Source organism: Bubalus kerabau, chromosome 19, assembly GCF_029407905.1.
Source record: "Bubalus kerabau isolate K-KA32 ecotype Philippines breed swamp buffalo chromosome 19, PCC_UOA_SB_1v2, whole genome shotgun sequence".
In the NCBI taxonomy this organism is placed as follows: domain Eukaryota; kingdom Metazoa; phylum Chordata; class Mammalia; order Artiodactyla; family Bovidae; genus Bubalus; species Bubalus kerabau.
Genome location: NC_073642.1, coordinates 35016985 through 35133746, shown reverse-complemented (window position 1 = coordinate 35133746; position 116762 = coordinate 35016985). Strand labels below are relative to the sequence as shown.

The window sequence follows — 116762 nt, the reverse complement described above, 5'->3', positions numbered from 1 at the left end:
CATGAAAACATTCCCTACCTAGTGAGACAGCCTCTGGGGGCAGTGGTGGAGCCCAGGAAGGGAAGGGAGAAGAGCTTACTTGGCAGAGGCTGGTGGAGGCGGTGGCCCGTTCGCTCCTGTCCTGGCAGCAGTACCCTGAGCTTCTGGACCCTGGATCCGGGCCGGAAGGAGCAGAGGAAGTCACTTCCCCTGCTCTTCTCCTCCCACAAGCCCTTGGAACACCTTTGCACCCACGTCCTGCCAGCTCCCTTCTTTCCCAGGGCAGTGACAATAGTGACAAAGGGAAAGAAACTTGGCCCAAGAACCCGGGCTGCGAGTTCCAGGGCCAGTTCTCCTGCTCACCGCTGTGTGACTTTGGGCAAGGCCTGCAACACCTCTGGGCCTCAGTTTCCCTGTCAGTAAAATGGGAATGCTCTCCTGCCTGGCCCACATGTGGCATGGAGAGCCTGTGAGCTACTCCTGCAGGTCAGCCGCAGGGTGTTAGGCCACGTCCAGGTCCTTGTGGTCTCTCCTACCTGCGGCACTCAGAGTCCTCCAAGGAGAAGGGGGTGCCCCCTTCTGGCTCTCACACTGATCATGCCTCAGGACCCCTGGAGCAGGTAGGCGCTCCGACAGGGTGGAGAGGGCCGTCTTCCTGGAGCCATGCTGTGCTTCCAGAAGGCCCTGGCCCCAGCCCACTGGAGCCCTTGAGCCATTCACCAGCTCAGCCAGAGGATGACTGGAACGCAGCTGCAGCCCCTCTCGCCTTCCCTCACTATGTCTTGCTAGGGTTCGACTCTTTCCCGACTCAGGGGGGAGGGCTGTGGCCCTGCCGCTCTCCATCTGGAGCTGGACGGCAGGACTGAGAGGGGGTGCAGGCAGAAGCCTGCCTTCCAGGGGTCCCGTTCTGCCACAGCCTGTACCCCTGTGTGCCTCCGAGACTCTGTCCTGACTCCAGCCCCACCGCTCTCCTTCCTAGGTGCCCCCAGGAGGGCAAGGAGAGTTCAGACAAGGTCACCAAATTCCAGACTGTCAGAAGGTCCCAAGAGGTAGAGTCAAGAGTCCCCAGTTGCCAGGTCAGGAAGCTGAAGCCTAGAGGAGCCTGTCTGAGGCCACAGGCTTCAGCCGATGCTCAAGGGAGGCTCCTAGGGAGGCCCAGTGCTCCTGGGGAATGGGGACTGGGGGGCTAGAGGGTGGGGATGAGCGAGACTGCGGCAGGAGGAGCAGAAGGGGAGGAGGCGCAAACCACCTTCAAGCCTGAACCAAAAAAAGGTTATTCCTTGGAAGCCACCTTCCAAGAAAACACTGTGGGCCTTGCTGGGTGGTAAGGGGCTGGGTGCCAAACAGGTTCCCTCTTGGTCCATGGCAATGCCTGTGTGCCAAGCCCCTCCTCTCTGCGTTGGGGGTCCCTCGGCATCTGCACTGGCCGCACACCTGCTGCCCGCCCCTGGGGCCAGCCTCCTGAGGAAGGTTCCTGCTTGCCCTGCTGCTTCAGACTGAGTGAGGTTAACGACGCCTGCCCTTCCAGCTCGGGGCAGGGGCATCACTCCCCAGCTCCCACCAAGCATCTCCCTTTCATGGTCAAGATAGCAAAGCCCCGTTGGCCACCCTCCAGGCCTCTGAGCCCTGCTGGTCATGCCCAGGGATGGTCCCAACACAGCTACTCCTCACTGTGGCCAAGTTGGGTACACACCCAACTACAGCCTTTGTTGGGAAGCCCCACCTCCCCATAAACTCCTTGCTGCCCCCCAGACTGAGTCCTACAGGCAATGCCCATGGGCAGGGTGGGCACCAGTCAGCTAAGGAGAATGAGAGGCACTGCCCACATCCTAGAAACTTCACTGGGGAATCACAAGGATTCAGGTCAAGAGAGCAGCCAGGACTCGGGACCCAAGGGCTCATCTGACACACATCACCCTGGAAATTGCAGCAGAACTTTCTAAGAATGACAAAGTCCTAAAAAAGCTTCAGCAGAGAAACTCAAGGCATGGAAGACAGAGGAAGCAGGTATGGACTTTGCTTCCCATTTGCCCTAGCTAAGTGAAATCATTCTTAAAAAAAAAAACAACAAATTAATGTAATCCACTTTGAGCCCCTGGTTACCAGGTGGGAAATTCAATGCCCTGAGCCATTTTACTCTCATCCTAGAAGCCTCAAAAGGCCCAGAACATCAGAGAGGAGCCTGTGGTCTTCAGTCCCCTCTAGTCATGGCATTCAGGCTTGATGAATGAACCCTTGAGGGCAGGTATCTCTGCTTCCTGCAAAGCCTGGGCACAAGGACCCCACGCAGCACGTCCCTTGAGGTTCATACATCCTCAGGGCATCACCAGGAGCAGGACATTGTCCTTGCTACTAGCAGAGCCACAGGCCCCCATCTCCCAAGCCTGGGGGAAGCTCTCGCCTTTTTCCCTCTGCCTGCTTCCACGACAACCTCCCTAACTCCTCCCTCCTTTCCTCTTCCCATTGGGGACAAATTTCCATCACCCCAGGACTTCCCTGGTAGCTCAGACAGTAAAGTGTCTGCCTACAATGCAGGAGACCCGGAGGTTCGATCCCTAGGTGGGGAAGATCCGCTGGAGAAGGAAATGGCAACCGACTCCAGTAATCTTGCCTGGAAAATCCCATGGACGGAGGATCCTGGTAGGCTATAGCCCATAGGGTTGCAAACAGTTGGACACGACTGAGCGACTTCACTTTCTGTCTTTCCATCACCCCACAGTGTGCCTTGGCTCACAGAAGCCCCCACAGATCTGGACCTTGAGGTGGGGGAAGCACAAGAACCTCCAGGGGTGGAGAGAGAAAAGGGCCCGCAGGCGGAGACCACTAATGACGACGGTGATGACGCTTAACTTCCTGAACTGTGAGCCACTGAGAGCGGTGCCAGCCGAAGTGTGAGAGTACGAGTCGCTCAGTCGTGTTGAACTCTGCGGCCTCATGGACTGGAGCCCACAAGGCTCCTCTCTCCATGGAATTCTCCAGGCCGGAATACTGGAGTGGGTAGCCATTCCCTTCTCCAGCGGATCTTCCTGACCCAGAGATCAAATCCAGGTCTCCTGCATTGCAGGCAGATTCTTTACCATCTGAGCCACCAGGGAAGCCCTAGCCATGCACCAGGCTCTCCCATCAATGCCATACAAAAGTTATGCTACTTAATCCTCACAATGACCCTATGAGGAAAGCACTGTTATTATTCCCATTTAGGAGATGGGGAAGCTGAGGCCTAGAGAATCATATGACTCACCCCAGTTCCCTCAGCTAGTAAATAGGACAGCCAAGATTCAAATGCAGGCAAATTTCTGGAGGCAGGGGTGTGGCTTCCATCAGATCCTCAAGGCATCTGAGACCAGACAGAAAACCATATGCCTGTGCTTTGAAGCAGAGCCAGGGCACTGTTCAAACCTTCATCGCCTTCCTCCACAGCTCTCTAGATTCATGACTCCTAGAAACAGCAGCTCAAAAAGTGGCTGGGCAAGGACAAGCATAATTCCTCTTAGAAGTAGTGGAATTCATGTCTAGATTGTTCTTTATGGGAAGGGGAAGGCATAGACAAAATAGACAACCCACCAACTGGTCTAGTCAAGAAAATAATACCAAATACGAGGTTAGAAAGGAAGTAATAACACAGCTATGAAGATGACTTTTTAAATTTAAGAGAATAGTACATGCATTTTTCATGCTTATTAATAAGTGTTTCACCATTAAAAACAATATTCTAGGAATATATTTGTAAATTGCCAAAATGGACTGAGTGAGTGAAAGACCTATAACTACAGAAATTTTACAAATTTCTCTAAAAAAGATACAAGATGTAGAGAGTATTCTTATGAGTTCTTCCAAACTAGAAAAACAGGTCATTTCTATTTCTCTATTAAAACTTTTCCAGAACATGTGGGGGAAATGATGGATGGGTTTTATGCATCCAAATGGATTTTATAAAGTTCATGTACTCCTGACACTCAAATCTGACAAAGACAAGTGTCCTCCCTACTGACCTTCATGATGATAACCACTGACAAGTTTTACTTCCGCAGTGTATACAAAACCCTGGATAAAAGGCCAGCAAATGAAATCCCGTTATGGTGTTGCCTAAAGAGGTTGCCTGGAAAATCCCATGGAGAGGAGCCTGGTGGACTGCAGTCCATGGGGTCGCGAAGAGTCGGACACAACTGAGCGACTTCACTTTCCCTTTTCACTTTCATGCATTGGAGAAGGAAATGGCAACCCACTCCAGTGTTCTTGCCTGGAGAATCCCAGGGACGGCGGAGCCTGGTGGGCTGCCGTCTATGGGGTCGCACAGAGTTGGACACGACTGAAGCGACTTAGCAGCAGCAGCAGCAGAGGTTAGAGGTGCCCACAAGTGTCCAACACCCAGTGTTTGGTATGCTTTCCTGGGCCCCAGACTTGTGCTGGGGCAAAACTGGACCCGATATCTGGCTCCAGGCAGTTTGGACCCAACATTCCCTTTATACAGTCCTAAGTGCTCCTCTCAGGAAGCAGAGAGAATAAAATGGAGCAGGTGTGCAAAGCTTGCAAAAAATACAAAAAGGCTACAGTTTGAATAATTGCTGCTTGCTAGAACCTTGAAGTCAGCTGAGATACCACATTAAGTTGATAATTTGTCACTTCTTTTCCTTTTTGAGAAGTTCTCAAGTGTTTGTTTGTTTTTAAATAAGTTACTGTCTTTTTTTCTCCCTGCTGGGCTTGGCCACATCTGATTAAATAGTCAAGTCCTGGTTGGAATTCCTTCTTTTCTGTATCAACATGTATTACCCCAAAAAAACCTGGGGACAGTGCCTGTGGTGACCAGGGCAACAGAATCCTGGATTCAAGGTACTTGATCCAAGTGGCAGGGTATCCATGGCAGACAAGAGAAGGGACGCCTTGGCCTCTGTCTGGGGTTCCAGGAGGCTAGGAGCTTCTCAGCCAGCAAATAGGACTGTCACTGCCCTAGGAAGCCACTAGATGGCGCAGGACTCTATTTCCAGGATGTGATGCGCTAAGTCGCTTCAGTCGTGTCTAACTCTGCGACCCCATGGACTGCAGCCCGCCAGGCTCCTCTGTTCATGGAATTCTCCAGGCAAGAATACTGGAGTGGGTAGCCATTCCCTTCTCCATGGGATCTTCCCGACCCAGGGATCAAATCTGGGTCTCCCACATTGCAGGCAGATTCTTTACCAGCTGAGCCATCAGGAAAGCCCCATTTCCAGGATATGTGACATCAAAGTCCATTTCATTTCTGACTCACAGCTATTACATCTTTCACTTTTAAAATATAGTTCAGATATATTAAAGAATAATCCACCTACAGTAAAATTCACCCATTTTAGGCATACATTTTGATGAGTTTTGACAAGTATGTGTAGTTGTAGAAACCCCCCACCCCAATCAGGATGTAAAATATTTCCATGACCCTTAAATTTTCTTATGCATCTTTGTAGTCAATTTTCTACCTCCACCCACATCTCCTGGCAACTGTTACTCTGCTTTCTGTCCCTACAGTTTTGTCTTTCCCAGAATCTCATATGAATGGAGTGATTCAGTATGTGGCCTTTGATATCTGTCTTCCTCCACTTGACATAATGCTTTTGAAACTCATCCATGTTGTATCAACAGCTTGTTCCTTTTTATTGCTGAGAAGTATTTCATTGTGTGGACCACAGTTTGTTTTTCCATTTATTTCAGAAATTATGTATTTGGGTTGTTTCTGGTTTGGGGCCATTACAAAAAACAAAACCAAAAAAACTGCTGTCAATATTCACATACAGGTCTTTGAGTGGGCATACATTTGGGGGGGGGGGGGGCGGTGAATACCTAGGAATGAGGCTCTCAGTCATATAAGTGTATGTTTAACTGTACAAGCAACTGCCAAACTGTTTTCCAAAGTGGCTATTGCTCCACCAAGTAGCTACTGCCAGCACTTCATACTGTGTGTGCGTCTGTTTTTAAACCATTCTAGGAAGTAAGTACTGTTATTTCATTGTGGTTTTAATTTTCATTTCCCAAATGACTAATAATGTTAAGCATCTGTTCACATACATATTTTCCATCGTATCTCATGTCTGATGAAGTTTCTGTTCAAATCCTTTGCCCATTTTTAATTGTCTGTCTTATTACAGAGTTGGAAGAATTATCTGTTCTGGATACAAATACTTTATCAGTTAAATGTTTTGCAAATATTTTTTCCCAATCTGTGGTTTGTATTTTTATTTTCTTACTAGTAATTTTGGAAGCACAGAAGTTTTTAATTTTGATGAAAGCAATATAATCAAGAGTTTTTTTCTTTTATGGATTATACTATTTATTTTATCTAAGAAATCTCTACCCAAACAAAGTCATATTCTCCTCTATTTTCTAATATAAATACATAGTGCTATAACTTCCAAGTGCTGCTTTAAATTTTGATAAGTTGTGTTTTCACTTTCAATTAATTAAAATATTTCTAATGATTTTCATTTTTTTCTTTGAATCATGAGTTATTTAAAAATGTATTAATTTCCAATTATTTGGGGATTTTCCAGATATCTTTTGGTTATTGATTTATAGCTTAATTTTATTATGAAGAGAGAACATACTTGATTGAGTTTAATTATTTTTAATTTGTTGAGATTTGTTTTATGGCTTAGCATATGGTCTAACTTGGTGCAGTTCCATATGCCTTTAAAAGAATATGTATCTTGCTGTTGTTGGGGGGAGTCAATCCTATAAATGTCATTCAGATTAAGCTGGTTAATAGTGTTATTCAAGTTATCCATATCCAAGTGGATTTTCTGTTTAGTCACTCATTCTATCAAATATTAAGATTTGCCTATGTCTCCCTTCGAGTCTATCAGTTGTATGTATCCTGATGATCCATTCTACAGGTCATCACTTTGAGGCCCTTTTTATTCTTGATGAACTTGACCTCTTTTTCATTATGAATTGTCCCTCTATTCCTGGAAATATTCTGTTTCCTAATCTACTTTGTCTCATGTTAATAATGTTCAAACTACCACACAATTGTACTCATCTCACACACTAGCAAAGTAATGCTCAAAATTCTCCAAGCCAGGCTTCAACAGATTGTGAACCATAAACTTCCAGCTGTTCAAGCTGGATTTAGACAAGGCAGAGGAACCAGAGATCAAATTGCCAACATCCACTGGATCATCGAAAAAGCGAGAGTTCCAGAAAAACATCTATTTCTGCTTTATTGACTATGCCAGCACCTTCAACTGTGTGGATCACAGCAAACTGTGGAAAACTCTCCAAGAGACGGGAATACCAGACCACCTTACCTGCCTCTTGAGAAACCTATATGCAGGTCAAGAAGCAACAGTTAGAACTGGACGTGGAACAACAGACTGGTTCCAAATCAGGAAAGGAGTATGTCTGGCCTGTATATTGTCACCCTGCTTATTTAACTTATATGCAGAGTACATCATGCAAAATGCCGGGCTGGATGAAGTACAAGCTGGAATCAAGATTGCGGGGAGAAATACCAGTAACCTCAGATATGCAGATGACACCACCCTTATAGCAGAAAGAGAATAAGAAGAGCGAGCCTCTTGATGAAATTGAAAGAGGAGAGTGAAAAAGTTGGCTTAAAACTCAACATTCTGAAAACTAAGATCATGGCATCTGGTCCCATCACTTCATGGCAAATAGATGGGGAAACAATGGAAACAGTGTCAGACTTTCCTTTTGGGGGCTCCGAAATTACTGCAGATGGTGAGTGCAGTCATGAAATTAAAAGATGCTTGCTCCTTGGAAGAAAAGCTATGACCAATCTAGACAGCATATTAAAAAGCAGAGACATTACTTCACCAACAAAGGTCTGTCTAGTCAAAGCTATGGTTTTTCCAGTAGTCATGTATGGATGTGAGAGTTGGACTACAAAGAAAGCTGAGCGCCAAAGAATTGATGCTTTTGTTGTGTAGGAGAAGACTCTTGAGAGTCCCTCAGATGGCAAGGAGATCCAACCAGTCAATCCTAAAGGAAATCAGTCCTGAATATTCATTGGAAGGACTGATGCTGAAGCTGAAACTCCAATACTTGGGCCACCTGATGTGAAGAACTGACTCGATGGAAAAGGCCCTAATGCTGAGAAAGATTGAAGGCGGGAGGAGAAGGGGATAACAGAGGGTGAGATGGTTGGATGGCATCACTGATGCGATGGACATGAGTTTGAGTAGGCTCGGGAGTTGGTAATGGACAGGGAAGCCTGGCGTCCATGGGGTTGCAAAGAATCAGACACGTCTGAGCGACTGAACTGAACTGAATATAGACACTTGAGCTTTGGATCAGAGCATGTCTTTTTTTTTTTTTTCTTTTACTTTTAACCTACCTAGGTCTTTATATTTAAAATGGAGTCCTTGTACTTCAGGTGTTCCACAGGATTTTCGTCCCACTGTTTGCTTTCAAAGGTCCCTGCCTGCCTCTTCCACGGAGTGGTTCCCTCTGCGTGCTCTTGCTCGCCCCCCTAGTGGTACACTGCTGTTGCTGTTTCTCGGTCCTCCGGGGCCCAGCCTCACTCACTGAGCCTGTGTACCTGGGACTCACAGGGTGCCCCTTGGCAGTGTTCCTGACCCTCGCCTTCGTCTTGGGCAGGAGAATCTTTCCTGCACGCCCCACAGGGACAAGAGGGGGCGCTGACTTTTATCCTCCCAGAAGCAGTGGATCTTAGTTTCTGCCTCTCCTCCAGCAGAGTGCTGCGTCCCGCCATCTCCCGCCCCCCCCCCGCCCCACCCCTCTCCCGCCCGAGGCTTTTAAAATTCTTTTATTGAAGGATAATTGCTTTACAGAATTTTGCTGTTTTCTGTCAAATCTCAACATGAATCAGCCATAGGTATTCATATATCTCCTCCCTTTTGAAGCTTCCTCCCATCTCCCTCCCCAACCCCAGAGGCTTTTAGAGAACTTCCTCTGGGAAGGTGAAGCCTGCCTTCCCGCAGCAGCCAATCACCACTTGCACATCTGTGCCACCAGGGGGTTCTCTTCCCTCTCCCACTACTGCTCTGCCTCCAGTCTTCCTCCCGGGAAAGAGTTGAGTGTGGGGGTGGGGCAAACTCCCCCGCCCTCCAGCATGCTCTCCCCAAGGCAAAACCGTTTGCCTGTTTGGAATTCAGTTCTCTTGGTTGCCTATGATGATCTCAGTTCTCTCATGGGTGTAAAAAATTACAGTTTTGCAGATTCCTGGCTTCTTCTTGTCAGAATGGGAGTGACATTTTCTTGCAGCTTTCTTCATCCTAAGAGGAAGTGAAACCCCTCTTTCATTTTTACATGCAAATAATCCAAGGGGTTTCCGGACACTAAATGCCCTCTGACTCATTCCTAACCTTTTGTCAGGCACTTTTTGTGACTTGTTTCTCGCAGGTTTTCTCCTTTCCCCACAGCTGTGTTTGCTGTCACTTGAACGGCTGGCATTTACTGAGCCCCTACGATGTTTCAGTACCAAGTGCCTTGACCCATTTCGAACCCTGATTCATCTCCTTTTCTCTCACACCCACATCCAGTCTATCAGGAGATTCTTTGGCTCTATCTATAAAATATCAACTTCAGTTCAGTTCAGTTCAGTTGCTCAGTCGTGTCTGATTCTTTGCGACCCCATGGATTGCAGCATGCCAGGCCTCCCTGTCCATCACCAACTCCTGGAGTTTACCCAAACTCATGTCCATTGAGTCGGTGATGCCATCCAGCCATCTCATCCTCCGTCGTCCCCTTCTCTTCCTGCCCTCAATCTTTCCCAGCATCACGGTCTCTTCCGTTGAGTCAGTTCTTCACATCAGGTGGCCCAAGTATTGGAGTTTCAGCTTCAACATCAGTCCTTCCAATGAATATTCAGGACTGATTTCCTTTAGGATTGACTGGTTGGATCTCCTTGCAGTCCAAGGACTCTCAAGAGTCTTCTCCAACACAACAAAAGCATCCATTCTTTGGTGCTCAGCTTTCTTTACAGTCCAACTCTCATATCCATACATGACTACTGGAAAAACCATAGCTTTGACTAGACAGACCTACTTACTAGACAGAAGTAATGTCTCTGCTTTTTAATATGCTGTCTAGGTTGGTCATAGCTTTTCTTCCAGGGAGCAAGCGTCTTTTAATTTCATGACTGCACTCACCATCTGCAGTGATTTGGGAGACCCCCAAAATAAGTCTGTCACTGTTTCCATTGTTTCCCCATCTATTTGCCATGAAGTGATAGGACCAGATGCCATGATCTTAGTTTTCAGAATGTTGAATATTAAGCCAAGTTTATCACTGTCCTCTTTCACTTTTATCAGAGGCTCTTTAGTTCTTCTTCGCTTTCTGCCATAAGGGTGGTGTCATCTGCATATCTGAGGTTATTAATATTTCTCCCGGCAATCTTGATTCCAGCTTGTGCTTCATCCAGTAAGTGTCCAAGAGTCTCCGGTGGAGGCGTGGGTGGGCAGTGGCCTGCTGCAGAGCTAGGGGCACTGAGTGTAGCAGTGCATGCAAGCGACCTTTTGAAGGAGGTCACCATTATCTTCATTACCTCCACCATAGTTTGGCCTCAGGTCAAATAACAGGAAAGGAACACAACCCAGCCCATCAACAGAAAATTGGCTTAGAGTTTTACTGAACACGGCCCTGCCCATCAGAGCAAGACCCAATTTCCCCCTCAGTCAGTCAGTCTCTCCCATCAGGAAGCTTCCATAAGCCACTTACCCTTCTCCATCAGAGGGCAGACAGACTGAAAAATATCAACATACCAGTTCAAAACCAAAAACAGACCTAACAAGGGCCCAGCCATTGCATTTATCCCAGAGAAACGAAAACTTACATTCACAGAAGAACTTGTACACAATAGTTCATAGCAGCTTTATTTGTCATAGCCCAAGCCTGGAAACTACTCAGATGTCCTTCAGAGGGGCAAGTGTGAAACCCACTGTGGTGCGTCCACACCACAGTACAACACTCAGCAAGAAAGAGGGTGTTATACCACACCCTGTGGTATACTGTTACACCACAGGACAACAGTCAGCAGGAAAGAGGGTCAACTGCGAACACATCAACACCTGGGGTGCACCTCTAGGGAGTTCAGCTGAGTGAAACAGCCAACCTCAAAAGGATACATACTGCAGGACTCCATTTATCTGGCAATCCTGAGGAACATAATCACGGAGATAAGAGTACAGATTAGTGGCTGTCAGAGTGAGCAACAGGAAGGAGGGGTTTGACTGTAAAGAGGTGATGCCAAGGACAGTACCACAGAGCATCTTGATTGCTGTGGTGGTTACTCATGCATAGCCTAGATGTGATTCAATTGTGTAGAGCTACACACACACACACACACACAAATAAGCACACATATAGCCAGTGAAATTTGAATAAATCTGATTGATTATTCCAATGTCAATTCCTTGGTTTTGATACAGTTTAGTGGTTATATGAGATGTTAGGGTGGCTCAGGGAGGCAGACATGGGACTTCTCTGTGCATTTCTTTGCAGCTGCCAATGAATCTATAATTTCAAAATAATAAAATACACATAACTATAATCTAATTCCTTCCAATCGCCTGCCCTGCTATCAGCATGGTCCAAGCCACTATCATCTCTTGCCTGGATTATTACAATGGCCTCTTAATGAGTCTCCATACTTTTACATACAGTTTATTCTCAATAGAGCAGCTTTTATAATGTTAGGCAGTTTTTGTCATTTGTGGAAATAAATGAAGACCAGCCAAATGGGAAAAGCAAAGGTTATTTTTTCAGAGCTTGCTATAGAGCAAGGGAGTCAGCCACCATTGCTTTGTCCTGGCAGAGACTCAAAGACAGGCAGAGGACTAGAAAGCTCTATAGTGAAAAATGGAAGGAAAGCTTCAAGTGTGCACTGATTAAGGCTACTGGCAGTCTCCAGCTTTCAAATTGTGGTGCTGGAGCTGAAGAATTGATGCTTTCAAATTGCGGGGCTATGGAAGACTCTTGAGAGTCCCTTGGACTGTAAGGAGACCAAATAATTCAATCCTAAAAGAAATCAACCCTGAATATTCATAGGGAGGACTGATGCTGACGCTTAAGCTCCAGTACTTTGGCCACCTGATGTGAAAAGCCAACTAACTGGAAAAGCCCCTGATACCGGGAAAGATTGAAGGCAAAAGGAGAAGAGCCACAGAGAATGAGATGGTTGGATGGCATCACCAACTCAATGGACATGAGTCTGAGCAAACTCCAGCAGATACTTTTTTTTTTTTTTTTCCCAGCAGATACTCAATGGACATGAATCTGAGCAAACTCCAGGAGACAGTGAAGGACAGGGGAGCCTGGTGTGCTACAGTTCACAGCATCGCAAAGAGTGGGATGCCACTTAGCAACTATTCCGGCACCTAAGACATTGCTTGGTCTAATGTAAGGTGAGTGCCCAAAACAATTTTTTAGAATGAATATGGGATTATGTGTGTATGCAGGTATACTTAATGACATCTCCTGCTTATTGGGTGCTTGGAGTTTACTGGACATTGTGCTAAATGCTTTCATATATTTTTACTCTTCATAGCTCTCCGATAGGGTATTGGGTTGGCCAAAATGTTCATTTGGGTTTTTCCATGAGATCATATAGAAATACCTGAATGAACTTTTTCACCAACTCAATACTACCAGAGCCACTTACTGTTCAGGTAAGGTAATCCCAGGGGATACAGTGACCAGAGTCCCAGAACTTCTCAAGAACCTACATTAAATGTTTAAAACCTGAAAGTCTGGCTCTAAAATGCAAAAACTACAGAACAGCCCAAATTAATAAATGTTTTAATCAAATGTCTAAAAAATGTCATCAATTGTTAACTTATATCATTAATTTGTGTCAACTTCTTTAATTATTAAATGTGTAGTATTCATAAGAATTTCATTCTATTTGGAAATAATTTGTAGAATTTTTTTTTTAAACTCCACAAGTACTTCCAGAATGTAAATGAATGCCCATGGAGTGTGGAGAACCCCAAGGAGTGCTGAGAACATGCAGATAATTACACTGTGAGTGAATTACTCTTAGTCAAATAATTTCCAAGGCAAACTTACAAAAATCACTTTGTGTTATTTTATGGTAATATGTTATATTTGACAATTCTGTACATTTCAATAATTGATTTGGGGGAGATACCTCATCCTAGAAAGGTCTTAAACTGCCCTTTGATATAATTGGCTCCATTTTGCAGATTTAGGTCCATGATCTGCAGTTTCCTTGTTCCTCTCTCTGGTCAATCTCCCCCAGTTCTCCTGGCCAAACCCCCACATTATCTGGCCTCCCACATCCCTCTTGACCCCTCATCACTGCTTCGCCAACCCTGGGCCTGGGTGTACTACAGGGGTGGGTGTGTGAGTGTGTATGGGAGCAGTTGGGTAAGGTGGGCATCTCCCAGGCCTGTGCCCCAGGCTCTGGTTCTACTCTTCACCTTCTCTCCACAGAGGCAGCTCCTTTGCCCCCAAGATCCTTCCCAGCCTTTGAAAGTACTTCCAGGAGAAAACCAGCTATCCCCCAAACTGCCACAAGAAGGTGCCACAAGCTCACGACTGGGCTTCTGCTAGCTCCTTCAAGGAGAAAAAACGCAGAACAGGACAAAGTGTCCCAAGAGACAGCTGGGTGCCCCCCCACCGCAAGCATCTTCTGTTCCCCTCAGGTGTGACTCTGGCCTCTCCAGGGTGACCCTCAGGGCCCTGTGTTCGCCCCTGTGGCAGGTACCATGGTTTGGCTCCTACCTCCTTGCTGTCCGTCTCCCTGTTGCTTTGTCTCTCCTTGTTCATCTTCCAGCATCCCTCTCCATCTGTCCATCTCTCCCTGTCTCCCTTGGTCTCTTCTTTCTTCCTAGCTTCACCTGTGCTCTGTCTGTCTTCATCTTCCTCAGCAAATCTAATGCTGCTTCATCTTACACAACAAGTCCATTTAAAAAAAAAATTAATGTGTGTTTATTTATTTGGCTGTGCTGGATCTTAGCTGAAGCACACTAACTCTTAGTTGTGGCATGCGGGATCTAGTTTCCTAACTAGGGATTGAACTCTCGCCCCCTGCATAGGGGGCTTGGAGTCTTAGCCACTGGACCACCAGGGAAGTCCTGCAACAAGTCCATTTTAAAAACCAGTTGCTGGTGCCTGTTATATGGTGGACACTGCCAATCTCTGGAAAGTCAGTGGAAGCACACTGGAGTCCCAGTCCAGGGGAAGAAGCTCCAGGCTGAGGACTGTGGTGGGCAAGTCCCTTTGATCCTCAGTCTCCTCCCTCTCCTTTTCTCCCCTCTTCACTCCTTTCCTCTCTCTCTCTCCAGCCTCTCTCCTGGCTGAGTGGCAGAGGATCTGGGGCAGCAGATGGGGAATATGCCCCCCTCTGCCCACCCCCACACAGTCCACGCCCATCCCCACACGGTGGAGCCAGGCTAAGTGGAGCAACACAAAGCCAGAATCTTAAGACCCTCTTTATTCCAAGCCAATCCCACTGCCCCACAGTCCCACTGACAGAAGAGGAAGTCATGGGCTGGAGCCATGAGACACAGGTTCAGGGGCCAGTCCTGCCACAAATCCCTCTGGGAAGTCCTTCTGGGGACCTGCTGGTGCTTGGTCATCCCATCTGTGGACCAGTCATCTCTTGCTGTCCTGGTTGGGGGAGCTGGACACCACTTGGCCTAGGATGGGAATCAAGAACCACTCACCAGGAGGAACCAGAAAATTTCTCCTCCCAGCTTCCACCCCTGCAATACACAAACCTCCCCAAGTCCCCACCACCTCATCACTCTCAATTTCATGGTTTTTGGCTTGGAGGCCCCACCAAAGGGCTAACTCAGTGAGGCCTGTGTGAGTGACACAGTGGCAATGATTTACCACTGGCACTTCTCTTCCTTGCAGACTGTTCAGTTAATAAACACCCTGGAGCTGCCGCCTACCCCAGCCCGCCCCCATGCGCACAGGAGTGCCAGAATCCTGCCCCCAGCCTTACTTCCTCCCTTCTTTCTCCAGGGTGAGGTGTCAATCTTTGTCCAGAGCTAATCCCATCAGGGCTCAGGATCCCATTCCCTTCTCTTCCTCTACAGTCTCCCTCTGCCTCTCTCTCTACTGGATCTTTCCCCATAATATCCTCTCTCTTTCACCTTAAAAATACCCACCTCCATGCTAGCCAATGCAATTATAAAAGGGAAAGCACTTTAAAGCACTGATATGAGGAGGTGAGTTATCAACATCTGACTGTATATTGAAGATGAAATACTTTGAAGTACTATGAATAAAAATACAGTTAGTAAGGTAAGAATTAAGTTAGTAAGGTACAGAGCTCCTACGGAGCAGTAAATTGCACACTGATTGGATAATATAATGAAGGGAAAAACCCCATTTATAGTAGTATCAGAAAAGATATAGTACCTGGGAATAAGCTTTAAAAAAATGTTCAAGACCGTATGAACACTGCAAAACTTCTAAAGAACACTAAGAGGAAAAAAAATACATAAAAACATGCCAGTTCATGGACAGGAAGACTCAGTACCATAAAGACGGCAATTATTTGAGTTATTTCACACATTTAATACGGTCTCCATAAAGATATAAACAATTTTTTGACCACTCCACTGGCAGGCAGGATCTTAGTTCCCCAATCATAAATGGAACCCAAGTTCCCTGTGTTGGGAGCAAAGAGTCTTAACCACTGGACCACCAACAAAAGTCCCCTAAACAATTACTGCTGCTGCTGCTAAGTCACTTCAGTCGTGTCCGACTCTGTGCGACCCCATAGACGGCAGCCCATCATGCTCCACCGTCCCTGGGATTCTCCAGGCAAGGCTAGGGTAATTCTAAAGCTTATTTTAAAACAGCAACAAGAATAGGCAGGAAGAATTTCTTTCTTTTTTTTTTTTTTAATTTGGCTACGCTGGGTGACTTCTAGGATCTTAGTTCTCAGACCAAGGAGTCAACCCACATCCTCGGCAGTGAAAGTGCTGAGTGGTTAAACACTGACTGCCAGGAAATTCCCAGGAAGACTGTCTTAAGAAGTATTAAAAAGAATTAATCTTATAGATATTCAACATTTTATGAAGCCTCAATAATTAAAACCACGTGGTCTTAGTGAACAGACAAATGGAACAGAACAGAAAACCCAGAGATAGATCCCAAGGCAAAGAGAAATACACAGCACTGAAAAAAATGTGGTTCTCTATATTTTATGCTCATTTAAATGCCAGGGGCTTTGTCAAACAATTACATGTAAAAAATAAAATAATGGAAGTACATGGAATTCCTTTATGATCTTAGAATGGAAGTTTTTCTTTTGACTTAAAACCTAAAAGCCATAAAGTAAAATATATATCATTTCAAATACATCTGTCAAATTTCATGGGAAAATATCATAAGCAAAGTCAAACTACAAACAACAAATTGGGTTAAACATTTTTACAACTTATATCAAAAAGAACTAATCTCTCTAGTATAAAGAGTTCCAGATGTCAAAACAAAAATAGAAACAACCAACACTAAAAAAAAATACATGAAATAACATTTCACAGAAAAAGAAACACAATAGCTCTTAAACATATTACAAAATTTCAACTTTACACAAAATAAGAGACATGAAAAATTTCAAGTTTTGAGGTAATTCAATGGGGAAAATATACCTTTTCAACAAGAAGTGCTGGATACCCACATGGGCGGGGCCCCATATACAAAAAGTAACTCAAAGTGGATCAGACCTAAAAGTACTAAAAAAAAAAAAAGTACTTCTAAAAGTTTATAGATTCAGCTAGTACTTTAAGGCACTGTGGCTAAAAGTACTAGAAAACACAGGGGAAATCTTCAAGACCTTCAGCAAAGATGAGCAAAGACTTCCAGGAAAGGACACAAAACCTCTCACCAAGAAAAAATTATAGGCATTTCCCTGGTGGTCCAGTGGTTAAGAATCCACCGTGTGATGCAGGTTTGATCCCACACACGCTTTATGGAGCAACTAAGACCATGAGCAGCAGTTACTGAGGCTAGCCCACTCTGGAGCCTACACCCCACAACCACTGAGCCTGAGTGCCACGACTAAGGAGTCTGTGCCCTGCGAGGACCCCTCATGACAATGAGGACCCCATCCGTGTGTCCCAACTAAGAGCTGACACAAATACATATATAAATACTTTAAAAAGTATAGACTAACTTCATCAAAATTAAAATCTATTGCTTTAAAAAATAAATCATTAAGAAGTTAGAAAGCCAAGCTACAGTCTGGGAGAAAATATTTCAAATACCTGCTGAAAGACATGTATCCAGAATTTACTAAGAACTCTTAGAACTAATATGAATATTATACCAATAAGATAAAGCCAGATTTTAAAGCGAGAAAAAAATCTGACAGATACTTCACAAAAAAAGACATATACCCAATGAGCACCCTAAAAGGGCTCAAAGTCATTAGGCAGACCCACTGGAAATGACTGACAACACCAAGTGTTGGCACAACCATCCTGGAATTGGTTTGGCGGTTTCTAGAGCCAGAAGTTTTACTCCTTAGTATTTACCCAAATGAAAACATATATCCATACAAAGACTCATACACAGATAGATGTCCAGAGAAGCTTTGATAATCAAAACTGAAAACTACTCAAATGTCCATCAACAGGTGAATATGCAAACTGTACCTCTATCCATACAACAGAGTATCACTAACAATAAAAAAAAAAACAAAACTATGGGTACACATAATAACACAGATGATTCAAAAGCTCTACAGAAAGAAGCTAGACACAAAAGGATATACACGGCATGGTTTCACTTGTATGAAATTCTAGAAATGTGAAATTTAATCAATAGTTATTAGAAAGCAGATGGATCAGTGGTGACCTGGGCCTGGGGGTGGGGGTTGGGAGCCTGAAGATTGAATGGGAAGAGATACAGGGAACCACGTGAGTTGATGGAAACGTTCTATATCTTGATTCTGATGGGTAGTGGTTACGTGGTGCTCCATTTGTCAAAGTGCATTTAAAATAGGTGCATTTTATGCACCAACCAAAAGACACAGACTGGCTAGGTGGATGAAAACATATGTATGTATACCCCCAAACTGTATGTAATTCTTTTATATTCTTAGATTAATCATGTTTCCATATGGCTTGCAATATAATTATCATTTATCTGGCTACTTAGTGTGAAAAATGGTAAACATCTTTTAGTATTAAAAAATGAATGCATTTTATCCTATTATCTGTTAAAAAGGTAAATTCTGTGCTTTTTATCTGGAACTGAAAAGAAACCCTGTGCTTTTGCTGGAATGGAAAATCCAAACCTTAAAAAGCAATAAACAATTGAACAACTTTTTAAAAAGTTGAACTTTTTTATTTACTTTTTCACTGAAATGAGCTTTTTCATTTACTGGACTGTCAAAAAATTCCAGAGTTTAATAACACATTGTGTTGGCGTGGCTGCGAGGAAAAACAGACTCTCACTTACTGATGATGGGAATGTAAATTAGAATACTCCCTAAAGAAGGCATTTGGGCAATATTAAACTATAAATGCTTTGACCTAGCAATTTCCTTTCTAGGACTTTATCCCACAGATGAACTTCAACCACAATAGCATATGCGAAAGGTTATTACTGCATGACTGTTTGAAATAGCAAAACACAAAAAAATAATCTGAATGTCTATCAATCCAAACCAGGTAAAATAAACTATGATACACCCATACAACTGAATCCTATGTAACTATTCATATAAAACTGAATAGGGGAAATCTAGGTATGCAAATATGGAAAGATTCTCAAGCACAATGTTAAGTGAACAAATTAACATTGTATTTGCTATGCTGCCGTTTCTGTAAAAAAAAAAAAAAAAAATCCCAGAGAATAAAATATGTGGATTTTCTTAAGTGTTATGTTTTTAAAACTCCAACATTTTTTTTGGCTGTGCAGCACAGCATGTGGGATCTTAGCGCCCTGGCCAGGGGCTGAACCTGCACCCTCGGCAGTGGAAGCACAGAGTCTTAACCACTGGGCCACCAGGGAAATCCCCAAAGCCCAGCTTCTGGAAGAAGAACTTGGAAACTAATACCAGAGGATATCTGTTTGAAACTACGTGGATGGAGTCAAGAGTATGAGGGACAATTTTCATAGCTTGCCTTTTTAAACTTCTCTCTTCAACATTAAATACTTATTTAAAAAATAATATCAGAATAATACATTATATATATAGAAAAGCATCACGTAACTGTTTTAGTTATCATTCTTCTTCGGGTTACCTTGGGGAAACAAATACAGGAAGTGTCTAATGCAGTAGAGGGGCATAGCTGGCAGGCAGTATCAGTTACTACTACAAAATCCCTGCACACATCCCCCCTCAGACTTTAGGTCCCAGTTCCCCAAATCGGAGGTGTCTGCTACCCTTCCTGTGGCCTCACAGGGACTCTCCCCTCTGCCAAGTGTCTCCCGCATTTCCTTTCTTCTCTCATCTCCATGTAAACTGTGAGTCTTGGGCATCAACTCCTCAGAAAGCTTTCTCTGATGGACACCCTTTCCTCCCCCGCCCCTTCACACCCTGGCCCCGTTAGGTGCCCCTCGTTGCACCCCTACCCCCAGGGACTGCCGAGTCTGCTGGGTCCTCCGAAGCCCGGAGGCCTTGAGCCTGTGGGCTCCCTGTCCTGGAGCGCTGGCCTCGCCAAGGAATGAGTTCCCCTCGATGGGATGAGGGCATTAACAGCTGGCAGCAGATTCTGCTCTCCACCCACACAGACATCTATAAGTTTCAGTTTCCCCTGGTGATGCTGCTCCTCTGACACCCACAAAGAAAATCTGAGTTTCGATTTCCCTTAAGCTCTAACGAGGAAGGCGCCTGGGGCTTCCCCTCTCACCCTGTGGGGCGCTGTGTGCAGCAGCCGCGGAAGAACAATGATGGATGGCTCAGGCACGAAGCTCAAAGTCCAGCAGGGAGGGCGGACACTCACACAAGAACAGTAACAGAAACAGTGGGGAATGGGCACGAAGACAGCCCCGAAGCAGTGGGCGAGCCCAGGCCCCCAGGGCTCATGGGAGGTGGGGATTGGAGGGAAGGCTTTTGAACAGGAGTTCCCAGCTGGGCAGCCTCCAGAGCAGTGGAGAGAGGGACAGGGAGGGGTCAGCAGCCTGGGCTCTGGTCCTTCAGGGAGGGGCCCTGGGGCTGAAACCTGAACCCAGTGGCAGTTTGGTCTACTCCAGGAGGACCTACAAGAGGAGGGCCAAGGCGGGCACTGGCAGGGACCCAAGGGTAAACTGGATGGAGCCTGGTGCCAAAGCAGCTGGACAGGGCCCTGTCAGGGAAGGCTTAGTGCCAGAGGACAAGCCAGAGGCTGTTCCTCAAAGAGGAGGCTCGAATTTCTGTGGGTTTCTTTTTCACAAGCCTCTCTGGGATGTGAGATTCATTCCTTAGAACTCAAGATGTCTAAGGCCCTCATTCTCTGGGGTCCCTGGGGTTTGGGCCGGACCAATGGGGAAACACTGACCAGGCGTACAGCAGGAGGGGCAGGTGATGGCAGCTCCGTCTCCCCTCGAGTGTGACAGGAGCCCCTGCCCTTCGCTGGATGAACGGTTTGCTCGACACCCACATCCTTCCTGCAAACCTCTCCCCAGACTATAAAGAGGAACAGAGTGCCTGCTCCTGCCTGCTTTCAGGCCCTTGTCAGGAAGGGGAACTGTGGGTGATTCCAGAGCACTGTTGGGGCTCGGGTCACCCTTCAGGGCCTGGGTCCCAGGCTGGCAGCACGGACATCACCTCAGAGCCCTCTTCCCCACCCTCATGACCCGTATTTCTCTCCAGATACATTGTAAACAGCACATTTATTTGAGGTTTTCAAACCTCTGGTAAGAAGCACAGGAACAGCAGGGCTCTCTGTCATGCTGCCCTGGCCCCAGCCCATCGGGCATGCAAGACTGAGGCTGGGAGATGAGTCAAGACACCCTCAGGAGCAGGGCCAGGGAGACGCCGCCCTGCCCCGCTTCTCCCCCCCACCACCCCCCAGTCTGAGCCTGGACTGCAATCAGCAAAGCAGACCGAGCCCAATCTCAGATCCCTCCCAATGCAGGGACCTCTGCTTGGTCCCTTCTCTCTCCCTCCCCGAGCTGCTCTGATCCCCCTCTCTGACCCCCTCTTCTGGAACTTGGAGCCTGAGTCACATGCAGAGATCCCTCACACCAGGACCAAACCAGCTGCTGTTGGGTTGTTTCCGTCAGCCCCTCCTCTCCAGCCAGGTCGCCAGAGGAGCAGGGCAGGCCTGGCTCTCCTGTCACTGCCTGTGTACCCAGTTCAGGTAGGGCACTCGGCAGGGGACCAGGATAGCAAATGCTTGCTGAGAGAACCGCTGTGGATGAGAAGGGCAGGGCTGCCTGACTCAGCCTCTCCTAGCCCCAGTGTCTCCCAGCCTCCACTCACTGTCTCCCGCTGGGTCTGACACTCCTCAGGGCTTCAACAATCCAAGGTGCAGAGCCAGGGCCTCCGCCTCCAAGAGGTCTCCCTGGCTTGGTGCCCGGCTCGGGGCCGGGCTACTGACAGGCAGCCAAACCTGCTACTTCAAGGCCTTGAGGACAGCCTCCAGCTTCATGGCCACGGCCAGGTCACCCTTCACCTTCAACCGCCCACTCATGTAGGCCCCCAGGGGCCGCAGCTCCCTGCACAACAGGGACCACAGGTCCTCCTCAGACAGCTCCACCACCACGTCGGGGATGACATCAGGCACTCCGCGTCCCACCCTCCCTTGCCCTGTGGGGAGAAAGAAAACTGAGAATCAGTGGGGGGGACAGCAATGCTACAGGGGGTAGAAGAGGTCAGCACGTCCCACTGGGAAGGGTGGGAAGAGTGGCTAGGAGCTCAGGTGCTAATACCCAGGGTTCAAGTCCTACTGACTGACCACTCAGAGCCTCAGTTTCCAAACTGGTGAGATGAGGATGATAGTAATCACTAAGTCACGGGTTTATGATGAGAAGTAGGTGACATGATGCGCAAAATGCGCTCAGACAGAGCCTGGCACGAACAGGCCTGCAACGTGTGCAGGGCTCTTGGTCCAGGCAGCTGGGCCAGCCGGGCGGTCCTGCTCATGGGGATGGGACAGGGAGCCCAAGGCCTGGGCAGTCACTGCCTGCAAATGGCATCTGACCTCCTGACAGCTATGGGTTTGCCCTAAACTGCTGGCAGGGGTAGGGCCTGGTCTGAAAAGGACCACAGGTGGTGGGGCTACGAGCAGCCCCGGCAGGGAAGGAGAGGTCAGGGAGGGCAGTGGCACCTGCAGTGAGATCCAGGAAATAAATGCTCTGGGGGCCGCTGGGCAGGACGACGTTGAACTGGTAGCAGGCCCCGACCTGGCTGACCAGGGCCTCTGACAGGATGGGCTGCAGAGCCATCAGCAGCCCCTCGGCCACAGGCTGCTTGGGGCTGGGCCCAGCACCCCCGTGAGGGGCAGATGGCTCAACTTCGCTCACCATCTCCAAGGTATCTGCTGGTGGTGGAAACGGGATGGGGGAGGGAGGCAGAGAGAAGGAAGTCAGTGCGCTGCCAAGGTCAGGATGATGGTGGCCCTCGTGCCTTCACAGCGCTCTCTCTTACATCCCCTGCAGCCTGCATTCAGTTTCCTCCTCTGCTAAGAGGCTGCCCTTGAGTTTCTAGCCATAACCCCAACCCCCATCTCTAAATCACTCCAGCCTTGAGTCTTAAACTCTCTTCCGGATGCTGTTGCTTCCTCCCATGGAGGCTCCCAAAGGCCTCCGCACACTCAGACTCTTCTCATTACCTTAGTTCTGGTTCTAGAATCGGGGTGGCTGGAACAGCCGGGCAGGGTGTGCACTGCACAAGGCGCTTGGTTAAAGGAACAAGAGGCAAAGCTCAGTCTGTGCTGGACGCGAAGCTGAACGCCCGGCGGGGGGAACCACCCTTTCCCTGAGGCTCCTCACCTGGTCCAGGGCGCGGGGTGCCTCCTGCCACTGAAGGCACACTGCCTCCCAGGAAGTGGAGGGCCAGCTGCTGCAGGGTGCTGTCCAGGCTGGGCCCTGCTGGGCTGTCCTGGGGTGGCTGGAGCACGGCCTCCACTGCCAGCTCCACGCGGTCCACCTCCAGCCCCCAGGCCCTGGTCACATCGTTGATCTCCAGCTGCAGGAAGTGTGGGGAGACATGGCACTCATTCCACAAAGGTCCCATCCAGAGCACCTTCTTTAGGCAGGTTGGTATGGCCACGGTGACCCATGAGGTACCAGGCCAGCCCTTGAGAAGTGCCCAGCCTGGACGGAGGCAGAGGGCAATTACAACGCAGCCATGGAAAGTTGTAGTGTGCACCAGGGGAGGGTGTGGGGCAGGCAGGAAGGGGTGATGCTAGGAGGAGGAGGAGGAGTTACCCAGGTGAAGGGGCATGAAGGAGGACCCTTCCAGACAACAGGAACAGCATGTGACGAAGCCCAGAGAGGAGCACCTCGAACGTTCGGGGAACTGCGAGTAACCACAGCTCCATGTAGCCGGACCCTCAAGCACGGGCTGGGACACTGGAGACAGCCAAGGAGGTAGAGGTGGCTGCCCTCTCTCATTTGGACTTACTCTGAGGCACAAGGGGGCCCCGAGAGGAGTTTAGCAGCAAAGTGACAGAGCAGTCTTCCTAGCTGCAAAGATTCTCTTGGCTGCTATGTGGACGCTGGACTGGAGGGGTTGAGGATGGAGGGAGACCAGGTAGGATGGTGTTTCAAACTGCAGGCAAAAGTTACACAGACGCAGTGTCAGGCAGAGGCGGCTTTGAGCCGAGACACATGGCGGAGGGGCACAGCTCTTAGACTCTAAGCTACAGAGGACACTAGAGAAAAGGCACCACTGGGCTTCTCGGCTGCCTGAGCGTGCAAAAAGCGGAAGGGTGGTGAGGAGCAGGGGGAGCCAGGTTTCTGATGAGAGTTCTTGCACAGATCATGAGTGTGGGCATTCACCCAGAAAGCACACATAGACGAAGGCACAGATGTGGGGGTGGGAGGGAAGGAATGATGAGTATTCCTTTAGGGAAGAAACAAGGTATTTTTAAATACATTAAGCTTGAGATATCTACGGGACCGCCAACTACAACTGGGTAAGTAGGTCCAGGAAGCAGGACAGAATGGGACTGGATCAGAGTGTCGTGAATAATTAGTGTCCAGAAGTAGCAAACAGCCCCAGGGGGATCACAGGGGAAAAGAGACCACTGAGGGAAACCCGGAAACAGGAGGACAGGGAGTAACCAGGAGTGTGGAATAATGGAATTCAGAGCAAACAGGGGATCCAATAATAAGACCAGGACGCGCCCATCGAGTCCAAGGCTGCCTCCAGGTGACGTGGGGAAGGACTGAGAAGTGCTCCCGTGCTGGCAAGAGGAGGTCACTGTGGGGTGGGCAGTGACGTCAGTCTTAGGAGCCTAGGGGAGCCTAGAGTAACAACAGGAAGGGAGGAAGGAAAGGCAAGAGAGGGGTGAAGAGCTAGAAGGGGTGTGGGAGAAAGGGAGAGCATGCAGAAAGGCAAGAAGAGGATGAGCAGAGGGAGGGAGCCGAGTCCTGGGCCCCGAGCACTGGGCAGTGCAGAGGAACCAGATGCTTCCAGGGAGGCAGGAAAACAGCACAGAGGTAGATGAGCTTCAAGGGGTGACGCTGGAGGAGGCTGGAAGAGTTCTCACCCTAGAGTGCTTTCTCCGAGGATCAAGGGGCAAGGCCTGCTGCAGAGGGATGGGTGGGGGTGGGGCCAGCAGTAGGGGCCGGGAGGGGTAAAGCAGCAGGCACAAGTGGGTAAGCAGCTAAGAGGGCCCAGCAAGGGAGAGGTGGGAAGCGCGCAATCCCTCCAGGTGCAAAACAGGCAGATGGAAGAGTGAAAACGAGAGACCGATGTCTGAACCAGGCCTTGCCGAAGGTGGTGGATTTCCTAAAATTTGATTTTATCCAGGTGCTGAATCCACTTTGCCAGGAGCTAAGTGAGTCTGGGTAATGGCCCTAAAGGACTCTAATGCCCTGGTATGGGACTCACACCCCCAAATGGCCTCTCTTGGCTTTGTTGTACCAAAGTCATGTGCAGCAAGGCCAAAAACAAAGGCCAAGAACAAAATCTGATTTGTGTAAGACCAAGCAGTGGACAGAGGGCAGGGGCAGCTGATCTGGCTCTGGCCCAGCTCTGCCCTTGACCACGGCTCTTAGGGGCAAGTCAAATAACTTCTGAGCCTTGATTTCCTTCCTCCAAAATAAAAGAGTGATACTAGCCTTTGTGCAGCAAAATGCAAAGCTGAGATACACTGAGGCAGCCAAAATGCTATGCGTGTTGTTACTATCACAAATAGAATTTTCTTGGGAATTTCAGCCAGTTGATTCATTTCCTGAAGGGACTGGAACCTCCAGGAATGGCATTACTCACTCCCGTCCCTGTCTTCTAACCCTAGGGAAGGCAGAACCTAGGGGAACGAGGAGAAACTTCACCCACGGTCCCCTGCCAGGACATGGGAGAAAGCCTGAGGTGAGCATGAGGAGCAGGTGACATGCCCTCACATGTGTATTTCAACCCCTCTTGTCACAGGAGGGATCTGAGGTGAATTCCAGTGTAACTGCTCACGCTCAGAAAAGAGGCAGCAAAAAGACCCAGAACAAAGAACACAAAACCACAAAAATGCACATGCTGCCTTGGGGAGTATGGAATTCCCCAGAAGGTGACTGGGCCAGGAAGGCCCCTGCTCCTGTCACCCACCTGCCCGCCAGGAGGCCACTCAGTGCCCCTGAGGCCCAGCGTTGTCATGGCAATGCCTGCGGGGCAGTGAAGAGTGAAACCTCAGGCAGTCAGCGGCAAGACTCAAGGCCACTCCCTTGGCCCAGCCCCTTCACCTCTCAGGCCTGGTTTCCCCGAGATCGCTATGGTCTGTGCCCATCTTCCATTCCTCAGCTGACAGTCCCACCAAGACCACTGACTCTTCACAAGTTATTACACTCTTGGGACACAAGGTAAACTGAGGCCCAGAGTGATCTGGTGCTATGCGAAAGTGCAGGCAGAGCCGGGCCCACGTGCCAGCCACGGAACTCTGCCCGGGGCAGAGCTGCCTACCAGGAGTTGGTCGCTGATCTTGAGCTTCTCCATCTGGATCTCTCGCAGGGGCCTCTTGAGCAGGGCCTTGGTCATGGCATTCTGGGCTGTCATGCGTGTGGCTGTGTTCAGGTCCTTTACTGTCATCACCGACAGTACCGGGTCCCAGATGCGGAACTGGACATCGGCCCCCACGGACAGCACAGCCCCATCCTTAGAGGCCAACTGTTAGGAGAGGCCAGGAAAGAGGGGCAGGGGCTGCAGGGAGGCCAGGCCCACTGAGACCACCTAACCTGACCCACTTGCCTGGCCACTGGCTCCTCGAGAACAAAATGGTAACCCCAAGTGCAGGGGGTTCGCTATATAGAGCAAGGATGTCCTCCCAGCCTCCCTCCTCCTTTTTCTGGTGTCTTCCCCACCCCTCAGCCCTGATGGCTACTCGCAGGCCAAGGTACTGACATCCACAACACACCCAGCACAAGCTCCCCACTCCCTCTATCCAGGGGAGCCAAGAAGCCCCTCACCTTGCAGGGAGGAACACTGAAGGCTCGTGTCCTCAGATCTACCCTCTGAAAAGAGTCGATGAAGGGCAGGAGCAGAACCATACCGGGTCCTTGAGGGGTGCGGATCCGGCCCAGTCGAAACACGACCATGCGCTCATAGGTGGGCACGACCTGCTCGTAACAGCAAGGGAAAGGGTCAAAAGCACTGAGCTGATGCTTACAATTATGTCTGCCCAGGTCTTTCCCCCACGTCTCTCCCTCAGGTTCAGGGTCAGGGATCCTTAGCTCTATTTCCAGATTAAAAAAACCAAGCTCTGAGAGGTTAACTGACTTGCGTAAAAACCACAAAGCCCCCAAGTGAAACAGGCAAGATTTGAAGGCAGTTCTGAGTAACTCCAAAAGCCATGCTCTCAACTACGATACTGTACTGACTTGATTATCTGTGAAACCTTTTACCTGTGTGGTTTAAAGCTAAACATGACTCAAACCAGGAAACTGTCTGCCCTTGTCTTAGTCAAGGGATAAGCTGGGCTGCTCTAATAGCGACCCTGAGGGAAGGGCTTTGCCAGCTTCAGGCTCCTGGAGTCCTCAAGGAAGGAAATATACCCAAATGAGAAATGATGGCTCAGAGAGGCAGTGACTTGCCCAAGGTCACAGATATTTGTTTCAGTGGCAGTTTTAGGATTAGGATTTAGGGCCTTCTAAGGAAGGACTCCCTTGCAGACCACCCAAACCCTAAACTTTCCAGAGATGGTGACTGTTGTCTGGGGCTGCATGAGGGTCAGCTTCCACCTCCACTGCAGCTCTCAGGTGTGAGCATCTACTCTAGCTCATCCTTTCCCTTCTGTCCCATCCCTTGTTGAAAACGAGGCTGAAATTCCTTTTACTCATCACTTTCTGGGCCAGGTTGAGTGTTTTTCATTTCTAACTTAGCTTAACCCAAAAGGAAGAAGATATTTGTGTGCACCTTACCACCTGTGTTCAGACCCCTAAACTTGGGCATTTGGGAAGACTTGTTTCTGCCACTTACTGGCTCCCAGTAAAGTTGAGCCTCAGTTTCCTCATCTGAAAGCTGAGAATGAACAATTCTTGTCCAGCCCATTTCACAGTGTTAGTTGTTCAGTCATGTCCGACTCTTTGCGACCCCATGGACTGTAACCCACCAAGATCCTCTGTCTATGGAATTTTCTAGGCAAGAATACTGGAGTGGAGTGCCATTCCCTTCTCCAGGAGATCTTCCCAACCCAGGAATTGAACCCAGGACTCCTGCATTGCAGGCAAATTCTTTACCATCTGCGCCCATTTCACAGAGGTGTGATAATACTTAGAGGAAGTGGGCAGAGGATGGGAAATTCATGCACCAATGTTAAAGCTCTCAGTGTGGCCCAACCACTCTGGGGACTGACCCAGCCAGCCTTACCTTCAGGGCAAACCAACCAGAAATGGGGAAGGTGATCAGCAGCAGCAAGAACCCCAGGAAACTGATGAGGCCATGGCAGAAGCAGGAGGGCCAGCTCTGAGGTGCATCTGGGGACAAGAGAGCAGAGACAGTCAAGAAATGCCAACTGCGTCTGGCATGACAGCTGCCGGCTGAGTGAACTCAGTCAAGTGCACCTTTTGCCCACCTCCCCTTTCAGTGGCTCCTTCCTTCTCAGAGCTAAGATGTTCTTTCCTAACTCACAGTGTTTCATTTCACTGGAGTGCCCTAAAGACCATCAAATACTTGCCTTGCCTAATACTAACTCCGTATCTGTGGGCAGGAGCTAGTTAAGGGCTGTTCCTTCCTCCCACATATCAGAATCAATTTGTTCCAAGTCCCAACCTCACAAAGCCCATTCTCTGCAAGGCAGCAGTCATTGGAACTGAGAAGTTAATCACAGGACAGCTCCGCTCTCCTCACTGGGCTGAGCAGGAGTCAATCCTTTTGTCTGATTTAAACCGCCTCCCACTTCTGGTAAACCCAGGAGGAACTCAGCATCTGTAAACAAATGCTAGGTTGAACTGAACGCTGCTGGCTTAACACCTCCTCCACTATTGGCCCGAAGTGTGCTTTCAATTTGGAAGTAATGCGTTAACCAAAACAGGTAAAGCGTCCATGGCTCTTAAACAGATGCCAGAGATGAGGGCTAAGATGTTCTTTCTTAGCTTACAATTTATTCTTCACCACACTTTAATGTTCTAATGACCATCAAAATGCACGCTTCACTTGAAGCAGCTTCAGAAGAAAGGTGGGGGAGGGGGACTAGGAAGGAAAGACTTGGCTGAAGCTCCGGGTGAATGAGAACCCCAGGATGGGATTGAAAGCTGAGAAAATCCCAGGATCTTAGGGATCCTCTCCCAACCCTGAACTGGAAGCAGACAGAATCCTCTGCTCCACCCTTCCAGGAACACCACACCCTTTGGGTTCTCTGAGCACCGCAATACTAAATCTCCTTTCCTGCTTCTTTCTGATCCATGTGGCCCCAGCAGGAAAAGAACTCTTGGATAGGGGCAGCTCTCATTACAGGGGGTCACAGAACACGGAATCCTCTGGGGTTTGGTTGTCAGCCTGAGGCATGTGGGATCTGACCTCTGGGTCAAGGGAATTACTCAAGGCTTTGGAGAAAAACAGGGCCTGGGAAGACACGACAGGCATCTAAGGGCCTTCCTTTTTGGCCTGCGCATCTCCACCAGGAAACCGGCAGATACTCAAGCTTGAGAAATCTAGGTGTCCCCTGAGGTGAAGATTCTGCCACTTCTCGGCGACCAGGTGCTCTTGGCGTGCTGGTGACCTCCTATACCTTGACCTTAGTTTCTTTCTGGGCAAAACGGAAACCTGAAACCTTTGGGCTGATAAATGCCAAGAAGAAACGAGGTGGGGCGAGGCTTCTTGGAAGATGCGAGAGCTCCAGTGCTGCCGCCCCGTAGCTCTAAGAAGGGCGGATGGGCGGTAGTGTCCCAGCGCCTGATCCAAGCCCTTCTCCACATCGTGGAAAACCCCTCTCGGTCCCTCCTCTTAGGCTGCGAGGACGCAAGACACGCTGACTCCCGAGAGGCAGAGAGTTCGGGGGTGCCTGCTGATCTCCCTCGGATCCGCTGCGCTGGGCGGCCACTCACCGGCCCCCGGCCCCACGCCGCCCGGCTCCGGGGACAAGCAGCCCTTCTGCGAGCCCAGGAAGCCGAAGCTCGACTGCTGGAAACGGTCAAAGTCCCCCAAAGGCAGAGCCCGATACCCAGACCTGCTAAGCATGGTTCCCAACAGAGGGCACGCCCCGCACCCCAGGGAAGAGCGGGGCTTGACCAGCCAGCCGCTACACTGCCCCGCCCCCGCTGGCCGCCGCTTCCGGTTTCGCCTGTGCTGCCGGGGGAGGGGTGGAGGCGGCCCGAGTGCAGGAGGAGGCCGACCGAGCCCGGCTCGCACCGTTGCATAGCGCCCCCTGCGCTGGGAGGACCGAACTGCGATCGCGGGGCTGGGAGGAAGGGTAGTCAAGTGTTCCTGGAGGCCCGCAGCGGTACGCTCCTCCTACATCTTTTCCCACTAGGTCTTAGAAAAGGAGCAGGAAGAGAAACTGAGCTTTGTAAGGGAGTTTTCAGGAGCTGAATCTTCTCCAGAAGCAAAGAAATGCTACCAGCCTTCTCAGCATAAACTAACAAACTCTGGACGGATTTGGGGAAGGTTGCCTTTAGGGTTTCTCCAAGGCATGATCAGCAAATTATTCCTGTTTGTATCCCTGAAGCTCCATTACTTTGGTCACCTGATGCGAAGAGCCCACTCATTAGAAAAGATTCTGATGCTGGGAAAGATTGAAGGTAGTAGGAGAAGGGGACGACAGAGGATGAGATGGTTGGATGGCATCACCAACTCCATGGACATGAGTTGGAGCAAGCTCCAGGAGACTCTGGGAGATGGTGAAGGACAGGGAAGCCTAGCGTGCTGCAGTCCATGGGGTAGCAAAGAGTCGGACATGACTGAGCGACTGAACAACAACAAAGCCCAGCAAGCAGGGCCTGGCACAGAGAGGATGTCAGTGCTTATCTGTTGAATGAAGGGGTAACCAGGTCATTGTGGGTCAACCTGGGGCAGAAGGGCCTGAGCTTCGGCACAAAAAGAAAGAAATTCTGTGTGCAGATCTCAGGGAACATGGCAGAGTAAAGAAGGGGATTGCATAGTGCTATCCCAGGGCAGCCCTCCCGAGCATCACAGACCCTCAGTCTTACAGATGCTGAAATAGCACACCCCACAATCCAGGTACCCAGAGGTAAATTGCTTCTCCCTGGCTTGAGAAAACAAAATGCAAAAGGTGAATTTACTCTGTATACCAACAAATATCAATTTCCTACAAGGCAGGTTGTGTTCCAAAGTGGGCAAAGAAATTAATAGAGCTTTTATTGTTCCGCACATGCCGGTCCTGCCTCCAAAGGCCCCTCAGCCATAGTCCACTTCCAGGTCCCTTCTGCAAATGGCTGCTTACCATCTTTGGCTTTTCCTAGCTTCATAGCCTGGTTCTAAAGCCCTGGGGGCACTAATCAAGCAGCAAGGTGCATGCAGTAGGCTCTTGAGGTTTTTGCACTGTCCCTACGAAGTTAGTTCTCCCCTATCCTCCCACCCCCACCCTGAACTATAAGTTCACCCCACCCCCAACTATTAAAGTTTTACAAGAGCAAGGTCCTGTCACCGCCCTTCTAATCTGTCCCAAACTGGAACTGAACACAAAATGGGTCCATGGGAATCATCACAATGATTGGAATGCACTGAGGTTTGAAGACAGGAGACTGGCCCAGTGGTGCCACCTGGAGCTGTACCTTCTCCCCTCACCAGCTGAGAGCTGGAGCTTCTCCTTTGACCCATTGCTAACTTGCTGTTTCCTCACTTTTCTCATACCTGCCCACCAGCTCTCCCCATTCCCTACTGCCTCAGATCCACCAGCCCTTCCAGCTGTCACACTAGACATCATCCTGATGCCCTCATCTCCACTCAGAGTCCTCCCAGTGTCTGACTCAGGTCCCTCCTCTCATCCCACAGCCACTGTCCCAGACCACCTGGCCCTAGGTTGTCAGAGAGACTGTCCCAATATACACAATGGACATGGTTCCTTGTTTTCAAACCCTTCACCAACTCTCTGTTGTCCATAGCCCTGGTCCATCTCCTTAGCTATCATCTTGCCCAGCCCATCTTGGTCTGACATCATGCATGGGTCCCCTCTTGAATCTGAAAATAACCAAAACGGGTTGCTTTTTTCAAAACTAGTTTCGAAACAGCTTCTGTTTCAAATCTCCATAGCTTTGCATATGCTGTTCTCTCGGTTTAAAGTGTCGCCTACCCATCCCCAGCCTCTGAATCCCTGGCAAATTCCAACCATCACTTCATCCCCCAGCTGAGTGATCTCCTGTCCAGCCAGTCTCAACACTGTGAAAATCTCCCTTTGGGGGCCTGCTCCTCCATTAGATCTGGGGTGGTTGAGACAGTAAAGAATCTTTCTGCTGTGCAGGAGACCTGGGTTCCATCCCTGGGTAGGGAAGATCCCCTTTAGAAGGGAATGGCTACCCACTCCAGTATTCTTGCCTGGAGAATCCCATGGACAGAGGAGCCTAGAAGACGACAGTCCATGGGGTCCCAAAGAGTTGGACACAACTAGAAGACTAACGGCAGAAGACTAACACTTTCACTTTTTTTCCAAAGTAGGAGCCATGCGTGGCCCGGCTGTGTGGTTTTTGCTCCCAGCTGAGGGCTAGCACGAAGCTGTGCCAGTGTGAGCTGAATGAAAGATTCCAAGCCGAGGGCAGGGACGGCCTCCATCCTGCACAAACATCAGTTCTGCCACTGTCCTGCGTGTGACTGCTCTTTTCTCCCTCCTCACCGCTCTGGGCGTGTCTTCAGGACCCTGGGCCAGCCTCTCCGACCCTAGAACCGCCGGTAGCTAGTCTCTCACTTCCTCTGGGAGGCGGGCCCTGAGCTGGCACCTCCCCTTTAGGGCTGCTCCGGGAGCTCAGTGTTCTGGCGCCTGCCTCCGGTTCAGTTTCTCCACTCTCGAAGAGCGAAACAGAATCGAAACTGCGCTGGATTCCATGCAGCAGGATCCGGAACCTGCCGGATCTCCGGGGCCCCAGCAGGACCCCGCACTGCCCCACTCCCCCAGCATGCCTCCCCCGGAGTCACTCTCCGAAGGCCACCAGTCCAGCCACAGCGACAGCCCCACAGAGGTACTACTGCGTTTGGGGAGATGGGGTTCGGGCTTTGTTAATTAGGTATGGTCGGTGGAATGGGGGGACTGGGGAACTTGACCAAGTACCTTGAAAAATGACGCAAAGAAGGGAGACCAGGTGCGAGGGTCCTGACCTTTTCGGCTGGGTTAGGGGTCGTGGAAAGTAGAAAAGGGGACCAGCATGAGTTTGAGGGGAGAGGTCTCTCTGGGTTGCGATTCTCCACGAGCTGCGGGGTGATCCTGAAGGTGAGTGGCACTGCGTAACAGACTCTTCCGCCCAAGCTGGTGACGTGCCTCTTATCCCCTACCTTAGATGAAGGACCACCTGTTAAGGAAAATGGAGGTAGTAGTCTTATCGCACGCGCCTGGCAACCCCGGACATGGCGCCAGATGTGGAAAGCCAGAACCCTTGTTCCCAGATCAGAAAGTGGGAGAGAGGTGTTTTGGCTAAGGCTCAGGGTTCCTGTGGTTTCTCCTCTAGGAAGCTTCTTGGATCCTCTTCCTGGAGCACCGTGCTCCCTTAACCCCCATCCGGAGGGGTTTTTAGAGGTTTACTGGTCTTTTCCTGCACAAACTCCCCACCCCCAAAGGAAATGCTTAGATCACTTGCTCTGTTTTCTTCCAGGCCCTTTTTACTCTCCTTCATGAAAGTACAAATAATACCATATTGCATTAACTTTTATTAGTTGCATTATAACACCTAGAAATAATATTTACAATACTACTTAACATGTTTGAGTATTTCTCACGTGCCAGGTACTGTATTATGTTATGTATGTTTTATCTGTTTCTAGGTGTACAATTCAGTGGCATTAAATGCATTCCACAATGTTTGTAACCATCACCACAGTCTGTTTTCAGAATTTTTTCATTGAAACAAAATCTGTACCCTTTAAGCTCCGCATTCTCCTCTTACCCCTGCTGCTGCTGCTGCTGCTAAGTCGCTTCAGTCGTGTCCCACTCTGTGCGACTCCATAGACGGCAGCCCACCAGGCTCCCCGTCCCTGGGATTCTCCAGGCAAGAATACTGGAGTGGGTTGCCATTTCCTTCTCCAATGCATGAAAGAGAAAGTGAAAGTGAAGTCACTCAGTCGTGTCCTACTCTTAGTGGCCCCATGGACTGCAGCCTACCAGGCTCCTCCTTCCATGGGATTTTCCAGGCGAGAGTACTGGAGTGGGGTGCCGTTGCCTTCTCCCTCTTCCCCTTAGTTGCTGGTAACCTCTAATCTACTTTCTGTCTCTGAATTTGCCTAGTCTAGATATTTTATATAAGTGGAATGCTACAGTATTTGTCTCTGTTTTTGGCTGGTTTTACTTAACATGATGTCTTCAAGGTATTTTCATGTTGTAGCATGTATCAGAATGTCTTTTTTAAGGCTAAATAACATTCCATTGTATGTATAAACTACATTTTGTTTATCCATTCATCTGTTGATGGACACTTGAGTTGTTTCCACCCTTTGGCTACTGTGAGTAATGCTGTGTACAGTATAATGGATGTACAAGCATCTGGATCCTTGTTTTCTGTTCTTTTGGGTATATAGCTAGGTGTAGAATTGCTGGATCCTATGGTAGTTCTATGTTTAAGTTTTTGAGGAACCATCAAAGTACAGTAAACATTTTGTGTGAGGTTATATGACACACATTTAATGAATTTCCTCTTTTAAAGTCCCTTGAAGGCAGGGGTTTGTCCTGGAATCAGGGGTTCCCAAGTTCCAGGCCACGGACTGGCACTTGTCCTGGCCTATTAGGAACCGGGCTCACAGTGGCAAGCAGCCAGCAAGAGAGCAAAACTTCATCTGTATTTACAGCCACTCTCATCACTTGCACTACTGAATTATCACAGTGGAAACAGAAATAAAGTGCACAATAAATGTAATGCATTTAAATCATCCCTACATCACCCCACCTGCAGAAAAACTGTCTTTCAGGAAACTGTAACCTGGTCCCCAAAGGGTTGGGGACTGCTGCTACACATCCGTGTATCTTGGGGCCTAGTACTGTCTTATGAGAAGCGGATGCTCAGTAAATCATGGAGTGAGCGTGGGAAGGCCTAAGTCAGTGGAGGACTGGGATACTGATAAGCCTGGGTTTTTGTGTCATCCAATGACAGGTATGAAACAGGAAGTGCCACTCTCAGCGTGCAGCCACAGGGTGGGTGTCCGGTTGGGTGGGGACTCCTGGGACTTCACGTCTCACCTCCCTCTCTGATTCCCCAGCAAGCCACGGAGGAAGAGTTCCAGTTCTTGCGCTGCCAGGGCTGCCAGGCAGAAGCTAAGTGCCCCAAGCTGCTGCTTTGTCTGCACACGCTGTGCTCAGGATGCCTGGAGGAGTCCAGCATGCAGTGCCCCGTCTGCCAGGCTCCCTGGCCCTCAGGTGCCGGCACCCAGGCCCTGGACAACGTCTTCTTCGAGAGCCTGCAGCGGCGGCTGTCGGTGTACCAGCAGATCGCACGCGAGCAGGCGTTTTGCACCCGCTGCAAAGAGCTGGCCCACTACTGGTGCTTCGAGTGCGAGCAGCTCATCTGTGCCAAGTGCTTCGAGGCGCACCAGTGGTTCCTCAAGCATGAGGCCCGGCCGCTGGCGGAGCTCCGCAGCCAGTCGGTGCGGGAGTTTCTGGACGGCACCCGCAAGTCCAACAACATCTTCTGCTCCAACCCCAACCACCGCAGCCCTATGCTGACCAGGTGAGTAGGCCAGCCAAGGGTGGGGTTGTGCATCTAAGAGACAGGTAGAGGGTGCGGGGAGGAGAGATCCAGAGCCTCATAGCTGGGGCGTGGGTCAAGGAGCTTCTGAGGTCTTGCAACTCACAGTGTGGTCCACACACCAGCAGCATCAGTAGCGATGACCACAGTTTACACTCTCCCGTGCGAATGGATGGATAGTAATAGTTTTCCCTCACGAGAAAATAATGCTGCAGAATCATCTTTTCACCCATATCCAGTCATTTCTTCAGGATAAATTTTTTAAAACACCGTGACTCGGTGAAGAGATATGAAAGTTTTACATTTCGATACATGTTACCAAACTGCCCTTTAAAAACTCTTAAAGAGGGGAATTTTCCATAAGCACTGCCACTCAGTTTCCCTATAGCTAGATTGTAGAATGAGATGTGGGTAGTTAGTTCCTGGCTCAAAAGCACTCCAGAGCTTCCTGGGAGGATCTGTATGAAGAAAGTCAAGTCCCATTTTAATTATTTTTGCCAAGCAGCACAGGAATTTAAATTCAGGTTTTTTTTAGACAGATAAAATACATTAATATGGTTCAAAAAATTGCTAACAAAATTTATAGAGAGAACAAAATCTCCATTCCATTTTGTCCCACATCTGCCTAATACCCATCCCTTCTCCCTTCCCAATCCTAGGTTAATCATTGTTACCAGCTTTAAAGGGCTTCCCTTGTGGCTCAGCTGGTAAAGAATCCGCCTGCATTGTGAGAAACCTGGGTTCCTGGATTGGAAAGATCCCCTGGAGAAGGGAAAGGCTACCCACTCCAATATTCTGGCCTAGAGAATTCCATGGACTGCATAGTCCATGGGGTCACAAAGAATCAGTCTTGACTGAGCGACTTTCACTTTCACCAGCTTTAAAACTTTCCAGAGTTTATGAATATACACACAGATATAAGTATATAGTCTTATAGGACTTATTTTTCCCTTTTTTAGCAAAAAGATAGCATACCTGTGTGAACTTTTAACGCTCTCCTCTCATCCACCTACAATAGATAGCTGTATAAGATTCTTGGCGATCAGCTTACAAAGTGAAGGTATTCCTTGCCCATAAAGGGCACACTCAGACAGAGCTCCATTCCTGCTAAACTATAACTTGTTTGCTTCCTGCTAGGAGGTTTACCACCTGTACTACCGGATTCCACAAGGGCTGATATTATTGTTTGAGTTTGGATTTCTTTATTTATTATTGAGGTTGTCTAGTGGCTTTTCATGTGTTTATTGGTCATTGAGCTTCTTCATTTGTGAATTGCTTACTGAGGTCCTTTGTTTGTTTATTTGTTTACTTTTAGGAATTACTCTTTAATTATAAGAGCTTGTTATAGTGCAGACATTTTTCCTGTGTTGACCTTTGTCATTCATTTAATATGAGGTGTTGTGTTCAAGTTTTTAGTTCTATATAGTCTAATCCATTAATCTCTTCCTTTATGGTATCTGGCTTTGGTCATGCTAGGAAAGATTTTGCCTATGCCAATATTGAAAATATTTACTTATACTCTATTTTAATAGTTTATTTTTATTGTTAAATCTTTAATTCCCATTGAACTTATCTTTGTGTGTGATGTGAGATAGGAACACTCGCTTCGTATTTCTCTCCAGATAGAAAGCCAGTTCTCTCAACAACTTTCATTGAATAATCCACTCCTTTTGTTTGATTTTTCCCATTTTTTTTTAAATTGAAGCATAGTTGATGTACAATATTCTATAAGTTACAGGTGTACCGGATAGTGATTCACAATTTTAAAGGTTATACTTCACTTATAGTTATTATAAAACATTGGCTATATGCCCCATGTTGTACAATATATCCCTCTAGCTTATAAATAATCTGCTCTTGGCTTTGATCTGAAATGCCCTTTTAATCTTGTACTACATGTCCATGTAGTCATAAATATGTTTGTAAATCTCTGTTCTGCACCAACAGAGTGCAGAACCAACTCCTATGCTAATCCTTACTGCTATAAGGAATTCAGTAGCTTTATATTTAGGAGAAGGCAATGGCAACCCACTCCAGTACTCTTGCCTGGAAAATCCCATGGACGGAGGAGCCTGGTAGGCTGCAGTCCATGGGGTCGCACAGAGTCGGACACGACTGAAGCGACTTAGCAGCTTTATATTTGGTAGGGTGAATTCCCACTCTTCAGAAATAATTTTGCTTTTACAATTTGTGCAGCTTCTTTTGCTCTTACACTTCAGGCAGCTTCAGAACTCACATGTTCTTTGGGATTTTGATTGAGATGAAATTAAATCTTGGACGAATTGACCTCATCTCTGGTTACATCTTTTGGGTTTGAAAGAGAATTCCATGGACTGCATAGTTCATGGGGGTCACAAAGAGTCAGTCATGATTGAGTGACTTTCACTTTCACCAGCTTTAAAAGTTTCCAGAGTTTATGAATATATACACAGATATAAGTATATAGTCTTATAGGACTTATTTTTTCCTTTTTTAGCAAAAAGATAGCGTACCTGTGTGAACTTTTAACGGTTTCACAAATATCTTGAACTTTTAAATTATAGTTAAATTTACAATATGTAGTGAAGGTCCCTGGTGGCTCAGCAGTAAAGAATCTGCCTGCAGTGTAGGAGACTCAGGAGACATGGGTTAGATCCCTGGGTCAGGAAGATCTCCTGGAAATGGCAACCCACTCCATTATTCTTGTCTGGGAGATCCCATAGACGGAAAGAGTGTGGTAAGCTACAGTCTATGAGGTTTCAAAGAGTTGGTCACGACTGAACACGCACTGCCTATGAGACAATATGTAATAATATTATGAATGGAATCTTTTCCATTATAGTTTTTATCTGATTATCATTAACATTCACTAATATGTATGTGTATATATTTACTGGAGAAGGAAATGGTAACCCGCTCCAGTATTCTTGCCTGGAAAATCCCATGGACAGAGGAACCTAGCCGGCTGCAGTCCATGGGGTCACCAAGACTTGGACACAACTGAGCGACTAACACACACACACACACACACACACACACGCTATATCTAGCCATCCTATTGGGCTCTTTTATTCTTATAAGTTTTTCCATTGATTTTTTTTAGATTTTCTAGGTAAATAGTCATATCACCTAGAAATAATAAAAAACTTTTTTCCTTCCAGTATTTATACATATTACCTTTTTGTAGCTTTGTTTCACTGAATTGGCCAGAACTGCCAGGGCAACATTGTATAATGTGAAGTGGTTAGAAAAGGCAACTTTGCTTTGTACCTATCTTTCATGAAAAAGTTTCTTATGCTTTCTTCTTTGGTATGTTGTTTATTGTTGATTTCCTTAGGTGACTTTTAAAAATCACATTAAGAAAGTTGCCTTGTGCTTCTAGTTTACTAAGAGTTTTGTTGCTGTTGTCTTGTTTTAACTCGGGGATGGGTGTTCTTTGGACTCTGAAGGTGTTCTTTCACTGTTTAGTATAATGAATGATATCACTAGGTTTCTTTATGTTGCACCATTATTTTAATTCCCAGGAGGAAAAACTCTATTTGGTCATGACATACTATTATTTTAATTTCTACCTCGATTCCATTTAGTACTATTTTATCTAGACTATTATCTATATTTATAAATGTGATCAATTTTATGCATGTGTATGATTTCCTTGTCAAGTTTTCATATCCATTTGATACTAATCTCTTTCAATGAGTTTGTAAGCTTTTTTGAACATGATGATATATATAAATTGCTTAGTATAGTGCCTGGCACATATTAAATACTCAATAAATGTTAAAATACTATTCTTGTAATTTCTCTGTTGTAGAATAAAGGACAAGCAATCCAAGCTTGTAGAAGTTTCTTGAAAAGCTATCTGAGACAAGTGCCTTTTTTGGAGAGTAGATTTTTTTCCCTTTTTGTGGAAGGTCATGAATCAGATTTTCTGGAATGTTTATGATTCATCTTGAGTTATCTTACAATTTAAATATCTCCTCTATACCTGTAAATTGTGTCCCCTTTCTTATTTCTAATGTTCTATGAATGTTAAAGTGTTCGTCACATCCGACTCTTTGCAATCCTATGGACTGTACCCCACCAGACTCCTCTGTCCATGAGATTCTCTAGGCAAGAATACTGGAGTGGGTTGCCATTCCCTTCTCCAGGGGATCTTCCTGACCCAGGGATCAAACCTGAGTCTCCTGCACTGCAGGCAGGAGCCACCAGGGAAGCCTCCTAATGTTGTATATTTGTGCTTATTGTAGTGATCTTTTCAAAGCACCAGCTTTTTTTGGTCTTTTTATTGCTTGCTGATATTAATGTTTTCCTTTTTCTAATTAATCATTTTATTTTTAGCATCATTATTTTCTTTGTTGTACTCTTCTCCCATTATTCATCTAACTCAACTGAACATCTAATTCATTTACTTGCTGTCCTCATTGTTTACTGCATTCTTCTCTGAGTATAACATTGCCTGCCTTCCATACCTTTGACAAGTAGTGTAATCATAGGCAATCATTTCTCAAATATCTCTAATTTCCGTCTTTTCTCTTTTTAAACATTTTCTCTTTGATAGAAGAGTTTGGGGCAGAACGTTGTCTAAAATTTTCAAGTGGCTTGTGTTGTTTGATTTAAACATTTGATGTTAATTTCTACAATATGGTCTACTAGTATTTAAGAGTTGTATCTATGACTATGTTGAGGTTTTCTTTGGCGCCTACCATATTCCTTTCACTAGCATATTCCTCGGATTTTTTTTTTAACGTATATTCTTTGTAGAGATGTATCTGTATCTCCTCTTTCTACTCTTGTTTAAATTTTTAACAAACATATTAGAACATATGTGTGTATGTGTATCTCTCTCTCACCATCAAGAGTGAGTGTGTGTGTGTTGTTAGTTGCTCAGTTGTGTCTGATTCTTTGTGACGTTATGGACTGTAGACCCCCAGACTCCTCTGTCATTGGAATTCTCCAGACAAGAATACCAGGTTGACATTCCCTTCTCCAGGGGATCTTCCCAACCCAGGGGTCGAATCCAGGTCTCCTGCATTGCAGGCAGATTCTTTTCCTACTGAACCATCAAAAGTAGATTCAGTTTAGTTCAGTTCAGTTGCTCAGTCGTGTCCGACTCTTTGCGACCCCATGAACCGCAGCACGCCAGGCCTCCCTGTCCATCACCAACTCCCGGAGTCTACCCAAACTCATGTCCATCAAGTCGACCATGCTATCCAACCATCTCATCCTCTGTCATCCCCTTCTCCTGCCTTCAATCTTTCCCAGCATCAGGGTCTTTTCCAGTGAGTCAGCTCTTCGCATCAGGTGGCCAATGTATTGGAGTTTCAGCTTCAACATCAGTCCTTCCAAAGAACACCCAGGACTGATCTTTCAGGATGGACTGGTTGGATCTCCTTGCAGTCCAAGGGACTCTCGAGAGTCTTCTCCAACACCACAGTTCAAAAGCATCAATTCTTCCGTGCTCAGCTTTCTTTATAGTCCAACTCTCACATCCATACATGACCACTGGAAAAACCATAGCCTTGACTAGACAAACCTTTGTTGGCAAAGTAATGTTTCTGCTTTTTAATATGCTGTCTAGGTTGGTCGTAACTTTCCTTCCAAGGAGTAAGCGTCTTTTAATTTCATGGCTGTAATCACCATCTGCAGTGATTTTGGAGCCCAGAAAAATAAAGTCAGCCACTGTTTCCACTGTTTGCCCATCTATATGCCATGAAGTGATAGGACCGGATGCCATGATCTTCATTTTCTGAATGTTGAGCTTTAAGCCAACTTTTTCACTCTCCTCTTTCACTTTCATCAAGAGGCTCTTTAGTTCTTCCTTCACTTTCTGCCATAAGGGTGGTGTCATCTGCATATCTGAGGTTATTGATATTTCTCCTGGCAATCTTGATTCCAGATTGTGCTTCCTCCAGCCCAGCGTTTCTCATGATGTACTCTGGAGAAGGCAGTGGCACCCCACTCTAGTACTCTTGCCTGGAAAATTCCATGGATGGAGGAACCTAGAGGGCTGCAGTCCATAGGGTCGCTGAGGGTCAGACACGACTGAGCGACTTCACTTTCACCTTTCACTTTCATGCATTGGAGAAGGAAGTGGCAACCCACTCCATTGTTCTTGCCTGGAGAATCCCAGGGATGGGGGAGCCTGGTGGGCTGCTGTCTATGGGGTCGCACAGAGTCGGACACGACTGAAGCAACTTAGCAGCAGCAGCAGCAGCACTCTGCATATAAGTTAAATAAGCAGGGTGACAATATACAGCCTTGACGTACTCCTTTTCCTATTTGGAACCAGTCTGTTGTTCCATGTCCAGTTCTAACTGTTGCTTCTTGACCTGCATACAGGTTTCTCAAGAGGCAGGTCAGGTGGTCTGGTATGCCCATCTCTTGAAGAATTTTCCACACTTTATTGTGATCCACACAGTCAAATTACAACTGTTCTTCCAAATAGGATAAAAGTTTTAGCATACTTTTTCTTCTCTCCTTCCATTCCCACATTCAGATATAGTTGGATTAACATGAAATTTTATCTCTAGATTATTACCAAAATTCCTGTGTCTTTTCTATTCTAAGCATCCTTTATTGGTAGTTAATTATCATGTTATAACCCACTTATTATTTATAATCTTAGATTCTAATTGGTGTTGTTGCACACAAATTTTTTTTCTATAATATATCTTCCTCTTTCTTCAATTATGTAATGTTATTAATTTCCCAGTTGACTGGAATACTTCAATTAAATTTTTTGGTTGGTTTTTGGAGCTTACTTTCCGGAACCTTGAATATCTTAACTTGTGTCACATTTAGGTATGTGTAGTGTTTTTTGGTTGTGCCATGCAGCTTGTGGGATTTTAATTCCCTGACTAGGGATCAAACCCAGGCCTTAGGCAGTGAGACCATAGAGTCACATTTAAAGGAAAGTTTAGCTTGTTGTAGAATTCTGAGGTCACAATCACAAATCTTTCATCTTGGAATATATAAACATTGCTTTGTAAATTTGTGGCCTTCGGTGTTGCAGGTGAGAAAGTCAATTATTGTCTATTTTTCCTCTCTGGGTAATCTGTTTTTGTTTGCTAAGGATTGCTAAAAAGATTTTTATTTTATTTTTCTTTGTTGCTGCATGCAGCCTTTCTCTAGTTGCAAAGAGAGGGGCTGCTCTCGGTGCGAGGGCGTCTCATTGCAGTGGTTTCTCCTTGTGCGGCACGGGCTCTAGGCATCCAGGCTTTAGTAGTTTTGCACATAGGCTTTGTTCCCCCCAAGGCATGTGGAATCTTCCCAGACCAGGAATCTAACCTGTATCCCCTGCGTTGGCAGGTGGATTCATAACTACTTGACCATGAAGGAAGCCCCTGCTAATGACTTTTATGTAATTTTTCTTTATTCTTGAAAATGATTCTTTAAGCTATAGGTCTTTTGTTTTTTCAATAATCCTCTCTGACATTGTTGAACTGAAAAGTCTTCTTTCTTCAGCTCAAAGAAATTGTCTTCTACTTTTTTTAATGTATTGATCTCTGTTCATTTGCTTATGTTTTTCTTTTTACAAGTATTTGTGTGTGTGTGTGGCTTTTTTTTTAATTAATTTTTTATTGGAGTATAGTTAATTTACAATGTGATATTAGTTTCTGCTGTATAACAGAATGACTCAATTATACATACACATATATCCACTCTGTTTTAAATTCTTTCCCCAAATAGGTCATTACAGAGTAGTGCATAGAGTTCTCTGTTCTAAACTGGAGGTTCTTATTAGTTATCTATCTTATATGTAGTAGTGTATTTATGTCAATCCCAATCTCCCAATTTATCCCTCACCCATGTTCCCCCTGGTAACCTTTAAGTTTGTTTTTTACATCTGTACCTCTATTTCTGTTTTGTAGATAAGTTCATTTGTATCATTTTTTTTAGAATCCACATATGAGTGATAACATATGCTATTTGTGTTTCTCTATCTGACTTAACATCACTCGGTATGGCGCTCTGTATGCTCAGTCACGTCCAGTTGCGACCCCATGGCCTGTAGCCCACCAGGAATTCCATTAATTCCATTACTTTGCCTTTTTTCTTCCAGATTCTTACAGGTACTTGAATTGATTTTCTAATCCACCACCTTTTTTTTTTGAGACTTCTTTCTACTATTTACTACTTACGTTGATTTTTTTTTTTTTTTTTTAGGTTTTTCCCCCAGCAACCATGTTTTTCTTTTTTTAATTGCCAAATAAGGTCAATGTTCTCAGGATGCTTTTTCTTGTCAGCCTGTTCTTATTTTCTCAATGTGTATTCTTAAATCTCCCTGACTAACAAGCTTAGAAGTTTTGCAAGTTTTATGTTTCCTATATTACCCTTTTTTCAGTGTGAGCCAGAAATCAGTTTGGTCCCCATTTTGGCTGCTAATTCTCTTTATAGATCCTGTGGTTCTGTGTTGTCTGCTCACATGTAAATGTGAACATCTAGATTGCACAGTTTTAGTAGCTGATGGGCAGCAGTTGTATGAACCACAGTTTGCATCTCCCACCCGGCAATAAGGACAGGACCTCTGCCAGAGCCCCAGGATGGTGGTAGCTTATGGAGTGCTTCACCTTTCGTGTGGGGGTGGGCGTGGATTTCTCCCGTGGTACAATGGGCAAGGAGGTCCTTCCAGAAAGAGGACAGGATTCTTTTCCCTTGAGCATGGTAAATGGCTTCAAAAAGCTGACCACGTTACTTAAAAATCATACATACACAGCCACAGTTCACATTGATTCACATTTTACCAGCGATTATTAGAAAAGCTCAACTTGTTTCTTCTGCACAAAACCTCAGCGTCATATATAACCCACAACTTCCTTCAGCTTGCAAGTCAATAATAAACCTTTCCATCCTTTGACATTGAGCTCACTTACGGTTCACACTAGGACGCAGCATCAGAAATGGCTTTAAACTTTTAAATCCAACCTGGGAGGATCCTCCCTGGGGCCCTCGGCATTTGGTCACCATGCCTCTGGAGTCCCTTGTTTCAGCCCACCTTCCTACTACATAGCAGGCCCTCTGCTAGGTGCTAGGGTATAAATATAAACAGATACGGCCCTCGACCTCTGAGGTCACAGTCTGGAGAAGGAACCAGATCTGCAGTTAGCAACCAAGGCTGCAAAGGGCTTTGAGGAAGCCTGCTCACCTGGGTCAGTCTGTGCCCATAGTTGCCCTTCGGACAGCGTGCTAAGACAGCGTCCTCTCCCTCGTGTTTTCCCTTGCCAGAGGGCCAGTGTCCCATGTGTGCTCAGGCAGTTATTTAAGGGCAGGAGGAAGAAGGAACACTGGGCAAGTGAGCTCAAGAAAGGCCGCCTGCCCAGCCTGGATTGGCTGCTGGTTGGGGACTGCAGCTTCCAAGGGGGTGTCATACTTAGGCTGATAGGTAAGGAAGCAGAAAGGGGAGGGAGCGTGTGCAAATGCAGAGGCTCCAGCATGTCTGCTGCATTTCAGGAACTCCAGGTAAAGGCTCTGCAGGACGGCAGGGGCTAGAAGGGTGAGCTAGGCTCAAACATGGGGGAGAGGGCTTCCCTGGTGGCTCAGTGAATAAGAATCTGCCTGCCAATGCTGGAGACATGGGTTCAATCCCTGGTCTGGGAAGATCCCACGTATCTCAGAGCAACCGAGCCTGTGCACTACAGCTTTTAAGCCTGTGCTCCAGAGCTGGGGAATTCCATTTACTGAGCCCACGTGCCACAACTACTGAAGCCTGTGCACCCTAGAGCCCGTGCTCCGCAGCAGGAGAAGCCACCTCAATGAGAAGCCCTCGCGTCGCAACTAGAGAGCAGCCCTGGCTCTCCATAACTAGAGAAAAGCTCATGCAGGAACAAAGACTCGGCACAGTCAAAAATAAATACAATTATTAAAAAAGAAAGAAAGAAAAAACATGGGGGCATTGGAAGAGTTATGACTCTCTCCTGTAGTTTCCAGGGCAAAGAAGGTTCTCAGTTTGCCCCATTTCCCTGCAGTTGGCTCTTATACTAGGGAATATCCTGGAGAACACAGTGTGAGTGGATCTATGGGGGACTCTGTTGGAAACCCCCTAGAGGAGGTAAGGCAGAGAGTGGGAGAGTGTTCGGATCCTCTCTCTGCACTCTGCTGTTTGATTGAAGTGAGCAAGTTTAGGAGCAGGGAGACCAGGATTGGTTTGTTTTGTTTTGTTTTGGCTACACGTTTATTTACATTTTGAGAATGAAAGTCACTCAGTCGTGTCCAACTCTTTGTAACCCCATGGACTATAGTCCACCAGGCTCCTCTGTTCATGGGATTCTCCAGGCAAGAATACTGGACTGGGTTGCCATTCCTCTTCCATACAGAATTTGAGATTTACCAATTTATTATTGGGTATATGATCCAACCTGAAGCTGAAGCAAAGAATCTGGACCTGGGGAAAAAGGAGCTGCCTTAGGAGACTGAGGCCATGGTGCAGGTGGGGACTGCAGGAATGCAGAGATGGCAGCATGGGGAGAAGGCCAGGGTCTCACACTGCCATGGACAGCCTGACCTGGAGGTCAAGGTGGCTGCCAGCCTTATCATCACGTGTGCTTGGGAGTGCCTTGCAACTAAGGGTAATGTAGGTTTTAGACTGTCAGTGGAACTGAGACCCATGTTAGGGTGTCAGATCCCAAAGCTTGGCTGGATAGGGTAGGGGAATCAATCTAGGACCATTAAAATTTGTAGGCAGGAAGAACTTTAGTTCCAGTCGAGTGGGGAAAATGAAAGACCTATTAGCAGAGACATTGCCTACAAAGCTCTGTGTAGTCGAAGCTATGGTTTTTCCAGTGGTCATGTACGGATGTGAGAGTTGGACCATAAAGAAGGCTGAGTGCCAAAGAATTGATGCTTTTGAACTGTGATGAGGTCATCAAGAAGGTCATCAGGAAGACCCTTGAGAATCCCTTGGACAGCAAGGAGATCAAACCAGTCCATCCTAAAGGAAATCAGTCCTGAATATTCATTGGAAGGACTGATGCTGAAGCTCCAATACTTTGGCCACCTGATACGAAAAGCTGACTCATTGGAAAAGGCCCTGATGCTGGGAAGGATTGAAGGTGGGAGCAGGGGATGACAGAGGATGAGATGGTTGGACGGCATCACTGACTCAATGGACATGAGTTTGAGTAAACTCCAGGAGACGGTGAAGGACAGGGAAGCCTGGCGTGCAGTAGTCCATGGGATCACAGAGAGTTGGACATGACAGAGTGACTGAACAAACAAAAATTAATCAAATTTGAGAAGTATGATGAGATGATAAACTGGGAAAAGGGTTCCCAAGACCAGAAGTTGGGATGATTTGCAGCAGGTCCAGGGAGGGGCACCTGGACAGCCCAGGGAAGGGTTCAGGGCAGAGGCAACATCATGCAGTGGCTGCAGAAAGCAGAGTGCAGGGGACAGGTATGAAGCCAGTCTTGAGTGGAGCTCTATGACTCCTTGGTAACCGGAGCAGTGCTTTTCAAGTAGGAAACTTTGCCTTTTCCAGTATGATCAGGGAATGGGCTCTGCTGGTTGGATCTGCCCTCTTCTTTTTAAAATTAATCTCTGTTGGAGTATAGTTGCTATACAGTGGTGTGTTAGTTTCTCCTATACACAAAGTAAATCAGCTGTACATATACATGCTCAGTCAGTCAGTCGTGTCCAACACTTTGTGCCTGCAGGGCTCCTCTGTCCATGGGATTTTTCAGGCAAGAATACTGAAGTGAGTTGCCTTTTCCTATGCATATACATATACCCCTCTTTTTTGGATTTCCTTCCCATTTAGGTCATCACATAGCTCTGAGTAGAGTTCCCTGTGTTGTACAACAGGTTATCATTAGTTATCTATTTTATACATAATAGTGTCTCGGAGAAGGCAATGGCACCCCACTCCAGTACTCTTGCCTGGAAAATCCCATGGACGGAGGAGCCTGGTAGGCCGCAGTCCATGGAGTCGCTAAGAGTCGGACACGACTGAGCGACTTCACTTTCACTTTTCACTTTCATGCATTGGAGAAGGACATGGCAACCCACTCCAGTGTTCTTGCCTGGAGAATCCCAGGGACGGGAGCGCCTGATGGGCTGCCGTCTATGGGGTCACACAGAGTTGGACACGACTGAAGTGACTTAGCAGCAGCAACAGCAGCAGCAGCAGTGTATATATCTGCCAATCGCAATCTCCCAATTCATCCCACCCTTTGTTCCCCCCTTGGTAAACCGTACTTCTCTACATCTGTGTCTATTTCTGCTCTGCAAATAAGATTATCTATACTATTTTTCTATATTCCACATATAAACGATGTTATATGATATTTGTTTATCTCTCTCTGACTTACTTCTTTCTGTATGACAGTTTCTAGGTCCATCCACAGCTCTGCGAATGGCACGATTTCATTCCTTTTTCTGGCTGAGTAATATTCCATTGTGTATCTGTACCACATCTTCTTTATCCATTCCTCTGTCAGTAGACATTTAGGTTGCTTCCATGTCTTGGCTATTATAAATAGTGCTGCATTGAGCATTGGGATGCATGTAGCTTTTTGAATTATGGTTTTCCTGGGTATATGCCCAGGAGTGGGATTGCTGGGTCATAGGGTAGTTCTGTTCCACACCCTCCTATAAGATTATTGAGAAAGAAAGAATTGTTGCACAAGGCCAGAACATGAATGGGAGCTCATTCCCAAGTAAGCGGTCTTATCTGAGCAAGGACCAGGCCAGGACACAGGATTTCCTGACTGCAGACTCTGTCTGCACAGAGCCTGTCCTGCTGCTCCCAGCCTCCACATGCAGGCAGTCTTCAACTAACAACCAGGCCCAGCTGCAAAAAAAGAATTCTGCAAGTTGCTTGTTTAGAGCTGAGACTGTATTTTCCCTTAGAATTAAATTATTCAAAGGAAGCTTACTATTTAAGCAATGTTACATTTAATTTTCCTTGACTTTAATGAAAAAACAAGATATTGAAGTAAAATTAGACTTGTTGTTCAGTCACTAAGTCATGTCTGATTGCAGTGTGCCTGGCTCCTCTGTCCTCCTCTGTCGCCCAAAGTTTGCTCAGATTCATGTCAGTGATATTATCTAACCATCTCATCCTCTGCTGCCTACTTCTCCTTTTGCCTTCAATCTTTCTCAGCCTCCAGAGTCTTTTCCAGTGAGTCAGGTCTTTGCATCCAGAAGCCAAAGTTTTGGAGCTTCAACTTCAGCAACAGTCCTTCCAATGAGTATTTAGGGTTGATTTCCTTTAGGATGGACTGGTTTGATCTTGCTGTCCAAGGGACTCTCCTTAGTCTTCTCCAACACCACAGTTTAAAAGCATCAGTTTTTCAGCGTTCAGCCTTCTTTATGGTCCAGCTCTCACATCCATACATGACTACTGGAAAAGCCATAGTTTTGAGTATGTGGACCTTTGTTGGTAAAGTAATGTCTCTGCTTTTTAATGCACTGTCTAGGTTTGTCATAGCTTTTCTTCCAAGGAGCAAGCGTCTTAATTTCATGGCTGCAGTCACCATCTGCAGTGATTTTGGAGCCCAAGAAAATAAAATTTCTCACTATTTCCCTTGTTTCCCCGTCTATTTGCCATGAAGTGATAGGGCTGGATGCTAGGATCTTCATTTTTTCAATGTTGAATTTTAAGCCAGCTTTTTCACACTCCTCTTTCACCTTCATAAAGAGGCTCTTTAGTTCCTCTTTACTTTCTGCCATAAGAGTGATGTCATCTGTATGTCTGAGGTTATTGATATTTCTCCCAGCAACCTTGACTCCAGCTTGTGCTTCATTTAGCCCAGCATTTCACATGATTACTCTGCATATAAGTTAAATAGGCAGGGTGGCAATATACAGCCTTACTGTATTCCTTTCCCAATTTTAAACCAGTCCATTGTTCCATGTCCAGTTCTAACTGTTGCTTCTTGACCTGCACACAGGTTTTGCTGGAGGCAGGTAAGGTGGTCTGGTATTCCCATCTCTTTAAGGATTTTCCACAGTTTATTGTGATCCACACAGTCAAAGGCTTTAGCATAGTCAGTGAAGCAAAAGTAGATGTTTTTCTGGAATTCTCTATTTTTTTCTATGATCCAGAAGATATTGGCAGTTTGATCTCTGGTTCCTTTGCCTTTCTTTTTTTTTTTTTTCTTTGCCTTTTCTAAATCCAGCTTGAGTGTGTGTGTGTCTTCACCTCCTAGACCGAATTTCTTGAATGAGGCAGTCTGATGGCAGGTGAAAAGGCTGAGAAGCCAGATACTAAGGAGAAAAAACCTGAAGCCAAGAAGGCTGATGCTGGCAACAAGGCCAAAAAGGTGGAAAAGGTGAAGAAAGTTAAGAAGGGGAAGCCCCACTGCAGCCGAAGTCCTGTCCTGGTCAGAGGAATTGGCAGATATTCCCAATCAGCCATGTACTCCAGAAAGGCCTTGTACAAGAGAAAGTGTTCAGCAGCTAAATCCAAGGTCAAAAAGAAAAAGAAGGTTCGTGTTCTTGCTACTGTCACAAAACCAGTTGGTGGAGACAAGAATGGTGGTACCCGAGTGGTCAAACTTCGCAAAATGCCTAGGTATTACCCTACTGAAGATATGCCTCGGAAACTGCTGAGTCATGGCAAAAAACCCTTCAGTAAGCATGTGCGAAAGCTGCGTGCCAGCATCGCTCCTGGGACCATTCTGATCATCCTCACTGGGCGCCACAGAGGCAAGAGGGTCGTTTTCCTGAAGCAGCTGGGCAGTGGCTTGCTACTTGTGACTGGGTCTCTATCCCTCAGTCGAGTTCCTCTGCGTAGAACACACCAGAAATTTGTCATTGCCACCTCCACCAAAATCGATATCAGTGGTGTGAAAATCCCAGAACATCTCACTGACACTTACTTCAAGAAGAAGCTGCGTAAACCCAGACACCAGGAGGGCGAGATCTTCGACACAGAGAGAGAGAAATATAAGATCACAGAGCAGCGCAAGGTTGATCAGAAAGCTGTGGACTCACGAATTCTGCGAAGAATCAAAGCTGTCCCTCAGCTCCAGGGCTACCTCCACTCCGTGTTTGCTCTCACAAATGGAATTTATCCTCACAAAGTAGTGTTCTGAACTTCTTGCAAAGAACCTAATTAAATAACTTGTCATTTCAAAATAAATAAATAAATAAATAAATAAATCCAGCTTGAACGTCTGGAAGTTTTTAGTTCATGTACTATTGAAGCCTGGCTTGGAGAATTTAGCGCATTACTTTGCTAATATGTGAAATGAATGTAGTTGTGCGATAGTTTGAACATTCTGTGGCATTGCCCTTCTTTGGGATTGGAATCAAAACTTATTTTTTCCAGTCCTATGGCCACTGCTGAGTTTTCCATATTTGCTGGCATATTGAGCGCAGCACTTTAACAGCATCATCTTTTAGGATTTGAAATAGCTCAACTAGAATTCCATCACCTCCACTAGCTTTGTTTGTAGTGATGCTTCCTAAGGCCCACTTGGCTTTGCACTCCAGAATGTCTGGCTCTAGATGAGTGATTACACCATCATGGTTATCTGGGTCATTAAAATCTTTTTAGTATAGTTCTTCTGTGTATTCTTGCCACTTCTTAATATCTTCTGCTTCTGTTAGGTCCGTAGCATTTCTGTCCTTTATTGTGCCCATCTTTGCATGAAATGTTCCCTTGGTATCTCTAATTTTCTTGAAAAGATCCCTAGTCTTTCCCATTCTATTGTTTTCATTGTTCATTTAGGAAGACTTTCTTATCTCTCCTTGCTTTTCTTTGGAACTCTGCATTCAGATGGATATATCTTTCCTTTTGTCCTTTGCCTTTTAGTTCTCTTCTTTTCTCAGCTATTTGAAAGACCTCCTCAGACAATCATTTAGCCTTTTTTGCATTTCTTTTTCTTGGGGATGGTCTTGATCACTGCCTCCTGTACAATGCCACGAACTTCTGTCCATAGTTCTTCAGGCACTCTATCTTTTAGATCTAATCCCTTGAATCTATTTGTCACGTCCACTGTATAATCATAAGGGCTTTGATTTAGGCCGTGCCCTAGTGACCTAATAGTTTTCCCTACTTTCTTCAATTTAAGTCTGAATTTTGCAATATTGAGTTCATGATCTGAGCCACAGTCAGCTCCTAGTCTTGTTTTTCTGACTGTATAGAGCTTCTCCATCTTTGACTGCAAAGAATGTAATCAATCTGATTTCAGTATTGACCATCTGATGATCTCCAGATGTCATTTCTTTAGAGCTTTATAGACTTTGCTGAATTATCGTTCAGCATCAAATGTTCACCAGGAGAGTCCTGAGGACAGATTCATTTGCTTTTTCTGTCTTGATACCTAAAAATACTTTTCATTACTGAGATTTATTAATTTAACCAAGCTGTCTTAGTATTGAGCATTTTGTATCAAGTTATTCTAGAACCTGACTTGCTCCTTTAGTCTAAAAGTTCTATTTCAGTGAAAATTTCTTATGTTACCCCTCCTCCTCTTTCTTCCTCTTACTTATTTTCTTCTTGCTCTGTTACCTTTAGTATTACAGTTTTTAATTTATGATTTTATTGTTTTTCAGATTAATAATCTTAACAGTATTACTACAGTTTGGGGGAAATGTGTATGTTTAATGAGTATTGAATGAATAGCAAAGATCAGAACCATAGTAGACCCTCAAAGCTACATAAAATCATTTTATTATGTTTTTTATAAAAGTAATTGTGTGGTACTTTTGTTGCTAAATTATGTCCAACTCTTTTCAACCCCATGGACTGTAATCTGCTAGGCTCCTCCTTCCATGGGATTTCCTAGGCAGGAATTGGAGTTGGTTGTATATGTTTAATGAGTATTGAATGAATAACAAAGATCAGAACCACAGTAGACATCAAAACTACATAAAATCATTTTATACCCATTTTTATAAAAGGACTTGAGAATGTCAAAATTTTTTGTCACATAATGAGTTACTACTTGTTTTCTACGTCCCCAGATTCTATTTACATTTAATGATTAACTTTATAGTCATTGAACTGCGTAATAAATACCTGCTTTAGTATATTTTACAATTTGGATTTGTTCTGTCAAAGCTGTTAGAGTTGGAGAGGTGTTTTGAGATCGGTACAACTAAATAGAAGAGCTGCCTCTATATCATATGTTCCTTAACTAACGAAGTATTAAGTTACATACGTGCATGCACGCTCAGGAGTGTCCGAGTCTGCGACCCCACGGACTGTAGTCTGCCAGGTTCCTCTATCCATAGGATTATCCTGCAAAGAATACTTGAGTGGGTTGCCATTTCCTGCTCCAGGGGATCTTCAGACCCAGGGATTGAGCCTGAGTCTCCTGGAGCTCCTGCACTGGCAGGAGACTTCTTTACCCACTAGCGCCACCTGGGAAGCCCCATAAAGTCAAAGTGAAAGTCGCTCAGCCATATCCGACTCTTTGCGACCCCATGGACTCCATGGAATTCTCCAGGCCACAATACCGGAGTGGGTAGACTTTCCCTTCTCCAGATCTTCCCAACCCAGAGATCAAGCCCAGGTCTCCTGCATTGCAGGTGAATTCTTTACCAGCTGAGCCACAAGTTATTGCTATCTGATCATCAAATATCATTTTTCTTATTCATGGCTTTAGTTAATTGATTGTTTCAGCCACTTCCATCTGTTTTGCCATTTTATTTATTGAAATTCAGTTCAGTTCAGTTCAGTCACTCAGTCGTGTCCGTCTCTTTGTGACCCCGTGAACCACAGCACGCCAGGCCTCCCTGTCCATTACCAACTCCCGGAGTCCACCCACACTCATGTGCATCGAGTAGGTGATGCCATCCAGCCATCTCATCCTCTGTTGTCCCCTTTTCCTCCTGCCCCCAATCCCTCCCAGCATCAGGGTCTTTTTCAATGAGTCAGCTCTTCGCATGAGGTGGCCAAAGTACTGGAGTTTCAGCCTCAGCATCAGTCCTTCCAGTGAACACCCAGGACTGGTCTCCTTTAGGATGGACTGGTTGGATCTCCTTGCAGTCCGAGGGACTCGCAAGAGTCTCCAACACCACAGTTCATAAGCATCAATTCTTTGGTGCTCAGCTTTCTTGACAGTCCAACTCTCACATCCATACATGACCACTGGAAAAACCATAGCCTTGACTAGGCGGGCCTTTGTTGGCAAAGTAATATCTCTGCTTTTCAATATGCTATCTAGGTTGGTCATAACTTTCCTTGCAAGGAGTAAGCATCTTTTAATTTTGTGGCTGCAGTCACCATCTGCAATGATTCTGGAGCCCAAAAAATAAAGTCTGACACTGTTTCCACTGTTTCTCCATCTATTTCCCATGAAGTGATGGACCAGATGCCATGATCTTCGTTTTCTGAATGTTGAGCTTTAAGCCAAATTTTTCACTCTCCTCTTTCACTTTCATCAAGAGGCTTTTGAGTTCCCTTTCACTTTCTGCCATAAGGGTGGTGTCATCTGCATATCTGAGGTTATTGATATTTCTCCCGGCAACCTTGATTCCAGCTTGTGCTTCTTCCAGCCCAGCCTTTCTCATAATGTACTCTGCATATAAGTTAAATAAGCAGGGTGACAATATACAGCCTTGATGTACTCCTTTTCCTATTTGGAACCAGTCTGTTGTTCCATGTCCAGTTCTAACTGTTGCTTCCTGACCTGCATACAGGTTTCTCAAGAGGCAGATCAGGTGGTCTGGTATTCCCATCTCTTTCAGAATTTTCCACAGTTTATTGTGATCCACACAGTCAAAGGCTTTGGCATAGTCAATAAAGCAGAAATTAAAATAGCTTGATAATCACTATCTATGTGATAAACTTTGTCTTGTCTTGCAAGATTTACTGACATGTAAATTTAAATCATGTTCATGTTGACTAGTATTCAATACTATATAATTGTAGTTATTATTATACAACTCAATGAATTTGCACAAGTGATCTAACTTGCTCAAAACTTGAGTCTCCTTCATTAACATATAACTACACGTCACTTAAAATATTTCCTGCACTTGATAACTATTCTGGCAGTACTGCCAAGGGGCATCATTGCAATCACTTAAGCTAATGATGGTAATCACATATTAGAAATACTGTGTGGAGGAAGGGTTGACTGGAGAGACCAAAGAGACCTACTAAGGGACAGTCTTAAAGGCATCAAAGTCATAACTGGGGCAAGAACAAAGGCAGTATTGTTGGGAATTGGTATGACAGATCTGGGAACTAGAATTCTGCCTTAATCATCTCTACATTCTAGCCCCATAGCTGCAACATAGTTGGTATTCAGTAATTATATTTAAGTAAAGGAAGATAGAATTTAGTAAGACTTAAGGATGAGTAATTGTTGAAGCAGTCTAGGAGGGGAGGAGTCTGGAATTCCCCTTGATCTTTGGCTTGAGTGGCCTTTGGATGGTAGTTGCCTTCACTGCCATAAAGAGGGAAGGGAGGCAGGGACCCATGCAACAGTGCTCCGGCTGAATGAGTGACATGGCCCAAAAGAACACTGACCACCTCGTCTTGAAAGCAGAGACCTACACAGAAAAGAGTGGGGGAGGAAAAGTACAAATTTTCTCTTCCTCTTTCTTGGTTGTGGGGCCAGTATAAGGAGACAGTGCGAAATAGACAAGGCTTCCTTCTCCCCTCTTTCCTAACTTCTCTTATCTTCCTAAGACCTCAGGTTTCCCCATGTCTGCCACCACTTCGTCAGCTAATGGCTAGTTAATGGATAATGCTTTCACTCTCTTTGAGCATCTTGGCATCTCCAACTATGCATCTCCTCTCCTGGCTTCAGAAATCTTATTTCCTCAACTGTGTCACCCTGGAGATAGCAGGAAACCAGTCCCGTTAAGTGCATTCATACTGCTGTGCAAATGACTAACGGAGTCCTTTAATTCCCCTCTTGCTAATTATTTGAATTTCCAAAGGAGGCTGTTCCTTTCACTACTCCACAGAAGTGAAAGCTCCCAGTCACCTTGTTGAGATGGGGGTGTGATGTGGACGGTTTTTCTGTCACCATTCACCAAGCCAGGCCCTGCCCTGGAATTTTGCTCTGGGGCCAGCTGTCCTCCACAGGTCCTGATTTCATAGGATTTTTGCTTCTTGCATTCTGAGGATGCAAGATTCCTAGGAGAGTGTAAGTGGCATGCCGCTGTGGTCCTCGTGGGAGGTGAGGCTGGTTTAGGGTGGCATGTCCCTACTGGGAAGGGAGCAGTCCAGAGACCACACTCAGTGGTGGTATTTCCTTACTGCCCGAGGTTGAGAGGCTCACCCACCAGCAGCAGGGCTAGCCCCCCTCCCCACACACACAGCCCCGCTGTGTGCTTAATGCCCTGTCTTCTTTCACAACTCCAGGATGTCCAGTGTGTACCTGGCACTGTGCTGCTTGCTTCCCATACACCAGCCCCTCGTCTTTGTAACCATCTGTGAGACATAATCTTCATTCCTATTGTATAGATAAGACTCAGAGAGAACGTAATTCACTCACGGTCTCGTAGGCAGGAATCATGGCAGAGCTCCCGACACCTCATCCACTGTCAGGTGGCCTCTGGCATGGACGTTTACACACAGGCAGCTTAGGAATGGGAAGACTGAGAACCCAGGGAACTTATTGGAGCTTCTCTTAAAATACCCATAGTGCAGTCAATTCACTGCACAGTCATAAAGGAATAAACCGAACAATGTGGCACAAAACAGAAGAGATAGAGCTTTGTTGTAATTCCCAGTTGAAATGTTCTCTGTTGGTTCCCCATTGCTTCCTATTTAAAGTCAAAACTCCTTTGTTTAGAATTGAGTATGGAAACTTGGAAAATCTCAGTGCATAAAAAGGGGGAGGGAGGAACAGAAAGAGGTAACTACTATCAGTATAGAATTTTTCCTTTCCTTCCTGCTGTCTCTATAATTATCTAAAACAGAATGAACATCCCTGAGTGTCACAAAGTGTAATTGCCTTAAAATAGGAGCTCGTGCATGTCTTTTCAAAAAATAGGCCATTTTGAATTTTCAGGCAACTCCATCTGTTGACTGTATGATTTCTTCCATTTCTTCCTTGGTTATAAGGTCTTTATGATCATGAGAGTAAATAGCCAACTGTTAGATCCCCATGGTGTTATTTTTCATATTTAACTCTGATTCATCAAAAATATATCTTGTTGTAGTGTATAAGGCAAAGCTCTAACTTGATTTATCCTCCCTCTCTCATAACCAGTTTTCCTGATAAAATTGTTGAAAACCCCTTTAATGTCCATTAGTTTGGGATGCTCTTTTTCATTATGTAAAATGCTGTATTCTGATAGATGACAGGGTCTCTTTCAGGGCTTTTTGTTGTGCTGATCTTTCTCTTGGCTATTAAACCAGTACATGAATAGTGATAGTTCTATAATGTTGTCGGTGGCACTGAAAATCCTCATCCTTACACGGATTTTTCAGAAAATTTCTTATCTATCTGATCTGTTTACTCCTTCATGTGAAATCTAGAATCAATTGGTTAAGTTTTAAAATCTCATTCTTGGGACTTCCCTCATTGTCCAGTGGTTAAGAATCTGCCTTCCAATGCAGGGGATGCAGGTTCAATCCCTGGTTGGAAAATTAAGATTCCACATGCTGAGTGGCAACTAAACCCACGTGCCGCAACTAGAGAGCCCACGCGCAGTACAGCCCATGCTCCAAAACTGGAGAAGCCCCCCACTCTGCAACTAAAGAAAGCCCACACACCACAACGAAGACCCAGCGCAGCCAAAAATAATAACAATTTAAAAATATTTTGTAATTGCTTTAAAATCTCATTCGTAGTTTGCCAAAATTGCTTCAGACCTTTATATTAACTTCAGAAAAATTAATATAATAATAGTCTCTGTAGTTGGGACCTTGATACACTCTTTCGTGTTTTTAGACTTTCTCTCTTAGTGGTTTTTTTTGTCCTTTAGTCTATATAAGTTCTACATGTTTCTTGTTAGGATTATGTCTAGGTATTATTATTATTAATTTTTTTAGCATTTTAAAAATTGCCATTGTGAATGAGAACTGGAAAATATTTACCATATTACGGGAGTCCAGCCCTGGTTGGATCCAGGGATTCCCTCAGGATGACGGCTTCGGCGATTTAAAGGGATAGCGTCAGTGGAGAGAATCAGAGGCCTAATTATAATTGGTTTACGTGGGAAATCAGTATACCCCCACGCTCCAATTACTTTGGCCTGAGGAAAGAGTAGAGACAAAAGGAAAGAAGAGAAAGAACGACACGGGGAGACCAAGCTTCGGTGAGCAAGGCCCATAGCTTTATTTTTAGCAGGGACTTTTATACCTCAAGTTGCACATAGAAGATAATGGGGGATGCAAAGTCATGTAAGGTCAGCAGACCTTAATCATTATCGCAAATACAAAGGCTTTGGGTGATTTACATCATCTTCTGGTCAGGAGACCTGCTAACATTTTTCTTCTGATAAGAATTAGTCAACCAGAAAAACTTATTTTCTCCAAAGGTGACTTTTCGTAGAGTTTAGTACCACTCCCCAAAAGCACTAGACAGAGTTGCATTCCTATAGGGCAAGAGTGTCGTGGGGGTAAGCTTAGGGGTCCAAGGTTATTATTAACATTAAAGCTTCTACTTATATTTCTTATATATCAGCTATATTAATTACACTCCCAGGAGCACAGTGGGTAAGAAATATGGAAACTTGGCAGCAGGCATTAACTCAACAAAGAAATCTTCTATCGGTTCTATTTTAACAATTTTCTAACTCCCCGAGAAGCCCTGCATTATTAGAATAACTAAGTCTCCTTGTGTATACCCCGGAGACTTATAAACTAGAGCTCTTAAGTTGCTTTTCTTACAGATAAGAGCGGTTGGGGATAGCCCCTTGTGACTGTCAGAGGAATTGGTGAAAGTCATGAAGCAGTAAAACAGACAGGCTCAGGTTTTGGGGTAGACGCTCAGGCAGGCCCAGAGGGGCACCCCTCGAGTTCTGGCTCACCTTGCCCACCAGATCGCTCCCACATGACCTTGTCATAGGGTGGGGACTCCCGTGCTGGCTCCCAGCACCATATTTTCTTTCGTTTTCTTTGCTAGAATAGAATTCAGCTATTGTAATTCTGGTGTATTGATTTGGTAGTGTTTTAGTTTGTTCTTTTGAGTATTCCAGGAGTAAATGAGTGCCCTTTTGCTCTCCAGACCTACACCTCTTTGCATTAAGTCCGAATCCTTATCATGGAGCTCCTATGGGCAGGTGCCCACCTCACCTCTGTCACCCCTAAAAATGCCAAGCACACAGGAGGTGAAGAACTAAGCCAAGGAAGTCACTCATGGTCTTGGGTGGCAGCCCCATGAGGGATCATTCTGATTCAGAGTCTGCACCTCAGTCTGAGCAGAAAGTTGGGCTTTGGGCCCCAGGGTGTCTGTTGTAAGGCCCCAAACAGAGAGAGACCTGAAGCTAACTATCTCCTTCCATCCAGAGGGGAGTGGTGGGGGTATCACTCAGTGGTAGAGTATTTGACTGCAGAGGGGGAGCGGTGGCTGGTTTCCCTTGGGAGACCGCACTTGGGGCAGAAGGAGCCAAAGAAGAGGACCCAGCAGAGACTGTGGTCCACGCAGCAAGTCTTGCTCTCCCTCCAGAAAGGCCACTCTAGGGGTCCCCTTCCCAGCCTAGAGCACTCTTCTTTTTTTCTAAGTTGTTTTTTTTTTTTAATGTGGATATTTTTTAAAGTCTTCACTGAATTTGTTACAATATTGTTTCTGTTTTATGTTTTGGTTTTTTGGCCACGAGGCATGTGGGATCTTAGCTCCCAGACCAGGGATCAAACATATGCACCCCTACATTGGAAGGTAAAGTCTTAACCACTGGACCACCAGGGAAATCCCTATGGAGCACCTTTTCTGAGAAAGGGACACTCACCACAGACTCAACCCCTCTCCCATGGACCCAAAGCTGAGAAAATGACAGCTGGTTCTAGTTCTCCCTTTGTGTCTATAGCCTATCTAATCATCTACATGGAGAAGGTGATGGCACCCCACACCAGTACTCTTGCCTGGAAAATCCCATGGGCGGAGGAGCCTGGTGGGCTGCAGCCCATGGGGTCACGAAGAGTCGGACACAACTGAGAGACTTCACTTTCACTTTTCTCTTTCATGCATTGGAGAAGGAAATGGCAACGCACTCCAGTGTTCTTGCCTGGAGAATCCCAGGGACTGGGGAGCCTGCTGCGCTGCCTTCTCTGGGGTCGCACAGAGTTGGACACAACTGAAGCAATTTAGCAGCGGCAGCAGCATTGCTCACATCTAATAGAATTCTGTTCTTTAATTAAAAACATAGGTAATACATTCACACAGTTCAGCAAAAGGAGAGCAAACTCAAAGGTGTACAGTGAAATGTCTTACTCCACCTCTGCCCTGCCCCATCCCATAACTAATAATTTGTAACCTTCCAAGGTTTCTTTATTCAAATGCAATCAAATATGAATATATTCTTATTTTTCTCCATTCATATACAAAGGGTAGCATTCTATATATACACTTCACATCTTGATTTATTTAAAATATACATCATCATAATTGAATACAGTATATGCTGGTTACTGTTCTAACCTTATACGTATATAACACATCTAATCCTTCTAATACTCCTATTAGTATCCTTATTTTGCCAGGGAGATTTTTGCCTCTAATGAACCTCCTCTGTTTTTTCCAGCTGTGTTGTACTCTGTTGCACAGGTACATCTTAATTTATGTAACTCTTTGAGCAGTGATGGGCACTTAGGTTGTCTCTATTCTTTGCTATTATGGACTGTGTCACATTGTACAGCTGTTACCTTTTATGCCTGGAGATAGAGCTGTAGAAAAGAAATCTAGAAGGGGTGTTGCTGGGTCAAAGTATAAATACATTTGTAATTGTGATGAATATTGCCAAATTTCCCTCTCCAGAGTTACTCATTGTTTTCATAATCCTTAGCATTTCTCATTAATAGTGTCATTAGAGAACACTAATATTTCAGTCAATCATAATTATAGTCTTTGTTCAAAACATTCATGACGGACTTATTTGATCTTCTCCAGCACTCCCATATGAGGTGGGAATTACCCGTATTTTACAGATAAGAAAACCAAGGTCCAGAGAGGTTATGTGACCTGCCAAGGAACGGCACAGAGCTGAGGTCAGATCCGCATCTGCCCAGCGTTTTTCTCTGCTCCCCCTACCACTTACCTCAGTCACTGGCCCTGCCTCACAGGCTAGATGAGTCTCTGTTACTTAGATCCAGTGTGCTGAGGCTGGAGGTGTTGAAGGCACATGACCCAGTAGTGACCCCTGTTTCCCTTTCCACACATTTTTCTGTTTCCAGAGAAGTTTTGCTAGTGTGAAATGAGTCTCCTCTGTTTGATCAAGAGGCTTAAGCCCTGGGACTTACCACCTTGGGTGACTTGGGAAGGTTGAGAGCTGGTGAAGCTGAGGACTCGTACCTGGTACCTGGTGCCAAGACTTTGGAACCAGGTTGGCCAGCAGGCTCTCTTTTGGCATTTCTAGGACAAGTTGATCTCAATAATTGAGACTAAAGTGGCCCCAGCTAAAATCCTTTCTCCTGGCCTTAGATGGGCTTACTTGTTATTCTCATTGCTGGTGAGAGTAAATTACAGCAGTATTTCTAGGGAAGTAACTAATATTTTTCCTGGTAATATTTTTTTAATCTATGATTAATGAGCTTCTGGCTACGCTGGGTCGTCCTTGCTGCATTGCAGGCTTTCTCTGGTTGCGGTGAACCAGGGTTTCTCATTGCCCTGGCTTCTCTTGTTGGCAGAGCACAGGCTCCAGGGCACACGGGCTTCAGTAGTTGTGGTGCCCAGGCTTAGTCACCTCCCTGCATGTGGGATCTTCCTGAAACAGGGGTCAAACCCATGTTCTCTGCCTTGGCAGGCAGATTCTTAACCACCAGATCACAGGGAAGTCCTCCTGGTGCTATTTGAAGAGTAATATTTAATACAATGTTTCAGAATGTGGGCTCTGAGCCAGGCTACTTGGGTTTTAGTTAGTTTCCTATTGTTGCTGTAACAATTTACCACAAATTTAGGAGCTTGAAGATGCTAAAGCTGTAACTCCAGTATTTTGGCCACCTCATGCGAAGAGTTGACCCATTGGAAAAGACCTTGATGCTGGGAGGGATTGGGGGCAGGAGGAGAAGGGGACAGCAGAGGATCAGATGGCTGGATGGCATCACCAACTCGATGGACATGAGTTTGGGTGAACTCCGGGAGTTGGTGATGGACAGGGAGGCCTGGCGTGCTTCGATTCATGGGGTCGCAAAGAGTCGGACACGACTGAGCAACTGAACTGAACTGAACTGAACCATTACAGATAGATGGCTATTTACCTCTGGAGGTCAGAAGTCTGCAGTAGGTCTCATTGAGCTACAATCGAGATGCCTGTAGGACAGTGTTCCTTATGGAGGCTCTTGAGGAGAGTCCATTTTCTTGCCTTTTCTAGCTTCTAGAGGCTGCCTGCATTCTTTTCTTTTTTAAAAAAATATTGTTTATTTATTTATTTGACTGCTCCCAGCCTTAGTTGCAGCACATGGAATGTTTAGTTTTGGCATGTGGGATCTAGTTCCCTGACCAGGGATCGAAAGCAGAGTCTTAGCCACTAGACCTCCAGGGAAGTCCCTGTCTGCATTCTGTATTTCCTGATCCCCTGCCACCTTCAAAGCCACCAGGGCAGTATCACTGTGACCTCCGCTTCCTCTCCCTCTCTTTCTCTCCTGCCTCTCTCCTCTTTCCCCTATGAGGTTGCCTGTGATTACATTCGGAGAAGGCAATGGCACCCCACTCCAGTACTCTTACCTGGAAAATCCCATGGATGAAGGAGCCTGGAAGGCTGCAGTCCATGGGGTCACAGAGTCGAACAAGACTGAAGTGACTTAACAGCAGCAGCAGCAGTGATTACATTGGGTCCACCCAGATAATCCAAGATAATCTTCCCATCTCAAGATCCTTAATATAATCACACCTATCAAGTCCTTTTTGCCATGTGAAATGAAGTGAAAGTCACTCAGTCGAGTCCAACTCTTTGCGACCCCATGGCCTATACAGTCCATGGGATTCTGCAGGTCAGAATACTGGAGTGGGTAGCCTTTCCCTTCTCCAGGGGACCTTCCCAGCCCAAGGATCAAACCCAGGTCTCCCACATTGCAGGTGGATTCTTTACCAACTGAGCCACAAGGGAAGCCCAGGAATACTGGAGTGGGTAGCCTATCCCTTCTCCAGGGGATCTTCCCAACCCAGAAATTGAACTGGGGTCTCCTGTGTTGCAGGCGGATTCTTTACCAACTGAGCTATCAGGGAAGCCCTTCTTGCCATGTGACGTGTCATATTCAGGTTCCAGGAATCAGTACTTGAATGCACACCATTATTCTGCCTACTACAGAATTCTGCCTACTTCTGGACTCTATCACTTTCTAATTGTGTGACCTTGAACAAGTTATTGTACCTCATGCTTAGTTTCTCCTTCCTTAAAATGGGAACAATGATAATTCCCACTCCATAGGATTGTTATAAGGATTAAGTGAGTTGATATTTGTGAAATGTTTATAAGTGTCTTGACACATAGTAAATACTATGGAAGTGTCTGCTGGCTAAAATATATTAAATAAAAATATACACTCTCTTAGCAATTCTATTTTGTAATATATTTCATAGAAACAAAAGGATCTATGCATTAGGCTACATAAAGCATTGTCCATATTGGGGGGAAATGCACAAACAGGAAATCACTGGAATGCCCGTTAACATGGAGTTCTGCAACACCCTGGGCTGCAGACCCATCCTGGTCAGAAACCTTTTAGGAACTGGCGAGGAGCAAAGGAGGCTTTGTCTGCTGCTTCACATTGCTCTCATCACTGCCTGAACCACCCCTCACCACCCCTCCTCCAACCCCTCCCCCCTCTCCTGCACACACCCCTCCCAAGCACCCCGTGGAAAAACTGTCTTCCACTAAACTGATCCAATGCATTATTAATAGAATGACTGAGTCAGTGTGGTCCATCTGGAATGTAATGGAGCTATTAAAGAATATATTAGTCCATCCTAAAGGAGATCAGTCCTGGGTGTTCATTGGTGGGACTGATGTTGAAGCTGCAACTCCAATACTTTGGCCACCTGATGCGAAGAGCTGACTCATTGGAAAAGACCCTGATGCTGGGAAAGATTGAGGGCAGGAGGAGAAGGGGACGGCAGAGGATGAGATGGTTGGATGGCATCACTGACTCAATGGACATGGGTTTGGGTAGACTCCGGGAGTTGGTGATGGACAGGGAGGCCTGGGGTGCTGCGGTTTATGGGGTTGCAAAGAGTCGGACACAACCGAACGACTGAACTGAACTAAAGATAATGCTTGTAGACCTAGATGGGGAGTGTCCTGAACGAAAGTTAAATTAGAGGAGGAAGTTACAAAATAATTGTTTAGCATGATCTGATTTTTTTTAAAAAAAAAACATCAGCCTGCCCAAAATTGTTGTAGGTATGAGTCAGTTATTTAACCTCTGAACATCTTGATTTCTTCTATCTGTAAAGTGAGGATAATAATAGTTCTCTTAAGAAACTCTACCAAGGATTAAGTGGGATGAAATGTATCAAGTCCTTAGAATTCTGCTAGCAGTCTATGGGGTCGCACAGAGTTGGACGACTGAAGCGACTTAGCAGCAGCAGCAGCAGAAGAGTGTGAATATTTATGTGAAGTGGTTTGAAGAGCCAGAGGTGTGAAGGATGCACCCAGGTTGAAGGATGCTCTCCTGGTTGCCTCCAAGGTGGAGAAGAGCCAGAGGTGTGAAGGATGCTCTCCTGGTTGCCTCCGAAGTGGAGAAAAGAAATTCAGAAGTGCTGGGTGCTTCTGATGATGATTAACTCTGCTTAAAAAAAAAAAAAAAAAGATTTATTTAATTGGAGGATAATTACTTTACAATATTGTGATGATTTTTGCCATACATCGACATGAATCAGCCATGGGTGTACATGTGTCGCCCCATCCTAAAACCCCCTCCCATCTCCCTCCCCACCCTATCCCTTTGGGTTGTCCCAGAGCACTAACTTTGGGTACCCTGCTTCACGCATCAAACTTGCACTGGTCATCTATTTTACATATGGGAATGTATACATTTCAATGCTTTTCTCTCAAATCATCCCACCCTCGCCTTCTCCCATAGAGTCCAAAAGTCTGTTCTTTACATCTGTGCCTCTTTCGCTGCCCTGCATGTGGGATCTTTGTTACTGTTTTTCTAAATTACATATATGTGTTAATATACAGTATTTCATGGATGGAGGCTAGCTATTACTACTTTGGTAACTTTTTTGTGTTCCAGTAAGTTTTATTAGTAGTTTGCATACTATCACCATAACCAGAAACACTGAACTGAGAAAAGCACAGATGTAGAAATATACTAGGATTCAAAGTTTTGTAACTGTTTTGAAGAGGCATTTAATAAAGAATATTTAAAGAGAAAAAGAAAGCAGGAATGCCCTAAATCAGGCCAACCTTCTGTGTCCACAGCATCTACTGCCGAGGCTGCTCCAAGCCCTTGTGCTGCTCGTGCGCGCTCCTGGATAGGGGCCACAGCGAGCTCAAGTGTGACATCAGCATGGAGATCCAGCAGCGGCAGGATGAGCTGGACACCATGACCCAGGACCTGCAGGAGCAGGACCGCACCTTTGGGGCAGCGCAGGCGCAGATGCGCTCTGCCATCAGCCAGCTGGGCCGCGTACGCGCCGACACTGAGGAGTTCATCCGTGAGCGCGTGCGCGACGTGGTAGCGCACGTGCTAGAGCAGGAGCGTCAGCTGCTGGAAAGCGTGGGTGCGCGGTACCAGCGCGACTACGAAGAGATAGCGGGCCAGCTGGGCCGGCTGGATGCCGTACTGCAGCGGATCCGTATGGGCAGCGTGCTGGTGCAGAGGATGAAACTCTACGCCTCGGATCAGGAGGTGCTGGACATGCATGACTTCCTGCGCAAGGCGCTCCACCAGCTGCGCCAGGAGGAGCCCCAGAGCCTGCGAGCCACCGTGCGCACAGACAGCTTCGACGAATTCAGGGTGCGCCTGCAGGACCTCGTCTCTTGCATCAGCCGGGGTACAGGTAAGCCAGCATCAGCTCAAGGCTGGCCTGTTTACCCTGGGAGGGCTTGGGCCTGCTGCTGCCCCTGGGGAAAGGCAGGTGGAAAAGATCAGCCCCATGTGGCATAAGAGGAAACAGGGGGTTTTATTAAGTCTCTTGGGTTTGATCACATCGTAGGTTACAGAGAGCAGGATAAGTCTAGGGGAGCGGAAGCCTGCAGCCACCCAGTAGGGTCACGTCTGACTGATTTACAAGACGCTGAGTATTCGTTGTGATCTTGTGACTCTCAAGGAAGTTGAAAGTGAAAGTCACTCACTTGTGTCCAACTCTGGTCCCATGAACTGTAGCCCACCAGGCTCCCCTTCGTGGAATTCTCCAGGCAAGAGGGACTGGAATAGGTTGCCAGTTCCTTCTCCAGGGAATCTTCCCAACCCAGGGATTGAACCCCGGTATCCTGCATTGCAGGCAGATTCCTTACTGCTTGAGCCACTGGGGGAAGCCCCTCAAGGGACTTAAGAAACTATAAAGCTGAGAACCATACCCTGTATCATTTTAGCCCAGAGGGGCCGACCACTACCACTACCACACCACCGCTCCTGCCCCCCACCCCCATCCCCTGGTTGGGTGCTTACCCAAAACCAGGCTCAGTGGAGGGGATCTTTTGCCCCTCGGATGGCCTGCCATCTGGACTAGCTGCCTACCTTTGTGGGCCCTGCGTGGGCACTGGGGAAGTGGGGAGACAGAGGACCAGTTTCTAACCTGGAGTTGTCCAGTCCAACTGGGAGACAAGGTTGGGGCACATCATGTGGCTGGAGAATGAGAGTGCTTGGCTCTGTAGCCCAAATCCAGGAGTTACAGCAGCTTTCTAGGCGCTGGAGGCAGCATGGAGGCTTCCAAGAGACACAGGGGCTGCACAGGAGGGCCTCCGGGGTGGGGAGGCTGAAATGGCTCTTTGACAAAATCTCCGGTTCTGGTGTGAGGATGCCCTTTCAGTGAGAAAGGGGAGGGAAGCCTCGGAATCTGAAGGTTCTTGGGCAGATGGCAGTGATGGAGACCTGCCCACTCCTGCCCTCGCAGCTAGTGGATGTGGATTCATCAAAACGCAGTCCTAGCGTGGACATGCGCCTTCACCTAGGTGGTAACTACTACCGCATGTGCAGGAAATGACCTCCGTAGAGTTTAAACAGCTTGCCTCGGTGGTGGCAGAGAAAGGAGTTATTTTATCTTCCAGCATTAGAGATTTAGATTTAATGAAAATAGGCCACAGGTCAGAAGAGTGCCATGGAGCTCTCACTGTGCAGAGAAATCAGTGAGCAGTAACGCTGTTAGAATTGTCCATGCTTTGCCTTGGTGGCGGCCCCCAGTTGGAGAGAGCTGTGCTTGGGGTCTGGAGCCAAAGGCAAGCACTCTCCCATGCCACCCCTCTCTTCCTTCTAGGTGAGTTCATGCCCACTGCAATCAGGGAGCTTTCTTTCCAACTACAGCCACTCCATGGAGCTGCCAGAGGCCTTGGAAAAGGGGCCTCCAGGAAAAGCAACAGGAATGTTTCCTTTGTCACTGTCCTAAGACAGGATGCGTCTCACCAGGGATGTCCGTGACCTGCCCATGACCTTCTCTGTGTTCTCCAGATGCAGCTCTATCCAGGAGAGCCAGCCCAGAAGCTGCCAGCACTCCCAGAGACACCTGTGGCACTGACCCGGTGAGATGGACTTGAGGTTTGAAGGGGAGGTGGTCCATCCTGCGGGCCGGGTGGGTTGGGAGTTCCCCTCTGTTGGAAAGGAAACTGAGTCTTGCTGTCCCCGTGTCTGCAGACAACAGAGAAGAGAGAGCACCTGAGAGTATGACAGCAGGGGCCTGGACTGGAGCCTTCAGTGGGAGGGGGCAGAGGAAGGGCTGGCTGGCTCTGGGCTCCTAAGTGCCATCGTAGGTCTTGATGTCATAGTAGGTCTCCAGGAGGTGTTAGGCCCAGGGATGGACAGAAGCTAAAGCAGTGGTCCCTGGCAGGCAGGCCCTTGATAGACATGGCAGATGACCCTCCCCTCTGTGTGCCCCACTCGATATGTGGCCCTTCCCCCACATAGGGTTCTGGAGAGGAATGGAGAATGAGGCCAGGAGTCAGGCAGTGATCACAGCAGCCTGGGCTCCATCGATGTGATTTCAGGGCCATCACAGTCCTGAGAGCCATAGTATTCAGGGTTGGAAAGCGCCTGCACTCCCTCTCATGTGGTCATTCCCTCTGCAGCACCGCTGACCTGTGACTGTCCAGCCACCATGCACATACCTCCAGGGACAGGAAGCTTGCTCATTCTTGAGGCTTGAGCCACTCCCATCTCTGCAGTGCTCTTAGAGCGCAGATGCAGTGGCATCCTGTTAACCTATCCTCTTGGCTACTTGCATGCATTTCTCCTCTCTCCCAAGATAAGCTTTTTCAGTTCCTCCCTGGATCGGGCACCTGGTCTGCTCCCCATCCTGATCATCCAGGTGTGTGTGCCTGTCAAGGAGCTGGGCCCAGGATTGACTGGTCTTCCACGGAAAGCAGGTCTTCTGGTGAGGGCAGCCAGCCTTTGTAGCTTTGCCATGGCGTGGCCTGTAGGAGACAGAGATTGCTGTAGGTTGAGGCAATCAGAAGAGGCTTCCTGTAGGAGGCAGAACTTAGGATCTGAGAGCTTTAGAGTTAGGAGAAATCTTGGAGTCTGACCTGCTCTTGTATAGAGGATGAAGCTAAGACCCCAAGAGAGGGTGTGACTTAACCCAAGGCCACACAGCATGCTAATGCTAAGGGCAGGACTTCAAGCCAGTTCCCAACTGTCTTGGGTACTGCATTCCCATATACACACATATAAAATTTTAAAAGGACATTTAATTCTAGATATTTAGGACAAGCAATACAATCACATGGTCAGAAATTGTAATAAAAACATAGAAAAGTGATAATGTCTTCCTCCCACCTTGTCCCCCATCTGACCAGTGTTTACACCCATATTGTTGTTTAGTCACTGAATTGTGTCCGACTCTTGCAACCCCATAAACTGTTGCCTGCCAGGCTCCTCTGTCCATGAGATTTCCCAGGCAAGGATACTAGAGTGGATTGTCATTTCCTTCTCCAGGGAATCTTCCCAACCCAGGGATCAAGCTTGCATCTCCTGCATTGAGAAGCTGATTCTTTACCACTGAGCCACCAGCGAAGGCCTACCTATATATCTTTATTTATTTCTTATATATCCTTCCAGAATTTCTTTATGTAGTTACAAGCAAATATGACTATATATTTGCTTTTTTTTTATTTTTGGACAAAGGTAGCACAGTGCCGCATATATACTGTGTCTAGGGCACAATATTATTGGGAATTCTTATCTCATCAGTAGGCAGGGAGCTTCCTGATGCCTTTTTACATCTGCATAGTGGTCCATGCTAAATTAGGTGTAGTGTGATTTATTTAGCCAGTTCCTTGGCTTTTAGGTTATTTTGATATGATAGACAATGCTAGAATGAAAAAATGTCTTCAAAGAAGTTATGAATGGTGGTGAAAAGTGCCCCAGGGCCACAGACTGCTCTGGCTTCCAGGTGCCAGTCGTTAGTTAATGAACAGCAAGAGAGGCTATGTTGTCTTGTGTGAAGAAGGTCTAGGCATTTTTCTGGGTCTCGTCTTGTGCCCGCTCACTGCCAGTTACTAAGCAGGTTGAACTTGGAGCATCAGAAGACTGCTCTGTGCAGACTCTCTTGCTTTCACTTTGGTAATAGGCTTGGGGGTGGGGATGGATGGAGCTGGGGAATGGAAGTGGGTCATACAGCCTAAGTGCAAAGGACAGGTGCCGCTGCTTGAGGGGCAGGCGTGGTCTGGCTGTGCCAGGAGAGAAGCACCGCTTCGACCCACATTCCTGCCTTAGGAGGCAGGAACTGGGCTTCCAGCGCCAACACGCATCCCTCTTGAAACCGCTGGTTTATTTTAGTCCCCACCCCGTGCCTAGGTGGAGAGGATGATAAATACCAACTGGTGTAATTAACTAGGAGCGCTTGGGTAGGACGGCACCTCGGACATTGTCCTTCCTCTCTCTCCCTTGGTTCTTTTTGTAATGATGTCACAATACTTTAATGGAAAAAATAAATTGTTTTAAAACTGTAAAATAACTATGAATCAGTCATGATGATTTTTTTTTTCTTTACTGAGCTCTCATGTGTGTCCCTGCTTCATTAACATGGGTAGGGGGTGTCAGGAAGATGGGGCAGAGGCTGAGAGGACCCCAGCCCTGCCTTTGGGGAGTTCACAGCCCACGTGGAAAGAGGTTCTCTTACATGTCAGCAGTCTTCAGAGACACACACAGACAGGCAGATGAAGACCTTTCGAACTCTTTTCATTTTTTAAAAAAAATTTATTTATTTTCTGGCTGCACTGGGTCTTCATTACTCACTCAAGCTTTTTCTAGTTGGAGCAAGTAGGGGCTCCTCTCTGGTTGTGGTGTACACGCTTCTCAATGTGGGGGCTTCTCGTTGCAGAGCACAGGCTCCTAGAACGCAAGCTTAGTGGTTGTGGCATGCAAACTTAGCTGCCCCTCAGCCTATGGAATCTTTCTGGACCAGAGATTGAACCCAGGTCCCCTGCATTAGAAGGCAGAGTCTTAACCCCCGGACCACCAGTAAAGTCCCCATTCTTTTATTTTTAATGGTGATCAAATACATATAACATATATTTGCCTGGAAGTGGAATTGCTGAATCATATAGTAATTCTGTTTTTAATTTTTGAGGAATCACCATAAAATTTTCCATAGTGGCTGCACAGTCCACAGCGGTTCCAGTTTCTCCACATTCTCATTCACACTTTTTTTTTAAGTAGTGGCCATCTTAATGACTGTGGAGTGGTTTAAACCTTTTGACCAGCACCCACTGTAAAAGATATATTTTACCTCTAATCTACTGGTGTATACACATGCACATACCTATAGCTAAAACAGAAGTTTTATGCAATAAATTACACTTATAAATGTGGAATGTACGCTAAGATTTTTCTGTTCCGTTGTATTCTATGTAATATAAAAAATGCTAGTCATGACTTTGCTGCCGTGATCCAGTCATGAGTCACAACTGTAATTTGTAAAACACTGGCACAGAGAGTACCCTGGAGATTGTATATTTTTCCAAGAGGCCTGGGAGAAAATGACCTGCCAGATTTTTCCCTCCTCCCACACAACCCCCCCCACCACCACAACCCCCCTCCCCACAACCTCCACCCCAGACAGGTCCACTCTGATTCAGAGAGACAGCTCTCCTCTCTTCTTGTGAAGATGTTGAGAAAAAGAAACCCGAAAAGGAGGGAAGGAAATCAGTCCATGATAGTCCATGATTTGGGAACCCACATTTGACATGAATGCACTTGACATCCACCTCAGGGTCTTGGTCCCCAGCACACGGCCTGTCGTGCCGGGCTTCCCCGCCTTCCCCTGCCCGGGCTTGGCCAGGTAAGCCCTGCCGTTCACCCCGTGAGGGCACGCCGGACCATGTGCCCCACCACTTGGGAGCGGACAGAGCCTGTCCCCGTGAGGAAAGCACATTCCTGACCTCACCCTCTTACAGCCCAGTGCCTGGGTTTTCTGACGCAGCTCAGCTTAGCCAAGAGCCCCCTCCAGCTGTGTGGATGGACCTCGGGCTCCGTATGGACCCTCATCCGCCGAGTGCACAGGGAGTGTGAGATGCCAAGGAGTCAGGATTGGAGGCAGGAGGGGCAGGCCGGGGCCCCTGGACTGAGCCCCGGAATCTGGGCCTCTCATTGTAGAGGGATGCTCGCCACATCACAAACACCATTTCAGCAAAAGCTCCAGCTTACTCTTGAGTTTCCCACAATAGGGAAAGATGATGCAGAGGGACATAAAGGAGACAGTGAGTGAAGAAAAGGGAGCATACTCAGGCACAGAAAGGGAACCTGCATTTCAAAAGCACTGGATTTGGACTTCCCTGCTGGTGCAGAGGATAAGAATCTGCCTACCGGTGCAGGGGATGTGGGTTCAATCCCTGGTCCAGGAAGATTCCACATGCCGCAGAGCAGCTAAGCCCACGCCCCGCGACTACTGCACCCATGCGCCTAGAGCCTGTGCTCTAAGAAAAAAAAGCCCTCACACCGCAACTGGAGAGTAACCCCCTCTTGCCACAACTAGAGAAAGCCCGCACAAAGCAACGAAGATCCAATGCAGCCAAAAATAAACACATTTTTTAAAAATTAAAAATAACACTAGTTTTGAGCCCCTGGTCCAGGCCCTTATTAGGTATATGACCTTAGGAAATCACTTCACCTCTCTGTGCCTTGGTTTCCTTCTCTGTAGATGGGCAAGAATCATAATATAGTACCACCTCCTTTTTTTTAAACTAATTTCATTGTAAAATTCTCTGTTTTAAAGTGTACCATGCAGTGACATTCAGTGCGCTCATAGTCTCATGTAACTGTCCCAGACTCTAGTTCCTGTACTTTCGTTTCCCCAAAAGGAAAGCCTGTATCCACGGAGCAGTCACTCCTCACTTTCCCTCCCCCAACCCTCGGCAACCTGCAGTCTGCTGTCTCTGCACTTGGCACTTCTGGATATTTCGTATAAATGGAATCGTACAATATGCATTCTTCTGTGGCTAGCTATCCACTTAGCATGATGTGTTTAAGGTTCATCCACCTTGTGTGGTCAGAACTTCATTCCTTTCTATGGCTAAATAGCATTCTCCTGAATGGCTACCCTACATTTTATCTCTTCATCAGCTGACATTTGGGCTGCTTCCACCCTTGGGCTATTATGAACAGGTGATGGGGCAGGGGGCAATGTCAGCTCAGTGGAAGGGTCCCCTCCCTATGATGAATTTGCAGCTAGAGAGGAGCTACTACCTACCATTAGTAGGAACCACCACCACCACTTTGTCCCTAGGGTTGTCTATGCTGGTCTCTGTTTAGTCACTCAGTCATGTCTGACTCTGCAGTGCCATGGACCGTAGCCTGCCAGGCTCCTCTGTCCATGAGGATTCTCCAGGCAAGAATACTGGAGTGGGTTGCTATGCCCTCTTCCAGGGGATCATTCCAACCCAGAGATTGAACCCAGGTCTCCCACATTACAGGTGGATTCTTTACTGTCTGAGCCACCAGGGAAGCCCTGGAGTTGTCTAGGCTGGGTCTACTTGTCAAGCGAGCCTTGAGGTGTTGGGCAGTGTGATCCCTGAGGTCATCTTCTGGCACCATTAGGATGCACAGGCATCGACGTGGTCCCTGGGATGCCAGCACCTCAGGGTTGCCAGAAGGTGAAGTCACGGAGGCTGCAAGGAAGACTTCTGGTCCCCAGTAGGCTCTGGGTATTGGACCAGGAGCCAGCTCTTATGTCTGGGTGAGGCCTTGGAAACTGAGCTGACCCCACACCAGGAGACCTGGCTGGTCCTACTGCCTGGTCATTTCTGTTTTTTATATTTATTTATTTGGCTGCACTGGGCCTTAGTTGAGGCACATGTGCTCTTTAGTTTTGGCATGTGAGATCTAGTTCCCCAACCAGGGATCAAACCTGAGCCCCCTGCATTGGGAGTGCAGGGACTTACCCACTGGACCACCAGGGAAGTCCCCTGCCTGGTCATTTCTGACTACTTTTGTTTCCCAACTTTGCAGCCAGAGGAGGTGCCGAGGGACCAGGTGCAAGCCGCGGGATTGGCCGTGGTACAGCCGGTGCCAGGGGCACACCCTGTGCCAGTGTACGCCTTCTCCATCCAAGACTCCTCCCTCAGAGAAGTAAGATATTCCCCAACCCTCGCCTCCCCTTCCCAGGGCCCAGATCCCACTAGGTGGTAAGAGGTGGAATGGAAGTGAGAACCCAGACCTCAATAGGCACCTACTCTGTGCTCTCCCAGCTCTTGGTTGCCGTGTTAGGAAGCCTCCCTCCAAGCAGGAGCCCCTCCCAGGGCAGTCAGAAGCCAGCAGAGATCGGTGGTCAGTGGTCACCAGCAGGGCCAGTGTGCCTGCTGACCTGGGAGGGCCTCTGTGTAGAGAGGTGTGATCTGCATGGCAGATAGCAAAGTGGACAGCAGGAGCAAAGGGCATGGGGCGGGGAACAGATTCCTACCACTCAGGTCTGGGTCTCTGCCCACTGCCCCAGTCCCCTGGAGGCTCCTGACCCTGCCCTGTGACACCCCACTGCACAGGAGGGCACCAACACGGCCACACCGCAGAAGAGGAAGGCCTGCCAGACCGAGTGCCCCCGGAAGGCCATCAAGATGGAGTCTGAGGAGGGGGAAGAGTCTAGGTTGGCTCGGAGCTCCCCTGAGCAGCCCAGGCCCAGCACCTCCAGGGCAGTCTCGCCACCCCACCTGGATGGGCCCCCCAGCCCCAAGAGCCCCATCATAAGAGATGAGCTCTCCCTGCCTGAGAGCAACCATCAAACCGGCGACCCTGCAGAGACAGGTAGGGAGTGGGGATGGGCAGGATGGGCTGAGGCCTGCATGCTGTCTTCCAGGGGCTGGGTGGGACCCCTCCTCTGCATCCTGACGCCCTTCCCAGGAAGCCCAAGGCAAGCAGCATTCCCTGTGTGTCTTGCCCTCTGCTGCTGCTGCTGCTGCTAAGTCGCTTCAGTCGTGTCCGACTCTGTGCGACCCCATAGACGGCAGCCCGCCAGGCTCCCCCGTCCCTGGGATTCTCCAGGCAAGAACACTGGAGTGGGTTGCCATTTCCTTCTCCAAAGCATGAAAGTGAAAAGTGAAAGTGAAGTCGCTCAGTCGTGTCTGACTCTTTGGGACCCCATGGACTGCAGCCCACCAGGCTCCTCCGCCCATGGGATTTTCCAGGCAAGAGTACTGGAGTGGGGTGCCATCGCCTTCTCCGTCTTGCCCTCAGCTGCCACCAAATGGGGAAGGGCAAGCCCAGGGTTTGTCTGGGCGGTGGGGGTGGGGGGGTAGGGGTGGCACGAGAGTGGATGGTTTAGCCCATGCTTTGCTGGGATGCCCATGTAGGGAGCATGATGGCCTGGGGAACACATTTCCTTAGCTCCTTCCCCTGACACACCCTTTTTGAACCCAGTACCATGCCTCTGCACAGGATGGGTCTCCCCAAACAATGTTTGTTGGTGGGTGTCTAGCACATGCTCAGAGAAGACTTGGGTAAAGTCCACACCCATCGGTTCCCAAATTTTTTTACAAAGGCCATCCACCTAAAGTATCTCGCTTGTTCAAGGTATCTTTTATGGCCACTGCCAGACAGGGAGTCCTTTCATGTGAGTGGAGGTCAACCCATAGAATCCTGGAATGTTCAAGACAGTTCTTCCTGGAGCTGTTTTACCCAGTATCCAGCTTTGTTTTCATTCTAGGTCCCACACTGACCCCTGACCCCGGCCATACACTCAGCCCCAATGGAGAATCCTTGCTCACAAATGCTATTGGTAATCAGAAGGTTTTGTAAACCTAAAGTATCTTTTAACTGAAACATCTCAGCTCACAGAGCTGAGAATTGGAACAACCAGTGTGCTGCTTTAGGATGACCAAAGGTTCCAAAGCAGGTGGTGCTTGTCACACCCCCTCCACGGGTAGTCAGTTCTGAATCATTCCAGGGCCAGCAGCTGAATTAAGTCTTCACAGACAAGGCATAGCAGGCAGTGATGGAAAGCCACCTTGAGTAACCCCTCCATACAGGCAGATCCTGGCTTCCCAGGTGGCCCAGTGGTAAAGAACCCGCCTGCCAACACAGGTAGACGTCAGAGAGGCGGGTTCGATCCCTGCATTGAGGGTCCCCTGAAGGAAGGCACAGCAACCCACTCCAGGATTCTTGCCTGGAGAATTCCACTGGCAGAGGCCTGGCGGGCTACAGTCCACAGGGTTGCAAAGAGTCGGACATAAATGAGCGACTAAAGAGGCAGATCCATGCTGGCACACACGCTGAATGTTGACAGCCCCCTTGTAGGGCACATGTCACCCACCCAGCCCACTGGCCTGCAAGGATTCCCACAGGAGCACACCCTGGGCTCCGTCCATGAGCAGCCCTGGTAGGGCCTAACCCCGTCTCCCCTGCTCCGTTTCAGAGGAGCGCGTCGTGGTGATCAGCAGCTCGGAAGACTCAGATGCTGAGAACCCGGTGAGTGGCTCAGAAGTCCGGCCCAGGACACTGCCTCCCCCCCATTCCAGGTCCCCGGGGGCACAGCCCCAGCAGATGACTCTCAGACTCACCTCGCACCCAGGGGATTTATCAGCAAGGCAGTGAGTCCTGAGCTATCTGGAGGTTAGTCTCCAATTGCCAGCTGTGGCCTGGATCACCCGGCCCTCCCATCGTACCAGGGTAGGAGCCGTCAGTAATCACATGTACTCTTTCTGAAGACCTGGACAGGGCTTCCCTTCAGAGCCCTGTGTCTTTTCTGGACTAGCCAATGCCTGTGTCTGCAGCTTCCTTATGCATTTTCTGCCCTCATAAGTCTCAGTGAGGAGGGCGGACCCACACCAGCTCCCCGGTTAACGGCAGCGATGCAGGGCCATGTGGGAGTGTGAGGGCGCAGGGCAGCACCACGCAGGGCCCAGACTAGCACATTGTGACTCCACGTAAAAAGAACTTTCTTTAAAGCCATCCCACAGTGGGACAAGTGGCCACATAGGTTGTGACCCTCCTGTCCCCGGAGGTTGTTCATAGAGGTTCATAGAGGCTGGGCTGTCACCTGCCCAGGGGTGAAAAGGATCGGAATTAGAGTGGAAGGCTGGACTGGGTGGCCCCTGAGGCCCCCTGCCAGCCCTCAGTCTGAGGTTCTGTGTTGGAAAGCGTGCGGAGCCCACTGAGACCGCCGTCCTGCCTCCTTCCTCGTCCGTCCACCCCCCGCTGAGAGCTCGCCGAGCGTCCCACTCCCTCCAGGCCTCTCGTCTGTCCCACGGCACATGCCGCCCCCCGGCTTGGCCTCCCCACCATCCTGCCGAGCAAGCTGCCATCCCCGACGCTGAGAGTCCCAGCCAGCCTGCCGGTCACCAGGAGCAAGCCGCCGTCCACCGTGGGATCAGCTTCCTGTCACGCGGGGCGCAAAGAGCCTTGCGCCCTCGAAGCACCTTTCACCTGCCGCTCAAAATGTATGGTGCCCACACGTGCACTTGGCCTCCCACCATGGGTCAAGCCACCACCCTGGCCACCACTGGGCCTCCCAGCCAACCTGCCAATCCCCAGGAGGATCCCACCCGCCCCCAAAGAGCCGGCGGCCAACCCCGCCTGGTGCAACTGGCTGCACGACCCCTTGACCCCTTCCCTTCTGTGTCCCAGTGGCTCAACATCTTTCCCCTTCCTCACTCCTCTGGGATCTCCCAGCGTAACACCTTTTACAGGAGAATAATGAGGGGAGGCAGAGCATCCCAAATGCCTGGACCAGCGATCTCCCTTGGGGATTCTGGCAGGGCCCCCATGGAAAATCCCCCAGTCCAGGTCCCCCCGGAGGCCTCTCCAAGTGCTTTCCTACCACCCCACCCTCTGGAGAGGCCACCCACAGGCACAGACACCCCGCAGACAAGCCTCTGAGAGTCCCAAGTGCCTCCCTTCTCTGCAGCCCTGGAGACTGGCAGGTTGGCATCCCGAAAGTCTTGTCACAGAATGAAGCAGGGAATGAATGGCTCAGTGGACCTCTGAACAAAGAGGCTTAAGGCCTCCCCGGTCAGGATATTCTCATTCCTCACATCCTCAAGTCTCTGCCCAAGACAAGGAAGCTTCTCGCACCCTTTGCAACTCCCACGGCCCCATTCTCCCACCCCAAGCCTTCCCACTGGGCCTCTGCCAGGATGTAAGCCCATGAGGGCAGGGACTGTGTGGCTCCCAGGCCCTGGCAGGTGCGGCTGCTCAATAAACACTTATTGAACGATTACCCTCGCAAACCCTTCTTCCATGACCATCAGATTCCCTGCTGGGCCTAGCTCCTCCTGGCTGGTGGTCTTTGTCTCCTCTGCACGGACACTTGGTTCACCTGTGGGGCTGCTGTGACCCTCTTTCCTCCATACCCTGTGTAAGCATCAGAGGTGGGAGGTGGGGTCCAGGCCCTCTGTGCCTCCTGGACTGTTTTGGTTCTGCTATCTGGCAGCGTCCTCCATGCCCCGGAGGCTCAGGCTCTCCAGATGAACCCCACTTTCCCCAGATCATCTTAGACATCCTTCTGCTCCCCACTGTATAGGAAGACTGCCTCCTAGGTCTCCTCTCCCCACCCGGGTCCCACTTTCTTCCTGGATAACTTCAATATGCACCACCCTGGCCTCTCCTCTCCTTGACCTTTCAGGGATCTTTGCCCCGTTCCCCTGTAGCTGCCACCCCCACCCCTCTTGCCTTCTCCCCTCCAGACCACTCCATCACTGAGAACCTTCCCTCTCTAGACTGGCCCAGACTGACCATAGCTTCCTTTTCCTTGAGCTCTCCATCAGTTACTTGCAGGACTTGGGCTGTTTGCCTCCCAGTTCCTTCTGCCATTACCTCCCGCCCACCAGCCAGCAAGGTCCACCGTTTCAGCCAGTCTTCCACCAGGATCTTGGTGCCCTGTCTCCCCACCACCCCTCCTGGTAGCCTGCCCTCCAAAGACAGCCCTGGAATGATGCACTCGTTTCCCCTGCTCTGCACTGCCACCTGGAGGCCAACTTTTGTTGGAGAAAAGTCGAGGGGAGGAAAGCTATAAATGATTTGTCTCCTGGGCTCCTTAGCCTCCTGCCTAGGCATGCCCCGCCCCCTGCCCTCCATGGCACCTCGCTGCACCCCTGCTTCCCTAGCCCTGGTCCCTCTTTCCCACCCTCGCTTTTGGCCGGTGGCTGAACCTTCTGCCCTAGGAGGACCACAGGACAGGTGGCGTAGCAGCGGCCCACATCTTGCTCTCTGATGACCGATGGACCCAACCCCATCACATCCCTCCCCATCCCTTCTGTTAGGACTAGAGGACCCCCCTCTAGGACTCACTCCTCCTCTCCCTGGCCATGCCCTCCTGCCCCCTTGGGAACCTCCCTCCATCTCCCCATCCTCATTTGCATCTTCAAACACTTCCTGTGGGCTGTAACTAAGCACCCTGGAGAAGTCCCATCTTTGCATGCGCCACCCACACACAAACCATTTACCCTTCAACCTTCACCCACTCGGTGCTCCTTCCTTGCCCCAGTCCCCTGCCTTTCCCCACCATGCCCAGGAACCCTGCCACCATCTCCAGGGTAACCTCCGTGCCTCTGAGTCCAGTGGTCACCTTCAGTCCTAACGCCCCAACACTCTGCTTCCCTTGGGTTCAGGAGGTTTCCTCCTGCAGCTCTGCTGGTCCTCCTCACTCCCCCTTCAGGTCTCTTTGTTTTTTTAAATGTTGTTCTTCAAGCTTAGGTTCTGGGATCTCATCTCCTAGAATCTGTACACTCTCCCCATGATCTCAACCATGCGCACAGCCGCATAGTGGCCACCCAGTGTCTCCACTCAGATGCCCCACAGAAACCTCAAACTCACCTCGCCTCTTGTCCTCTCTGTAAATTGCACACATCTGCCTAGTTGCAGAAGCTGGGACCCCAGAGCTGCCCAGGACTCCCCCCACCCTTTTCACTATTCCTCAGAGCCAGTCATGTTGTGAATCTTACCATGTTCTAAATTCCTCAGAAAGCTGGTTACTTCTTTCTATCCCATAATCTTGATAACATTAAAACAAGGCTAACCCTGGATGGAAGTAGAAGCCTGGGAAAGAAAGAGCAAGAGAAGGATTCTAATGCTGTTAATCTGGCCAGACTTCGTGAGAGTCAGGTGGAAGTCCTGAAACCAGCAATATTTTGGTGGCGTGGGGCGGGGGTGGGGTCAGACTAGCACTTAGCTGTCAGTAGCAAGGAGCCACTAGGTGCTATCTGAGGTTGATCAACTCAGGAAGAAGTGCATTTCAGGTTACAAAGAATTAAATGATTAGAAGCAGCTGCTCGTGTTTGGAGACCGGGTCTGGAGGCAAGAGAACCAGAGGGTCACTGCTTTTGTGTGGGCGTTCTTCAGACATGTTTTTAAAATTAACCATTACGGGAGTCTGAAACTTATTGGGGAAAAAAATTTTTTAGAAAGCAAACAAATTAGATCCTCCTAAGTAGGTGCATTTCTCACCCACCTGCCATGCCCCCTTCCAGACCCCTGGTGCTCCCAGAGTTCCTTAGCAGGAGGGGGCAGGGCGATGTCTGCAGGATGCTCCCGGCTCCCACGTCCTCCCCTCCCTATGGCCTTTATCCGTCCTGCCCCTGTGTGAGAGCTTCGGAATGCCTGCTTAGTCGCTTCAGTTGTATCCACCTCTTTGTGACCCCATGGACTGTAGTTCACCAGGCTTCTCTGTCCATGGGATTCTCCAGGCAAGAATACTGGAGTGGGTTGCCGTTTCTTTCTCCAGGGGCTCTTCCCCACCCAGGGGTTGAACTCACGTCTCTTACGTCACCTGCTGAGCTGTGGAATAGTGGCCTGCTAAGATTCTGTGTTTTCCAAGTGTACCAGGGCATGCAAGCCCCCAGCTTGGGCTGCAGCTGTGTCAATGGCTGGAATCCAGACATGTCGGGGCTCTGGCACTGATCTGGTGTGGTGGGCAGGGCTGGGGAGAGGCTGCTCGAGCAGCACGGGTGTTCTGTTGGAGATCTCGCCCCTGCTGGGAGAGGCAGTGGGGCTGTAGTCTTGGGGTGGAGAGGGAGTCCCAGGTCTGATGCTGGAGACCTGGGATGAGGACTCTGCTTAAAAATGAGGTGGGTCAGCCACACCTCTACTGCGGGCACTGTATCAACAGAGCCAAAGGAGAAAAAGGTAGATGTCTTCACCCACTCTTGCAACAGAAGATGCCCCAGTTCCTGGTAGCAACAGGACCAAGCGGAAGCAGGAGGTGGCCTTGCCGAGGGGGCAGCCCCCGGAAGAAGTGCATGGTGACCGGCAGTGGAAGGCAGGCCCAGGGGAGCAACTGACCCAGGGGAGGGACCGTGATGCTGGTGAGTGTGCACATCAGAAAAAGACACAGGTGCTCGGCTGGGAAGATGGGAGCCGTGGCCCCTGGAGCCTGCAGAGGGGCCAGAGGGCCGTAGGGACCACAGGCTGGCTAATGGGATTATCTGGGTTAACAGATAACATGTGCGGTATCTCTGGGGCCTTCAGGCTTTGCAAGAGCTAGGGTCTTCTGTCTGCAAAATACAGGCATGCATGTGTCTGGCCAATCTGATCCCAACTGTAAGCTCAAGTGCTGAGAAAGTTCCTCAGGAGACAAGGACCTCTCAGTTCAGTTCAGTTCGGTTGCTCAGTCGTGTCCGACTGCGACCCCATGAATCGCAGCATGCCAGGCCTCCCTGTCCATCACCAACTCCCGGAGTTCACTCAGACTCACATCCATTGAGTCAGTGATGCCATCCAGCCATCTCATCCTCTGTCGTCCCCTTCTCCTCCTGCCCCCAATCCCTCCCAGCATCAGAGTCTTTTCCAATGAGTCAACTCTTCTCATGAGGTGGCCAAAGTACTGGAGTTTCAGCTTCAGCATCATTCCCTCCAAAGAAATCCCAGGGCTGATCTCCTTCAGAATGGACTGGTTGCATCTCCTTGCAGTCCAAGGGACTCTCAAGAGTCTTCTCCAACACCACAGTTCAAAAGCATCAATTCTTCGGCACTCAGCCTTCTTCACAGTCCAACTCTCACATCCATACATGACCTCAGGAAAAACCATAGCCTTGACTAGACGAACCTTTGTTGACAAAGTAATGTCTCTGCTTTTGAATATGCTATCTAGGTTGGTCATAACTTTCCTTCCAAGGAACAACTGTCTTTTAATTTCATGGCTGCAGTCACCATCTGCAGTGATTTTGGAGCCCAGAAAAATAAAGTCTGACACTGTTTCCACTGTTTCCCCCATCTATTTCCCATGAAGTGATGGGACCAGATGCCATGATCTTCGTTTTCTGAATGTTGAGCTTTAAGCCAACTTTTTCACTCTCTTCTTTCACTTTCATCAAGAGGCTTTTGAGTTCCTCTTCACTTTCTGCCATAAGGGTGGTGTCATCTGCATATCTGAGGTTATTGATATTTCTCCCGGCAATCTTGATTCCAGCTTGTGCTTCTTCCAGTCCAGCATTTCTCATGATGTACTCTGCATATAAGTTAAATAAGCAGGGTGACAATATACAGCCTTGACATACTCCTTTTCCTATTTGGAACCAGTCTGTTGTTCCATGTCCAGTTCTAACTGTTGCTTCCTGACCTGCATACAGATTTCTCAAGAGGCAGGTCAGGTGGTCTGGTATTCCCATCTCTTGAAGAATTTTCCACAGTTTATTGTGATCCACACAGTCAAAGGCTTTGGCATGGTCAATAAAGCAGAAATAGATGTTTTTCTGGAGCTCTCTTGCTTTTTCTATGATCCAGCGGATGTTGGCAATTTGATCTCTGGTTCCTCTGCCTTTTCTAAAACCAGCTTGAACATCTGGAAGTTCATGGTTCACGTATTGCTGAAGCCTGGCTTGGAGAATTTTGAGCATTATTTTACTAGCATGTGAGATGAGTGCAATTGTGCGGTAGTTTGAGCATTCTTTGGCATTGTCTTTCTTTGGGATTGGAATGAAAACTGACCTTTTCCAGTCCTGTGGCCACTGCTGAGTTTTCCAAATTTGCTGGCATATTGAGTGCAGCCCTTTCACAGCATCATCCTTCAGGATTTGAAATAGCTCAACTGGAATTCCATCACCTCCACTAGCTTTGTTCATAGTGATGCTTTCTAAGGCTCACTTAACTTCACATTCCAGGATGTCTGGCTCTAGGTCAGTGATCACACCATCGTGATTATCTGGGTCATGAAGATCTTTTTTGTACAGTTCTTCTGTGTATTCTTGTCACCTCTTCTTAATATCTTCTGCTTCTGTTAGGTCCATACCATTTCTGTCCTTTATCGAGCCCATCTTTGCATGAAATGTCCCCTTGGTATCTCTAATTTTCTTGAAGAGATCTCTAGTTGTTCCCATTCTGTTGTTTTCCTCTATTTTTTTGGATTGATCGCTGAGGAAGGCTTTCTTATCTCTTCTTGCTATTCTTCGGAACTCTGCATTCAGATGCTTATATCTTTCCTTTTCTCCTTTGCTTTTTGCTTCCCTTCTTTTCACAGCTATTTGTAAGGCCTCTAGATTAGCATTAATGTCGATACTAGATACTTCAGGTGAGAATGTTGAATAGCAAAGAGCTTGGCTTCTGTCTGATCTGCTGATGCCCAAATGTGGAATGAATCCGTAATTAGGACAGTTGTTCCCAATCCTGGCTGCACAGTGCTATCACTTGGGGGTCTTACCAAGGACCGATTCCTGAGTCCCACCCCCAGGGAGTCTAACTATATTGGTCTGGGGCTCAGCCTGGACATAAAGATTTTTTTAAACTGCTTATGCACAATCAAGGTGGTTGTGTTGTTCATCACTAAGTCGTGTCTAACTGCGACCCCATGGACTGCAGCACACCAGGCTTCCCCGTCCTTCGCTGTCTCCCAGAGCTTGCTCAAACTCATGTCTATTGAGTTGTTGATGCCATTCAACCATCTCATCCTCTGTCGCCCCCTTCTCCTCTTGAGGGATTCGATTGCATATCTGTGTCAAAGAAATGCTGCTCATTTGTGTACGTATCAGCCTTGAACAGAGGTGACGTATACATGCTGGGATATGATCCAGGTTGGGAAGGGGAGATGCTGGGTCTTTCCAGATAAACCTCCTAGAGGTTTTTTGGAAGGTGATAAGCTAGCAGCTTCCTAGGAGCACCTCAGTATGGCCATTCCACCTGCTGTGTTAAGTTGAGATGTGGTTAATCTGCTAAGTTGACTGTGATGAAGATGAGTGAAATTGAGTTCGTGAACCCGATTGCACATGTATCCTGATTGTCTGTGTATCCTGAGAAATATCCTAGATCCCACATGGCTCAGTTTTGCAGTCAAAGAAACACAGTCCATTAACCAACTATCTAGTATATAGTCATCTTTCAAAGACTATTACAGAGAACACAACTCATAACTCACAGCAACACTCCTTAAATCCTTCATCCCTTCATACTCACCACCATCATCTCCTACTCACTGGTCCCTCAAAGCCTTTTCTCACTTTTCACTTTGCAGTCCTCACATGAGGGCTCTGATCTCCTCCACCCTCTGGTTCTTTTTGCTGCCATTCCTTTCCCTTCCAAACAAATCTCAAGCTTTTTCTAACAAAAGGCCCTTTCCTGGATTCTTGGGTTCAGGTCTCTGCTACTCTTGCCCTCTATGCTCCATGCTCCTCTACCCCCTTAATCCTGATTGTGGAATGAGGTTGAGGAGTGGCAGTGGGGGGCGTGGAAGAGGGACAGAAAGATATCCAGCATCGGAGCTGGATATCAGCTGGATAATCAGCTGTGCTGATTCTGTTAACCCTGGGTCTTTAGGAAAGTCTTTTTTAAATGTCAGTACTTGCCAGCTGTACTGCTGGGATTTAAGGCAGGGATGGGGAACTGCTTATAGTGCTAGCTGGAGTTCAGTGGAAGGCATTCCTGTGAGACCAGCCCAGTGGAGTAGCCATACTTGATGGTCGTCCCCAAGGGCAAGAGAAATCTGGGCGGAAGAGGAATCAGGGCTGGAAGATTCAGCCTTCCCTCCCTTGACCACTCAATGGAAAGGGGTGTTCTTTTATTAAGGGGGCCAGCAGGGTCTTCAGTAGTTCAGGACAAAGGATATTTACATGACTATAAAAGAGAGAATGACCCCAGGGCCACGGGAAGCTCTTAAAAAGTGAGGGTCTCGTGGCTATCTTAAGTGACCCTGGAATAAAGATGGGGGAGTTAGCTCAAAGATGCTGCTCTCCAGGGAGATCAAGCCTTGGAAAGGACTATCTGAAGAGAAGACGCTGGCTTTCCAGCCTGAAGAGACAGTCCCAGAAGACAGACGGAAGCACTCAGGGCCACTGTGAGGGCTTTGGAAGTTTGGAGCAAAGAGAAGAAGGAAGAGGGGAAGGCCAAATCGGTGGGTGGCGGAGAAGACTAGGCCAAGGGGACGGCACTTCACCTGAAGCGCAGGGGAGGCCACAGCAAGGGGAGTCCAGCTGTTTCCACCAGCCCGAGTGTGAGAGCACCCCTGCCTTGTGATCGGAACAGGCATTGGAAGCTTGGAGACAGGAAACAACTAGATTCTCCCACGGGGGAAGAAGGTAGTGTCTCCTGTCTGTGCTCTAGCAACTTCAAAGAAGACTCCCAGAGAAGGCTCCCTCCAGGGAGGCATGGGAGCCCTGACAGCGTGACAGAGACTCAGCAGGACATGCCAAACCAGCCTTGGATGCATGGCCAACTCGAGGATACTGATCCACAAGGCCTATATTTTGTCAAAGTAGGGCCTCGGGTATAAAGTCCCAGAAAACTCACAGGCTGCTTTAAGCCAAACCAGCTCTATATGGACTCAGTGAGTGTCTGTTTTTATCAGCGTCTAGGAGGAAGTTGGAGAGGGCTACGAAATGCAAATAAAGCAGAAATCAGCCACTTGCAGGAAAATCCTAGCACATTTTACTTGTGGTTAGCAAAGACTTTGCACTTGGCTGAAGTTTCAGTAAAACAGAAGTTTGACCTGGAGAGTGGAAGGGCCCAAGACAAGTAGGCTAGTTCTGCCCCAGGCCAGGGACGACAGCCAGAGGTCAGAGTTCAGAGAGGCCTCGGATGGCCTCGGGTGAGGCCGACTCCAGCCACCAGGGCAGTCTGTCAGAGGGCAAGGTTGGGGCCTGCTCTGGACTCTGTCCCAGCAGTGCCCTCAGCAGGCCCCGTGGCAGTGGCCACGTCCCTTCCTCCTGGTGCCTGGTTAATATCCACAGGTGACACAGGAAGTTCTGAGCGGGCCCCCAAGCTTTGCCGGGTGTGCAGATGATACGCAATTAACTCTATTATGAAAGGCTCTACCTCCCTGTTCGCCCCAGCCCCGGGGGTCTAAACGCTTACAGCTAGAGCCCCTCCCACCCCCAGGGCCCTTCAACAGCGTTCACACCTTGGTGGAGAATAGAGCCTCAGGTGCCCAGCCTGGCGGAGCCCCAGCCTGCTTGCCTAAGCAGCTGTCTTCTGGACACCAAATGGCAGAGGGCTCCGGGGTCTGAGCCTCCTTCTCTCCACTACTCTCACAGCCAGGCGCCGTGTGCCCCCTAGAGGCGGCGTTCCCAGGGGCCGGGCGGCCCTCCCCTCTCCTTTGCCCAGGGTCCCGGGCCCTCAGCTCACCTGGGGGACAAGAAAAGCCAGGCATCCTGCCCCTTCCAGAGAAACACCTGAGGTTCGAGATGGGACTCCTTCCCCCACCGCCCCCCAGTTCATGTTTGTTCTGAGTCGGCTCAAGGAGTTGAAGCGAGGAGCAGACACATTGGGCCCTGCCCACCTCGGCCCCGACACCTTCCCTGAGCCTCCCCCCCAGCCCTGCTCACCCATGTGCACACTCAGCCACACAGTATCACACTTGCGCACACACACCTGTGTCAACGCAGGCCCACAAACCCACACCCCCCATACACACACACACACACACACACACACGCATACACAATATTTGCATTCATTCCCACACTTTTTCACACTCACTCACACTTGCCCCCATGATCCCATCCTCACGCACTGACACACGTGCCCTGATTCACACGCATGACCCTCACACGTGTGCATGCACGTTCACATCTGTTCAGGCACTCGCTTGAAAGTGCCCCCTCTTTCCCAGTAACAGGCCCTCCCTGAGACACACACAGACCCCCCGACATACCCACGCACTCTCATCGCCCCCCGCCCCACGCTCACGTACACACCAGCACGCACGCCTGTTCACGAGGAACCAGCTTACATGGCCGCTGCCCGCTCTCGGCCCCCATAGCCCCCTGACCTGTTGGTTTCTTCTGTGTTGCAGGACTCCCGAGAGCTGGCCGACAACAGCAGCGAGTCCAGTGACCTCCAGCTGGAGGGCCCCAGCTCCCTCGGAGTCCTGGACGACAGCCTCTCCAACTCCCTGGTGGAAGACAAGCCCCTGGTTTTCTTTGACCTCAAGATTGACAATGAAAGTGGGTTCTCCGGTGGCCACCCCCAAACCCTTTCTTGCTCAGTCCCTAAGTCCCCAGGATAAGTGCAGGCAGAGCCATCTGTGAGCCCGGGAAAGCCCTGAGCTGTGGCCAGAGCACCGCGCTTCCCGGGGCCTCTTGGGTGTTTGAACTTGGTTCTCTGAATAAGGACGTCTGCTTTGACCAGGGCCTGAAGGCATGAGGCAAGCACCTCCATGAGTCCCTCCCTGACTGGTGCTTCCATTAGGGAGCCTTGGGAACACACTTCTAAATAGAAACGCAACGTTAAAGTCGCCGAGGTGACACCAGCAATCCAAACACAGCCTTAGGCTGAGTACAGAGCCCATTCTTTCCACAGTCGCTGCAAGGGGTGGCCAACAGAGCCAAGGTCACAGAGAGATGTGACCCCTTCTCCCTGAACTCCGTGGTGCTTACCCTCGCCCTGCGGGAGGCTGGGTCCCATCCAGTTGCCTGGGTTCAGCATGGGGCCAGCCCAGGGAGACACAAGCAGCGGGTATTTCACAGGACAGGGAAGCCGTTTGCAGACCTCACTGGAAGATTCGGGGCCATGTTCTGAATGGAGTGAATTGGGCAGGTGTGCTGTCTGACCCAGCGCTCTGATGCTGAGGGCTTTAGCTACATGACTGATGGGGTTGGCGGCCAGGGGAAAGGGAGTGAAGGGCTAGGCTGAAGCAGTGAGGGGTCCCTAGTGTAGGTGAGTGGAGGCTGGCAGAAGACAGACAGGAGGGACCCGAAGTGAAAGGGTTTGGTGAACTCCGGAACGTGGCAGGGCAGGGGGGAGCAGGACTCCCAGCAGGGGAGGAAGGGGGCCTGGAGGGCAGCCCCACCCTATCAGAGCCAGGGTCAGAGCTGCGTTTGAGGCTGATGCTTGATTCCTGCCATCAGGCCCCAAGGTGGTGTCTCTGGATGGTGGGGTTGGTGCCCCTAGCCATGCCCTTGAGGCCTCACGCTGCCGTTCTCTCCTGCCCAGCCCAGAAGATTAGCCAGCTGGCAGCCGTGAACCAGGAAAGCCAGTTCCGAGCGCTCATCCAGCCCGAGGTGCTCAACGTGTACTCCAAGGCCGTCTCCCTGGAGGTGGGACTGCAGCACTTCCTCCATTTCCTAGCGAGCATGCGCCAGCCCATCCTGGCCTGCTATAAGCTGTGGGGGCCCAGTCTCCCCAGCTTCTTCCAGGCTCTGGAGGAGATGAACATGCTGGGGAAGTTCCAGAAGTCCATCTCGGGCTTCCTGGCCACCCTGCCCCTCATCCGGGAGTGCGTGCCGGGGGCCAGCAGCTTCAAACTCAAGAGCCTGGCCAAGACCTACCTGGCGAGAAACATGAGCGAACGCAGTGCCCTGGCGGCCGTGCTGACCATGCGCGACCTGTGCCGCCTGCTCGAGGTGTCCCCCAGCCCCCAGCTGGCCCTGCATGTCCACCCCTTCAGCAGCCTGCAGTGCTTCTCATCCCTGCAGCCCCTGGTGCGGGCGGCTGTCCTGCCTCGGGCCGAGGCCCGCTTGCTGGCCCTCCACAAGGTCACCTTCATAGAGCTGCTGACCGCACACCACCATGACCCGCAGGGCGGCCTGAAGAAGTACAACCGATTCCTGAGCCTCCAGACCCCCACATCGTCCCAGCCTGCGTTCGACCTGCAGTGTCTGGGCACCTACTTCGAAGGCCTGCTGGGGGCGCCGGCCTTGGCAGGGGCAGGAGGCGTCGCTGCCCCTCCGGCTGGCCACAGCTTGGCAGAAAGGGCTACGCAGCAGACCTGAGGGGAGGGGCTGACTAGCTCAGACTCTCTGGGGACAGAGAGAGATGGGGTCCCTGAGCCAGCCCCTGCCCACCACAGCATTCCCAGGTCCTGGTCCCCAGTTATCTCCCTTGTCATTTGGTCCTTCTCCGGGACCAAATTCCACCTCTCTAAAAATTCCACAGAGAAGGTTCCAAGGCCAAGCAACCACCCGATGGGGGCCACCAGATCCCTGGGTGGCCCTGAGAGCACCATGAGTTAGCTCGAAGACCCCCTGGGCCTCCCACTCCAGGAGCCAGAACCAGGGGCAGGGCGGGGTCCCTGGAGAAGAAGGCCTGGTCACTAGGCTCTTGAAGCAGCCCCCATATTGCCCCAGCCAACCGACTCCAGCTTCTGGAGGGGCCCTTACTGCTCCTCCCTGAGCCCTGGTATGGCCCCAGGGGACCTGCTGACACAACCCATGGACACTGCCTACACCACCAGGGGCCCCACAGGTACCAAAGTGCCTTTCAAACCAAACCTTCCCTGAAGCATTTGGGTTCTTCCAGCCTTTGCTTGCCCGGAGGCCAGCCCAGTTCACGTCCCCTCTGGGGCACTTTCACCCCCAAAGGGCCTCCTCTCAGTGGAGACGGGGCCTGCCGCTCCCTGTTTCCAGACATGACCTTCCAAGCCTGCTTCCCTCCTGCTGGCCACACTGGGCCCTTCTCGCTCTCTGCAGCGCCACCACCTGCCCCAAGCCCTCCCAATGTGTGACCTCCAACCCAGCACTGCTCTCAGTGGAGTCCAGGGACTTGCAGCATGGGAATCTCTGGGGTGGGGCCCAGCAGACTGCTTTAGCAGGTTCTCCAGATGATTCTGAGGCCCACCAAGTTTCAGCGCCATTGCTCTGATAGACTGCCCTCCCAGGAGAAGCAGTGTGGAGCAGCAGAGGAAGTCCTGGCCCTGACTGTGTGCACCGTGTGGGACCCAGGAAAGGGCCCCTTCCTGAGCCCCCACGTCCCCACCTATAAAATGGGCTGGTTATCCTGCATGGTCCCAGAGCTCCCATCTAGCCCCGCCATTCTGGGGTTTTAGGAATGAGCAGCAGGCTTCTGGGGCAGTGGTGAAGGAGGTTTTCGTTCTTGAGCCCTTGGCCCCAACCCTAAGCTAACTAAGGCCTCCAAACTTGAGCGGAACACAGGCAGGTGGTCTCATCTGACTAGCGGAACCACTGCCCCTTCCCCTCAGCCCCTCTGCCATCCCTCTTCCTTGACGCCCTGATCCTGGGGATACCCCATGGCCTCAGCTTTCACATGGGTGAAGGCTGTGTGCCCACATCCCTGCCCCCATCCACTGGGGACCCTGAAGACCCGCAGAGGGATCACATAGGAACTTGTTGCCATGTGAGAGTGCTGGCTCTAACAGTGAACTCTGATGCATTTAAAATCAGATTCCGACTTAAAAGTAGGCACTGGCTCTGAAGCTCAGTAAAACTAGCGGCTGGGTGAGGGGAGGAGGGGGCTGGAGCCTCAGTCTGCCTGTGATGCCCATCTTGGCTGCAGCAGGGCAGGAACTGGGCCCCTCCTCACCATATCTTCCCCCCAGCCCCACCCCAAGACAACCTGCTGATTTCCAGCTCCAAGCCAGTCCCACAAGGCTTTCTTCCTTCAGATGGAGTTGATCACATTTGTTATAGCGAAGGACTGTTCAGCCCTCTCTCCACTGTCATAACCTTTAATAAAGATGTGAATCTTCAAAGCCTGGTGCACCAATCACAGACTCTGCCCAACCCACCCACCCCAGGAGTCCTGAGCAGTCTCTTGCCTGGTGAAGGGGGAGCTTGCTGGCATAGCTGTTCTTTGTGAGGGGGTCTTTCAGGACTCAACAGAGCTGAGAACCCCTCGTTGCTCAGTGCTGAGGGTCTCAAGGATATGAGCTCCCGTTCTAAGTGGGGAGACCAGGGTGGACCTGTCTGGGGTCATCTCCAAGGGGGGTAACCACGTGGAGGGAAAGACACACCAGTTTCAAGAATCACCCCCTAGAGGGAGTCAGGGACCAGAGAGACCAGGGACTTTACATCTGCCTCCTGCTGGGTACCGTGGCCGTCTCAGGTGGAGTTCTCATTGGCGCCTGCAGGGGTTCCCTTGGCACAGGCACTGTAGGAATTAGTGCCCCCCGGCCTGGTTGAGGACCCAGGTAATGTGATTTGATCAGCACCCCCATCCTTAGCCTCACCAACCTGTCTCACTTAGCCACGTCTGACTTTTTGTGGCCCCATAGACTGTAACCCGCCAGGTTCCTCTGACCATAGAATTTTCCAGGCAAGAATACTGGAGTGGGTTGCCATTTCTTTTTCCAGGCAATCTTCCTGGCCTAGAGACCGAACCCGTGTCTCTTGCATCTCCTGCACTGGCAGGCAGGTTCTTTACCACTGGTGCCACCTGGGAAGCCCAAGTCTCTAATGGCAAATCCAGATAGTTCCCCTGTGCTTTGAATCTCTGAATCGATCTCAGGTTTACCTATGTCAATGAACCAGAAGCTTGCTGGGCTAGAAGCCAGGGCAGAGTTTCAGTCCTCACTCAGTAGCCCCTGACTCTGGTCTGCTGCATCAAGCTCACTGATGTTCAGGCTCCAAGTCTGTAAAATGGTATAAGATGGGTCGTTTTTTACTTCATAGGATCTTGTGTGAACCAGTAAGACATTTGTGAAAATAGTCTTTTAATGTATGAAGAATTGCACAAATGTAAGATCTTATCTTAGCGACAAACAAGATGACAGTGTTATTGCTTTATAAACAATAGAAAAATAAACAGATTCTGGATCTTAGTAAACAAAGGACTTGGGCTTGCCTTCAGGGGATGAAGAACAAGCTCTGGGATGGAGCAGAGAACTAAGGAGTGGGGTTGGGGTGGGGTGTGCTGGTCCTGGGTCCCAGGAAGGAGAGCCAGGGAGTCTACCTTGGAGTGGTCGAGCAGTGGGTGGTTTTGCGCCCCCTAAACACCCAGATGGGAGGTTTCAACCACACAGACCTGGAACTGAAAACAGCCTTCCCGTGACAGCCAGCTCGGCCCTGCCCAACCCTCCCCAACTCTAGGGCCCCCTTCTGAGGCCCAGGGGCTCACTGACACCCCCAGGGAAGGTCATCTGCAAGTCCACTTTCATCTCAACCTTGCCCTGCCTTTTACCTGCACAACTTCACCGCCGGGCGCTGCAGTTCCCCTGAGCTGCACCCTCCTCTCATCCAGCCCTGGCCGGCCCTGCCCTTAACATCTACCCTAGACTCATTCCAATCCCTCAGTCCCCTCCCTGACAATCCTCCGTAATTCAGAGTTGACCCTTCACCCCGCACCTGCCCGAAGCCCAGCCCCCGCCCTGTACCCACCTCCTTCGACCTCAGGCGGGTCTCCACCTTGCACCCCAAGTGCCCCAGCCCCTGCACGTGCAGCAGGGGGTCCTTTCTCACTTCTCTTCACGCCTCACAACGAAGGAAAACTACACCGCTAGTGACATCAAACGTCCAGTCGGAGAGAGTCCCCCCTTGTGGCTCCAGCCCAGGCGGAAGGGGAGTCGAGCCGGAGCGGCTCCCAGATTGGCCAGCAGAGGGCGCTGCAGCCCCACTGAGCCCCGTGCTGAGGCTGCGGCTTCTTGCGGATGGGGAGGGGCGTGGTGTAGGCTCAGGCTCGTGAAGGCAGCATCTTTTCCAAAGCGCCACGCGTACCGCCGGTGGCGTGGCAGGTATCTTTAAGTAGATGGTGCATGGAGAAACATTTTTACGTGTTGACAACTTTGTATTTATTTTAACATCTATCAGAAAATATATAACCAGCCTATCAATGCCCTGATTTCTGGAATCTGGCTGCTCAGAATGATGCTAAAAGAGAATTCTTTAAAGGTCTGATTTAAGGACAACTATGAAGTGACTTGGAGAAGGCAATGGTACCCCACTCCAGTACTCTTGCCTGGAAAATCCCATGGACGAAGGAGTCTGGTGGGCTGCAGTCCATGGGGTCGCAAAGAGTCGGATACAACTGAGCGTCTTCACTTTCACTTTTCACTTTCATGCATTGGAGAAGGAAATGGCAACCCACTCCAGTGTTCTTGCCTGGAGAATCCCAGGGACGGGGGAGCCTGGTGGGCTGCCGTCTATGGGGTCGCACAGAGTCGGACACGACTGAAGTGATTTCAGCAGCAGCAGCAGCATGAAGTAACTACAAGCTCAAAAGGAACACAGAAACAGCAAAACTTAGGGCAGTGGAAGTGGAAGACTTAATCTGGGGAAATACTGGGTTTGCTGTTGCTCTGTTGCTAAGTCGTATCCGTGTTCGGTGGCTAAGTGTAGCCATCCTCTTCTAGAAGCATCCAGCAGGGATTCCACCTGAGCTTACTGAACCCTGGGGAGGACACAATGACCATCCAGGTGAGAGTGCCTGGGACAATCAGGTGAATAAAGCTCCCAACTAACATGACTGAAAGGTCACTGGACACTCGTTTCTCACTCAGCAGAGCAGCCTTATCATCTCTCCAGACACCCTATGCAGTTTACATTATCATCCTCATTCTATTCTGGACCTGGGATGGGGGCTGAGGCAGGAAGGTTGAGTACCTCGCTCCAGGTCATTGAACTTGAATGCGGCAGAGTTGGGATTTGCCCCACAGGGAGGCTGTGTCTACACTGAAGCCTTGTGTAGCCCACACTGCCAAGTATCTTGCCATGCATTTGGGTGGGGGTTTCCACCCTCTCCTTCCAGTGCCCTCCTGGGCTGTTTGATCTCACACGATGCAAAATGCAGGGCCCAGAAAACTCACACCAAATCCTTCTGGTCCCAGGGTCCCAGAATTTGAACTTATCCTAGTTCTATTTTTTTCTTTAAGGACCCTGCTTCTCCAGTTTCTTTCTCCATTATTGCCTGACACCCCCCACCACCAAGGAGCCTTTTTAGACAATGTTTTTTCCTAGTTGAGACTCTCTCCCATGAAATTTTAATACTTGATTCCTTAGGGTTTTCTATATACAAAATTATGTCATCTGCAGATAGAGATCATTTTACTTCCTCCTTATACAGATGCCCTATATATCTGTGTATGTTCTGTGGTCCTTTGGAAGGTCAGAAACCATTGGAATATCTAAAGTGTTAGTGCCCTCTCTGCTGCTGCTAAGTCGCTTCAGTCGTGTCCGACTCTGTGCGACCCCATAGACGGCAACCCACCAGGCTTCCCCGTCCCTAGGATTTTCCAGGCAAGAACACTGGAGTGGGTTGCCATTTCCTTCTCCAATGCATGAAACTGAAAAGTGAAAGTGAAGTTGCTGAGTCTTGTCTGACTCTTAGCGACCCCATGGACTGCGGCCCACTAGGCTCCTCCGTCCATGGGATTTTCCAGGCAAGGGTGCTGGAGTGGGGTGTCATAGCCTTCTCCAGTGCCCTCTGTACCCTGAACCAATTTTCATCCTCTCTGGGGCAATATGGCCCCTGTTGAGAACACATGATTTAGGGTAAGGCCCTATCTCTAGTTATAATGCAAGTCAAGAAGTCATGATTGGTGTCAGCCCCTCCATGTGGCTTGGTTCACAGTGGGATGAGGTGAGTCTAGGCTACATGGAGATGGGAGGGAATGTGGGTAGAGGTCTCTGAGGACACGTTTCCCTGGGGTGGCCTTAGTCCTGGACTCAGGCCCAGATCCAGGCTAAGCCTGGGACTAGGAGGGATGGGGCAGCACCATTATTTATTATTATTTATTATTTATTTTTGTCTTGGAATCCAGGTGTAAGCTCCAAAGCTTTTGGACCTGAATAAAGCAGAGATAGATCTAGAATTTCAACTGACTCCCCCTCTCAAAAAACAAAACCCAAAGTTTGAAAATCTCTACCCACTCCTACAGAATGCATTTGCTGCCAACAGAGGGAAAAAATTCCTTCATTCTTGGCTCAAGGAACTTCCTTAAACTCAGCCCAGAAGAATTCTTTAAAGACCAGCTGCCTGGACTATGCTGAAGTCAATTGATAAATATTATAAATATCCCAAAGTTGATAGCTAAGCAGATTACAAAAGCTAGCTAGCAAACCACAGAAAATTTCCACAAAGCTATCCAGCCAAACAATTGTGACCGGAAATATTCCAAAATCCAGTGTCACATGTCTGATTGTCTAAAACTGCGTTCTTTGTGCAGACAAAATGCAGAGGGCCTGGGGGTAGGGTTTATCCGAGGGCTGTCTTTCTCCTGGAGTTCTCCAGCCATGAAGCTCTGGCCGACACCACAGCAGACTGATTGTAAAGCAGACCAACCAAGGAGAAGGCAGGGGGTGGGTGGCCCTGGGCCCACGGTGGCAGTGCCCTTGTCAAGTCTGCTTGGAGGCATCTCGGGGGAGAAGATGAGTAGTAGTTAGGACGTGGGCTTTGAAGGGACCTGGTTCAAACCCCAGCTCTGCTGGATGACCTTGAACAAACAACTTAGCCTCTGAGGTCTCAGATGCAAATTGGAGGTGATAATACATACTTAGAAAATTGTGAAGATCAGATGAAATACATACAGCATTAACTTTGTGAATTGAAAAGTGAAAGTGTTAGTCACTCAGTCATGTCCGACTCTTTGCAATCCCATGGACTGTAGCCCACCCGGCTCCTCTGTCCATGGGATTCTCCAGGCAAGAATACTGGAGTGGGTTGCCATTTCTTTCTCCAAGGGATGTTCAGATGCAGCAATGCTCAGTAAAAAATAACTATACATCCAGTGCCACAGATAAGGCACTGGGTTGACTCCCAGAAAGAGATTGGTCTATAATACTCCTCTCCCGCGCCCTCCCCTCCCCCTCCCCCTTCCCCTCCCTCTCTCCCCTTCCTCTCTTCTGGTTCCAGTTCATTAGGATTTGGGCAACTCTGTCCCCAGCTCCGTCGACTAGTACCTCTGTCCGCATCTCTTCAAGCCTCCTCCACCATCTCCTCTACCCCAATGGGGTCACCCTGCAGGCTGCAGGCTGAATGGATTTACTACAGCTTCCCCCCACCCCGCACCTACCTGGCTACCAGACACAGCTATCTGCAGGAAGGTCACTTTCTCGCAGTACCAACAAAGATGTGGGTTGGACAGAGGAGGTCCTGGGAGAAGCTAATAAATACATCAAGTTCCCAGCTGGGTCTGGAGATAAGGGCTCCGGAGACAGGCTGAGGCATCGCTGTATGGGTTCATGCTTCCCAGCCTGTCCACGCTGGTTTTGCCGGCAGCAGGAAACTCTATTTGGGCAACTTCAGAGAGGACATTGCAGAGAACTGTGGGGTGGGGGCGTGGAGGGCAGGGAAGGGGCTGACTCTCCTGGGGATGAATTTGGTAGGGACAGGCCTGACAAAAAAGAATATGATGGATCCTAGCTACTGTTCCAGCTGGGACCGGTGGGTGGGGAGGGATGGTTAGCCCCAAGGTTCAGGAGGGGAAACTAAATCCAAGAACAGAGAGAAGCTTTTCCAAAAGGCTCAGAGGAAGTCGATGGAAAAGCAGGTACAGTCCCCCATCCCCAATCTCCTGTTCTGGATCCCCTTACGCTGAGCTCTACCTGGTGGTCACCAAGGGGTGGCCATTAAAACTGGACTTGCCTGGCTACAGATTAGAGGCCCCTCTGCATCAGGCAAAGACCCACTGAGGAGAGCTCTCCTTTCTCCAGACCTCTGGCCCAGCTGGCTGCCGGGATGAGGGCTGTAATCAGGGCTGTTCCAATCCAGGGCACAACCTCAGTCTGGCTCAGACATGGGCACAGCTCTGCTGCTGATGACCACAGGGCTTAGAGGAGAATGACAGGGGACTAATACAAGAAACCTGAAGTTGGAGCACCTGCCCACTCCAGAAACACCTGCCCTCTGCCACTGGAGAGGCCACACTTACTGAGAGTCTTGAGGGCTTCCTAACCAGCAAGGTCAGTGATGGCCACTGAGCTCAGCCTGCCCTTGACCAGACTGCTTTGGGAGGGCACCTCAGAGAAGCTGCCTGCCAGGGGCATCTCCCAGCCCTGCCTGCTCTGTGACCTCCATCTTGGCCTGTCTTCTCTCCTGTAAGGTGGAGAGGTAGGGAGAGAGGACCTCTAGGGCCTGAGCTCTGATGCTCTACAAATCCAGACAGCTCCCTATCTGTCCTCCATCTCAGGCAGGTGCAGGCTTCAGAGAGTCCTTCTGACTTTGGCCCAGGTGACCTGTTGGAGCCTGTCCAAGGGATGCTTGCCTTCCAGAAGCTGGTTCATACACACAGGAGATCTGATCATGCTGGGAGGTACAGGGGCCCATAAGCTCTCTTAGGGCAGAGACAGCGTCTGCCTGGTTCACAGCTTGCCCAGGCCAAGCAGGGCACCCGGTAACAGGGTGGGGGGCTCTGCATAGTCGCTCAGTTGTGTCTGACTCTTTGTGACACCCCCCACCCCACCCCACCCCATGGACTGTAGCCCACCAGGCAACTCTATCCAAAGGGATTCTCCAGACAAGAATACTGAAGTGGGTTGAAGAATACTGGAGTGGGTTGCCATGCCCTTCTCTAGGGAATCTTCCCAACCCAGGGACTGAACCCAGGTCTCTGGCATTGCAGGCAGATTCTTTACCAGCTGAGCTACCAGGGGTGGGGAGACTCAATTCATATCTGTTGAATGAATGATGTAGCAAACCTGTCTCTGCTTGCCATCCCTCTGCTTCTGTGTGCTTTTATTTGGCGGGGGTGCGGTGTTGGCTCTTGCAGCAGGTGGAGGTGGGATCTTGGTTGTGGTGCAGGCTTCTTTCCAGAGCCCACAGGTTCAGTAGTCGTGGTGCATGGGCTTAGTTGCTCCTTGGCACATGGAATCTTAGTTCCCAGACTAGGAATTGAACCTGCGTCCCTTGCATTGGAAGGCAGATTCTTAACCACTGGACCACCAGGAGAGTCCCTGCTTCTGTGTGCTTTACTTCTGACAGCTCATACCTGCAACTTTCTTCCAAGGCCTGCCCTTTAGCTACTGAAACTGATTGCCTACAGGCACAGAGAGGGAAATGCCTGGAAGCTTCCAACCCCAGGGGCAGCCCCTTAAGACTACCTGTGTCTGTGGAAGCCAAGCTCCCCTCCCTAAATCAGGGCAAACTCTGAGGTGTGATTATGCCTAGAGCTTCCTGGGATCGGGCTAAGCCTGCCTGAAATCACATCCTGGCTTGGCTTCCTCCCTTTCCTCTCCTGCCTCCCCTCTCCCTTGCTGGTTTCTGCTGAGGCATTTCCTTAATGGATCACTGGGGTGCAAATCCCTGCCTCCATTCTGCTCTCTGGGAAACCATATTCAGAAACAAATGAAAAGCCTGATGGCCACAGGAGACTAAAGATTCCCAGGAGGAAATTAAATTTAGTCCATGCCGCCACATGACCCCCATGGGCTTTGATGGGGACAGCGGATGCAGAGACCCCAGGTGACCCTCCAGGAGCTTTGAGTCTGAGGGATGGAAGTGGCGGAGGTTCCCTGGGCCTTGCTTGCCCTTGTGGGCTCTGCCAGAGACCACACTGGGTTGGGGGGCAGAGAGTCTCTGACAGCATATTTATTGTGATCTGCTCTCCAAGTCCTCTGATAATGCCAAGCAAGAGAGAGCTGAGGGCCCCGGAACAGAGAGGAGTGGCCTCAGCTGTTGGAAGAGTTGGAATCCCTTCTGCATCCCTACCCCCAACCCCACCCCACCAGCCAGGGAGTCCCTGGCAACCTTGGCCTTTCTTTCTAAGCCTACCTGCCATGTTCTTGAAATATTCATTGATTGGATTTAATCTTTAATCACATCACACCCTCTGCCCCCAGACTCCTACTATGTGAAGGACCTTCAGGAAGTGTTCTGTAGCAGGAATCCCCCTGCCCACAAAGTTGTGGACAGCACTCTGGGGAAGGGTGAGCTCCTGGGCACAGGGATGCTGATGGCCTCAAGAGATGAGGTGGGCTGCAGTGTGGTGGGAGGGGAACAAGAAACCTGTCTGGGGGCATGAGGAGGAGGACAAGAGGTGGTCCCCAGACTTTATGAAGAGCCCCTCCTGCAGGAAGCCCTGGCAGACGCCCCCTAGAGGCCTCAATTCAACCTGCAAGCTTGCTTTTCAAGCTGCAGCACCCCAGACAGCTCTTCTAGCCCATTCTTCTACGTTCCCAATGGTAGAGACTTAGAATGAGAAAGGGCGAGGAGTTGCTTGAGATCACACAGCAAATCTGTGAAGCTGGCACCTTTGTGCCACCTCCGCGTTCTTCACAAGACCAGTAGAATTCTTCCTCCTGTTTTCCACCTCGACAGTAAAATGCCTCTCTCCCCTGCCTTGGGACCCAGTGACATGTTCAGGATGTGAAGTCATGTAGGAACAGTCTTTGAATTCAGAAACATCTCCTGTTCATAAATACCCAACTAACGACTGAAACTTCCACGGCTCCCAAAATAGCTTTGGATCCAGCGCTGGCATTTCCAAGAACAGATTTTTATCCTTTCAAGAATTCTATGAAAGCAGAGAATCCTCTAGTCTGTATGCCTGCTCAAGAGAGCTCCCTGATCCTGGTCGCACGTTGAGCCTTGACCCTGGTCACAATCTGTGGACATAATCTGGTCTTATTTCCAGATAAAAGGTATCTACTACGGTTCATTATAATTAGGTCAACCTCAATTCATTTTAACACAATGTTAGATTACTCTGATCATGCAATTCCCCAACTTCTATTGAAAGGAAATTTCTTGCTTGTAGTGAATCTTGGGACTGACTCCTCAACATCTATTTCAGGACTAGATGATTACTCTAAGCCAATCAATCCTATCCCCTTTGCCAGTGACTGGCTCAAAGATGGAGAGTCCTAAGCCAATATGTGTCCATATGACCTAATGAGAGGCAATAGCTCCAGTCTCTCTCTTCCGGGGTGTGCTACTGATAAGCATGTTACCCCAGCTTCTGCCAAAGCCCTCCAATGATGCTGAGGGACATGAGGCTCAAGTTGAAGCCCTGTTGAGAATGGGAGAAGAGACAGAAGAACCCAAGCCTGCCAATGTCATTGAGCTACTGAATCAGCCCCCCCTGCCAGACCTGCTTCCTGCTTGTGAGATGATGCACTTAATAGTTTAACACACTTTAAGATGGGCATTCTGTTATCTGCAGATGGAAGCATCATAAATGATTCCCTGGCCTCCTTGCCCCTGCTTCCCCCTGCCATGGAGAGGCTGGCTGCCCAGGACTCCAGCTCTGGGGGTTCCAGTCATGCCTGGACTGGGTAGAATAGCTAAGCGTGTTGCCCAGGCAGGGGTGTTGTGTCTTCCAGGTGGGAGTTTCCCATCTTTGGTGAGACAAGCACAGACTCAGATAATTACATGAGATGCCACTGGAAAAGCTGTCGTTAATTTTGATGGCAATAAAGCGCCTTGCCAGCAAGTTAAGCTAATTTCATGAAAGCGCTGGGAGGAAGGTCATGGACTGGATTCCAGCTTATTAATAATGTCGAGCTTCATTTGAACCATTCAGGAAATTCCTCCCAGTTGCCTCCAGCAAACTGCCACCGGTTGCTACTTTCCTCTGAAATCAACAGTCTTCCCATATGCAAATGTGGATTTTTCTGTTTTTCCCTAGAAAATAATTAAAGTCACAGAGCCCAATAAATACTTAAACAGATTGTGGTTTTAATTAAAAACCTTTCTCCAAGCCTGCAGCTGCAGGTCTCTCTTCCCAAACAGGCACACTGGTGACAGCTGCAAATACGAGAACCTGGGTTTAAGCATCTGAGACTAGAAAGACTTTACAAATAATAATAATAGCAATTCTGATTTTTACCTATGCCATGGTGTGTGGGAGGTACAGGAGGAATGAAGAGAGATTTTAGGGGGAGGGCCAAGGCCTTTCTTCCTACTGGAGAGGCAGTACGCAAACATACAGGAGCATGCTCAGTGGAACATCTCATCATACCTGTACCCAGTGCTGTAGGATAATAATGATAGTTAATTCTAGCTATTGTTGGGAGGCAGGGAATAGCTCATTTCTGAGCACCACTTAAGTGCCAGTGTTTTGCATGCATTGACTCACTTAATCCTCACAGCAACCCAATAAAACAGTTATTCTTATTTATACCCTCCACTCCACTCCCCCCACTCCACACAGAGAGGTTAAGTAACTTGGCCAAGGTCACACAGTGCATACACGGTGAAGTCAGATGCTAGCACCTTCCCTCTTAAACACTATGTAGAGTGTGTATGAGGAGAAGGAGAGATGGAAGTTGGGATTGAAGTGTGTTAGTCGCTCAGTTGTGTCCAACTCTTTGTTGAACCCCAAGGACTGTAGCCCACCAGGCTTCTCTGTCCATGGAACTCTCCAGGCAAGAATACTGGAGTGGGTTGCCATGCATTCTCTAGGGGATCTTCCTGACCCAGGGATTAAACCCAGGTCTCCTGCATTGCCAGCAGATTCTTTATCATCTGAGCCAAGGTTGAGGACAGGCTGGGGGTGGTGGTGGTGGTGTGGTTTTATAAACAAGGACTACAGAAGCTGAAAGGTGGCAAGCTGTGTGTTTAAGAGATTTTGGCTGGAGGGCAGGTGGGAAGGGTCTCCTGAATAGGTTGCTATGCTGAAGATACGTGATGCCCTTCTGGGTTCTGGCGTTCTTACTCTCAGAGACCCTTGTTCTTTCATTAAATCACCTGCCTGTCACATTAAATACAAGGGCATGATTTCCAAGTCATTGTCTGCTAATTCCATCATCTCTGTGATTTCTATTTCTGTTGACTTATTTTTTTCTTAGTTATGGGTCCTATATCCACCTTCTTTACAAGTACAGTAAGTTTTGATTGGACATTGCCCATTATGGATGTTTGGATTTTTGTTCTTTTCCTTTAAAAAGCATTGAGCTTTTCTTTAGGAAGGCAGGAAATAAATACAAGGGCGCGTACAACTCTGTGTGCAGTTGCAACGGAATGGTCTGCACAATGTTATATGTCCTGAACATTTCGTCAAACGTCTACTACTTCCAACTCTGCAGTTTTCTATTTCCTTCTTAGAGCCTGAAAGAGATCTTGTTTTTCAGATACAGGCATTTTATAGGTCTGGCAAAATCAGAAGACCTAAGGTCGGCCTTCTAGCTGTGTGTGTGTGTGTGTGTTAGTCGTTCAGTCGTGTCCGACTCATTGCGACCCACAGGCTGTAGCCTACCAGGCTCCTCCATCCTTGGGATTTTTCCAGGCAAGGGTACTGGAGTGGGTTGCCATTCTCTTCTCCGGTCCAAGGCTGAGTACTGGACTCAAAGAGAAAGCACTTAGCCCAGACAGGGAAGGTAGGGGAGGAGTACAGGGTGGCTTCCTCCCAGGAGAACGAAACTTCTTCGTTGCTCACCGAGTATCCAGAGGGTGCCAATTGTGCCCTGGGCGTGGGAAACACAGCGGGGTGCAAAGCGAGGACTGTGCCTGTGTTGTGCGGGGGGTGAAGAGGCTGCAGATTCCTGGGACGTCCGCTGAGTGGTGGGCATGGGGACGAAAGCTCTGTTGCTTGGGTTAGCATGTCCCACTTCGGAATGTCGCACCACGGGATGTAGAACCGGGAGCCGCGCAGGCTTCGGTCCTGGTCCCGGTTCGAGCATCAGAACCTCCCGGCCCAAGGTACCCCAGCCGCTGCCCCGCGCCTCTGAGCCCGGCAGGCGGTTTCCAGCAGGGGGCGCGCGCGAACCAGGCCTGGGCCCGAGCTTTGAATAGAATCCGGGTAGCTTAGTGCTGGGATCCAGGGGGTCTCAACGCTCCCTACCCTCGGAACCGTGAGGGTCGGCAAGGTCGCAGTTAAAAGTCCACAAAAAGCTGCCCAGAGCTCGAGTTATCCTCTCTGGGTGAATCTAGGGTCGGCACCGCAGCCTGGTCCAAAAACCTTAGCCTAGATTCTGCAGATTTCAAACCTGGGCCTCCACGCTGGCGTCTTGGAAACTTGTACCCCGTCTCTCCCCTATTTCCACGCACCTAATTAGGTGTCTGTTTCTTTAACCATAAAAGACGTAGGCGGAGGTGGGGGTGGTATCTTCGCTCCCGGTTCCCCAGCCCTTCAGTAACTGTACCATCAGCCGCATTACAAACATTAGAGAGGCTGGCTCCTGCGCGCCTGGCGGCGCCGGTGGAATTACGCGCAGCCTTCTCCAAGAGGAGCTCGGAGCCTGATCCTGGAGTCGTAGCTCCCAACCGAGACCTCGGCGGACTCTGCCCGGGGCGACTCGGGCTCCAGCCCTGCCCTGGCGGGCACTGAACTCTTCAGGGTTCAAGGCGGGGGTAAGGGTTGTCTTTTTTCCCCAAGGCAGGCTCGGGGAACAAAAGCGCTTGCAGGAGAGTGGGTGGGAGCTGCGGGGGTCCGCGGGAATTGACGCCCTCTCCTGGGTGGCTACTGCACCCTTAGCCCCTCTCCAGGCGCCTGGAGCCCTGTCTCCCTGCCAAATTCCCCTGGCTTCTGCATCCCCGGCAAAAGAGCAAGGAAGGGGGTCTTTCTTGGCTCGCGGGCCCCAGAGGTTCCCAGGTGGGGCGAGTCCCCGCGGTCGAGGGAAGTTCTTCTGCGGAGAGAGAGGTCATTTTTCCTTCCATTCCCCAGCCTCAACCCTTCCGAGCTACCCTAACCCTGCCTCCCCTTAGGCTTCCTAGCCCAAGGCAAAAAGAACCAAAACAGGGGGAGGGAGTGAAAACTGGTTCACAAGTCGCCTGCCTCCAAGCCAGAGTCTAGGTCACTGCCTTTAAGCCAGACACCCCTCCCCCTGCCAAAGAAAGTCTCCAGGACCCCCCCATCCAGGACTCTATTCTCCAACCTGGCTGCAGGGCCCCCATCTCCCCAGATCCCTCTTATTCGACCAAGGCTCCTGGAATTGCCCTTCAAGATTCCCAAGACGCTCAGACTGTACATCCAGGAAACCCCCCTTGCTGCGCAGACAAAGAAGCTGTGCCAGGCCCGCCGGCCGGCGCCATGGGGACCTGCTCGTGCTGCCCCTACCTCGTGGTCAAGACCCTCTTACCCCTCCTCCCTCTTCGAAGCCACCTTCTCCCTCTGGGTGCCCCCATCACCTTCCCCGGAGGTGTCTGTAGGGATTACAGACACAGGCAAGTGAAGTGAAGTTCAGGGTTCTGAATTCTGGGTTGATGAGATGCGCTGGTCCCATCAGGGCTGCCTGTAGCGACCGCAGGAATAGGCGAGAGGAAAGGATGCGGAGTATGCATGGAGCTGTCTGTTCATATTTAATTTACAAAGCCTCCTCGGAACCCCTCGTGGGGTGGTCTCTTTAGATGCAGCCCTCCTCACCCGTCGTTCTCCCCCACCTACTCAGCTCATTAAAATGCTCAAATTCAAGTAAGAAGATTGATCTCAGAGGCCCCAAACCGACCCACCTCCAGAGACCGCCTTGGCCGGAGTGAGGGTTGAGGGGCCACGAGCCCCCAGAGTGCTCAGTGTCTACGGTAAAACCGAGGAACGGGGCTCTGCATGTTCACCGCCTGCACCCCCCTTTCCGATTCTGGTCAGCAACTCTGTCTCCAGGGCTGTCATAGACACTGTGGGGGAACAGAAGTCGAGTTCTATACAAATGCATGGACATCCCTGAGCCTCCACTTTCTTGTCGCTAGAAGAATTGTCGGAGTTTCGCCACAGACTGGAAGAGCAAATATTCGAGTCTGCTGAGGCCGACTGTTGTGTGAGGGTGTGAGACAGTAGGGCGGTATCGGGGCTGCGGAGGCTGTCAGGGATGGGGGTGGGGGGTGGCTGATGGTGTGTTTTCTGGTTAGACCGTGAAGACGTTGGTGGGGGCGGAGGAGGGAGAGAGATGCTCAAGCCTTACATCCCCAACCCACAGTGCTCAAAAGGAGCAGACGTTTTGTAACCATGCCTCTCCATCCCGCCGTCTGCTGCAGCCTCGGAGCCCCAAGCTAGCAAGACCAGAAGGCGAGGCGCTGGGGTGCGCCTGGGCGGGCGTCCTGGGAGCGCAGGATGGTACCCATGCGCCCTGCCCTACTCTGCGATACGCACGGTCCCGTACGCTGGGCGGTGGGCTTCAAGCACTGGGTTAGCCACAAAGGACAAGACATACGCAGTCCAGCTGAGGAGGCTGGGCTGGGGCGGTGGTGGGCTGGGGAGGGGAGCGTCGCTTCTCCGCGGGCCCAGCAGGGCGGTGCGTTCTAGTCTCCGGGTTGGGCTGTTGGGGGTGGGGAGGGGGCGGGGAAGACAGGGGCTTGTAGCTGCCCGGATCCAGGCAAAAATAGCAGGGAGGGTGAGGCGCTCTGCTAACACTATCAATTATGCATCGTGTTGAACGTGGCTTCGGGGAGGAGGCGGCTAGCAGCGAGGGTGCGGGAAGGAAGGGTCCGCGCGAGCCGGGCGGCGCGCAGCTCAGCCAGTCCCGGGCGAGGTCTGTCGGCACCACCGCCTGCCTTTGCAGAAAGAGTTTTAAGGCAAAGACACGCCTCCCCCACTTCAGGCGTGCGCCTTTCCTTCCCCCAATTCCTCAAAGATGGTTTGTCTCACGTGTTGCGGGGCGTAAAAGAGGCTCGCATTCAATTAGCAGCAAAGCTAACGGGCCCTGGCGGGACCCAGGCGTGAGGGTGAGTGCGCATGAATGTGTGTGCGTGCAGGAGGAGGAGAATGGTGAGTGTCCCGGGTGTGAACACTCACCGGCGAGTGAAAATGTGCGTGAACGTAGCGAGAGCTCAACACATTGGCGCGATTATTACATGATGATGGGTAATTCTAATATTGAAGAGCAACTGTGTGGACGGTGTGAGGGTCTGTGTCTGTGCCAACATGTTTGAACAGGGGGAGGGGGCTGTATAATTAAGAATAGTGATCATGTCTGCAGATGTGTAGATGTAGGGGAAACGTGGGTTTTGGGAGTGCGGTGAACTAGAAAGAGCCAAGTCGAGGGCGGTGGGCGTGGGGGCGCCTCTTTGTGACCAGGGGAAGAATCTCTACGGCTTTAACAAATGTAGATGATGCGGGAGGTGGGAGAGGCTGCGCAAAGCCCCGCAGCCCGGGAGGACTCTTCAATCTGCAGCCGGTGAGAGGTGCGGGGAGACAGATGCGAAAGAGAAAACTGAAGTGGGACCTCAGGGCCAGGGGAATCCACAACTTACCTGTCCCTTTCTCTGCCTCTCTACCATCTTCCCCCACAGTCGCAGCAACAGATGTGGGAAGCGCCCTTGGGCTGTCGTCCTGGCTCCGCGACATCCAGTCTGGAGAGGGGGTTGCAACCCGAGGGCAGCGCACGGAGAGTTGGAGAGCAGCCGGTAAGCCTCGGAGACCACTGCACAACCCTGACCCAGGGAGAGGTAGAGTCCGTCCAGGGTGCCAGACCCTGCTGGCTCTTGCAAGCAGGAGACGGGGGAGCAGAGGGGAGGGGCTTTCCCTCGGGAACAAGAGGGAGTGGGGGATGCCGGTTCTAAAGACCAGAGTGTGGGAGGGGCTCTGGCAACCTGTCAGGAGCCCTAAGTGGAAGCCGGGATTGTTTGTAGGTGCGTTTGTTGTGACTGGGGATAAGAATCTTTTTTTGGGGGGAGGCGGGGGCGTTGTCAGGCATCTGGGCTGCAGAAGAGAGGCCAAATCTTGAACCTTCTACTTGATTAGCTAGTGACAGCCGCCTTGACCCCACTGGCTAGGGACACCCCCTCACCCCATGGGAGGTCCCGAGGGGGAAGTAAGAATCTTTAGTGGCATCCCTCCATTGCTCTTGGTCCCAGCGTGGAGAAGGAAGGTTGACTGAGCAGCCCTGATGGTTTTCCCCTCCCTGGAGTCGCAGCCCCCGGGGAAGGCAGCTTTGATTGCAGCCCGAGAGGGGCCTGGCGAGTCTGCTTCCCCGTTCCCGTCCCAGTCTTCTTGCCACCTGCAGCAAGTTCACACCTTTTGCTGAGCCGCTGGGATTTCAGTCTCAGAGGGCTGTCTACAGACGAAAGTGCCCGCCTGTGTCCCGGTATGTGGGTCCGCGCATGTGAGGATTTGTGCCCTGATGTCTGTCAGTTCCAACAATGAACAGGAAAGTGCCTTGCCCGGTGCTGGAGAACGCTGTACAAATGCTGTGTTCAGTTCAGAGAACAATGAGGTCTCCAGAGGATATGGTGCCTGTGTCTGGGTGTCTTTGTGTTTGTCTGTCTATTAAATGTGTTGGGACCCCCTAAACAGAAGTCCCTGTTTGATGGCAGGCGCCTGGGCTTGTGTTGTATTGTCCAGTGTCTGTATGGGCGTGTGTGGGCGATTTCTGTGCAGTGCGACAAAGAGTTCAGGGGAGGACAAACAGTCATGGACAAAAACAGTCTATGTATCCCTTTCACTGAGTTAAACCTAGGGTTAGAAACAGAGTCAGGGATCAATGCAAAGCTCAGGGCACACCGGGTATAGGCCCAGCCTGTGGAGGGTCTAGCTGTGGAGGCTGACGGGATAGGTAGAGAGAAAAGAGCGAGGTAGGAGGCTGCTAGAAAAGGAAGTCCTGAGAGGGAGCACGCATTGAATCCCGAGACTTATTGAGCTCCAACTCGTGCCTAAGAGAGACTCTGGGCCCAGAGCAGAAAGTTACCCGAGCCCTGCGATCTGCCCTAGACAGGTTTACAGGAGGCAGAGCTTGGCAGGGGAGGGAAGCTGGAGCTCGGTGAGTCACATTCTCCCCCTCCCCGTCCTACTCCTACCCCCTCCCTCTCCCATGCCTATCCTACCCCCACCCCACACCTACCATCCCCTCACCCCGCACCCCCCTCCCCTGTTTCCACCTGCAGGATCAGCGATGGTGCCCTTGAGGGCCCTGTGTCTGGCTTGGGCGCTGCTAGGAGCGGCCGCAGCGTGCCCAGAGCCGTGCGCCTGCGTGGACAAGTACGCGCACCAGTTCGCCGACTGCGCCTACAAGGAGCTGCGCGAGGTGCCAGAAGGACTGCCGGCCAACGTGACCACGCTCAGTCTGTCGGCGAACAAGATCACCGTACTGCGGCGCGGGGCTTTCGCCGATGTCACGCAGGTCACCTCGCTGTGGTTGGCGCACAATGAGGTGCGCACGGTGGAACCCGGCTCGCTGGCCGTGCTGAGCCAGCTCAAGAACCTCGACCTGAGCCACAACCTCATATCCAGCTTCCCATGGAGCGACCTGCGTAATCTGAGCGCGCTACAGCTGCTCAAGATGAACCACAACCGCCTGGGCTCGTTGCCCCGGGACGCACTCGGTGCGCTGCCTGATCTGCGCTCTCTGCGCATCAACAACAACCGGCTTCGCACACTGGCTCCTGGCACCTTCGACGCGCTAAGCGCGCTGTCGCATCTGCAACTCTACCACAACCCCTTCCACTGCAGTTGCAGTCTTGTGTGGCTGCAGGCCTGGGCCGCGAGCACCCGGGTCTCCTTACCCGAGCCCGACTCCATCGCGTGCGCCTCGCCTCCTGCGCTGCAGGGCGTGCCGGTGCATCGCCTGCCAGCCCTGTCCTGTGTACCGCCCAATGTGCATCTGAGTATGGAGCCGCCGCCCGAAGCGCCGGGCAGCCCCCTGCCCTCCGGCCTGACGCTCATGGTACACTGCGTCGCCGAAGGACAGCCCACGCCCCGCCTGCAATGGCAACTTCAGATCCCGGGTGGCACCGTAGTGCTAGCCCCACAGGTCCTGAGCGGGGAGGACGGCGGGGACGGGGCGGAAGACGGGGAGGGGGAAGGAGATGGGTACGGGCCAACGCAGACAGAGGCCCCAACCCCGACTCCAGCACACGCCTGGCCGGCTCCCCCAGCCACCCCGCGCTTCCTGGCCCTCACCAATGGCTCCCTGTTGGTGCCCTTCCTGAGTGCCAAGGAGGCGGGCGTCTACACCTGCCGTGCCCACAACGAGCTGGGTGCCAACTCCACGTCGGTTCGTGTGGCAGTGGCAGCTGCCGGCCCCCCAAAGCACGCTCCTGGCGCAGGGGGAGACCCTGATGGGCAGGCTCCAACCTCTGAGCGTAAGTCCACAGCTAAAACCCGGGGCAACAGCGTCCTAACGTCCAAGCCCGAAGGCAAAATCAAAGGCCAAGGCGTGGGCCGGGTTAGCCTCCTCGGGGATTCAGAGATGGGGCCGGAACAGGAGGAGGCGGAGGAGGAGGCAGGTGAGGGTGAAGAAGCGGAAGACCAGGTCCCCGCCGACCCAATGGAGGAGCAGCGCTGTGGCCACGGAGACCTCTCGCGGTACGTGTCCAACCACGCCTTCAACCAGAGCGCCGAGCTCAAGCCTCACGTTTTTGAGCTGGGCGTCATCGCGCTGGACGTGGCGGAGCGGGAGGCGCGGGTGCAGCTGACGCCCTTGGCGGCTCGCTGGGGCCCGGGGCCCGGGGCCGCCTCGGGAGGAGGGCGACCCGGGCGGCGGCCACTGCGCCTGCTTTATCTGTGTCCGGCGGGGGGCGGCGCAGCAGTGCAGTGGTCGCGTGTCGAGGAGGGCGTCAACGCCTACTGGTTCCGTGGCCTGCGGCCCGGCACCAACTACTCCGTGTGCCTGGCGCTGGCAGGCCAGGCCTGCCACGTGCAAGTGGTGTTCGCCACCAAGAAAGAGCTGCCCTCGCTGCTGGTGATCGTGGCGGTGAGCGTGTTCCTTCTGGTGCTGGCCACAGTGCCCCTGCTGGGCGCCGCCTGCTGCCATCTGCTGGCCAAACACCCGGGCAAGCCCTACCGCCTAATCCTAAGGCCGCAGGCCCCCGACCCCATGGAGAAGCGCATCGCCGCCGACTTCGACCCGCGCGCCTCGTACCTCGAGTCCGAGAAAAGCTACCCCGCAGGTGGCGAGGCGGGCGGGGAGGAGCCAGAAGAGGCCCCCGGGGAGGGCCTTGACGAAGATGCGGAGCAGGGGGACCCCAGTGGGGACCTGCAGAGAGAGGAGAGCCTGGCGGCTTGCTCGCTGGTGGAATCCCAGTCCAAGGCCAACCAAGAGGAGTTCGAGGCGGGCTCCGAGTACAGTGACCGGCTGCCCCTGGGTGCCGAAGCGGTCGACATCGCCCAGGAGATTAACGGCAACTACAGGCAGACGGCGGGCTGAACCCCCAGCCTACCTGGCGGCCCATCCCCGTCCCCGACCTCGGGTATCTGGGAGCAGAGGCGTAGGGCTGTTAGATTTATGCCCCAACCCCACCTTCACTTATTCCACCCCCTTACCCTGACTACTGGGAGCGTCCAGTGAGGAGTGGGACGATTTCACCAGTCCCACCCACGACGGTCGTTGTCCCTGTGGGCTGAATTCCCCTCCATGGAAGCACAGTTCCCCCCGCTCCTCCCGCCCCGTGTGAGACACCATCCGCTGACCGTGAGGCGAACTCCAAGCCTCTCCATTCTCATTCCAATTATCTGCGCAATCCCGCCCCGGAGCCCACTTCACTGTGGGCCCGGAAGCCGAAGGAAATGGAAGAAGACGTTGGAAACATCTGATGATCATGCTGTGGCTCGCGGTCAGCCCGGGACCCCCAGCAGACATCCCTGGCGTGGAGCGCTATGGCGTCCCGCCTCAACCCCTTACTCTGCCCTTTCCGGGGCTGCGCATCCCAGAAGCCAGGATTCGGCGGCAATCCCGTTTCTAGTTTCAAAGCCCCCTCCTGCCTGGAAACCAAACTCTTCTGTACTTTTATCGTTTCTCCGCTTCGGACCGGCTGGAGCCGAGCCGGGTGCCTGGGGCGCATTTCAGCGCCGCACTTTGATTTTCATATTTTCGTTGTGTTCCAAGACAGCGACTCTCCGGGTCTGGTGCTAACACTCCCTTCTTTGCCTCTGGGGAAAACTGTGTGTGTGTGTGTCTTGGGGTGGGGGGAATCCGTCTTCTTTCGCCCTCTCCCCTAACTTAAAGTGCCGGAGAACCACGCAGCCCTTTTCCGCTGAGGGTGCGGCCTTGGTCCCGGGCCAATTTCGTTGTGGGGGACTTGGGGTTTCCGGAGACTCGACAGCTCCGCTTCCGCTGCTGCTCGCGGCCTGGACCTCAGCTAGAGAATGGCCGGGGAGCCCAGGAAGCCTGCTCCGGCCTCCTGGATCAGGTCTCCCGTGAGGGGCTAGTGCTCCAGTTCGCACAAAGCCTGCGTGTGACTGCGGCGGGGTCCGGATGGAGAAAAGCCACGGATGCTCGCGCCTCCCCTGCTCCGCCCCGCCCCTCCTTCTACGAGAATAGTGTTTTCCCGGCTGTAGTCCTAGACGAGCGTGCTCCGTAGGAGAAAAGTCTGTGTCCCGTAAAAGTGTATCAAGTATAGTGTTGGGAGGCGGGCGGGAGGGAGGGCGGGGTGGGCGCGGCAACTGGGGCGGTGGTCTTTTTTTCGTTCTTCTTGCAGAAAAGCCTAGGGGTTGGGGTGGGGGGTTAGGGGCATCGGGGACCAGACCTGTCGGTGAAGCGCAGCACAAGTGAGGCCTCGGGGCGGAATAGCCCCCTGGAGCCCGCGCCCTTTTCTAAAGGCGTCTGTATGATGTAAACAGTCAATAAAACAATCGATTTGGACTGGGCTTGGTGACTCTTTGTCGGGGGTGGGGAGGGGAACAGAGGGAGGGGATGCAAGAGGAAACTGCAGAAGGAAGGAACCCCTGGGATCCTCCCTTTGGGGTCCTTTGTGTGATTTTTTTGCTTGACTGCTTTGTGATTTTTTCCAGGTGTTTACATCCTGGTGCCTGCTCTGTGCGCCTCCAACTCAGGGATGGAGCCGGGAGACCAAGTGGGATGGGGGAGGCTGCAAGTGAGTGATAAGGTTAGCAAGGAGGGAGGGGTGGTTTTCTGCAGACAACTCTTGGGGAGCTCCAGAGTGTGTGTGTAAGTGTGAGAGCATGCACAATCCTCCCTGGTTTGACCCTATCACCATGATGGGCTGTGGCTTTGTGTGTGAGGACTGCCTAGTTTCTGTGTCTCAGCACCAGCTTGGGTTCTGTGAGGAGGTAGAGGGGCAAGACTTATGCACAAAAGTTGGCACAAGTCACGTAAAGGACAGAGCGGGCAAATGATGGAGAGCAGCAAAGGGGGAAAACTGCAAAAACAAGCTGGCACCTTTACCCCAGGAGCCATGTGTGTGTGTGTGTGTGTGTGTGTTGGTGGTGGCAGTGATGATGCTCAGTGAAGTGATGCATGGACACTTGGTAGGGCATGTGATGTTGGTGTGGGCTGAGGTATGTACCCTCAGGATTGGAAGCAGACTGATTTTAGTCCTAGAAACGGGGCTTCTTGGGTGGGAAACAGGAGAGAAGAGGGATGAAAAGTGACACTCCTGTCCAGCTAACAGTGCTGGGACTGGGCTGATGTGTTTCTGCTGAATCTCCTCCCACCTCCTCAGGTGGTGGGGGGGTGGTGGGGAGGGGTGGGGGGGTCGCAGGGTAGGAAATGGGGTGGAAGAGGAAAGGAATAGAAAAGAGTGGGGCAGGTGAAGAGTCCATCCCTATGCTCCCTACTTCTCGCTTCCAGTCTATCTCATCCCTCACCCTCTCTGTGGGTATCAGGTCTTCCTAACTGGATCAGGCCTGTCTGGAGAACAGGCCTAGGTCCAGACATCCAGCATCCTGTCCCAGCTGGGACACTTCCAGGGGCCAGCGCCCAGTTTCCCTTCCCAGGCCAGCAAAGCTGTTTCTGAGAAAGAGTCCTCTCTGAGGGCCACAGCCCCAAGCCCCGCCACTGTAGTCCACGCCACTGTCAGGGACGTAACTCAGAAGTATAATCTTTTAGGAAGAGGGCTGCTTTGTTCTGCCTGCAAATGCTGCTTTTCAGCAGGGGGCAGGGACTGGCCTGATGTCTATGATTGGTTCATGAATCCAACCGCACGGTTGCATTTGGACACAGGCCCGGCTGCTGAGTGCTTATCGATGTCAATCCCACACAATCCTCTCATTGTAGGAGGGCAGGCTCGGAGGGCGAAGGGTTCCTTCTTGCCCCCTCTGCTCTAAGGATTGAGAACCCTCCTGGAGAACTCCTAAGATCCTGCGTGCCCCTAAGAGATTGTGCAGAGTTGCTGAGAGTTCTGCCCTTCTTTGTCCCAAGCCAAGCTTCCTAATGAACACACACCGCTCAGGTGGGCCTCATGCCCCCTGGGTGGGGCCAGGCCCAAAGTCTTGGCCCACAGGACAGGAATGGGTGGGTGCTGAAGGGTGCTGTGACACGCTGTCCACCACCCATGGAGACACCAGCCTCTCAGGAACTCTGCACTTTCTATCTGAATATTTGGCCCATGCATAGAACGGTCCCCAGCCTTCGGCGTTCCTTCCTGTCTCTTTTTATATTTTATTCTTTCACTTTCTCCCCCTCTCTCCTCTGTTTTTTTTTTTCTTTCTTGCCTCTCCCCTTTTTCTTCCACAAGGAATGTCATAAAATCCCAGGATGGGAAGGGACCCTGAAGACTTACTAATTCAACTACCCCCTGAGATGCGATTCTTTTCTACACTATCAGGTAGTTGTGCCACCTCAGTCTACATGGGAACTCACTGTTCACTCCCTCTCGCTGAAGAACCAGTGTTGAGCAGTTTAAAATGTCTGTCCTCCGCCCTTCCAGCCCCCAGGGCTGACACTGCTTTGGCACGTGCTCTGTGAGAACTACAGAGGTGCGGAGGTGAGAGCCCTGCCTCCATCCCTCGCTTCAGGGCTCCACAGCTTCTCATGCAAAGCACATTTGTGAGCCTCTACTGTATGCTTTGGGTGCTGTGCTAGGTAGCTAGCTCCAGTTCATTTTGTCATAAAGCTTGTTTGGGTGGGAGTGGTGTGTAATGGGTTGAAGAGACAGACAGAGAGAGAGAATCTAAGTGTGTATGAAGGGACCTGGAAAATGGTCAGAGAATGCAGGATGACAGCGGTAGCCTTGGAACTCAGAGCAATTTATCAGGAGCAGTAATTCTTTGAGCTACAGAAACCAGATGCCCAGGATGTGGCCTTGAATCAGATCGGAAAACTGTCTGCAGAAAGGTGATTTGAAAGGAGTGGCCCCCTCCCACGCCCAATGTCTCCTAAAGATCAGCTGGAATGAGAACCATCTTGAAGATCGTTAGAGAAAGTCCACTAATACAAAAGGACAAAAGGAGGCAGGGCTTCTTTGAGGAAGCAGCAGCTGGTGCAGGGTCCTCTGCGTCCTGATCTCCTGTCTGGAATGCAACCCCCACCACCCCCATGACACCTGAATAACATCCACAGCTAAAGCTAACATCTCTGAAGATTACCTGAGTCAGTAAATGTTTGAATTGCTATTCCCTGGGGGTGATGCTAACCTTGGATTTCCTTCTGGGGTGTCGGGGTGATGCATTTTGGTACATAAAGGAAAGGGGATGGATGGAATCTTGCCATGGCTGCCTTGCTCCAGATTGTTTTTTTTTTTAAAACATAAGTTCTCTAAACTCTACTTTGTTTTTTGAGGATTTTTCTGAAGGAGTACTTTTTTTCTTCTTCTTATTTTTTTTTTTATTTAACTGTCAGGTCTTAGTCATGGCGAGGGGCTTAGTTGCTCCAGGGCACATGGGATCTTAGTTCCTGCCCAGGAATCAAACCCACACCCCCTACATTGCACTTCACAGGGAAAGAGGGACCTTCTGTCTGCACAAAAGAAGGCATCATCTATAAAGAAAGAACCCTGACGGCAAGAGCATGAGCAAAAGAAACTGGGGGACCTTGTCCTTCTAGGGATTATATGTGTTCTCTGCTGAAAAGGCAAGCCCAGATACTAGGATATAAGAAAGGCCCCATGTAGAGGCCATAAATTGCCAAGTTTGACCTAACAAATACGTTTACCTTGTAAATCTCCAACATAAAGATAATGACAAGAGCAATTCTGGAAAATTGAAGATGGAGCAACCAAAGCCACTTCAGTTGTAATGTGTCAATTAATTGATTGTATTTGCAACACACCCACCCACGCATATGTGCTCAATGACAAGCTTTTGCCTTAGGACTCAATAGAGAATAACATTACATTGAAAATGAAAGATATCTGCTGTGACTGCCATACAAAAGAGATTGAATTATAAACTGTCTTACAATATTAGCATTTATTTCAAAAGATGGCCAGTGTTCCTAATGAGACTTGATATGGATTAAAAAAAAAAAAGCCATCCAAAGACCCCATGATGGGTAGACTTGTTGGTTTAAATTAGTTGGAAAGATTTTGTATCATCTGTTGGTTGAATAAGCAATTTAGGTAATTTGAAGATGGTATGATTTTTTAAATTGTGCTAATTGCATATGCTTTGTCTGGACACGTGAGTGTAAGTTCAATAATTAAGTTCAAGTCCACATGGAATAAGGAGAATGAAAGTGTTTATATTTTTATCAACTGTTTGCTGCTTAAACATTTCCCCTTGTGTATTAGGAGTTAATTTGGTTTTGGCAAATTAGACGCATTTTCTCTTAGCAACACTCCAGCAAACTGGTCCTTAAATTGAGTCTAAAAGCCATTCAAGGCATCCAACCATTTGTGAGAAAAACTGCCGCAATCATAGAGATCAGAGAGAAACTTCATAAGAATTGATCAGTGTGGAAATGGAGAAAAGAATGGGAATGGAGAATTAATTACCAATGCTTTGTAATAAAAGTGGACTATGATGTATTAAAACTGGCTGAAAACACTATTGGTCATCAAACGTTAATAAAAATATTAACAATACTAATACTAGCTAAGATTCATTGAACTACCATATTTAAGGCACATGCTATAGAACTTGTAAGCATTATTTTATTAATCCTTACAATAATCCTGTGAGATGATACTATTTCCATTTATAGACAGAGACCAAAGCACAGAGAGGGTTAGTCATTTGCTGAAGGTCACATAGCAGTTACTTGCAGAGTTGAGTGGGATTTGTTCTTTGGTTATCTGACTCCAACATCAGAACTCTAAGACGCCAAGCCAAATCTCCTCCCAATACCTATATAAATCAGTTTAAGCAAAGGGTGGTGTATTTTACATAGTGTTGCCAAATTTGCTTCTAATTATGGAATTTGTCTAGAAAAAGGATTTCTCTTGCTGTCTCTCTTATTTCTCAAACTAGCATCACCCCACCCCCGCCCGCGCCACAATTATAAAAGGTAGGCATGATTTAATACATATGGTTATAGCCACACTGGGACAAATCTTTGACAGTATTCTAAAGGTAAAGATACAAAGATCTTATGATACAGCAATTTCACTCTCAGGCAAATACCCAATAGAAACGAATGCTAATGTCCACCAAAAGACAAGCGAGACTTTTGATAGACATAAGCACAAGGATGTTCATACTGCCTTTATTTGTAATAGCCCCAAATTAGAAATAACACAAACATTCACCAACAGTAGGATGGGGCGGGGGGGCGGTGCCGGGACTCTGGTATATTCATACAATGGGATGAATATCCCACACAACCACGAAAAAGAACAAAGCTGCAATTACACACAACAGCATGGATGCCATAAGGTTGAATGAAAGAAGAACATGTAATGTGTGATTTCATTTACATGAAGTTCAAACATGGGTCAAACTAGTTTTTGGTGAAAGAAGTCAGAATAGTGTTGAAAGGGACTGACTAGGAGTGGGAGCGGTCAAAGGAGTATTCTGAATTGTGAGAAAGTGTTTCACAGCTGGATCCCGGCAGTGGTTTTCTTTTTCTTTATTTTGGCCGCTCTGTGAGGCTTGTGGGATCTTAGTTCCCTGACCAGGGATCAAACCTGGGCCTTCAGCAGTGAGAGCCTGGAGTCCTAGTCACTGGACTGTTAGGGAATTCCCCCGGTGGTGATTTATATCTGGAGATAGGTGGTAGTTTCATGGGTCTGTGCATATGCCAAAATTCATCAAGCTATAAACTTGAAATTTGTGCAGTTTATTGTATTTGTTATACTCTGATTTTTAAAAATGGAAAAATAACCCTTGGAAACAAAGCAACAAAATAATATGAACTCATTATATTAGAACTGCCCTGACCAATGCAGCAGCCACTAGCCACATGTGGTTATTTAGATTTAACTTTAATTAATTAAAATGAACTGAAAAATTCAGTCCTCCATCGAATTTCACAGTTCCTAACCACATTTCAAGTGCCCAATAGCCACACATGGCTAGTGATTTCAGTATATCGGGTAGCAGAGAGAGAGAACATTTCCATCCTCATGGAAAATTCTGTTGGTAGTGTTTCAACAGAAAATTGAAAAATGCTGAAATATATAGAAACTTCCCTGGTGATCCAGTGGTTAAGAATCAGCCTTGCAATTCGGGGGATGCAGGTTTGATCCCTAGTCAGAGAACTAAGATCCCACATACCCCAGGGCAGCTAAGCCCCTGTGCCATAACTATTGAGCCCACGCACCTCACCAAAGGGAAAGATCCCACGTGCTGCAACGGAGACCTGAGACAGCCAAATAAATAAATATTTTTTAAAAGTATATAGAAAAATAACAGTATTCATAGTACCGCATCCAACAAAAACCATAGTTAACATTTTGTATGCCTTCCAGGCTTGCTCTAAAAGAAGTTTTTATGAAACGTACATGAAACTTTTTGAAATTACATGAGTGATGTGTGAATGCCTTCTCATCCTGAAATAATTAAACGCTGATTAATTGAATCAGCCTTGACCACTAGCTGCAATCCCAGCGTTCTCTCCCGTGATAATCACTCTTACTGGGGGAGCATGTAGCTTTTCACACCCTTTTTGCATGCTCTTGTAAATATGTATGTATCTGTATGGGCACGAGTAGTAAAGAACCCACCTGGCAATGCAGGAGACATGAGACTCAGGTTCCATCTCTGGGTTAGGAAGATCCCCTGGAGGATGGCATGGCAACCCACTCCAGTATTCTTCCCTGAAGAACCCCATGGACAGAGGAGCCTTGTGGGCTATAGTCCATGGGGTAGCAAACAGTCAGACACAACTGAAGCAACCTAGCAGGCACACAT

The 116762-nt window shown here is 49.3% G+C and overlaps 4 protein-coding genes and 2 long non-coding RNA genes across 18 annotated transcripts; 3 read left to right on the top strand and 3 right to left on the bottom strand.

Moving 5' to 3' along the window:
* Window positions 1-14234: 14234 nt before the first annotated feature.
* STOML1 (stomatin like 1) lies at window positions 14235-29747 on the bottom strand. Of its 4 annotated transcripts, XR_008705442.1 has the most exons (8): window positions 29542-29747; window positions 27866-27972; window positions 26467-26616; window positions 25964-26167; window positions 22837-23032; window positions 22173-22385; window positions 21326-21652; window positions 14235-14591 (listed from the first exon to the last, which is right to left on the bottom strand). XR_008705442.1 is itself a non-coding variant. In XM_055556127.1 (7 exons), exons 1-7 carry the CDS (start codon window positions 29672-29674, stop codon window positions 21459-21461), a joined length of 1197 nt encoding a protein of 398 aa, XP_055412102.1. In that variant the 5' UTR covers window positions 29675-29747; the 3' UTR covers window positions 19511-21458. The 4 variants fall into 4 exon arrangements, 3 of the variants coding, with proteins under 3 accessions (XP_055412102.1, XP_055412103.1, XP_055412105.1); XM_055556127.1 differs by lacking the exon at window positions 14235-14591 and having other exon boundaries at window positions 19511-21652; XM_055556128.1 differs by lacking the exon at window positions 14235-14591 and having other exon boundaries at window positions 19511-21652; window positions 22173-22382.
* A 2646-nt stretch (window positions 29748-32393) lies between these two features.
* PML (PML nuclear body scaffold) lies at window positions 32394-89743 on the top strand. Of its 4 annotated transcripts, XM_055555761.1 has the most exons (9): window positions 32394-32625; window positions 34847-35313; window positions 64750-65330; window positions 66938-67008; window positions 72929-73048; window positions 73459-73717; window positions 75324-75376; window positions 86121-86271; window positions 87260-89743. In XM_055555761.1, the coding sequence occupies exons 1-9, from the start codon at window positions 32491-32493 to the stop codon at window positions 88036-88038; spliced, it is 2616 nt and encodes an 871-aa protein (XP_055411736.1). In that variant the 5' UTR covers window positions 32394-32490; the 3' UTR covers window positions 88039-89743. The 4 variants fall into 4 exon arrangements, with proteins under 4 accessions (XP_055411736.1, XP_055411738.1, XP_055411737.1 ...); XM_055555763.1 differs by lacking the exons at window positions 86121-86271; window positions 87260-89743 and adding an exon at window positions 76139-77126; XM_055555762.1 differs by lacking the exons at window positions 86121-86271; window positions 87260-89743 and adding an exon at window positions 76049-77126.
* Window positions 35173-50406, top strand: LOC129633825 (60S ribosomal protein L6-like). 2 transcript variants are annotated; one of them, XM_055555766.1, is made up of 2 exons: window positions 35173-35313; window positions 49461-50406. In XM_055555766.1, the coding sequence occupies exon 2, from the start codon at window positions 49488-49490 to the stop codon at window positions 50346-50348; it is 861 nt and encodes a 286-aa protein (XP_055411741.1). In that variant the 5' UTR covers window positions 35173-35313; window positions 49461-49487; the 3' UTR covers window positions 50349-50406. The 2 variants fall into 2 exon arrangements, with proteins under 2 accessions (XP_055411741.1, XP_055411740.1); XM_055555765.1 differs by having other exon boundaries at window positions 35178-35313; window positions 49431-50406.
* LOC129633826 (uncharacterized) lies at window positions 63844-64860 on the bottom strand. The gene is made up of 2 exons (XR_008705317.1): window positions 64735-64860; window positions 63844-64108 (listed from the first exon to the last, which is right to left on the bottom strand). It is a non-coding gene; the product is annotated as an uncharacterized LOC129633826 (long non-coding RNA).
* A 13437-nt stretch (window positions 89744-103180) lies between the features above and the next one.
* Window positions 103181-107395, bottom strand: LOC129633840 (uncharacterized). Its single transcript, XR_008705327.1, has 3 exons — window positions 107300-107395; window positions 105053-105232; window positions 103181-103480 (listed from the first exon to the last, which is right to left on the bottom strand). It is a non-coding gene; the product is annotated as an uncharacterized LOC129633840 (long non-coding RNA).
* Window positions 104263-109425, top strand: ISLR2 (immunoglobulin superfamily containing leucine rich repeat 2). 6 transcript variants are annotated; one of them, XM_055555788.1, is made up of 4 exons: window positions 104263-104567; window positions 105092-105205; window positions 105656-105885; window positions 106682-109425. In XM_055555788.1, exon 4 carries the CDS (start codon window positions 106690-106692, stop codon window positions 108940-108942), a length of 2253 nt encoding a protein of 750 aa, XP_055411763.1. In that variant the 5' UTR covers window positions 104263-104567; window positions 105092-105205; window positions 105656-105885; window positions 106682-106689; the 3' UTR covers window positions 108943-109425. The 6 variants fall into 6 exon arrangements, with proteins under 6 accessions (XP_055411763.1, XP_055411764.1, XP_055411765.1 ...); XM_055555789.1 differs by lacking the exon at window positions 105656-105885 and having other exon boundaries at window positions 104263-104524; XM_055555790.1 differs by lacking the exon at window positions 105656-105885 and having other exon boundaries at window positions 104263-104524; window positions 105092-105247.
* The last annotated feature ends 7337 nt before the right edge of the window (window positions 109426-116762 follow it).

Bases quoted from the DNA above. Each gene is read 5' to 3' on its own strand.
- STOML1 (XM_055556127.1), bottom strand. From the start codon at position 29,674: ATGCTTAGCAGGTCTGGGTATCGGGCTCTGCCTTTGGGGGACTTTGAC. The intron at 26,617-27,865 runs GTAAGGCTGGCT...TGTTACGAGCAG, and splicing joins CTGGTTGGTTTGCCCTGAAG to GTCGTGCCCACCTATGAGCG. The intron at 26,168-26,466 runs GTGAGGGGCTTC...CTCTCCTAACAG, and splicing joins TCAGTGTTCCTCCCTGCAAG to TTGGCCTCTAAGGATGGGGC.
- PML (XM_055555761.1), top strand. From the start codon at position 32,491: ATGCAGCAGGATCCGGAACCTGCCGGATCTCCGGGGCCCCAGCAGGAC. The intron at 67,009-72,928 runs GTGAGATGGACT...CCAACTTTGCAG, and splicing joins ACACCTGTGGCACTGACCCG to CCAGAGGAGGTGCCGAGGGA. The intron at 73,049-73,458 runs GTAAGATATTCC...CCCACTGCACAG, and splicing joins AAGACTCCTCCCTCAGAGAA to GAGGGCACCAACACGGCCAC.
- LOC129633825 (XM_055555766.1), top strand. From the start codon at position 49,488: ATGGCAGGTGAAAAGGCTGAGAAGCCAGATACTAAGGAGAAAAAACCT.
- ISLR2 (XM_055555789.1), top strand. From the start codon at position 106,690: ATGGTGCCCTTGAGGGCCCTGTGTCTGGCTTGGGCGCTGCTAGGAGCG.